The 144,179-nt window shown below is 36.9% G+C and overlaps 10 protein-coding genes across 17 annotated transcripts; 6 read left to right on the top strand and 4 right to left on the bottom strand.

The window, feature by feature from the left end:
- Positions 1-60,888: 60,888 nt before the first annotated feature.
- LOC127106216 (pentatricopeptide repeat-containing protein At4g01400, mitochondrial) lies at positions 60,889-62,406 on the top strand. The gene has a single exon (XM_051043513.1). The coding sequence runs from the start codon at positions 60,939-60,941 to the stop codon at positions 62,301-62,303; it is 1,365 nt and encodes a 454-aa protein (XP_050899470.1). The 5' UTR covers positions 60,889-60,938; the 3' UTR covers positions 62,304-62,406.
- A 162-nt stretch (positions 62,407-62,568) lies between these two features.
- Positions 62,569-75,854, top strand: LOC127101640 (ferredoxin, root R-B2). 4 transcript variants are annotated; one of them, XM_051039105.1, is made up of 3 exons: positions 62,665-62,722; positions 73,675-73,750; positions 75,106-75,854. In XM_051039105.1, exon 3 carries the CDS (start codon positions 75,113-75,115, stop codon positions 75,578-75,580), a length of 468 nt encoding a protein of 155 aa, XP_050895062.1. In that variant the 5' UTR covers positions 62,665-62,722; positions 73,675-73,750; positions 75,106-75,112; the 3' UTR covers positions 75,581-75,854. The 4 variants fall into 4 exon arrangements, with proteins under 4 accessions (XP_050895060.1, XP_050895062.1, XP_050895059.1 ...); XM_051039104.1 differs by lacking the exon at positions 62,665-62,722 and adding an exon at positions 73,261-73,318; XM_051039103.1 differs by lacking the exon at positions 73,675-73,750 and having other exon boundaries at positions 62,569-62,722.
- On the bottom strand, positions 64,604-71,262 carry LOC127101633 (heterogeneous nuclear ribonucleoprotein Q). The gene is made up of 8 exons (XM_051039092.1): positions 70,602-71,262; positions 70,397-70,513; positions 70,080-70,220; positions 69,707-69,880; positions 66,019-66,226; positions 65,761-65,933; positions 65,087-65,172; positions 64,604-64,914 (listed from the first exon to the last, which is right to left on the bottom strand). Exons 1-8 carry the CDS (start codon positions 70,923-70,925, stop codon positions 64,749-64,751), a joined length of 1,389 nt encoding a protein of 462 aa, XP_050895049.1. The 5' UTR covers positions 70,926-71,262; the 3' UTR covers positions 64,604-64,748.
- LOC127101630 (pentatricopeptide repeat-containing protein At4g01400, mitochondrial) lies at positions 71,419-73,154 on the bottom strand. The gene is made up of 2 exons (XM_051039088.1): positions 71,596-73,154; positions 71,419-71,498 (listed from the first exon to the last, which is right to left on the bottom strand). Exon 1 carries the CDS (start codon positions 73,136-73,138, stop codon positions 71,672-71,674), a length of 1,467 nt encoding a protein of 488 aa, XP_050895045.1. The 5' UTR covers positions 73,139-73,154; the 3' UTR covers positions 71,419-71,498; positions 71,596-71,671.
- Positions 73,675-130,232, top strand: LOC127101641 (ferredoxin, root R-B2). Of its 4 annotated transcripts, XM_051039108.1 has the most exons (3): positions 127,657-127,696; positions 128,053-128,128; positions 129,484-130,232. In XM_051039108.1, the coding sequence occupies exon 3, from the start codon at positions 129,491-129,493 to the stop codon at positions 129,956-129,958; it is 468 nt and encodes a 155-aa protein (XP_050895065.1). In that variant the 5' UTR covers positions 127,657-127,696; positions 128,053-128,128; positions 129,484-129,490; the 3' UTR covers positions 129,959-130,232. The 4 variants fall into 4 exon arrangements, with proteins under 4 accessions (XP_050895066.1, XP_050895064.1, XP_050895063.1 ...); XM_051039109.1 differs by lacking the exons at positions 127,657-127,696; positions 128,053-128,128 and adding an exon at positions 73,675-73,750; XM_051039107.1 differs by lacking the exons at positions 127,657-127,696; positions 128,053-128,128 and adding an exon at positions 116,947-117,100.
- On the top strand, positions 89,877-91,804 carry LOC127101637 (glucan endo-1,3-beta-glucosidase 14). Its single transcript, XM_051039096.1, has 3 exons — positions 89,877-89,993; positions 90,140-91,167; positions 91,339-91,804. The coding sequence occupies exons 1-3, from the start codon at positions 89,939-89,941 to the stop codon at positions 91,402-91,404; spliced, it is 1,149 nt and encodes a 382-aa protein (XP_050895053.1). The 5' UTR covers positions 89,877-89,938; the 3' UTR covers positions 91,405-91,804.
- Positions 106,643-108,527, top strand: LOC127101639 (DNA polymerase II subunit B4). Of its 2 annotated transcripts, XM_051039101.1 has the most exons (4): positions 106,643-106,938; positions 107,177-107,295; positions 108,086-108,196; positions 108,251-108,527. In XM_051039101.1, the coding sequence occupies exons 1-4, from the start codon at positions 106,781-106,783 to the stop codon at positions 108,283-108,285; spliced, it is 423 nt and encodes a 140-aa protein (XP_050895058.1). In that variant the 5' UTR covers positions 106,643-106,780; the 3' UTR covers positions 108,286-108,527. The 2 variants fall into 2 exon arrangements, with proteins under 2 accessions (XP_050895058.1, XP_050895056.1); XM_051039099.1 differs by having other exon boundaries at positions 106,645-106,938; positions 108,086-108,527.
- LOC127101634 (pentatricopeptide repeat-containing protein At4g01400, mitochondrial) lies at positions 115,270-116,784 on the top strand. Its single transcript, XM_051039093.1, has one exon. It carries the CDS (start codon positions 115,317-115,319, stop codon positions 116,679-116,681), a length of 1,365 nt encoding a protein of 454 aa, XP_050895050.1. The 5' UTR covers positions 115,270-115,316; the 3' UTR covers positions 116,682-116,784.
- Positions 118,982-125,640, bottom strand: LOC127101632 (heterogeneous nuclear ribonucleoprotein Q). Its single transcript, XM_051039090.1, has 8 exons — positions 124,980-125,640; positions 124,775-124,891; positions 124,458-124,598; positions 124,085-124,258; positions 120,397-120,604; positions 120,139-120,311; positions 119,465-119,550; positions 118,982-119,292 (listed from the first exon to the last, which is right to left on the bottom strand). The coding sequence occupies exons 1-8, from the start codon at positions 125,301-125,303 to the stop codon at positions 119,127-119,129; spliced, it is 1,389 nt and encodes a 462-aa protein (XP_050895047.1). The 5' UTR covers positions 125,304-125,640; the 3' UTR covers positions 118,982-119,126.
- Positions 125,797-127,533, bottom strand: LOC127101631 (pentatricopeptide repeat-containing protein At4g01400, mitochondrial). The gene is made up of 2 exons (XM_051039089.1): positions 125,974-127,533; positions 125,797-125,876 (listed from the first exon to the last, which is right to left on the bottom strand). Exon 1 carries the CDS (start codon positions 127,514-127,516, stop codon positions 126,050-126,052), a length of 1,467 nt encoding a protein of 488 aa, XP_050895046.1. The 5' UTR covers positions 127,517-127,533; the 3' UTR covers positions 125,797-125,876; positions 125,974-126,049.
- Positions 130,233-144,179: the final 13,947 nt, after the last annotated feature.

Raw genomic sequence — 144,179 nt, 5'->3', positions numbered from 1 at the left:
ACATTCATCATGAAAAAATAGAATAGCATATTGTATATTAAATCGCGTAGCATTTCCATGATTATGGAGCATTACGCTGAAAGAATCAATCATGCATCATATTGCAAGCATGAGCTAGTCTCAGACCGTGGTTACCGTTTGAGAAGTGGTTGCCTGAGGGCGAAGGTGTTGCTCTGAGGAGTTTGGCGCCGTATTTTTTACCAACAGTACTTCCCCAGTAGTGCGATACTGGAGAAAACTTTTCCGTCGGACAGAGATGGAAATGTTACGCGATCAGCGCGACTCAAGCCGTGGTTACCATCCAAGAATGGGTTTTGTCGGTCAGTGAAGATGATACTCCGAGGAGTTCAGCATTGTGACGTTGGGTCAATGGTATTCCCCCCAGTAGCGCGATATTGGAGGAAGATTTCTGTCGTGCGAGACGGAAGTTTGAAGGTGTTACTCTGAGGAGTTCAGCATCGTGATTTTGGGGCAACAGTATTTCCCAGTTATTCCCCGGCAAGCGTCTGCTTGGTTTTGGACAAGTGTGGATGTCATCCTTGCGATACCCGTAAGTGTCGTGTCGATCTCCGTCTGGTCGAGTTTTGTTCGATGTCTTGTAAACATCATTGTTCGATGTCTTGTAAACATCATTGTTCGATGTCTTGTAAACATCATTGTTCGATGTCTTGTAAACATCATTGTTCGATGTCTTGTAAACATCATTATTCGATGTCCTGTAAATATCATTGTTCGATGTCCTGTAAACATCATTGTTCGATGTCTTGTAAACATCATTGTTCGATGTCTTGTAAACATCATTGTTCGATGTCTTGTAAACATCATTGTTCGATGTCCTGTAAACATCATTGTTCGATGTCCTGTAAACATCATTGTTCGATGTCTTGTAAACATCATTGTTCGATGTCTTGTAAACATCATTGTTCGATGTCCAGTAAACATCATTGTTCGATGTCCAGTAAACATCATTGTTCGATGTCCAGTAAACATCATTGTTCGATGTCCAATAAACATCATTGTTCGATGTCCAGTAAACATCATTGTTCGATGTCCAGTAAACATCATTGTTCGATGTCCAGTAAACATCATTGTTCGATGTCTTGTAAACATCATTGTTCGATGTCTTGTAAACATCATTGTTCGATGTCCAGTAAACGTCGAGTTTCTTCCCAGTCATTAGTCAGTGTCTGGTTGAGAGTGTTGCTCTGAGGAGTTTAATCTCTTGGTGATGAATCAACAATGTTCCCCAGTAGTGCGATACTGGAGGAGATTTCTGTCGTGCGAGACAGAAGTTGGAAGATGTTACTCTGAGGAGTTTAACGTCATGATGTCGGATCAGCCATGTTCCCCAGTAGTGCGATACTGGAGGAATACTTTTCCGTCGGACGAAGATGGAAATAAAGTCAAAGGATGTTACGCGATCAGCGCGACAATCGAGGTTCAATTGGAGAAAAGGAAATGTTGAGACATTTTCTGGAGATCGGAGTCCAAATGGAGATTGGAGTTGAAGATTATGTCCGGGATGAGGCCCTCAGGATTATCTTCTGTTCATGTGTCACCTTAGACTTTGGCTGAGGCCAATGGAAGTCGTTATGGGTGTCTTCTGAGGAAGAGATGCACATGTTACCTTCATTTTGTGAAGGTGTACCCTCTGATATGTCGCCCTCAGAGTGGTGTTTGGTGTTATTTCCGACGTTGCCAGCGGAATTATCACAAGAAAGCGGAGAGCAGGGTTCAAATGGAGAAAGGGAAATGTTGAGGCATTTTCTGGAGAGCGGGGTTCAAATGGAGAAAGGGAAATGTTGAGGCATTTTCTGGAGATCGGGGTTCAAATGGAGAAAGGGAAATGTTGAGGCATTTTCTGGAGAATGGGGTTCACAATGGCGATCACAGGTTATTGTCAGGCGACTGGGGTTCAAACGGAGAATGGGGTTCATTATTTTGGCAAACAAGGTGTCGGGGTTTAAATGCAGTGATCTGGGATCACTGGCGCGAAAGAAAATTTCGGGGTTCAAGAAAACAAAAAAGGATTATCAATCAGAAAATTTCGGGGTTCAAGAAAAGAAAGAGGAGATGATAATCTCCAGCGGATGTGGTGTTCAGGCCATAGTTATCCCTGTGTTGCCATTTATTTTGGTATCCAGGTCGACGTTTCTGTTTCGGTGATCAGGCCGACTTTCTCTGTACCAGACGGATGTTTCTTTCAAGATTGTTTCTTTGCCGATTCTGACAGGCATTGTTAATTATTTTCCCATCAGAGTGCAAATTGTTCGTCTGTTCTTGGTATTCAATCACTCTTCATCCTGATCATCTGAAAGCCGAGGCTATTCATATGGACAGGTTCACAGTGGATTGAATAGGGGAAGCTGTAACACCTCAAAATTTTCCCTCCTTTCTTGGGACTAGCTTAACATATTGCATATCATTTTTAGGTCATTAGGCATTGCATATTGCATATCATGTGGTTACATGGAGCAAGTCATCCTCCTAAGTCTTGGTCAGAAGATGAAGAGGTAGAGATGCAAACTAGGGTTTCCTTGGACTGATCACTAATCCTCTGAGGATGTGTGATTCAAATTAGGGTTTTATGATTCTCAAGGAGATTGATCAGATTCCTTGAGATTAGGGTTTTGACCACTGGTCAACCCTAATCATCTGCATTGGGCCAATCAGGGCTTGGCAAGGAGATGGGGTCTACAATGGATATGGGGATCATCATGTGATTGTATTGAGCTTATGGAAGCTAGGGTTTCATCAGTGAGCCATTTCATCAGGAGTTTGAAGCTCAACTTGATCTGTGCATAGCCAAATTCATCTATCAGTCAGAAAAGTCAAATGTGGTCAACTGTGCCTGAATTGATGGATTTGGAGGTGGGAGAGAGTAAGAGACACTTCATTCATGTCTAAACAAGTTTCATTTGGCATTTCAAACATCAAGAATGAAGAAAATAAAATCAGATGGAGACTTTCCAAAAATAGAAAGTGACTTGTAATGGAAAATTGCCAAAAATGGAAAGTTTTTCACCTCAAAATTACGTGTCCAAAAATGCTTCAAATGGAAATTTGTCCAACATGAAAGTTGTAGATCTTGCTCTCACCTTTCCAAAAAGTCCAAGAACTTGAAATTCCCATGGGTGGTTGGCAAGTTATAGATTGATCATTGTCCAAAAAAGTTGAATTTCAAAATGGCATAACTTTTGATTCACAAGGCCAAATTGAGTGAGGTTTCTTTGAGCAAACTCCATTTGACATGTACTATCATGATGCATCATTACATTTCATCAAAACTCATCACATAAAAAATGCATTTTTCAAGTGGACTTAATTTAAAAAGTGGAGGGAAAAAGTGCATTTTGAGAAATATTCCTTATTTTCACTCCATTCCACTTGCATTAGCTCACATACACCATTTGTAACTTGCTGCAACAAAGAATTTTCACTGTTACATTGGTTTGGCATAAGTGAGGTGAAATTACCAATTGTCCATTTAGCATAAAAGTGCATTTTCACTAATCCATTTCATTAGCACTAATTAGGATTAGAATCATTATTAACATAACATATAAAAGCCTAATCATAACTGTTTTCATGAGAATCATAACAGAATTTCATTCTAGATCTGAAAATCTCAAAAAAACTCTTCACTTTCTCTCTCACTTTTTTTCCAAAAATTTGCAATTTCTTCAAAAGCTTTGCATTGATCTTCATCCATTCATCATCTATATGCATTATTGAAGCTAATTGAAGCAAGATTTCCTCATTTCCAAGCCAAATTTTGGACTGTTAAAGTGAGGTGCAACAATGGCAATTCAAGATTTCATCAAGATCGTGCACAATTAACATCCAAGACTTACTTCATTCATCAACTCAAGCATCATAGAAGATCTGTTTTGGCATTACAAGGTGGAAAACGCACGAATTCACAACTGTACATCATTGAAGGTGATTTTTCGACCTCGATAATTCTTGAATTTGGTTGATGCTTTAGATAGATCTTTGGATGTAGAGAATTCTGCAATTTGAACCACTAAATTTGGTTGAGAAACGAGGAAGTTATGATGATTTGAAGTTTTGTGCACAAACATGTTTTGCTTCGATTTTTTTTATTTAGCAAGAATTAGATCAAAATAATTATGGATTCATGATGTACGTTGAAAGACCTTTCCGTTGATATAAAGTTTGTCCAATTTGGTGAATATTTGTTCTTGAGCCTATGAATGTATGAATGTCATGAAGAACTTGAAAATTTTCAAAAAAAACATGTGTTAGATCCATTCGCGCGGTACTGTTCATGAAATCCCGTGTTTGTGCGCGCTGCCTTATTAGACCACTGTTCGGTCCTGCTGTACAGCATTCCTCCTTGGCCTAGCAGTTGGTGAGAGTGCCTGTGACCACTGCGTACAGGGTTCGAGTCTGCGCTATGTCACTTTTCCACTTTGCCTTTCCAGTTATTTTCATTATGTTTTCATGTGCTTCACTTGCTTGTTCCACACATTTTTTTATTTTTTCCTCAACATCAAAAATCCATATCTCACTCGTTTTTGATCCAAATTTGATGCAATTTTTTGTTCCATTCTCCTTGTGATATGCTTTATTTTATGGTGATTTTTAATAAATCTTTTCACGGGTAGATTTTGAAAATGCTTAGGGTTTGCTTTGACATGTCATTTTGTGCACCATGCTCACTCTTTTGTTCATGAAATGATGATGCTTCATTAGAAATTCATGAAATTTTTTGTGCTTATTCTAGACATCTGGAGGAGCATTTTGATATGTGGTTTGTAATTTTTGAGTTCCTGGATTGAGAGTTATGACATGATCTTTGTGTGTGTTACATTTTATGCCATGTTATTCATTGTGCAACTTCATGATTTTATTTGCTATGCTTGTGGACCTTTGATTGAGCTGAATTTTTGCATGATTGAGCATATGGATGTTGAGGATACATGTGAATTTTCTGGATTTATTGATGGCATTTCCTGTTTGATTGGAATTTTTCCCTCTGTTTGGTCATTTGGTGATTTTTTGTGACACATGTTTGTATTTGACTTGTGAAATTCTGATCATTAATTGTATGAGTGTGAAATTTGGTATGAGCATTCTAGACACATTATAGGTCATTGTGGCTTTAATTTTGTATTTGTCACTGTTTTATGATTGATGGAAGTTGGTGCTTGTTTTGATGCCTTGTGTTAGCTTGCTTGAACTTGTCTGGACTTTTTGATTTTCATTGACCTACTTCCTCTTGTCCAAATTGCATGAAATTTGATATGAAGCTCATTGAATGTGTTCTGTTTAGGCCTGAAGTTTTGTGAAATTTATTGAAATGTTTTGATGTTGATTTAATTGAGATCATTCTGTTTGGTCCTTTGAGGTTGCAAATTGCATGTTTTGTGCCTTTTCTTTCATGAAATGATAATGGTGAATGATATGAGCATGGGACCAATTGGTTTTGTTTCTAAATTGATTGATTGTGATTTTGGATAATTTTCACTTGCTGCTTTAGATTTTTCATCTCCTTTGGACCCTAGGCTTGGCCTAGTGGTCTTGTTTCTCATGTTTGAGTTTGCTTTTCAGGTTGAGATGCAAATGCTTTAAGGAGAAAAATGCAAGTTGATTAAATCGAGTTCGGTTGCTTGTTGTAAACTAACTTGTGTGTTTTGTAGGATGCTTGGCTCAATTGAGTTGATTGTGCTTTGCACATGGCATTGCTTGTACATTGTGTTGACTGTTGGCTTTTATGCTGTTTGTTTTGACTTTGTCTGGTATACTAATTGTGCTAGATTGATTTCAGGTACATTAGTTGCTAACAGTTCCTTGAGAACTCGCTTGCTGTTGCTTGGTTGTTTAACCAATAGAGGTAGAACACTCTAACTTTATGTAGTCTGGAAGACCTGGCCTGTTACTTGGCCAGGCAACTGTCTGAAGTCCTCCTTAAGAGGCGATGTTTGTGATTGTTTAACTTTGTCCCCAAGAAGGAAAAGACCTTGATTAAGGCAATTGGCAGAACCCAAGAGATAAGCAACCTATCTCCTGCTATTCTTGTTGAGTCGTCCCTCTGCTCACACCACTGTGTTGATGCATTGGGACATTAACCCAAGATCTCGTACAGTGTACAGTTGAGTCTGTGTCTTGAGCGTAGAAGGGTTCCCTCTTTCTGAACCCACGCTCCTTTGTCTGAAGCTCTCCCTGGCCAGGGATAAGAGCTGTGAGGCACCCCTCACCCACCTTTCATCTGCTTCACCCTGACTCTCAATGTCAGGGTTAAGAGCGAACACTACCTTGTACAGATGACTTGCCTCGGCAGTCTAACCCTTTGTTTGAGCCCACTTGACTGGATATAGTGTGTGCTAAATGTGAATGTTTGCTTTGTTTGGTTTATGCTTGTATGCTTGCTTTGCCTGGATAGGATTAGCTTGCTGTTGTGCAAGTAGATAGAAAACTTAACATAGGGCAATGATGCATGATAACACTAGGCTCGAGTACAGCTCCCTAGTAGTGTGTCTCCCTTTGTATCTGGCTAGAATTTCTTTCCCGTTCAGGGGAACTACGTCGCCCTGATCCTCATACCAGATGAGGTACGTAGGCAGAAGGTCGTGCGAGACCTCTCCGGGCACTTTTTTTCCTTTTTGTGTGTGTTTGTTTGACGATTGCTAGGCTCGAGTTCCCGACTCCTTAGCAATTTGTTGTTTGTTTGTTCTTGTTGTGTGCTTGGAAGCTGGTATAAGTCCATCAAGTGGCATCTGGGTTCCAGTGTGGGTGTTTGGTCCGGAAGCTGATGTAAGTCCATCGAGTGGCATTCGGGTTCCATGTTTGCCTATGTGTGTCTTGTTTTGTTTGGCGTGCGTGAGCCGAACTACGGCAGCTCTGATTCTCGTTCCAGACGAGATACGTAGGCATAGGATGCGATATCCTAGCGAGCCCCGTTCCTCTCTTCCCCCACCTGTGTTGTTTTAGCGTGTGTGTATGATGTCTGTTTGTTTAGCAACCTTAACCTATCTTTTAGAGCGTGGATCCCGTCGAGTACGACGGATGCGTAGGGTGCTCATACCTTCCCTACGCATAACCGACTCCCGATCCCATTCTCTTTGGTCGCGAGACCATGCTTTTTCCAGGTTTACTCTAAGCGTTTCCTTTCCCTCTTTTGGGATAAATAACGCACGGTGGCGGCTCTGTGTTGTTTTTTGTTTCAGCCCGCCGGTTGTTTTTCGCGGATGCGACATTTGTGATATAGAATCTTTGCATTTTAAGACATACAAGTCCCTTCCAATGCATGCTTATAAGATTGAAATTTGAAATCTTATTCGGAAGTTTGAGTGACCTAGGTGTTGAAATCTTGACACGCCTGGGGCACGGTTTTATCTAACGATCTCTTTTGCAGGTGCTGTTAGATATTTTCACTCACTTGCAGGTTGTGATGTGGAAGCTTTGACAAAAGAATCCCCGTGGAGTCCGATCAGGGACGAAAGAATTGAAGAATGGTGAAAAGACGACAAGACGTACGACGACCTTTGAGATTAATCAAGAAGACTCTTCAAAGTCGGAAAATTGAAAAGTCTGTATGATTCCAGGAGATCGCTCTCCGTCGAGTACGGAGCGGTCGGGAATACAAGGTGATGAATCAGAAAAGTCCAGACGAGTCTGGGAGTTCTCAAAATTGGAAAGCTGACAGTGGATTTGGATGATGAGTACCAATGGTTCGACGAGTCGACGGGTGTTCAATGCCAGACTTTCCTCACCTCCTCAAGCAGAGTCGGAAGGACTAATTCCCCAGCAGATTCCAGGTCTGTGGATTCTCTAGCAGGGTCAGGATGGTTTTCCCCAACAGGTTTTAGATCAATGCTTCCCCAGTCGCCAGGCCTGAAGGTTGCTGTTTCCCAGCGGAGGTATCTGTGAGTGGTGGTTTCTCAATCAAAGTCGGGATTGATATTCCCAGCAAGTCAAAGACTGTTATATCCCCACAGAGTGCAAAGGAGGTTATCCCCAGCAAGGGTTGCCTTTTCCCAGCATCAGTGCTATTCCCCAGCAGGGTGGAGATCGGAGTGTCGTCGAGTTCATCAGCAGAGTGTCTCGAGCTCCCCAGAAGAGTCCCTTGAGGGGGATACTTTTTATGCATTCATCATGTAGCTAAGCATGGCATATTGCATAGTAAATCGCGTAGCATTTCCATAATTATGGAGCATTACGCTGAAAAAATATCATGCATCATTATTGCAAGCATGAGCTAGTCTCAGACCGTGGTTATCGTTTGAGAAGTGGTCGCCTGAGGGTGAAGGTGTTGCTCCGAGGAGTTTGGCACCGTTTTTTATCAACAGTACTTCCCCAACAGTATGATACTGGGATGAACTTTTCCGTCGGACAGAGATGGAAATGAAGATCGCGATCAGCGCGACTCGGGCCGTGGTTACCGCTTGAGATTTGGTTTCACCGGACAGTAAGATGTTACTCTAAGGAGTTTAGCATCATGACGTCAGGTCAGCAATGTTCCCCAGTAGTACGATACTGGAGGAAACTTTTCCGTCGGACAGAGATGGAAATGAAGTTCGCGATCAGCGCGACTCGAGCCGTGGTTACCGCCCGAGATTTGGTTTTGCCGGTCAGTAAAGATGTTACTCTGAGGAGTTTGGCATTGTGACGTTGGGTCAACGGTATTCCCCAGTAGCGCGATACTGGAGGAAGATTTCTGTCGTGCGAGACGGAAGTTTGAAGATGTTACTCTGAGGAATTTAGCATTGTGACGTTGGGTCAATGGTATTCCCCCTGGTAGTGCGATATTGAAGGGAGATTTCTGTCGTGCGAGATGGAAGTTGGAATGTGTTACTCTGAGGAGTTCAGCATCGTGATTTTGGAGCAACAGTATTCCCCAGTTAGTCCCCGGCAAGCGTCTGCCTGGTTTTGACATATGTGGATGTCATCCTTGCGATACCAGTAAGTGTCGTGTCGATCCCCGTAATGTCTGTTTTCTTTGGTGTCAGTAAACATCATTGTTCGATGTTCAGTAAACGTCGAGTTCCCTCCCAGTCATTGGTTAATGTCTGGTCGAGTTTTCTTTGACGTCAAGTAAACAACATTGTTCGATGTCCAGTAAACGTCGAGTTCCCTCCCAGTCATTGGTTAATGTCTGGTCGAGTTTTCTTTGGTGTCAGTAAACATCATTGTTCGATGTCCAGTAAACGTCGAGTTCCCTCCCAGTCATCAGTTAATGCTTGGTCGAGTTTTCTTTGGTGTCAGTAAACATCATTGTTCGATGTCCAGTAAACGTCGAGTTCCCTCCCAGCCATTGGTCAATGTCTGGTCGAGTTTTCTTTGGTGTCAGTAAACATCATTGTTCGATGTCCAGTAAACGTCGAGTTCCCTCCCAGTCATTGGTCAATGTCTGGTCGAGTTTTCTTTGGTGTCAGTAAACATCATTGTTCGATGTCCAGTAAACGTCGAGTTTCCTCCCAGTCATTAGTTAATGTCTGGTCGAGTTTTCTTTGGTGTCAGTAAACATCATTGTTCGATGTCCAGTAAACGTCGAGTTCCCTCCCAGTCGTTGGTTAATGTCTGGTCGAGTTTTCTTTGGTGTCAAGTAAACATCATTGTTCGATGTCAAGTAAACGTCGAGTTTCTTCCCAGTCATTGGTTAATGTCTGGTCGAGTTTTCTTTGGTGTCCAGTAAACATCATTTTTCGATGTCCAGTAAACGTCGAGTTTCTTCCCAGTCATTGGTTAATGTCTGGTCGAGTTTTCTTTGGTGTCCAGTAAACATCATTGTTCGATGTCCAGTAAACGTCGATTTTCCTCCTAGTCATCAGTATATGTCTGGTCGAGTTTTCTTTAGTGTCAAGTAAACATCATTGTTCGATATCCAGTAAACGTCGAGTTTCCTCCTAGTCATTGGTTAATGTCTGGTCGAGTTTGCTTTGGTGTCAGTAAACATCATTGTTCGATGTCCAGTAAACGTCGAGTTTCCTCCCAGTCATCAGTATATGTCTGGTCGAGTTTTCTTTGGTGTCAAGTAAACATCATTGTTCAATGTCCAGTAAACGTCGAGTTTCTTCCCAATCATTAGTCAGTGTCTGGTTGAAGGTGTTACTCTAAGGAGTTTAGCATCATGACGTCAGATCAGCAATGTTCCCTAGTAGTGCGATACTGGAGGAAATTTTTCCGTCGGGCGGAGATGGAAATAAAATCAAAGGACGTTACGCGATCAGCGCGAAAAACGGGGTTCAAACGGAGAAAGGGAAATGTTGAGGCATTTTCTGGAGAGCGGGGTTCAAATGGAGAAGGGGAGACACGAAGTGTTTTTTGGAGAACGGGGTTCACAATGGCGATCACAAGTTATCGTCAGGCGATCGGGGTTCAAATGGAGAATGGGGTTCATTATTTTGGCAAACAAAATGTTGGGGTTCAAATACAGTGATCCGGGATCATTTGCGCGAAAGAAAATTTCGGGGTTCAAGAAAACGAAAAAAGAGAAAACTTCGGGGTTCAAGAAAAGCATTAAAAAAGGTGATAATCCCCAGCGGATGTGGTGTGCAGGCCATGGTTATCCCTGCGTTACCATTTATTTTGGTATACAGGTCGACATTTCTGTTTCGGTGATCAGGCCGACTTTCTCCGTACCAGACGGATTTTTCTTCAAGATTGTTTCTTTGCCAATTTTGACTGGCGTTGTTAATTATTTTCCCATCAGAGTGCAAATTGTTCGTCTGTTCTTGGTATTCAATCACTCTTCATTCTGATCATCTGAAAGCCGAGGCTATTCATATCGACAGGTTCACAGTGGATTGAATAGGGGCAGCTGTAACACCTCAAAATTTGCCCTCCTCTCTTAGGACTAGCTTAACATGTGGCATTTCATTTTAGGTCATTAGGCATGGCATATTTGCATATCATGTGGCTATATAATCAAGTCATCCTCCTAGGTCTTGGTCAGAGGATAAGAGGTTGAGATTCAAGCTAAAGGTTTCAATGAATTGATCACTAGCCATCTGAGGGTTGTGCTTCAAATTAGGGTTTCTTGGTTCTCAAGGAGATTGATCATCATCTTGGTTGAAATGGTACATCATCATCATCATCATGGTTTTGTTATCACCAGAGATTCATCATGCTTGACCAGATACCTTGAGATTAGGGTTTTGACCTCTGGTCAACCCTAATCATCTGTATTGTGCCAATCAGGGCTTGTCAAGGAGATGAGGTTTTCAATGGATATGGGGATCATCATATGATTATATTGAGCTTATGGAAGCTAGGATTTCATCATTGAGCCATTTCATCAGGAGTTTGAGGCTCAAGTTCATCAGTCAAGCTGAAATTCATCTATCAGTCAACAAAAGTCAACTGTGGTCAACTGTGCCTGAGATCAAGGATTTGGAGGTGGGAGAGGGTTAGATACACTTCATTCATGTCCAAACAAGTTTCATTTGACATTTCAAACATCAAGAATGAAGAAAATAAAGTCAGATGGAAACTTGCCAAAACTAGAAAGTGACTTGTAATTCAAAACTGCCAAAAATGGAAAGGTTTTCACCTCAAGATTACATGTCCAAAAATGCTTCAAATGAATTTTTGTCCAACATGAAAGTTGTAGATATTGCTCTCACCTTTCTAAAAAGTCCAAGAACATGACTTTCTCATTTGTGGTTGGCAAATTATGGATTGATCATTGTCCAGAAAAGTTGAATTTCAAAGAGGCATAACTTTTGATTCACAAGGCCAAATGGAGTGAGACCTTTTTTAGCAAAATTATTTTGATGTCCTCTATCCAAAACAACCATTACATGTCATGAAAACTCATCACATAAAAAGTCCATTTTTCAAGTGAACCAATTTTGAAAAGTGGAGGGAAAAAGTGCATTTTGAGAAATAAGCCTTGTTTTCACATGATTCCACTTGCATTAGCTCACAAACATGATTTGAAACTTGCTCAAACCAGAAATTGGCACTGTTACATTGGTTTTCACAAGTGAGGGTGGATTGGTCAATTGCCATTTAGCATGAAACTTGATTTTCACTAATCATGTGCATTTACACTAATTAGGATTAGAAACATCATTAACATAACATATATAAACATAATTGTAACTGTTTTCATCTTAATCATAACAGAATTGCAATCTAGATCTGAAAATCACAAAAACCTCTTCACTTTCTCTCTCACTTTTTTTCCAAAAATTTGCATAAACATAGCATTGTTCTTCATCTATTCATGATCCATGTGCATAATTGAGTGGAATTGAAGCAAGGAATCATCATTTTCAAGCCAGATCGTGGACTGTTAAAGTGAAGGTCATCAATGGCAATTCAAGATTTGAGCTAGATCCAAGGCAATTGAGCAACAAACCTTGTTCCATTCATCATTGCAAGCATCAAGGAGCATTTGTTTTGCATTGCCATAGCCAGAAAACATCAAATTCGCAACTGTCATCCAAAGGAGGTGAGTTTTCGAGTTCGACTATTCGTGAAATTGTTTGATGCTTCTTGTAGATCTTTCTTAGTAGATCATTCTGCACTTTGTTCCATTAAATTTGGTTGAGAAATGAATGAGTTACATTGATTGGAAGTTTCACATGTGATTATGTTTTGCTTCGATTCTCTTAAATTAGGAGGAATTAGGCTTAATTGATGTGATATTGTTGATGTACGTTGTGAGATCTTTCCAATGATGTATGGATTGTTGATTTTAGTGAACAAATGTTCTTGAGCTAGGTTTTGGTATGAACGCATGATGAACACGTGAAAAATTTTCCAGAACTGTGTTTGATTCTCATTTCGCGTTTTCGCCTGGCCGATGGTGTTTGTGGTACTGTAGCGCGCGTTTATTTTTTTTTAAAATAAGTTACTGTAGCCTTCGATTCTTGGCTAGAGCTTTTCCACATTTTGACATTTGCTTTTTTTTTCTTCATATATGCCTTACATATTTTACATGACTTCATTCACATTTTTAATTTCCTTCCACATGAAAAAAATCATATCTCCTAAACCATTAATCCAATTGACATGAGATTTTTTGTGCCATGATCCTTGTAATCTCTACATTTTTTTGGTGATTTTTGTGGAAATTGTGCACGTGTGGTTTTTGGAATGGTCTAGGGTTTGTTTAGGTGTGGTCTTTCTTGCACATTGCTTGGTATTTTGATCATGAAACGATGATGCTTAACTGGATGGAGCTGAAATTTTGCATGCTTATTCTAGAGACCTTAATGGATCTTTTGCTATGAGTTTGCTATTTTATCATTCCTGGATTGTGAGATATGATCATTTGAACCTAGGTGTGACAATTTGTGTCACACCATTTCTTGTCTAACTTATTGATTTTTGTTACCATGCCATATGAACTTGAAATGAGCTGAAATTTTGCATGATGATTCTTAGGGATGTTAGGTTCACTCATGAATTTTTCTGGAATTTTTGGATGTGTTTCCTATTTGTTTGAGAATTTCCTTTCTGTTTGACCAAATGTGGACTTTTTGTGAGTCATGTTCTTAAATGTTTTGTGAAATTCTGGATATGTATTGGATGGACTTGAAATTTTGTGGAGTGATTATAGACACATTGAAGTTTGTCAGGGCTTTAGTCTCATTCGTTTATCATGTTCCTACATTGTTTTATGCTTGGTTGAAGTTGTTGCATGTTTTGATGCCTTGTATGGACTTGTTTGAACTTGTGTTGACTTGTGGAATTTAATTGACTTGCTTCAAATTGCTCAAATGGCTTGAAATTTGGTGTGATGAACATGTTATGAATGCTGTTTAACCATGATTTTTTTGGGGATTTATTGAATTGTTTTGGTCTGGATTTGGATTGAGTCATTCTGTTTGGTTCAATGAGCTTCTAAATGGCATGTTTTGCACTATTTCTTTCATGAAATGATAATGGTTGATGATATGAGCATGAGACCAATTGGATTTGCTTTTTAATTGATTGAAATTGATTTTTGATAAATTTCATGTTCTGTTTTGAGCTTTTGCTTCCTCTTGGACCCTAGGCTTTGTCCTAGGGGTTTGCTTCTCATGTTTGAAGTGTGTTTTCAGAACAAAAGGCAAATGGCATGGAGGAATTAATGCACTTGGTTTAAGTTGCTCATTTGGATGATGTTGATTAACATTAATTTTGTTTTGTAGGTGGTTTCTAATTCATTTGTGTTGAGCATTGGCTTATGCTTTGCTTGATGCATTGCTTGTGTACAGTTAACTGTTTAACTTGTAATTGTTTGTTTAACTGTTTGAGCTGTGTACTGATCATGTTAGATTGATTTCAAGTACATTAGTTGCTATAGTTCATTGTGAACTTGCTTGTGCTGTTGCTTGGTTGCTTAACCAATTGAGGTAGAATCACTAACTCCATGTAGTCTGGAAGACCTGGCCTGTTACTTGGCCAGACACCTGTCTGAAGTCCTCCTTAAGAGGCAATGCTTGTGCTTGTTTACTTTTGTCCCCAAGCAGGAAAAGACCTTTGATAAGGCAATTGGCAGAACACAAGAGATATGCAACCTATCTCCTGCTAGTCTGTGTGTCTTCCCTTGGCTCACATTACATGTTGATTCCTTGTGGATCCTAACCCAAGATCCATGTACAGTTGTACAGTTGAGTCAGTGTCATAAGTGTAGAAGGGTTCCCATTTTCTGAACCCACACTTCCTTTGTCTGAAGCTCTCCCTGGCCAGGGATAAGAGCTGTGAGGCACACCCCTCACTCCCTATTTCATCTGCTTCACCCTGACTCTCAATGTCAGGGTTAAGAGCTAACATCACCTGATACAGTTGGCTTGTGTTTCACAGCCTAACCCTTGTGTGAGCCCACTTTGTCTGTATATAGTGTGTGCTATTTGTGATTGTTTGCTTTGATTGCTTTGCCTGTTTAGGTTTAGCTTGCTGCCTGTGCAAGTTAGGGTAGAAACCATAACATAGGGCTATGATGCATGATAACTATTAGGCTCGAGTCCAGCTCCCTAGTAGTGGGTCTCCCTTTGTATCTGGTTAGAATTTCTTTCCCGTTCGGGGGAACTACGTCGCCCTGATCCTCATACCAGATGAGGTACGTAGGCAGGAGACCGTGCGAGGTCTCTCCGGGCACCCTTTTCCTTTTTTGTGTGTGTTTTGCTTGCCAGCTATCACGCTCGAGTTCCCGACTCCCTGTTAGTCTGTGTGTTCACCCTTTTTTCTTTTGTGTGTGTTTGTTGGACAGTTGCTAGGCTCGAGTTCCCGACTCCTTAGTAACTTGTTGCTTGTTTCTATTGTTGTGTGCTTGGAGTCCGGTATAAGTCCATCAAGTGGCATCTGGTTTCCAGTGTGGGTTTGTTTGGTTCGGAATCTGATGTAAGTCCAGCGATTGGCATTCGGATTCCACGTTTGCCTGTGTGTGTTTGTTTTGACGTCTCAGCGTCTGTGCGTGTGTTTGTTTCGGTGTGCGTGAGCCGAACTACGGTAGCTCTGATTCTCGTTCCAGACGAGATACGTAGGCATAGGATGCGATATCCTAGCGAGCCCTCTCCCCTCTTATCCCACCTGTGTTGTTTCAGTGTGTGTGTGTGATGTTTGTGAGCAGTGTAGCAACCTTATCCTATCTTTTAGAGCGTGGATCCCGTCGAGTACGACGGATGCGTAGGGGTGCTAATACCTTCCCTACGCATAACCGACTCCCGATCCCATTCTCTTTGGTCGCGAGACCATGTTCTTTCCAGGTTTACTTCGAGCGTTTCCTTTCCCTCTTTTAGGATAAATAACGCACGGTGGCGGCTCTGTGTTGTTTTGTTTTAGCCCGCCGGTTATTTTTCGCGGATGCGACACTAGGTAGAATAGGTAGAATGAAACTCTTAACTTAAATAATTACATGTTTATATATAAAATAAATTACATCAAATGAGTCAAATGTATTTCTTTGATGATATGACATTTTGTCATGTATTTGTAGTTTTATAAATCTCAAGAGTGCATTGATAAATGGATGTATGAAGAATTAATACAAATCTTTATAAGGTAAAATAAAACTATATTACACTACTTACTACTAATTTTACTATCTTTTTATCTAAAAAAATTCTAATTTGAGAGTCTTACATTTTTTCTTTACCATGGAAAACAATTGCAGGGAAAAAGAAAATACTTCGTATAAAGATTTCATGTTCGACATTCCTCTTAATAGTACTTTGTATGCTTTAATATAATTTTGAATATCTTTGTTTATCATTTTCAAAGTGTAATAATATTATTTTTAATGCTACATACAATAGAAATCTCATAAAAAGAAAAATTTACATTTAATTTTCTTTGATGTGTGCATTAAAAAAAGTGGGCAGACGAGAGAGATAGAGAGAGAGAGTAAAGGGAATATTGATATAACATGATATTTATTCATAGGGGATTTTGGTAAACAATACGAAAGTGGTTTTTCCATAAAAGAAAGATGAATATAGGGGATTTTGGTAAGCAATACGAAAGTGGTTTTTCCATAAAAGAAAGATGAATATTTATGATTATTACCGTTGCATTCGATCATGATTTTGGTAAAAAAATACGGGCATCATTACAAACAGACATTTCCAAGGGATCATATATATATTTAGGATGGAAGACTTAATTTAGAACTCTTACCATTTTTAAAGTATAATAATATTATTTTTAATATGACGTACAATAGAAATCTCATAAAAAAAACAGACATTAATTTTTCTCCGTTGTGCGCATTAAAAAAAGTGGACAGACGAGCACGAGAGTGCCCGTCTGAACGCTAGTGTGTTATAAAATTAATTAGAAACAATATTATCTATATGTGTAATTTATACTAAAATATGGATTCTAATTATAAATAAATGGGATAATAATATGATAAAATTAATCAATATTTAATAGCGGTTAAGAAAACTAATTATTATTTAATAGTGAGAGCTTATTGGGAGATAATTTATTTAGGATTCACAATGTATAATAATGTATTATTTATAACACTTTCTTTTAAATATTTATAGAATATATGTCTCGTTATAATTTTATTAAAAAAAAATTAGTGAAAAAATATAATTAAAAAAAACTACAATATTCTTCTGTAATAATTAATTTAAGATATATTTATTTATCCTCCTCAACTAAACGATCTTCTCTTCGATAATGAATGTCAATCTTGTGTATTACTCCCTCCGTTTTTTATTATAAGTCGTTTTTGACTTTTCACACATATTAAGAAATGTAATAATTATGGTATAAAAAAGAGAAATTATGAATGGTTTTACAAAATTGTCCTTCATTAATGGTATTGAAAAGATAAATTGACATAATTAAAAGGAGAGAGAATAATAAATATTTAAGGGTATAATAGGAAACATAACATTAATGATTCATTGGTATTATAAAGCGACTTATATTGTGGTACAAAATATTTTTCCAAAGCGACTTATAATAAAAAACGGAGGTAGTAGTTGGTTAAAAGTTCTATTTAGAAGTGAGTTCATATAGTGTTAAAACTTTTACATGATTTGACGAAGTTTTTGCTGTGGGGTTTTTCACATATCTCCATGAAATGGTTTTGACACCACAAATAAACAAGTAATATGTTTGGGATTTGGCATTACAAGGATATGACAAGAAGCATGCATCTCTAAGGTAACAAAGTATATGTTTGACTCTATTCTTGTTTCGTATTGGATCCAAAAATGGAGTGAAGATCGAAAGTGATGGTGATTTTGAGCTTTCGACACAGTGGAGAAGGGGTTGACCTACAAGGTTAGCACTTCAACACTCAAGTCAATATGTGAGGGAGAATAGTAAATTAAAATTGAACTTGACGCCTTCTCTAGATATAGCAGAGAGTAACAAACTCGCTATTTGTTAAGAATAAAATATGGAGAGTCGTTGGATGTGAATGCAGTGGAAATCCTTTGTGATTATCAAGAGGAGAGTCCTTGTGTGCTGAAAATATTATGGAAGGATTGCAATTCCTTCAGGGTGGTCGATCGAGGTCAATATGATCAGCCCAAAACAGTTTCCCCTTAAGCATCTGTCTATGCATAGCAAGGCAAGGGTTTCTTACTTCAGCCTCAGCTATCGACCACCCTTGCATCTATGCTAGGAAGAGTAAAAGGAAATGTTCTCATTTCTTGGGGATTCACGCATTTAATGCGCCATATTTCAAACTTCTCTTCGTAAGTGTTATCATTACGAATCATGGGGACTGAAATACTCAAGTATCACGTGCGAGTGATTTGGTGCATTTGAAATGGTATTACTTATTTTTGCAAGCTAGAGTATATTCTTGAAGAGTCAGTGTCACTTTTCTTTGCGTCATTTTCTCAATTGAACTGTTATCTTCTTCTTTGACATTTCACTTTTCTGCATCAAAAAAGTTAATGCATTATGAATAAAAAAATCACAGAAATGTGCAAAAAAATCCTAGAAGATTGTTATATCTTCTTGGGTGGACCTTGTCTACTCTTCTATTGTTTTTGTCTTTGCCAAAGATAGGAATCTTGATGGAGATTTTCTTGAAGTTGGTCCATCTTCGCATTGGGGTGTATTAACCCCCCCAAACAATGATGAAATGATATGTAGTGAGTATGGAGATTGTGTCGTTCCATTTTATGAATACATTTTCTCCATTTTGGATCTCCATCTTACTTTCACCACTTTTGAGATAAGATTTCTTAAGCACCTGATGGCTCATTCACAACTTCACCCAGGAAGCTAGGCATATGTGAAATTATACCAATATTGGTGTGAATACTTACACGGAAAGCCTTTTGTGACCCTTTTTTCCTTCTCTTTCAATGTCATTATGGTACTACGACCCAGTCATAAAGTAAAGGGTTAATTTCTCTGGCGTCAAATGTTCGAGACTTTGGGGTTCTTCCTGAGTTGCAACCTTTCTAGTATCATTTCTTTTTTGTTACCCTTATCAACCTATACGCCCACACTTTGGTATATGTCGTTATGACCGGGTGGAAGATAGATGCACTGAGTTGTTCCCTAAGTATTGGACGGAAACCTGCTTACTTATGCGAAATGGGGTATATGTTTATAAAGAAGGGGACCTTACTATTGGATATATGTATTAGAAGAAATGGGTGATGAGATTCATCGGCGACTTGGGTTACCTTGGTGGCGGCATACCCTCGGACGACGCTGATCGAAGACGCTTGTAGTGTCTCATTGATGTTCAACTGCTGATGGAGGCCCGTTCTCGGGAAGAAAGAATAGTTATTTTTGGTAAGCTTTGGAAACTCTTGGCTTCTTTGTTTGTAGTTTTTCTTACTCTTTAAGTGTTTGCTTGATCATGGTCGTGTGCAGATTTAATGAAGGATGAAGTACAAATTTGGCTTATAAGGCAGTTTCACAATCTTTTAAGAATGCTTTGTAAAAATTGGATCACTTTCATCATCCTATAGTTATCTTGAGGGAGAAGATTTGATTGGATCAGGGGCTCAAAGATATAGAGATTGTCTCTCTGTTGGAATAGCCATGCCACCCACTTTTTTTTGTATTGTATGCTGAGTACTTTTTAATTGAATAATATATGTGTATATATTAACTTATTTGGAGTGAGTGATTTTTTTTACCTCCATGAGGTGTATTTGTATGATCATGAGTGCATGGCTCTATATCTTGTACGAACTTATAAGGTCTTCCATCAAAGTTTATTGGATGTCATAGGGGTCGTTTCCGGCCAAGGGTCGATTCCCCTCCGCCCCAGGTGAAAAACTGATTCGGGGTAAACGTGTGGCCAAACCACTGTGGCCTCTAGAATGGTTAGCTGCCATAGTGGAATAAATCGTTATTTCTTGTGGGGATTTGATTACTTTAGTCGTACGAGCACATCATTTATGACAACACTCCTAACATTAGGTGGGGATTTGATTTATTTAGTCGCATGAGCAAAACGACTATGACAACACCCTTGGCTTTCAGTGGGGAATTGATTATTGTAATTTCACATACATAATGTCTATGACAACACCATTGGCTTTCGGTGAGGAATTGGTTGTTGCAGTCACACGTGCAAAGCGTTTGTGGCATCATCCCTAGCTTTCTAATATGTGATTTGTGCTACATGTGAATTGATTATTATAGTCACGTGTGCAAAGTGTATGTAACAACACCCCTGATTCCTTTATGATGGGTCTCGATCTCGTCGATCGTACCCCATAATAGTTGTTAATGAGCACAACAACAAAAAAATCAGGAATTGGCATATTTCATTCATGATTGAAAATAGCTCTTATGCATGAGGAGGGTGATTATAAAAGTATAGTGTTTAGTATAAAACAAGAAAGAAAATATAATCGGGCGGCCTAACCTCCACTTATTTCCTTATTTTCCTTCTTATGATTCAACCACATCTTGGTGGGCAGCTATTCATGTCTAGAGCTGATCGTCAGGGATGCCACGTTGATCTCCATGGTGAAGCACTTTATTTGGTCTTGTTGGATCGTGTGGTAAATTATTTAATATCCTTCGGGACTAGTGTTGATGATGGTTATTTCTCCCTGCGTATTATGGTATTTGAATTTAAGGTGGATAAGCAAAGCTACAACGTCCAACATGGTTACAAAATGGTTTTCCTAGGATGCAATTGTATACGCTCTTGCACGGGGCTACGAGGAATTGCAAAGTGATTGTCCGGATTTCCTTTCCTTCAACCATTGAAACCATCAATTTTACGTATTTCTAAGGATAGGTGGTCTTCCTATTGAATGCCTACAAATTTGAGCCTTCATACAACCATAAGCTTCCTCTTTTTAGGATCGTCTTTTCAATCAACTAAAAGTACATTATGTAACAGGAGGTGCTACTATCAATTAAGATTTGAGAGACATCAAAATGCCTGATTATGACGGTAATTTCTAGGGGAAAGATTTCATTATAAATGTCGCCCCGCCTTTGGAGTCCCAACATAGGTCGGTCAGGAGTCTTCATTGAGGTGCTTTCATATTTTTTAAGTATGGTAAGCATCTTAGCAGTCTTCCTCTTCATTGTTAACTTAGATGGAAGGTTTGCTTGGGGTGTTCACACATTTTTCCTTCCGATATTCAGTCGGAATGGGTGATCACGCAGAAGGTCATTCTTGAAAATCAAGAACTCTGGGTCTTCTTTGACTCCTTTCACCTCAACAACAACTTGCATGAAACACTCAATATAAGACCATAAGATATCTTTCTTCCCTTGAATGATTCCTCTCAAGGTAACAACAATCACCAACTCTCTCTTTCAAATACTAAAGTGCACAGAGAACTGTTGAATAATATATCTTCGGCAAATATTTTTATATCGTATCCACATAGATTGGTTGATATTACCGCCGTTCTATAATCCAAATGTTATAAGTTTAGAAGGTAACAAAGTTGTTTTGGTTGGAAAGTTATCTTGTGAGTAAATGTCACTAAAAACAGTAAAATGGTTTTAGTCTAATATAAAAGCTTGGCAAGATTGGAGTTCACTATTTCAAATGCTTATGCTTCCTTATGATAACTATATAGATTTAAGATTATTGATGATGTTCAAGTATCCTCTCAAAGTCATTTATGTCTAAATGATATTGTGATAATCACTATATTGATCCTTAGACGATCTCTCCACCTAACTATCAATATAGCAATCTTTAATGTTTAATACCAAAGAAGAGCAATGAATAAATCTATCTCTACAACTTATTCACTACTTGAAAATCTGTTTTATGTCAAGACTCAAATAATCTCTCTCGACAACTACTCAAATCTGGTTTTCAACTTAGGGCAAAAACAGTATTCAATATATCAATAATCTTTATCATATATATAAATCAAATGGAATACATAAGCATATGAGAATAGCTACTACCTCCAATCTTGACAAAGGGGAGTTTAACTCCTCATCATCATTGTTCAAAGCAGAAAGTTAAAGAAGAAAAACTCTGTTTTTCTCTCTTACAAAAATCTCCTAATATCAATGTGTCAAATGTTAATGAATGAATGCCCTAGAATAATGTATTTTTCTACACAAAAAGGTTGACATTTCCCTAATTGGTCATTCTCATCCAAAGCAGAAAAGCTATTCCAAGGCAGACATCAAAATGGCAAAACCAGCTGACCTTTAAAACAACACTTTTGACCCAAAATCAGTTTGCTGGATTCGCAGGGTTCGCGGGGCGAACTTTGTTCGCGGGGCGAACTGATGCTGTCTCATTCAGTTCGCGGGGCGAACTTTGTTCGCGGGGCGAACTGAAGCTGCCTCAGTTTCCTTGCTTTGCAAGCTTCATCCAAAATCTTCCATATTATGATGCTGCCATCCAAAGCTTTCTCATCCAAAAATTCTACAAAACTAACAAATATGTGAAATAACTATTCAAAACAAAATAAATTAAACCTAATTGCATTTATACAAAATAGTGAGAATAAAAGTGTGTAATTACATCAAAACTTGGTAAAAGGGACCAATAAAATGATATAAAAAGTAGTACCAATTGGTCCCTAACAGCTCTCCCCAACTTAGCATTTTGTTTGTCCCTAAACAAAAGTTTCCACCCTTACAACCAAAGCAATGACACAAAAGATTGAAACAAGGATTTACCAAGGACATTCAAATGGTTCAAAAGCGTTTGGCATTTTCTCAATTCACCTATCTTAATTCTAGACAAAACATGAATAAGGGAAATGGTAAAGTGCAAAAATCATACTAAGGAATTCAAAGCTATATATGTCAAAATTGAATCAAACTTACACACACATCATAATGATGATGAATAACATGAAGGGTTACTTTCACTCATCCAAGTAATTAAATCAACAACAACTCAAATCATGCGGTTATCACAACAAATACCAAATCATGTGAAAAATGTGAATCAAGAGGTCTTTCAAAGGTTGTAATGTGGCTTAGGTTACAAGAAAGGATATGATTAAGAGAATTCAACCAAATTGCCTATCCTAAGGGAGCATTCCCAAATATTCAACTCTACACAATTTCCATTTCTTTGATCCCTATCTTTTTCTTTTTCTTTTTCTTTCCACATCCACACACCATGAGCATTTCTTTGTTTTTTTTTTTTCTTTTTCTTTGCTCTATGGTTTCAAGGGTGATTTCTTTTTCTTGTTTCTTTTAAAATTTTCACCCTTTCATAAGAAACTCACTTTTCCAAGTTCCTAATCACTTCTCATTTTACTCTCCCCAACTTAGGTTTCAAAACCAAATTTATTAAATAATGTTCCCTACTTAGAAATAAGCACAAGCCAAAATTTGCAACAACTCGATTTGATGTTTCAATTGACACGAAAGAAATTAGGATTCATTTATTCCACAATTTTTAATTGATTTTTCAATGATCAATAAAATGAATCCTAAAATAAGCTCAAAGGGGTTTAACTAAGGATTATTCCTCACAAGGTTAGTTGATTCAAACTTTTTGGTCAAGTGGTTTTTCTCACAAACAATGCCTCTATCATTTTCAAAATTTTCACACAAAAATAGATTGATGCATGATTTAGCATGATAAGAATGAGTTAAAATAATGCTCGGTTTCCCGCTTTTTAGTGTACAATGGAAAGCCTCCTCACAATTGGTTAAGTCCTATTTTGATTCAAAAATGACATATACTTCAATGAATTTATGATATGGAATTTGCACACACCATCAAACTACTCATGTTAAGTCTAGAACGCGATAAAGTGTACCTTGAAATGCCGACACTAATTCTTATCATCACCATTCGAAGTGTCCTATGCTTCTTTCTTTGCGATCATTTCTCAGTTGCTTAAAGCTTGACTTAAGAATAAGAACAATTAAACAAAAATGTTGGTAAACCAAAATTTGATTAAAACACACTTAAATCTCAAAAAGTATTCATGCAATTATCAAGACAAACTCTAAAATTCAACAAACTCCTCAATCTTCCTTCAACTCATCGCCATGGGTTACACCACCTCCTGCACCCCCCAAAAAAATTTGCCTGCCCTCAGGCCACTTAGCATAATCAACAAAATCCTCTTAGGAAGGGAATGGAGAGGGGAAGTTTTGAAATTTGGAGGTTTGGGCGAGGAGTAGCGAGGTTGTTGAAAGAATCTCCTAAGTTCGTGAAAATAGGAATGAAACGAAAATGACATAAAACAATTTTTTTTTTGTTTTTGTTTTTTTTGTTTTTTTTTTCAGTTCGCGAGGCGAACTTTGTTCGCGGGGCGAACTGAAGGAAATTTCAAAAAAAATTGGTTCTGCCATTCACTGTTCGCGGGGCGAACCTTGTTCGCGGCGCGAACTGAAGCTGTGAATTCAGTTCGCGGGGCGAACAGTGTTCGCGGGGCGAACGGTAAAAAAACAGAACCCAATTTTTTCAAAATTTAACACAGTAGAAACTCACACAGCAGAAAAAAAAAATTAAAATGCAGACTTACAATGTTGGGTTGCCTCCCAACAAGCGCTTTGTTTAACGTCGTTTAGAGCTCGACGGTTCAACGGTCTTCACGATCCGACTTTGTTGAGCAACTTCCTCAAGGGCTTTATTGTCTTCAAGAGGTTCTTGATGAACCTTCGATAAAATCTGACACCACCCGTCTTCGGAACTACTTGCACAACACTCACCCATTCACCATTGGAGATAGAACAAATCATCTCGGCCTCCAATAGTTTGACAACCTCCTTCTTTCTCAGCACTTGAATCAATTTGTCTTCCTCTTTTGTGGACAATGTATTACTAACGACCACCGGTTTAGTACAGTCATCACCCAAGAACAAATACTTCAAATTTGGCTCTAGTTTTGGCTCTTCCACTTCTTTTGTCATATCCAAGCCTTCGTTTACCTCTTCATGATAAACAAGTTCTCCACGAGACTCCAATTCATGCAACATTGCTTCCATCTCTTTTCCTTCATTGTTGGTCGAAACTTTGTAGACTCCGATAAGAGATTTCTCTGATGGATTAGAAACATGAACCTGGTCTGCGATCTCAACTAGTCCCTCCTTTGTGGCATCGATTCGGAAGGAGTCATGCTTAACATTAAAATGATTTTTGGCTTCAAAAAGATTGAAGGCTACCTCTTCATTTTGCACCCTCACTTTCATTAGTCCATCATCAATCATCATTCGGGCCGTTTTCATGAATGGTCTTCCAAGAATTATAGGAACCTCACGATCTTCATCCATGTCTACTATCACAAAATCTACCAGAAACAAGAATTTGTCCACCTTCACTAACATGTCTTGAGCAACTCCATATGGTGAAGTGGTAGACTTGTCAGCTAGTTGTAAGGTCATCCTTGTAGATTTGATCTCAACATTTCCCAATCTTTTAACAATGGAGAGGGGGATTAAATTGATGCTAGACCCCAAGTCAATCAAACCATTACCACTGTATGTGCTTCCAATGGTTACCGGTAAAACGACTCGGCCCGGATCAGATTCCTTTCTTGGGAGGGTCTTTTGAATGATGGCACTACAACGTGCATCAAGCAAGATGGTTTCGTCTTCCACGTGTCTCCTCTTCTTTGTAAGAATGTCCTTCATGAACTTAGCATACCGTGGCATTTGTTCTAATGCATCAGCAAATGGAATGTTGATTTGGAGTTGCTTGAAGATGTCCATGAACCGTGCATAATGCTTAGCATTATCCTTCTTTGATGGTGCGTGCGGATATGGCAAATGTTGAACTGGAATGACCTTCACTCCTTTGTCTCTTTTTTTCTTTTGTCTTGGTTCAATTTCCTTATTCATTTCCGCTTCACACTGTTGTTCCTCCATCAATTGCTGGTTCTGCTGTTTTCGCGGCGCGAAGGAAGATCGCGGCGCGAACTGAGCAATTTCTGCCACTTTCTTCTTCCCACAAGCCACATCCTCATTTTCCAGCACAGCATCCATATCATTCTCAAATGTAATTTCCTCACCTTTTTTACTTGCCAACTCTCTACCGCTTCTAGTAAAAATTGCTTTACAATGCTCCTTTGGGTTGGGTTGAGTGTTAGCGGAGAAAGAAGATCCTGCGTTTTGTTCCGACAGTTGCTTTGCAAGTTGGCCTACTTGAGTTTCCAGATTTTTAATTGCTGCTTCGTTACTCTTCTGATTTGCCATGGAAGCTTGCATGAATTGTTGAAGAGTATCCTCTAGCTTGGAACTTCCTCCTTGCGACTGCTGTCCTTGAGAATTTGGATGTTGGTAAGGACTTTGCTGCTGAAAATTTTGATTGTTGAACCTTGATGGTTGATAACCTTGATTGTTCCTTTGATAGCCTTGATTTTGATTGTTCACATAGCTTACTTCTTCTAGTGGAGGACAAAAACCAGTAGGGTGATCTCCTTGACATAATTCGCAACATGCTACTTGATGTCGAAATTGAGACCCTTGAATTTCCTTCATTTGCTGTGGAAGCTTGGCCATTTGTTGAGTAAGCAACTCCACTTGTTGAGAGAGTAGCTTGTTTTGAGCAAGAATGGCGTCATTGGTATTTAACTCAAGAACTCCCGGTTTACGTTGTGAAGGGCTACGGTCATGTTGACTTTGGCGATCATTGAGTGCCATCCGATCAATAATGACTTTAGCTTCTTCCGCATTCTTTGACATAAGAGAGCCACCCGCGGTAGCATCCAAAAGTGTTCGGTGAGTTGATTGGAGCCCATTTAGAAAAATATGGACTTGAGTGAGCTCATCAAAACCATGACCCTTGCATTTTCTCAACATTGACTTGAACCTTTCCCAAGCCTCATTTAAAGACTCGTTGCTTCCTTGAGTGAATACCGCAATAGCCGTTTTGGCTTCCATGAATCGGGATTGAGGGAAATATCTTTCTAAGAACTTTTCTTCTAACAAATTCCAATCCGTCATCACTCTTGCTGCTTGATCAAGGTACCACTCTTTTGCCTTTCCCACTAAGGAGTGTGGGAACATCCTCTTGAATAATGCCTCTTCACCCGCCTCGTCTATCCCCGTAGAACCCGCAATCTCATAGAATTTGATGAGATGGGTATACGGATCTTCATGGTCCATTCCGGTGAATGGACTTGCGTAGAGAAGTTGGAGGATTCCGGTCTTCATCTCCGTATTTCTTCCTCCACGAGCAAATTGAGCATTTCTTCTTGGACTATTAGCGGACATTTCGGTACGATTGTCATCCGCCATGTTTCCTTCACAAGCCTCTACAACCACTTCTTCGATTTGAACAAGTGCGGAAGTAGATGCTTCTTCTCTCCGGTTCCTCTCTTCGGTTAGTTTCCTTCTTCTTCGTGTTTTGCTATTGAGCTTCCGAAGTGTTCTTTCAATTTCGGGATCGAATTGAAAATGCTCCTTGGTAGCTTTTTCTCACATGCACTAGAATCTACAAAACTCACAAACCAAGTGAAACACAAGAGGGATAATAATAAAAGTAACAAAACTTAAAACAATGAATTATTGCAATGCTTGTAATATCAAACACCAATCCCCGGCAACGGCGCCAATTTGTTGAATAGTATATCTTCGGCAAATATTTTTATATCGTATCCACAGAGATTGGTTGATATTACCGCCGTTCTATAATCCAAATGTTATAAGTTTAGAAGGTAACAAAGTTGTTTTGGTTGGAAAGTTATCTTGTGAGTAAATGTCACTAAAAACAGTAAAATGGTTTTAGTCTAATATAAAAGCTTGGCAAGATTGGAGTTCACTATTTCAAATGCTTATGCTTCCTTATGATAACTATATAGATTTAAGATTATTGATGATGTTCAAGTATCCTCTCAAAGTCATTTATGTCTAAATGATATTGTGATAATCACTATATTGATCCTTAGACGATCTCTCCACCTAACTATCAATATAGCAATCTTTAATGTTTAATACCAAAGAAGAGCAATGAATAAATCTATCTCTACAACTTATTCACTACTTGAAAATCTGTTTTATGTCAAGACTCAAATAATCTCTCTCGACAACTACTCAAATCTGGTTTTCAACTTAGGGCAAAAACAGTATTCAATACATCAACAATCTTTATCATATATATAAATCAAATGGAATACATAAGCATATGAGAATAGCTACTACCTCCAATCTTGACAAAGGGGAGTTTAGCTCCTCATCATCATTGTTCAAAGCAGAAAGTTAAAGAAGAAAAACTATGTTTTTCTCTCTTACAAAAATCTCCTAATATCAATGTGTCAAATGTTAATGAATGAATGCCCTAGAATAATGTATTTTTCTACACAAAAAGGTTGACATTTCCCTAATTGGTCATTCTCATCCAAAGCAGAAAAGCTATTCCAAGGCAGACATCAAAATGGCAAAACCAGCTGGCCTTTAAAACAGCACTTTTGACCCAAAATCAGTTTGCTGGATTCGCAGGGTTCGCGGGGCGAACTGATGCTGTCTCACTCAGTTCGCGGGGCGAACTGAAGCTGCCTCAGTTTCCTTGCTTTGCAAGCTTCATCCAAAATCTTCCATATTATGATGCTGCCATCCAAAGCTTTCTCATCCAAAAATTCTACAAAACTAACAAATATGTGAAATAACTATTCAAAACAAAATAAATTAAACCTAATTGCATTTATACAAAATAGTGAGAATAAAAGTGTGTAATTACATCAAAACTTGGTAAAAGGGACCAATAAAATGATATAAAAAGTAGTACCAATTGGTCCCTAACAAGAACCGCTTATAGAAATCAGTCTATGAATAAATGCTCTTGTTCGGTAAATGGTTGAACCACAACTTGGTCGCACCGACCCGATTTAACTCAAAAAACTTGCATTTGAAGGCTTCATCTATATTGAAATAATTCAGTTAATCATTGGCGAGCTGCACGTGCTCGTTCAGGTCTCCCTTTACATCATACTCACTTAACTTAGGCGGTTTCTCCGTGGATTTTGGTATTTTGCTTTCCAAAATCTAGATGCACAAGGGATGCTTCTGTTAAACCTTCAACAACTTTTTTTCAACCTAATCTAAGATAGGAACATGACTGTCTCATCTCCCTTGGGACTTTGGGGAGTACTTTGATGCTTCTTTCCACTCTGATGGTTCTTAGACTTAAAATCTACATCTCTCTTTGTCACAATCGACTTTGGATTGACAATGTAAGTCCTTTTGGATATAGCATGTTGAACGGTTTTCCCTCGCTGAGATGTGTTATGGAGGTTTCTTCGAGGCGAAGCAAGCTTTCTCCAATTGATTATATGTTTTATTGTCGCACGATGTTATAGATATTGTTGCACAGCTTATTAGCGTCTTGCAGTCAATGGTTTGCTCGCAGGCGTTGGAATTCAGGTAAGGTTTCAGGTTGCATTACTGGCGAAGGCAATTAGACAAATTGATCTACTTGAGAATTCTGGACTAGATATGGATGCAACATAATCTCTGCTTCTGGATTTGTAATGTTTTTCTAAGGAGGTGAAGGTAGAGGTGGTTTATTAACAATTACTTGAGTTACAGTCATATAAGCTAGAACAGCTTCTTGTGCAGTGGCGCATCAAGTGGATTTAGATCTAGCCCTTACTCAAAAGGTAAGAGTCGGAGATATGGAAATCCAAAGACTCGGAGTTGAAACGATGCTTGACTATATCAAACAAGATGGATATTAACGTTTGATTTTAGAGGCTATTGATTCGGTGACCTGAGAAGGTTGTGAAGTGGTGAGTTGAAGAGAAAACAAGGAATTATTGAGAACGTATCAATCAGAAGTTTGTTCATGCAGACAATTCCACTGTTTCGTACTAGAACAAAAAATGTAGTGAAGATCGAAAGTGGTGGTTCTAAGCTTCCAACATGGTGGACAGGAAGCTGGCCTACATACTTAGCACTCCAAGCTCAAGTGAGTATGTGATTAAGAATGGTGAATTGAGATTGAATTTGAAACTGGTTACATGAATTTACCTCATCTTCTATATATAGTAGATAGAGAGTAACATACTCGTTATTTATTAGGAGTAAAATGTGGAGATTCGTTGGATTGTAATTCCTTTAGGATGGTCGGTCAGGGTCGTTATGACCGGACCAGAACAATTCTAATGTATTTGTGTAGGTAGAATAAATATATATTTCTAATAGATTAATATTAATTGATATGACATGGCATGTATAATTAACAAGATGCACAAATTCTTGAATCACACTAAGATATGGTACTTTAAGATCAATTATGTTTTCACCTTCTTCTTGATGTCTGAAATGATCTTCTTTACGTCCAATGATCTAACAGTCATATTAGGCATGACAACAAGGCGGTGCGGGGGCGGGTTTAAGCATTACAAGCCCACCCCACCTCTCTATACCATCCTCACCTCGCCCCCACCACCAGATGGGGGTAACAAATGACGACCCACCCCCGCCCCTACCCGTATAAACTGTATTTTTTTTAAAATGCATAATTTTTTCCATATCAATATAAGTCAATAATAAAACTAAATACTATTTGATTTTAATAATAATGATATTACTTGGTTATATTTGTTTGATCTATGTTTTTTTAATTAATAATAGTTCTAATAAATTTGTTATCTTAAAATTAAGAAAAGTAAATGGGTAGCAAAGTTATAACAAATAAAGATAATAAAATAAGTTTAATAGGATGGGTTAGGGACAAGGTGGGTAAGGGGAGATACTAGCATCCCCTTACCCTAAACCATAATTTGTTGATTTAAATTAAAATTATTTTCAAAATCAGAGTTTGAAAATATTTTCTCAAAAACGTTTGAATTTGCATCGAAAGTTTGAAGTAAAGAAACTAAGCGTGAAGTAAAAGATTTAAAGGAAGAAAGATAGCATTAGAGATTTATAGAGGTTCAATCTTAAATAAGTGACCTACTTCAGTCCTTGAGAATTGATCTTGAGAGTATCCAACAATGCTTTGGAGCCTTTTAAATGTTAAGCCCACAAACCCTCTTATAGAAGAAAATGAAGTTCCATGTCGACTTCTAACCAAACAATGAACTGAGGCTTGAGGCAGTTAATCTTCAAACCAAACAAAGAACAAAGCTTTGAGCGGTTAGTCTATAAGCCAAGCAAAGATTTTGCACAAAATGATCTCAAACTAGGATGGAGTTTTCAGTTGGCTATCCTCTTAATCAAAATGAGGTTTTACACGGGTTGACCATGAATCGAACCAATATTTTTATCAGACTGGTCTTGAACCTGATGAGCTTTTACACAAGCTAAACTTAAAAACTGAGTGAGATTTTTATCGGGCTGATCTTAAACCTACTAAGCTTTTACACAATTTAAACTCAAAAACCAAATGAGGTTTTACACCAGACTGATCTCAAACCAATAGATATTTTAACCAGGTTGGGATCAAGAACCATTTGTGAATATTTTTCTCTGTTTATTCTTCACAAACCCAAAAGGAGAGCTTTTATTTAATGGTGGAGCTCACAAACCAAATGGATAATTATTCTAATCCCCTAAAACAAACAGAGAGTTTTTACGATAGCAGGGTAAGGGGATGCTAGTATCTCCCCTTACCCACCTTGTCCCTAACCCATCCTATTAAACTTATTTTATTATCTTTATTTGTTATAACTTTGCTACCCATTTACTTTTCTTAATTTTAAGATAACAAATTTATTAGAACTGTTATTAATTAAAAAAACATAGATCAAACAAATATAACCAAGTAATATCATTATTATTAAAATCAAATAGTATTTAGTTTTATTATTGACTTATATTGATATGGAAAAAATTATGCATTTTAAAAAAAAATACAGTTTATACGGGTAGGGGCGGGGGTGGGTCGTCATTTGTTACCCCCATCTGGTGGTGGGGGCGAGGTGAGGATGGTATAGAGAGGTGGGGTGGGCTTGTAATGCTTAAACCCGCCCCCCACCGCCTTGTTGTCATGCCTAATATGACTGTTAGATCATTGGACGTAAAGAAGATCATTTCAGACATCAAGAAGAAGGTGAAAACATAATTGATCTTAAAGTACCATATCTTAGTGTGATTCAAGAATTTGTGCATCTTGTTAATTATACATGCCATGTCATATCAATTAATATTAATCTATTAGAAATATATATTTATTCTACCTACACAAATACATTAGAATTGTTCTGGTCCGGTCATAACGACCCTGACCGACCATCCTAAAGGAATTACAATCCAACGAATCTCCACATTTTACTCCTAATAAATAACGAGTATGTTACTCTCTATCTACTATATATAGAAGATGAGGTAAATTCATGTAACCAGTTTCAAATTCAATCTCAATTCACCATTCTTAATCACATACTCACTTGAACTTGGAGTGCTAAGTATGTAGGCCAGCTTCCTGTCCACCATGTTGGAAGCTTAGAACCACCACTTTCGATCTTCACTACATTTTTTGTTCTAGTACGAAACAGTGGAATTGTCTGCATGAACAAACTTCTGATTGATACGTTCTCAACAATTCCTTGTTTTCTCTTCAACTCACCACTTCACAACCTTCTCAGGTCACCGAATTAATAGCCTCTAAAATCAAACGTTAATATCCATCTTGTTTGATATAGTCAAGCATTGTTTCAACTCCGAGTCTTTGGATTTCCATATCTCCGGCTCTTACCTTTTGAGTAAGGGCTAGATTTAAATCCACTTGATGCGCTGTAACACCTCAAAATTTGCCCTCCTCTCTTGGGACTAGCTAATCATATTGCATTACATTTTTAGGTCATTAGGCATTGCATATTGCATATCATGTGGTTACATTGTGCAAAATCATCCTCACAAGTCTTGATCAGGAGATGAGGAAGTGAAAGTGCAAGCTAGGGTTTATTGACTGATCATTAGCCATCTGAGGATTGGGCTATGAATTAGGGTTTTATGATTCTCAAAGGATATTGGTCTTCATCTTGATTGCAATGATACATCATCATCATCATGGTTTGGTCATCATCAAGTGTGGAGGCAGATTCCTTGAGGTTAGGGTTTTGACCACTGGTCAACCCTAATCAGTTGCATTGGGCTAATCAGGGCATGATCAGGAGATGGGGTCTATGATAAATATGGGGTTCATTTTATGATTATATGGAGATTATTGAGGCTAGGGTGTCACCCTTGAGCCATTTCATCAGAGGATTGGAGCACAGATTGATCTATGCATTGCCAAATTCATCTATCAGTTGGAAAAGTCAACTGTGGTCAACTGTACATGACTTTATGGATTTGGAGGTGGAAATGAGTTGGATACACTTCATTCATGTTGGAACAAGTGTTATTTGACATGGCAAAGCTTAAAAATGAAGAAAATCAAGTCAGGACAAAAACTGCCAAAAATAGAAAGTGACTTGTAATGAAGGTTTCCAAAAATGGAAAGTTTTTGACCTCAAGGCCACGTGTCCAAGGAAGCTTCAAATGGAAATTTGTCCAACATGAAAGTTGTAGATCTTGTTCTCACCTTTCCAAAAAGTCCAAGAACTTGAAAATCCCATGTATGGTTGGAAAATTATGGCTCAGTGAATTTCAAAAATGACCCATAATCAGGAGGCCATAATTTCCACATGGTTTGTCCAAATTGCAAGTTCTTTATATGCACAAACTCCATTTGACATGTACTTTCATGGTGCATAATTGGATTTTCTCAAAAATGGTCGATGCAAAAAGTCAAATTTCAACTGGACAGTTAAAATGGACCAGGGGCAAAATTGTCCAACTTGTGAAATAATTGGAATTTTTGAGTGGGGATTTTTGCAACACCTCACAAATGGCATTTGGAAATTGTTGGAATCATCATAACATGGCAAAGGCTTATGGTTTGAAAATTGGCTTGTGAAGTGAAATTGCAAAAATGGACACATAACCATTCACATGTGATTTTCCAAAATACACATCCAATGAGAGTGAAACAAGTTGCAACAGCTCACACATGTCATTTAGAGAGTGTGTGAGCTGTCCATGAGGTGGCAATGAGCTGGCTTTGGAAAGTACCATTTTGCCCTTACTTGAAAATTAACCATTTTCACTAACACCTTCCATTTGGTTAATTAACATAATTAAGCTTGGATTAAGCATTCATATATAAACCTAATCATCCAATAATCATAACAGAATCATCATTCACCAAAAAATCAGATCAAAAAACTCTCCATTCTCTCAAATTCCTTCAAGAACACAAAACCTTCAAATCCAAAAATCTTCCTCAATTTTTGATCAATCTTCGAAATTCCTTTTGCATCAATCTTCAATCATCATCCTCTCCATCTGTTTGTGAAGTTTGGAAGGGAAGAAGCACTGATTCTCAACTGTCCGAGCAAGCATCATCCATGGCTTTTGGAATTTTCGAGTACTAGAGGCGACCTGGAGTTGAAGCAATCATTCTATTCACTTTCCTCATCATCCTTCTGCATCTGTTTCGTGGAATTGAGCTTCAAAAACTCCAGTTCTACCACTGCCATTCCAGGTATGCAAAATTTCGAATGTCAGGATTTGCTTGATTGGTATATGTGTTTTGTAGCTTGTTTAGCATAGATCATGGTGATGCTTTTGGTTTTGCGAATGGATTAGTGCATAGGAAGAAATCTGGATTCAAAATTTTGAGAATAAACCGTAGGTTGATCGATTCAGATGATTTAGGAACTGTTAGGCAAAATTAAGTTGATATTTGGATTCCTTGTTCTTAGACGGTTCCAACGGATGCTCGTTTGTGAATTTTGGTGTTGATTCGTGGATTTTGGTGTTCACGCGTGTTCTTGCTGGCCTGGGCGAAGATGATGAGGAAAAATCGTGTTTGATCCAAAATTGTGTTTGAATATTTGAACAAGGTGTTTCCCGCGGCCACTGTTCCGTAATTACCATTGTGCCATTGTTAATTCAATTTAATTAATATTAATTCTAAATAATTATTAAAAATTCATTTCAACTTTAAAAAATTCATTTCAACTTTAAAAAATTCATAAAAAATCATTAAAAAATCAGAAAAATGTAGGAATTTTTGTGTTGACTTCCTTGTTGACTGTAGGATTTATTTGACCTATTGATGGAAGTTGTGCATGGTAATATTTGTGTTTGACTTAGGTTTGTTCCACATGTGTGACATTTTGATACATTCTACCATTTTGATTGTGAAATGCTCATGGTTACAAATAAATGCTTGAAAATTTTTGTGATGATTGTGGACTGGCTAATGGTGATTTACATGTAAATTTCATGAATTTTGGATTCCTGGTGTTTGAGTTATGAATTTTGGAACTTAGGTGTGACAATTTGTGTCACACCTCATTGTGTCAACTTGCTGGATTTATTTGAATGACCTAGGCTTGTTGAATTGATATGAAATTTTGCATGGATGTTCATTAACATGTTAAGATGCTATGTGAATTTTTGTGGAATTTTATGTGGCATTTTCAAATTGATTGCTATTTTTCATCTCTGTTGGTCAAATATACAAGCTTGTATGACATATGTTGGTAGATCTTATGTGAAATGCTCATGTGGTTTTGTATGATCATGAAATTTGGTATGATAGTTGTAGACACATGATGTGACATCCCTGTTTTGGTCCCATCCATTTCTTTATTGTTTTCATTGACTTATGAATTTTTGAAGTAAATGCATGTGTTGATATTGTGGTTTAGAGCATGTAATTGTGTCTGTTTTTGTTGATTTTCATTGATATGGTTCCCTTTGCCCAATTAAGCTGAAATTTGGTGTGCTATACCTTGATTAGGCCCTGTTTAGGTGTAAATTATTTGAGGATTTTTGGAATTGTTTTGATATGGAATTGGATGCAATAGTTCTGTTTGGATGTTTTGTGTTCCATTTGGCATAAGTTGACATGTTTTGGTTATGAAATGAATATAATGAATGATATGGATGTGGGACTAATTGTGTTGGCTTTTGTTTGACATTAATTTGAGTTTGGTTGAATATACCTTGCTGTTTAGGAATTTTTCTTGCTTTTGGACCCTAGGCTTGGCCTAGTGGTCTTGTTGCTAATATTTGCTTGATTTTTCAGGATGAATAGCACAAGGTTCATGGAGAATGATACAAGTTGATTGAAATGATGTTGCTTGATGTTTGTACACTAACATAACATTGTTTTGTAGGTTGTGAAGCTTGGGCTTGAGCTCATAGCTTGCCTTTGTGTGCCTTGGCCTGTATAGTCTGACTGATTAACATTTGTTGTTTTCTGATTGGTTGTCTGAGTTACTAACCGGTTAGCTTTTGTACAGGTACACTTAGTTGCTCAGTTCTCTTAAGAACTTGCTTTGCTTTGCTTTGCTTGCTAAGCAATTTGCATTGAGGTACTCTCTCAACTTCATGTAGTCTTGGAGACCCGGCCTGTTATTTGGCCGGGCAATTGTCTGAAGTCCTCCTTAAGAGGCAATGCCTGTGATTGTTTACATTTGTGCTAAGCAGGTGAAAGCCCTCTATGAGGCAATTGGTGGAAGTTAGGGATACGCAGTCTATCCCCCACTATTCTGTGAGTCTTCTCCTTGCTCCCATTACATGGTTGTAGCATTGAGATTCAAACCCCAAGATCCGTGCTGTTGCACAATCGAGTCAGAGTCTTTCGAGCGTAGAAGGGTCCCTCCATTCTGGACCCACGCTCTCTTGTCTAAAGCTCTCCCTGGTCAGGGATAAGAGCTGTGAGGTCTGATCCTCACTTCACCTTTTCATCTGCTTCACCTTAGCCTCGTAATGGCAAGGTTAAGAGCGCCCGATACACATGTACAGATGACTTGCTGAGGCAGTCAAACCCATTGTTTGAGCCGCTTGATTTGGTTATAGTGGGTGCTATGTGAATATCTATTTGAGATGCCTGTTCTCATTTGATGTATGTTTGTATGCTTGTATGCTTGCTTTCCTGGATAGGATTAGTTTGCTTATGCAAGTAGGATAGTTAGAAACCTGAACGTAGGGTAAACGATGCATGACAACACTAGGCTCGAGTACAGCTCCCTGGTAGTGTGTCTTCCCCCGGTTTCTGGCTGAAAACTTTTTCCCTTTCAGGGGAACTACATCGCCCTGATTCCCGTTCCAGACGAGATATGTAGGCAGGTGGTCGTGCGAGACCACTCCGGGCACTTTTTTTTCTTTTTTGCGTGTGTTTGTTTGTTATCTGATTGTGCGTTTTGGTTCGGATGCTGACGTAATTCCATTAAGTGGTTGTCGGGCTCCTAGTTGGCCATCTTTGTGTCAGTTGGGTCGGATGCCGACATAAGCCCAGTAATTGGCTGTCGGGCTCCATGTTTGCCATTGTGTTTGTCTGTTTGTTTGGCGTGCGTAAGCCGAACTACGGCGGCTCTGATTCTCGTTCCAGATGAGATACGTAGGCCTAAGGTGCGATGCCTTATCGAGCCATTCCTCTCAACCCCACCTGTGTAGTCATCTTGGCGTGCGTGTGTATGATGCTTGTGTTCTGTTTTTAGCAACCTATTCTATTTTAAAACGTGGATCCCGTCGAGTACGACGGACGTGAGGGGTGCTAATACCTTCCCCTCACGTAACCGACTCCCTTACCCTTTCTCTCTGGTCGTGAGACCGTGTCTTTCCAGGTTTTTCTGAGCGTTTCCTTTCCCTATCTTGGGATAAATAACGCGCAGTGGCGACTCTGTTTGTTTGTTTTATTTGAGTCTCGCCGGTTGTTTTTCGCGGATGCGACAGCTGGCGACTCTGCTGGGGAGAGTGAGATGTAGACCTGTGCTGGTCCATCGTCCCTAAGCGAGTCCTTCCTAGCGCTTTAGGATTGGTTTGGGTTGCTTATTGTGTTTTATTTATTGCACTTATTATTCTAACCAGTGTATATATTTGCATTAATGTCTGCATGCATCATACTCTATCATGTTGTTGCCGTCCTCTATGCAGGTGGTTCCTCTATTTAGGGTGGGTGTTCTGAGTGGGGCTAAAACCCAGGCCCGAGTATACACCTAGGACTAGTGTGGTCTCATGTTCCTCATGTGCTAAATCAGCATATTGTTGCAACGTGACATACCACAAGCCGGACGAGGTTCATCTGATAGTGCTTGCCTCTGTGGATATTCCACTTTGGTTGAGTTACTTCATCTGAACTATTGACTCTGGTGACCGATCATTTCCCGGATCTTTGGTTTAGACGGTTTCAGGAGAGCTACAATGGCACACCCGAAAGGGCAAACCCATTGAGTATCTCTGCCCGATTGTCGACGCCATTATCCGCCTTAGGGTGACCTGTTTAGAATTTACCTGTGAGGGGAGGGATAATTATCTCAGATGCATGTTCAGATGGTGACTTCTGTTCCGCGGATCAGAGTTCTGTTTATAAGTCAGATTTATGGCATTTATTGCAGAGACGCCGGAGTGCTGTCCGAGTTATTTATTGGTGGGGGTCCGTTTATTTCAGGATTCCCCGGGCCGAGTTATTTATCAGTGGGGATCCGTTTATTTCAGGATTCCCCGGGCCGATTCAGATGGCAAGGAGGGTTTGCTCAGAGACCAGTGATGATGAGGATGTATCTGTCTTCCGTTTATTTCGGAACCCTTGGGTCGGATTGACGATTGTACACTCCTCAGATGGTTATGATCAGTTCAGAGACCAGATTCAGTACGGATGATCAGATGGCTTGGAGGATGGCAACGCATTGCATTCATTCATCAGCATCATTACATCTTGCATTGATTGCATCTAACACATGTTTATCCATATGCAGGGACATTTTTGATTGAGATCCTGGTTGAGAGGCTTTCTGATCAGATATGAGGACCGGTCTGAAAGACAACGTTGCCTACAGTTTCTTCGACCCTGAGATTGGTGTGCTGAAGGAGATGATAGCATTGATTACACCCGACCATGTGGGGATGTTCAGAGAGGCATATGGTAGTATCCTGAAGATGGTTTTCAGACTCACAGACAGTGACAGAAGTGCCATTCATACTCTGCTTCAGTTCTATGATCCGGGGCTGAGGTGTGTCGTATTTCCAGACTATCTGTTGGGACCTCTGATGGAGGATTATGCTAGCATCCTGGGTATGCAGATCCGAGACCAGATGCCTTTCTGTGCTATTAGGGGAGAGCCTGATGTTCTTGGGATTTCCCGTGCTCTTTATTTGAGTCCGGAAATGGTCAAGGAGGGTTTGAAGGAAAAGGGGAAATTACCTGGATTTCACTTGAGTTTCTTGGAGGCTAATACCAAGGAACATGCTGCAGTGGGAAATTGGAAGACGGTTTGTGCTTTGATTGCTGTGAGCATTTATGGGATTGTTCTGTTTCCTAATCAGAAGAACTTTGTGGACCATAATGCTCTCAGATTGTTTATACAGAGGAACCCTATTCCTACTCTGGTTGGAGATGTCTACTACTCGGTTCATAACAGGAACGAGAAGAGGCGTGGGGGTTTGATCAGATGCTGTGCCCAGTTACTCTTCAGGTGGTTCATGGGGTATTTGCCTTCCAGAGGTGCTTTTGCTCATCTTGATCCTTCGGTCAAGTGGTCCTTCAGGTTGATGGGTTTGCGGGCTGATGACATTGCATGGACTCATAATGGCATGGCTGGCCAGGATTTCATATGTAGCTGTGGGAGATTCCCTAATGTGCCTCTCATAGGCGTTCAGGGTTGCATTAATTACAACCAAACGCTTCTTAGGAGACAGATGGGGTTTGCTATGAAGGTTCCTCCTCTCGAGCAAGAGATTCAGGAGTCTTTTTACTTCTCAGCTGAGGGCGATCAGGCCAAGTTGGTGCAGGTGTCTGAGGCATGGCGTAACATCCAGAGGAAAGGAAAGGTTCCTTTTAGCAAGGTCAAACAGCCGATCTTTTCCTCCATTTGATGATTGGTTGCGGGAGAGAATTGAGATTACACATCTACCATTTCCGGGAGGTGATCTTGGGTGTCCTATGATCGAGGGTCCAAGTTCTTCTGTCAGTATGGAAGAATTCCTTGAGATGAAGAGAGCCAGAGATCAATTGCTTGCAGAGAAAGCGGAATTGGAGATAACTGTTGCTCGGTTTCAGACAGCCAACCAGGAGATCAAGGTGAAGATGGAAGATCAAGACAAGCGACATGCCTTGGAAGCAAAGCGCTTTGAGATAGACACTGCCTACTATGGGAAGGTCAGTCAAGCCTTAGCATCATCTACCAGAGAGCACGACGTCACTAAGGAGAGATTGGCTAGAGCTTCAAAGGTCATTGAAGATGAAAAGAGGAGGCAAATCCTCGTGAGAGATCAGAGGGACGACCGAGTCAGAGCTCTCATTGCTGAGTGGGAGACCAAACTGAAGATCAAGGAAGCAGAGAATACGAAGACCATTGCTGAGAGAGATCATTGCATCGCCGAGAGGGATCATTACATGGCTGAGAGAGATCACTACTTCAGGCAGATGAAGATTCACCAGAAGGAGGTGGGGAGATTACAGCAGGAGAACACCGAGCTCCGGTTCGCCGCCGAGTTTGCTAGGATGGTTGATGATGTAGGGCCGTCTGTGGGACCCTCATCAGGCTAGCTGTTTCATTTGTGTGGATTACCGTCAGGCTTGTTGACGGAATTCATTTGCTTGTATTTCTTTCCCGATTCTGGAGATTTGTATCTGATTTGATGTATGACTATGGCACTCATTGTGCGTGTTTGTTATGTGATGGTGATTTTATTCTGTGATTGGTTTTCAAGCTTTATTTGCTTTACCGTATGCACTCACTCCAGCACACACATGGTTGGGGTATTTTGCTGAATCACATATCTCCGATCTGCACGATAGAATCAAACACTGAATATCAGAATATTGATGCTGAATTATTATTTGTCTCAACGATGCCAGGATCAAGAGACAAAGTGTTCCCTCATGTGGATAAACACTGCATTCATGCATAACCATAATAACTTGTCTTTTGTTTTGCAGGTGTCAGTTTCTAACCTGTTTGATTGACACAGGAATGATGAATTCGTCCAACACCGACATTCTCGAGCTGAAAGAGATGATGGGAGAGCTGATCAGTGTCATGCAAGAGTTCGCTGTGGGGAAGAAAGTGATTGCCGAGAGAGTGGGGAGGATTGAAGACTGGCTGAAGACGGGGCATATGCAAGGAAACGCTTCGTTATCTGGACCGAAGAAATCCTTTGGTAATGACCAGCGCAAGGATGAGGGTGAACCGAGTGCTGGGTACACCCAGAGAGGACACGGCAGAGGTCGTTACTACCAGCACACTGCTGCAGTAACCATCCCTGCTGGTAAACAGTCAGTCCGACAACAACCTCAGACAACTCCACAGAAGATACAGGGAGCTGGGAGTCAAGTGAAAGGAAAGGGGGTTGATCGTCATTTTGACAAGCCACCCATGCCATATGCTGCTCTTTTTAAAAAGTTGATGGATCTGGGGATGGTTCAGCCAAGGAAGTTAGCTCCCTTGAGATCAGATCAGAGGCCACCTAACTATAATGAGAATGCCAGGTGTGAATTTCATTCTGGAACACCGGGGCATAACATTGAGGGTTGTAGAGCCTTTAAGCATACAGTCCAAGACCTGGTGGATTCCAAGGCCCTCAATTTTACACTGTCATGGAATGTTAATGCCAATCCCATGTCGGCACATGCTCAGGCCATGGTGAATGCAATCGCTGAAAAATCAGATCGCGCCTGTGCGGTGGGGGAAGAGACTGACAGTGACTGTGAACTGGAGTCGTGGATAAAAGCGTGCGTACCAGGGAATTGGAAGGCCTAAACAGATCAGCACTGTCGCTCATCTTGAAGAGTAATATTTTTCTTGTTTCATTCTTATATGCATGAAAGCCATACGTGTTGCCCGACACGTAATGGTCCATTGTAAGGGCCACCTCATGTTTAAATTTGCATTTCTGCATCATTAATAAATGGATGTTTTTCAGTCAAAAAAGCGGTGTTCCCTGTTTTTCATTTATCTTTGCAGTTTAAAAACAAATAAAAATGGCAATGTTTGTTTTCTGTTTTTTCCCTTTTGATCTGTATCGTTCCGAATTCGAAAATAATTCTCCGGATCTCTTTGATAACGATTTGGTTACACCTCATATGACTTCGACAATCCAATCTATCTTGCTGAAGAAGAAGATGAAGAAGATTGTGATCTGCTGGAAATTAGCCAGGTTGTCAAGACAAGAGGAGAAGGTGATTCAGCCGCATGAGGAGCGAGTTGAGATTGTTATTCCAAGCACCGCCGAGGTCAGGAAGGAAGTAAATTGAGGCCGCTTCAGGGGCAAGCCAAGAGCAGAATGGTAGTCCTGTTGAAGGAACATACGAATACCTTCACCTGGTCATGTCAGGGTACGCCAGGGGCGGTTACCGATGCCATTGGGCACAAGCTGCCATAGGAGAGAAGACTGTCCTCTGGAGAAGCAGAATGTCAGTGCCTGTATCAGAGAGCCATGGTGACTTTGTTTCATGATATGCCTCATCGTGGAATCAAATGCTATGTTGATGACATGATAGCAAAGTCCCAAGCAGAAGAGGGGCATCTGGTAGATCTGGCCAAGCTGAATGGACCAGTGGAGATAATTCAAACTGAGGTTGAATTCAAGTAAGTGCACTTTCAGAGTGCGGGCCGGTAAGCTGCTGGGGTTCATCATAAGAGGAGGAATCGAGGTTGATCCTGCAAAAAAAAAAAAAAAGAAATGCCTGAACCGAGAATAAAGAAAAGAGGTTCGTGGTCTCCTGGATAGATTGAACTACCTGTCATGGTTCACATCTCATCTAACGGCCACGTGTGAACCCGTATTCAAGATGGTGGAAAGAAAATTAAACGGTCAGGTGAAATAGTGATTGCCAAGGGGCATTGAAAAATAAAAGAATAAGTTGCAGGAACCTCAGATTCTGATGCTTCCCTATGGAGATAGACTGTTAATCTGTACTTGACAGCCCTCGAGGGGTCTACGAGGTGTACTGGGGCAGCATGACGCGTCTTGTCGAAAAGAGCATGCAATTTACCTAAGCAAAAAGTTTATCGACTGTGAAACAATACATTCACTGTTCGAGAAAACTTGATGTACTTTGGCATAGGCTGCTCGCCGACCGAGACAGTATATGCTGGTTCATACCGCTTTGTGGATTTCAAGATGGATCTGATCAAGTATGGGTCTGAGAATCCAGCAGTGACCGGACGGGTTGCGAGAGAGCAAAAGAATGTTGACTGATCTGTGCTACTCTCAGAAAGCAATCAAGGGTGTATTGTCTGATTACATCGCCTAGCAACCCGTGGAGGAATATCAACCGATGAAGTTTGAGTTCCCTGATGAGGACATCTCAAGGTACTCTAATCGAAAGATTGAGAGTAACCGATCCCGGAGGAGGGGCCTGACCCCAAATCCGAACGGATTCTGATGTCTGATGGGGTTAGTGAAGACAAGTTAGCGTTGCTCTGGTTACGCCAAAGGGATCTCATGTTCCCTTCGTTTCCAGGTTAGCATTTGAATACACCAGCAAGTGTGGTTGAGTATGAAGCTTGTATCCTGGGTATCGATCTCCGGTGCGTACATCTACTGGGGCCACGCCTTTCTCATTGGTATATGGAATGGAAGCAGTATTACCTGTTGAGGTTTAAATTCCCTCTTTGAGAGTCCTGATGGACGTAAAATTGCAAGAGGCTGAATGGGTAAGGACCCGGTACGAAGAGTTGAGCCTGATAGAAGAAAAGAGGCTAGCAGTCATCTGTCATGGGCAGTTATACCAGCAACGGATGAAGCGTGCTTTTGACAGAAAGGTACGGCCGCGGGTATATCACGTAGGTGATATGGTGCTGAAAAGGATCCTTCCTCCTCAAAACGATCGAAGGGGCAAATGGAAACCGAATTATGAAGGTCCATTCGTGGTCAAGAAGGTTTTCTCTGGCGGAGCCTTGTTGCTGACGACCATGGATGGCGAGGATTTTCCATCCCCTGTGAATGCGGACGCAGTTAAAAAATACTTCGTATAAATTGACCCGCTGGACGAAAGGAATAAAATAGTCCAGGCAAAAATGGGCATCCCGGCGAACCAAAAACAGAAAGAAAAAGGTTCGGGCAAAAATTAGGGATAAAAGAAAAATGTACACCCGGCAAGTCGAAAACCTGAAAAGGCGACTTGGGCAAAAATGGGTATCCCGGTGGACTGAAAACCCGAAAGGGCGGTCCAGGCAAAAGAGGGATTGAAACGAACAACTGCGTCCGGCATGATCATTTGTGCTTTGGTTAAGGCATCATGGGGTAATACCCGGTAGGGATCAATCAGAAGCGTCTTGTTCAGAAGGCAGAAAGCACGGAGAATCTGAGGACATATGGGGTGTAACCGAGTTGGAACTCGATGAGATCACGGGTTTCACATTGCCATTAGGATAGATTTTCCTTTTGAGCGCAATTACCTCTTTTCAGGAATTGCTTCCTTTTGTATTGCTCAATTTGAGCCACACATTCTCAATCAATAAAATGCATATTCAGTCAAATAGTTTTGTTTTTGTTTTCATTACCGCTTTGATTGCAAAAACATCTGATTATTTTGATAAAGAATCTTGCATTTTAAAACAAACAGGTTCCTTCCAATGCATGTTTATAAGATTGCGAGCTTGAAATCTTATTTGGAAGGCTGAGTGACCCAAGTGTTGAAATCTTGACACGCCTGGGGCACGGTTTTATCTAACGATCTGTTTTGCAGGAACTGTTAGGTATTTTTTCACTCACTTGCAGGTTGTGGTGTGGAAGTTTTGTAACAAATCCCCAGAGAGTTCGCTCAGGGACGAATGGATATGAAAGAACGATGAAGACGTTGCGGCGTACGATGATCCTTGATGATAATCAAGAAGACTCTTCAAAGTCAGAAGACTTGGAAGTGTGTAATTCCCCGCAGAGTCCGACCAGGGACGGGTGTATGAAGAGGATGGTGAAGAGAAGACGTCGAGACGTCCGACGACCTTTGGAATTAATCAAGAAGACTCTTCAAAGTCTGGAAATTGAAAAATCTGCATAAATTCCCAGGAGTATGTCTCGTCGAGCACGAAGCGATTGGGAATACAAGATGATGGAGCAGAAAAGTCCAGATGAGTCTGGGAGTTCTCAAAATTGGAAAGCTGATACGAAATAGGGAGGTGGATGCCATGGTTCGACGAGTCGATAGGTGTGCAGTACCAACTTTTCTCATTTCCTCAGTGAGGTCCCCAAGCGGAGTTAGAGGACCAACTTCCCAGCAGATTCCAGATCTGAGACTTTCCCTAGCCGAGTCAGGATGGTTATCCCGGCAGGTAAATGGTGTTTCCTCAGCAATTAGGCCTGAAGGTTGCTATTCCCCGAGTGGAGCGGGTTTCAATGAAATATTTCTCCAGCAGTGTTCATCCTACCAGTGGATTGAACGAGTTTCCGTAGCAAACGGGTGTCTGTTTATCCCTAGCTGAGTGTATCCTACATGTGGATTGGATGGGTCTTCCCCAGCGGAGTAGCATTTGTTTCCTAGCAGGGTCAAGATGTTTATCCCCAGCAGGTTGTAAATTGATGCTTTCCCCAGTCGCCAGGCCTGAAGGTGGCTGTTTTCCCAGCAGGCTATCGGAGAGCATCTCCTCAGTGAAGTTGTCAGGTATCTGTGAGGGTTCCTCAACGCAGAGTCGGGATTGATATCCCCAGCAAGTCAAAGACTATTGTATCCCCACAGAGTGCATTGATGGTTTCTATCCCCAGCAATCCCCAAGTGGATCGGGTGCAAAGGAGGTTCTTCCCCAGCAAGGGTTACTTTTTCCCTAGCAGCAGTGCAATTTCCCAGCGGGGTGGAGATCGGAATATTGACGAGTTTCTCAGCAAGAGCGTCTCGTGTTCCCCAGAAGAGTCCCTTGAGGGGGATACTTTTTATGCATGCATCATGAAAAATAGCATAGCATATTGCATAGAAAAATAAATAATCGCGTAGCATTTCCATAATTATGGAGCATTACGCAGAAAAAGTCATTCATCATTGCAATCATAGGCTAGTCTCAGACCGTGATTACCGTTTGAGAAGTGGTTTTGCCCAAAGGTGAAGGTGTTGCTCCGAGGAGTTCAGCATCATGATGGTTTTTAATCAAAGGTGTTCCCCAGTAATGCTATACTGGAAGAAGAGTTTCTGTCGAGCCGAGATGGGAATATTAATCAAGAAGTGGCGTTCAGGCCAATTTTCCGATTTTCAGATCGAAGAAGTTTCCGACGATCAGGTCGATGTACTTATGGCATTCAGGCCAATTTTCCGGTGTTCAGACCGAAGAAGTTTCCGACGATCAGGTCGATGTACTTATGGCGTTCAGGCCAATTTTCCGGTGTTCAGACCGAAGTGGTATTCAGACCAATTTTCCGGTGTTCAGACCGAGGCGGTATCCAGACCGAAGTGGCGTTCAGGCCAATTTTCCGATTTTCAGATCGAAGAAGTTTCCGACGATCAGGTCGATGTACTTATGGCATTCAGGCCAATTTTCCGGTGTTCAGACCGAAGAAGTTTCCGACGATCAGGTCGATGTACTTATGGCGTTCAGGCCAATTTTCCGGTGTTCAGACCGAAGTGGTATTCAGACCAATTTTCCGGTGTTCAGACCGAGGCGGTATCCAGACCGAAGTGGCGTTCAGGCCAAGTTTCCGATTTTCAGGTCGAAGAAGTTTCCGACGATCAGGTCGATGTACTTATGGCATTCAGGCCAGTTTTCCGGTATTCAGACCGAAGTGGTGTTCAGGCCAAGAAAATGAAAAAGAAGAGAAAAATTTCGGGGTTCAAGAAAAGTAAAAAGAAAAGAAAGGAATAATAATCCCGAGCGGATGTGTGGCGCTCATGCCATAGTTCTCCCTGCGTTACCATTTATTTTGGTATCCAGGTCGACGTTGTTTCGGTGATCAGGCCGACTTTTCCGTACCAGGCGGATGTTGTTTCAAGATTGTGTTCTTCGCCGATGCTGACAGGCGTTGTTAATTATTATCCCATCAGAGTGCAAATTGTTCGTCTGTTCTTGGTATTCAATCACTCTTCATCCTGATCATCTGAAAGCCGAGGCTATTCATATCGACAGGTTCACAGTGGATTGAATAGGGGCAGCTGTAACACCTCAAAATTTGCCCTCCTCTCTTGGGACTAGCTAATCATATTGCATTACATTTTTAGGTCATTAGGCATTGCATATTGCATATCATGTGGTTACATTGTGCAAAATCATCCTCACAAGTCTTGATCAGGAGATGAGGAAGTGAAAGTGCAAGCTAGGGTTTATTGACTGATCATTAGCCATCTGAGGATTGGGCTATGAATTAGGGTTTTATGATTCTCAAAGGATATTGGTCTTCATCTTGATTGCAATGATACATCATCATCATCATGGTTTGGTCATCATCAAGTGTGGAGGCAGATTCCTTGAGGTTAGGGTTTTGACCACTGGTCAACCCTAATCAGTTGCATTGGGCTAATCAGGGCATGATCAGGAGATGGGGTCTATGATAAATATGGGGTTCATTTTATGATTATATGGAGATTATTGAGGCTAGGGTGTCACCCTTGAGCCATTTCATCAGAGGATTGGAGCACAGATTGATCTATGCATTGCCAAATTCATCTATCAGTTGGAAAAGTCAACTGTGGTCAACTGTACATGACTTTATGGATTTGGAGGTGGAAATGAGTTGGATACACTTCATTCATGTTGGAACAAGTGTTATTTGACATGGCAAAGCTTAAAAATGAAGAAAATCAAGTCAGGACAAAAACTGCCAAAAATAGAAAGTGACTTGTAATGAAGGTTTCCAAAAATGGAAAGTTTTTGACCTCAAGGCCACGTGTCCAAGGAAGCTTCAAATGGAAATTTGTCCAACATGAAAGTTGTAGATCTTGTTCTCACCTTTCCAAAAAGTCCAAGAACTTGAAAATCCCATGTATGGTTGGAAAATTATGGCTCAGTGAATTTCAAAAATGACCCATAATCAGGAGGCCATAATTTCCACATGGTTTGTCCAAATTGCAAGTTCTTTATATGCACAAACTCCATTTGACATGTACTTTCATGGTGCATAATTGGATTTTCTCAAAAATGGTCGATGCAAAAAGTCAAATTTCAACTGGACAGTTAAAATGGACCAGGGGCAAAATTGTCCAACTTGTGAAATAATTGGAATTTTTGAGTGGGGATTTTTGCAACACCTCACAAATGGCATTTGGAAATTGTTGGAATCATCATAACATGGCAAAGGCTTATGGTTTGAAAATTGGCTTGTGAAGTGAAATTGCAAAAATGGACACATAACCATTCACATGTGATTTTCCAAAATACACATCCAATGAGAGTGAAACAAGTTGCAACAGCTCACACATGTCATTTAGAGAGTGTGTGAGCTGTCCATGAGGTGGCAATGAGCTGGCTTTGGAAAGTACCATTTTGCCCTTACTTGAAAATTAACCATTTTCACTAACACCTTCCATTTGGTTAATTAACATAATTAAGCTTGGATTAAGCATTCATATATAAACCTAATCATCCAATAATCATAACAGAATCATCATTCACCAAAAAATCAGATCAAAAAACTCTCCATTCTCTCAAATTCCTTCAAGAACACAAAACCTTCAAATCCAAAAATCTTCCTCAATTTTTGATCAATCTTTGAAATTCCTTTTGCATCAATCTTCAATCATCATCCTCTCCATCTGTTTGTGAAGTTTGGAAGGGAAGAAGCACTGATTCTCAACTGTCCGAGCAAGCATCATCCATGGCTTTTGGAATTTTCGAGTACTAGAGGCGACCTGGAGTTGAAGCAATCATTCTATTCACTTTCCTCATCATCCTTCTGCATCTGTTTCGTGGAATTGAGCTTCAAAAACTCCAGTTTTACCACTGCCATTCCAGGTATGCAAAATTTCGAATGTCAGGTGTCATACGGTGAACTGACTTGGGGTATTTTGCTTTTTATCGCAATGTCGCGGATAGCAAGAGTCGCCACCGACTTTTCTTTTATCCAATAAGGAAAGGTGGAAAAGAACAGGAAAGACCTCAATAGATTTTGGGTTCGGGAGGTACATTATACAAAGGGAAGGTATTAGCACCCTTTGTATCCATGGTTATCCATGGGCTCTTAATTGCTGGATCACTTATCTTTTTGTCTGAAAAAGTGTCGGTGAACTGCTTAAAAATGTTTGAAAGAGAGTTTAACTTTGTAATGATTCTCGTATGAATGTATACAAAGTATTTATCTCGTTTGATTTTGAAAGCGGTTTAGAAAAGGTTTTGAAAAGAGAATTTAACTTTGTAATGATTCTTGTATGAATGTATACAAAGTGGTTATCTCGTTTAGTTTTGAAAGTGGTTTAGAAAAATATAACTCGGTAATGATTCTTGTATGAATGTATACCAAGTGGTGATTTTCTATGATTTGGAAAGTGTAAAGTGTGAGGGGTGGAAAATATTTTAGGTTATGATCCAGTAATTGAGAGCTATACCTTCCTAAGGTCGTTCCGGGCATTTCCTATCCTTATGAGGGTAAAACTGTCCTTACTATTGAGAAGTAAGTAGTTTTATCCTTTGGATGTAAAAGGGTCATCGTAGGGTCATTGATTGGTCATTGAAGGCAACAGTTGTGAGGATACCTTAGCATTCGAAGGGACTATCATCATTTAACCGTAGGCTACACCGAAGGGTCATCGAGGGACAAAATTGTATATTCGAAGGCAACATCCGAGGGACTATGATTTATTTCAGAGGGACATGATGATTTAATCGAAGGGTCTTTGGCTAAGGGTATCCCCACATTCGCGGGACATGACCGTAATACCGTAATATCGTAAGGCACAAGAGAGGTCCAAAATCCCATATTTAAAGGCCGTATTTTAAAGTCAATTAGGTAATTAGGATGAGCCTCCACATTAAAATCAATACATTAAAATCAATACATTAAAATTAATACATTAAAATTAACACATTAAAATTAATTAAGTAATTTAGGGTGAGTCTCCACAAGGGTATCCCACAAATAAAGTGGAAGACCTAATCGACGATCTCTTTTCTGGGACATATGAACCTTTGCAAAATTCAACAAACGGGTTAGAATACCAAATCGGGGTGTAATCGAAGATTACACCGCAAAAGAAAATACAGCAGCATGAATGTCAGGCAAAACAGTGCATAATTAACATAGAATATATCAGGTTACGCATAGAACATAACAAATGTCAATGGTTGTCCCGTTCGCCTCTGCCTCGCCTAGCGAAGGCCTAGCGAACACTCGCTACATGCTCGCTTAGCGATGTGCTAGCGAGCGGCTGCGGGTTTTGAATTTCAGAACAGTATGACTTCAACCTGCGGCAGGGCTTATGGCATCCAACACATAATTACATGGTTCAGCATTCACAATATTCAGGCACACTTAAATTCACATGCAAAACCTCAAATATGTTTATGAATTCAATTATAATATCACATGCAAGTTAAGAACATAAAGCGGTATCACATGCAAATTAAGACAATAAAGCGATAATAGTAATGCAAACCTGTTTGCAATCGAATTGCAACCTTGAATTGGCGAGCCGGATTGAGTTGGGCGGCGGTAGCTTCGGAACGGATGAGCGGCCTTCAGGGTTTCTTTACTCGGAATCCTTCAAGTTGATCTCCAGGGTTTCAATGCCAGGGTTCCGTCCGTCTTCCTCTGTTTTTCGTCCCCTTTCCCGTTCTTGAAGTGCTGGTATTTATAATGCTCCTTTGATGACCTAATGGGCTCAGAATGGAGCCCGAAATTTTCTGTTGTCTGTCAACCTCGCTAGGCGAGCTGGTAGCGAACGTTTGCTTCGCTAGGCGAGCGTGTAGCGAACGTTCGCTAGGCGAGCGTGTAGCAAACGTGTAGCGAACAGGCCAGTTTGGGCCATTTTCTGGATTGGGCCATTCGTGAGCTGGGCCTTTGTTCTTTTAAGATCAGTGTCATAAAAATGAGTCGGAATGCCTTGAAAAATGTCTTGAAATATTAATGGGCAAATTTTGGGGTATGACATCAGGATTTGCTTGATTGGTATATGTGTTTTGTAGCTTGTTTAGCATAGATCATGGTGATGCTTTTGGTTTTGCGAATGGATTAGTGCATAGGAAGAAATCTGGATTCAAAATTTTGAGAATAAACCGTAGGTTGATCGATTCAGATGATTTAGGAACTGTTAGGCAAAATTAAGTTGATATTTGGATTCCTTGTTCTTAGACGGTTCCAACGGATGCTCGTTTGTGAATTTTGGTGTTGATTCGTGGATTTTGGTGTTCACGCGTGTTCTTGCTGGCCTGGGCGAAGATGATGAGGAAAAATCGTGTTTGATCCAAAATTGTGTTTGAATATTTGAACAAGGTGTTTCCCGCGGCCACTGTTCCGTAATTACCATTGTGCCATTGTTAATTCAATTTAATTAATATTAATTCTAAATAATTATTAAAAATTCATTTCAACTTTAAAAAATTCATAAAAAATCATTAAAAAATCAGAAAAATGTAGGAATTTTTGTGTTGACTTCCTTGTTGACTGTAGGATTTATTTGACCTATTGATGGAAGTTGTGCATGGTAATATTTGTGTTTGACTTAGGTTTGTTCCACATGTGTGACATTTTGATACATTCTACCATTTTGATTGTGAAATGCTCATGGTTACAAATAAATGCTTGAAAATTTTTGTGATGATTGTGGACTGGCTAATGGTGATTTACATGTAAATTTCATGAATTTTGGATTCCTGGTGTTTGAGTTATGAATTTTGGAACTTAGGTGTGACAATTTGTGTCACACCTCATTGTGTCAACTTGCTGGATTTATTTGAATGACCTAGGCTTGTTGAATTGATATGAAATTTTGCATGGATGTTCATTAACATGTTAAGATGCTATGTGAATTTTTGTGGAATTTTATGTGGCATTTTCAAATTGATTGCTATTTTTCATCTCTGTTGGTCAAATATACAAGCTTGTATGACATATGTTGGTAGATCTTATGTGAAATGCTCATGTGGTTTTGTATGATCATGAAATTTGGTATGATAGTTGTAGACACATGATGTGACATCCCTGTTTTGGTCCCATCCATTTCTTTATTGTTTTCATTGACTTATGAATTTTTGAAGTAAATGCATGTGTTGATATTGTGGTTTAGAGCATGTAATTGTGTCTGTTTTTGTTGATTTTCATTGATATGGTTCCCTTTGCCCAATTAAGCTGAAATTTGGTGTGCTATACCTTGATTAGGCCCTGTTTAGGTGTAAATTATTTGAGGATTTTTGGAATTGTTTTGATATGGAATTGGATGCAATAGTTCTGTTTGGATGTTTTGTGTTCCATTTGGCATAAGTTGACATGTTTTGGTTATGAAATGAATATAATGAATGATATGGATGTGGGACTAATTGTGTTGGCTTTTGTTTGACATTAATTTGAGTTTGGTTGAATATACCTTGCTGTTTAGGGATTCTTGCTTTTGGACCCTAGGCTTGGCCTAGTGGTCTTGTTGCTAATATTTGCTTGATTTTTCAGGATGAATAGCACAAGGTTCATGGAGAATGATCCAAGTTGATTGAAATGATGTTGCTTGATGTTTGTACACTAACATAACATTGTTTTGTAGGTTGTGAAGCTTGGGCTTGAGCTCATAGCTTGCCTTTGTGTGCCTTGGCCTGTATAGTCTGACTGATTAACATTTGTTGTTTTCTGATTGGTTGTCTGAGTTACTAACCGGTTAGCTTTTGTACAGGTACACTTAGTTGCTCAGTTCTCTTAAGAACTTGCTTTGCTTTGCTTTGCTTGCTAAGCAATTTGCATTGAGGTACTCTCTCAACTTCATGTAGTCTGGGAGACCCGGCCTGTTATTTGGCCGGGCAATTGTCTGAAGTCCTCCTTAAGAGGCAATGCCTGTGATTGTTTACATTTGTGCTAAGCAGGTGAAAGCCCTCTATGAGGCAATTGGTGGAAGTTAGGGATACGCAGTCTATCCCCCACTATTCTGTGAGTCTTCTCCTTGCTCCCATTACATGGTTGTAGCATTGAGATTCAAACCCCAAGATCCGTGTTGTTGCACAATCGAGTCAGAGTCTTTCGAGCGTAGAAGGGTCCCTCCATTCTGGACCCACGCTCTCTTGTCTAAAGCTCTCCCTGGTCAGGGATAAGAGCTGTGAGGTCTGATCCTCACTTCACCTTTTCATCTGCTTCACCTTAGCCTCGTAATGGCAAGGTTAAGAGCGCCCGATACACATGTACAGATGACTTGCTGAGGCAGTCAAACCCATTGTTTGAGCCGCTTGATTTGGTTATAGTGGGTGCTATGTGAATATCTATTTGAGATGCCTGTTCTCATTTGATGTATGTTTGTATGCTTGTATGCTTGCTTTCCTGGATAGGATTAGTTTGCTTATGCAAGTAGGATAGTTAGAAACCTGAACGTAGGGTAAACGATGCATGACAACACTAGGCTCGAGTACAGCTCCCTGGTAGTGTGTCTTCCCCCGGTTTCTGGCTGAAAACTTTTTCCCTTTCAGGGGAACTACATCGCCCTGATTCCCGTTCCAGACGAGATATGTAGGCAGGTGGTCGTGCGAGACCACTCCGGGCACTTTTTTTTCTTTTTTGCGTGTGTTTGTTTGTTATCTGATTGTGCGTTTTGGTTCGGATGCTGACGTAATTCCATTAAGTGGTTGTCGGGCTCCTAGTTGGCCATCTTTGTGTCAGTTGGGTCGGATGCCGACATAAGCCCAGTAATTGGCTGTCGGGCTCCATGTTTGCCATTGTGTTTGTCTGTTTGTTTGGCGTGCGTAAGCCGAACTACGGCGGCTCTGATTCTCGTTCCAGATGAGATACGTAGGCCTAAGGTGCGATGCCTTATCGAGCCATTCCTCTCAACCCCACCTGTGTAGTCATTTTGGCGTGCGTGTGTATGATGCTTGTGTTCTGTTTTTAGCAACCTATTCTATTTTAAAACGTGGATCCCGTCGAGTACGACGGACGTGAGGGGTGCTAATACCTTCCCCTCACGTAACCGACTCCCTTACCCTTTCTCTCTGGTCGTGAGACCGTGTCTTTCCAGGTTTTTCTGAGCGTTTCCTTTCCCTATCTTGGGATAAATAACGCGCAGTGGCGACTCTGTTTGTTTGTTTCATTTGAGTCTCGCCGGTTGTTTTTCGCGGATGCGACATGCGCCACTGCGCAAGAAGCTGTTCCAGCTTATATGACTGTAACTCAAGTAATTGTTAATAAACCACCTCTACCTTCACCTCCTTAGAAAAACATTACAAATCCAGAAGCAGAGATTATGTTGCATCCATATCTAGTCCAGAATTCTCAAGTAGATTAATTTTTCTAATTGCCTTCGCCAGTAATGCAACCTGAAACCCTACCCGAATTCCAACGCCTGCGAGCAAACCATTGACTACAAGACGCTAATAAGCTGTGCAACAACATCTATAACATCGTGCGAAAATAAAACATATAATCAATTGGAGAAAGCTTGCTTCGCCTCGAAGAAACCTCCATAACACATCTCAGCGAGGGAAAACCGTTCAACATGCTATATCCAAAAGGACTTACATTGTCGATCCAAAGTCGATTGTGACAAAGAGAGATGTAGATTTTAAGTCTAAGAATCATCAGAGTGGAAAGAAGCATCAAAGTACTCCCCAAAGTCCCAAGGGAGACGAGACAGTCATGTTCCTCTCTTAGATTAGGTAGAAAAAAAGTTGTTGAAGGTTTAACAGAAGCATCCCTTGTGCATCTAGATTTTGGAAAGCAAAATACCAAAATCCACGGAGAAACCGCCTAAGTTAAGTGAGTATGATGTAAAGGGAGACCTGAACGAGCACGTGTAGCTCGCCAATGATTAACTGAATTATTTCAATATAGATGAAGCCTTCAAATGCAAGTTTTTTGAGTTAAATCGGGTCGGTGCGACCAAGTTGTGGTTCAACCATTTACCGAACAAGAGCATTTATTCATAGACTGATTTCTATAAGCGGTTCTCCGTGCACTTTAGTATTTGAAAGAGAGAGTTGGTGATTGTTGTTACCTTGAGAGGAATCATTCAAGGGAAGAAAGAGATCTTATGGTCTTATATTGAGTGTTTCATGCAAGTTGTTGTTGAGGTGAAAGGAGTCAAAGAAGACCCAGAGTTCTTGATTTTCAAGAATGACCTTCTACGTGATCACCCATTCCGATTGAATATCGGAAGGAAAAATGTGTGAACACCCCAAGCAAACCTTCCATCTAAGTTAACAATGAAGAGGAAGACTGCTAAGATGCTTACCATACTTAAAAAATATGAAAGCACCTCAATGAAGACTCCTGACCGACCTATGTTGGGACTCCAAAGGCGGGGCGACATTTATAATGAAATCTTTCCCCTGGAAATTACCGTCATAATCAGGAATTTTGATGTCTCTCAAATCTTAATTGATAATAGCACCTCCTGTTACATAATGTACTTTTAGTTGATTGAAAAGACGATCCTAAAAAGAGGAAGCTTATGGTTGTATGAAGGCTCAAATTTGTAGGCATTCAACAGGACGACCACTTATCCTTAGAAATACGTAAAATTGATGGTTTCAATGGTTGAATGAAAGGAAATCCGGACAATCACTTTGCAATTCCTCGTAGCCCCGTGCAAGAGCGTATACAATTGCATCCTAGGAAAACCATTTTGCAACCATGTTGGGCGTTGTAGCTCTGCTTATCCACCTTAAGTTCAAATACCATAATACGCAGGGAGAAATAACCATCATCAACACTTGTCCCGAAGGATATTAAAGAATTTACCACACGATCCAACAAGACCAAATAAAGTGCTTCACCATGGAGATCAACGTGGCATCCCTGACGATCAGCTCTAGACATGAATAGCTGCCCACCAAGATGTGGTTGAATCATAAGAAGGAAAATAAGGAAATAAGTGGAGGCTAGGCCACCCGATTATATTTTCTTTCTTGTTTTATACTAAACACTATACTTTTATAATCACCCTCCTCATGCATAAGAGCTATTTTCAATCATGAATGAAATATGCCAATTCCTGAATTTTTTGTTGTTGTGCTCATTAACAATAAATATGGGGTACGACCGACGAGATCGAGACCCATCATAAAGGAATCAGGGGTGTTGTTGCATACACTTTGCACACGTGACTATAATAATCAATTCACATGTAGCACAAATCACATATTAGAAAGCTAGGGATGATGCCACAGACGCTTTGCACGTGTGACTGCAACAACCAATTCCTCACCGAAAGCCAATGGTGTTGTCATAGACATTTTGTTCGTGAAATTACAATAATCAATTCCCCACTGAAAGCCAAGGGTGTTGTCATAGTCGTTTTGCTCATGCGACTAAATAAATCAAATCCCCACCTAATGTTAGGAGTGTTGTCATAGATGATGTGCTCGTACGACTAAAGTAATCAAATCCCCACAAGAAATAACGATTTATTCCACTATGGCAGCTAACCATTCTAGAGGCCACAGTGGTTTGGCCACACGTTTACCCCGAATCAGTTTTTCACCTGGGGCGGAGGGGAATCGACCCTTGGCCGGAAACGACCCCTATGACATCCAATAAACTTTGATGGAAGACCTTGTAAGTTCGTACAAGATATAGAGCCATGCACTCATGATCATAAAAATACACCTCATGGAGGTAAAAAAAAATCACTCACTCCAAATAAGTTAATATATACACATATATTATTCAATTAAAAAGTACTCAGCATACAATACAAAAAAAAGTGGGTGGCATGGCTATTCCAGCAGAGAGACAATCTCTATATCTTTGAGCCCCTGATCCAATCAAATCTTCTCCCTCAAGATAACTATAGGATGATGGAAGTGATCCAATTTTTACAAAGCATTCTTAAAAGATTGTGAAACTGCCTTAACACTGGAGGATGCATAGTCATCCAGACCCTGAGTCAGAGAAGCATTCTCAAGCCACAGAGACTCCAATCCTCTTTGAGTTGCTGAAATAGATATTTAAGTAGACAATAAATTTCTCTGATCAACAACTTGAGCTTGGTCCTTCCTTTCCACAATTCTCACTAGACGAGTCACCTGACCAGACAGAGAGCCAAGGGCATTGATGGGGCCAAAACGTCATTTATCTCACTAAGAAAAGTAGAAGTTATTTGTATTTCGTGCAGGTACAGATCCCACAGAAGCGTTACGCTATGCACACTCTTTTCTGACCATGGATTCTCAGCATGTTACTGATTAAACCAAATAGCTTCCCATTAACCAACTCCACCAAGGGCCAAAGTGGAAGAAGCACACAGAGTATACCGAGGCAGAGTCACCAATTCTTCCTCCAAAGCAGGCCTAGACAAATTGGCCAAATGTGATGATCCTCTTTTGAAGAAGGAGTCTGGCAGTTTTTAGAGGAACGTGAGCCCAACCCCGTTGTCAATGAACAGGATGGAAGACCCGACACACTTTGTAACCTCAGAAGAGTATTAAAAGCGGTGTCACTCCCTGTCGACCATATTCCCCGCCTTATAAGCCAAATTTGTACTTCATCCTTCATTAAATCTGCACACAACCATGATCAAGCAAACACTTAAAGAGTAAGAAAAACTACAAACAAAGAAGCCAAGAGTTTCCAAAGCTTACCAAAAATAACTATTCTTTCTTCCCGAGAACGGGCCTCCATCAGCAGTTGAACATCAATGAGACACTACAAGCGTCTTCGATCAGCGTCGTCCGAGGGTATGCCGCCACCAAGGTAACCCAAGTCGCCGATGAATCTTATCACCCATTTCTTCTAATACATATATCCAATAGTAAGGTCCCCCTCTTTATAAACATATACCCCATTTCCCATAAGTAAGCAGGTTTCCGTCCAATACTTAGGGAACAACTCAGTGCATCTATCTTCCACCTGGTCATAACGACATATACCAAAGTGTGGGTGTATAGGTTGATAGGGGTAACAAAAAAGAAATGATACTAGAAAGGTTGCAACTCAGGAAGAACCCCAAAGTCTCGAACATTTGACGTCAGAGAAATTAACCCTTTACTTTATGATTGGGTCGTAGTACCATAATGACATTGAAAGAGAAGAAAAAAAAGGGTCACAAAAGGCTTTCCCTGTAAGTATTCACACCAATATTGGTATAATTTCACATATGCCTAGCTTCCTGGGTGAAGTTGTGAATGAGCCATCAGGTGCTTAAGAAATCTTATCTCAAAAGTGGTGAAAGTAAGATGGAGATCCAAAATGGAGAAAATGTATTCATAAAATGGAACGACACAATCTCCATACTCACTACATATCATTTCATCATTGTTTGGGGGGTTAATACACCCCAATGCGAAGATGGACCAACTTCAAGAAAATCTCCATCAAGATTCCTATCTTTGGCAAAGACAAAAACGATAGAAGAGTAGACAAGGTCCACCCAAGAAGATATAACAATCTTCTAGGATTTTTTTGCACATTTCTGTGATTTTTTTTATTCATAATGCATTAACTTTTCTGATGCAGAAAAGTGAAATGTCAAAGAAGAAGATAACAGTTAAATTGAGAAAATGACGCAAAGAAAAGTGACACTGACTCTTCAAGAATATACTCTAGCTTGCAAAAATAAGCAATACCATTTCAAATGCACCAAATCACTCGCACGTAATACTTGAGTATTTCAGTCCCCATGATTCGTAATGATAACACTTACGAAGAGAAGTTTGAAATATGGCGCATTAAATGCGTGAATCCCCAAGAAATGAGAACATTTCCTTTTACTCTTCCTAGCGTAGATGCAAGGGTGGTCGATAGCTGAGGCTGAAGTAAGAAACCCTTGCCTTGCTATGCATAGACAGATGCTTAAGGGGAAACTGTTTTGGGCCGATCATATTGACCTCGATCGACCACCCTGAAGGAATTGCAATCCTTCCATAATATTTTCAGCACACAAGGACTCTCCTCTTGATAATCACAAAGGATTTCCACTGCATTCACATCCAACGACTCTCCATATTTTATTCTTAACAAATAGCGAGTTTGTTACTCTCTGCTATATCTAGAGAAGGCGCCAAGTTCAATTTTAATTCACTATTCTCCCTCACATATTGACTTGAGTGTTAAAGTGCTAACCTTGTAGGTCAACCCCTTCTCCACTGTGTCGGAAGCTCAAAATCACCATCACTTTCGATCTTCACTCCATTTTTGGATCCAATACGAAACAAGAATAGAGTCAAACATATACTTTGTTACCTTAGAGATGCATGCTTCTTGTCAGATCCTTGTAATGCCAGATCACAAACATATTACTTGTTTATTTGTGGTGTCAGAACCATTTCATGGAGATATGTGAAAAAACCCACAACAAAAACTTCGTCAAATCATGTAAAAGTTTTAACACTATATGAACTCACTTCTAAATAGAACTTTTAACCAACTAATACACAAGATTGACATTCATTATCGAAGAGAAGATCGTTTAGTTGAGGAGGATAAATAAATATATCTTAAATTAATTATTACAGAAGAATATTGTAGTTTTTTTTAATTATATTTTTTCACTAAATTTTTTTAATAAAATTATAACGAGACATAGATTCTATAAATATTTAAAAGAAAGTGTTATAAATAATACATTATTATACATTGTGAATCCTAAATAAATCATCTCCCAATAAGCTCTCACTATTAAATAATAATTAGTTTTCTTAACCGCTAATAAAAATTGATTAATTTTATCATATTATTATCCCATTTATTTATAATTAGAATCCATATTTTAGTATAAATTACACATATAGATAATATTGTTTCTAATTAATTTTATAACACACTAGCGTTCAGACGGGCACTCCCGTGCTCGTCTGTCCACTTTTTTTTAATGCGCACAGCGGAGAAAAATTAATGTCTGTTTATTTTATGAGATTTCTATTGTACGTCATATTAAAAATAATATTATTATACTTTAAAAATGGTAAGAGTTCTAAATTAAGTCTTCCATCCTAAATATATATATGATCCCTTGGAAATGTCTGTTTGTAATGATGCCCGTATTTTTTACCAAAATCATGATCGAATGCAACGGTAATAATCATAAATATTCATCTTTCTTTTATGGAAAAACCACTTTCGTATTGCTTACCAAAATCCCCTATATTCATCTTTCTTTTATGGAAAAACCACTTTCGTATTGTTTACCAAAATCCCCTATGAATAAATATCATGTTATATCAATATTCCCTTTACTCTCTTTCTCTATCTCTCTCGTCTGCCCGCTTTTTTTAATGCACACATCAAAGAAAATTAAATGTAAATTTTTCTTTTTATGAGATTTCTATTGTATGTAGCATTAAAAATAATATTATTACACTTTGAAAATGATAAACAAAGATATTCAAAATTATATTAAAGCATACAAAGTACTATTAAGAGGAATGTCGAACATGAAATCTTTATACGAAGTATTTTCTTTTTCCCTGCAATTGTTTTCCATGGTAAAGAAAAAATGTAAGACTCTCAAATTAGAATTTTTTTAGATAAAAAGATAGTAAAATTAGTAGTAAGTAGTGTAATATAGTTTTATTTTACCTTATAAAGATTTGTATTAATTCTTCATACATCCATTTATCAATGCACTCTTGAGATTTATAAAACTACAAATACATGACAAAATGTCATATCATCAAAGAAATACATTTGACTCATTTGATGTAATTTATTTTATATATAAACATGTAATTATTTAAGTTAAGAGTTTCATTCTACCTATTCTACCTAGTGTCGCATCCGCGAAAAATAACCGGCGGGCTAAAACAAAACAACACAGAGCCGCCACCGTGCGTTATTTATCCTAAAAGAGGGAAAGGAAACGCTCGAAGTAAACCTGGAAAGAACATGGTCTCGCGACCAAAGAGAATGGGATCGGGAGTCGGTTATGCGTAGGGAAGGTATTAGCACCCCTACGCATCCGTCGTACTCGACGGGATCCACGCTCTAAAAGATAGGATAAGGTTGCTACACTGCTCACAAACATCACACACACACACTGAAACAACACAGGTGGGATAAGAGGGGAGAGGGCTCGCTAGGATATCGCATCCTATGCCTACGTATCTCGTCTGGAACGAGAATCAGAGCTACCGTAGTTCGGCTCACGCACACCGAAACAAACACTCATTCACTCATTCACTCATTCACTCTGTTGTCAGTTATCTGAAAAAACGATGCACCGATCGTTTACAGTGTTATCAAAAAATCTAAGAACCATTGCTTCAAATGGCGTATTCTCATCATCTTCTTCTTCTTCACTGCAACACCAATTCCATTCTTCTTCTTCTTCTTCTCCAATCGGTTCTCCAACCAGAGTCCAGAAACTCATTGCTTCCCAATCAGACCCTCTTCTCGCCAAAGAAATCTTCGATTACGCTTCTCTCCAACCCAATTTCCGCCACAACTACTCCACCTACCTCATTCTCATTCTCAAATTCGGTCGCTCCAAACATTTCTCTCTCCTCGACGATCTGCTCCGTCGCCTCAAATCCGAATCCCAACCCATTACCCCCACCCTCTTCTCTTACCTAATCAAAATCTACGGCGAAGCCAATTTACCTGACAAAGCCCTCAACACATTCTACACCATGCTTCAATTCAATATCAGACCTTTAACCAAACACCTTAACCGCATTCTTGAGATTCTCGTTTCTCGCCGGAATTATGTTCGACCCGCTTTCGATCTCTTTAAGGATGCTCATAGACATGGTGTGGCTCCTGATACTAGATCGTATAACATTCTCATGCGGGCTTTTTGTCTTAATGGTGACATCAGTATTGCATACACACTGTTTAACAAAATGTTTAAGAGAGATGTTGTTCCTGATATTGAGTCTTATAGGATTTTGATGCAAGCTTTGTGTAGGAAGAGTCAAGTTAATGGAGCTGTTGATCTTTTGGAGGATATGTTGAATAAAGGGTTTGTTCCTGATTCTTTGACTTATACTACTTTGTTGAATAGTTTGTGTAGGAAGAAGAAGCTTAGGGAAGCTTATAAGCTTCTTTGTAGGATGAAGGTTAAAGGGTGTAATCCTGATATAGTTCATTACAATACGGTTATATTAGGGTTTTGTAGAGAAGGGCGAGCTCGTGATGCTTGCAAGGTTATCGATGATATGCGGCCGAATGGGTGTTTGCCGAATTTGGTTTCTTATAGGACTTTGGTAAATGGTTTGTGTCATTTGGGAATGTTTGATGAGGCAAGGCAGTATGTGGAGGAAATGCTTTCCAAAGGTTTTTCTCCACACTTTGCTGTCATCCATGCTTTGGTGAATGGTTTTTGCAATGTTGGTAGGGTTGAGGAAGCCTGTGGAGTTCTAACGAGTTCGCTAGACCATGGGGAAGCTCCTCATAAGGATACTTGGATGATTGTGGTACCTCAAATATGTGAAGTGGAGGAGGAGGATGTGAGAATTGGTGGTGTTTTGGAGGAAGTTCTTAAGATTGAAATCAAAGGTGATACTAGAATTGTGGATGCTGGCATTGGTTTGGAAGACTACTTGATTAGGAAGATACGGGCTAAGGCGCGACAGTTTTAAACTTTTTTTGTAATATAAAACCGACAAGCTTGCGTTTGTCATCCATGTAAGATATTTGTATTCGGTTACATTACAGGTGAGAATATCATTTGATTCTTTCTTACTAGAAGAACACTAGTACATATATGACATGTTGCAACATTTTATCTCTGCAACATTTTCTTAAATGTTATAGATAAAATGTGTGAAGCAATGGTTTGGCGGCGAGTAGCGAATCTGTGGGTGGGTGGGTTAAACATATTCCTTCGTTCCAACAACAAACAACTATACTATTTATTTATTTATTTATTTATTTATTACGCCCAATAAAATAATAATAATAAAAATAAATAAATAGAACCTAAAACCCATCACTCTCTCTCACTTCGTTTTTTCCGCTTCCATCTCTAACCAACGCAACCACCACCGTCTTCTCCTCTGTAAGCTCTTCCATTCTTCATCACTTTTTCTTTAATATAGATTTTACTATTATTAATATACTCTGCAATTTATCTCAACTAGTTATGCTATTACTATACCCTTCAAGATAAAAGAGTGCAATAAAAGAAAAGGAAAAGTTTTTGTGAAAAAACACCATAAAGGAAGGGACGAGTCCACATCTCAACACTGCCATAAATTTGAACCGGGGAATGATCAACCTCCTAACAAAAGGAAAGGTAATTTATCTTTGTTTTTTAGAGTCGTATTTTGTATCCTGATATAACAGATCTTGTTGTCATTATAAAACTTGTCAGATCTTGCACTAAACACCACATTGTCCAATTTTATATCATATTCAAATTTGTCTTCATCTATGTTTGCCTTTAAATTAAAGTTGTCTAGTGTAAAAATTCCAAAAAGTGTATAGGTTGCTCTAGAAATTCCAAAGTGGAAGGAAGTTGTACTTGAGGAGATAAAAGCTCTCGAAAAGAATAAAACTTCGAGTGTTACGTCACTATCAGATGACAAGAAAACAATTGGATGCAAATGGGTGTTTACTTTAAATATAATTCATATTGGTTAATTGAAAGGTACAAGACTCGTTTGGTGGCTAAAGGTTTCACTCAGACCTATGATATAGATTACTTAAGAGACATTTGTTCCTGTTGCAAAATTGAACACTATCAAAATTCTTTTATCTCTTGCTGCTAACCTGCATTGGTCCCTACATCAGTTAGATGTTAAGAATGTATTCCTTAATGGAGATCTAAAAGAAGAAGTATATATGGACATTCCTCCTGGTTTTTAAAACAAATTTGGATCAAATGTGTGTAAACTAAATAAGTCTTTGTATGGATTAAAATAGTCCCATAGAGATTTATTTGGAAAAATTCACTCGGTCCATGAAAAAACAAGGGTACATCCAAGAGCAGGTTGACCACACCTTGTTCACAAAGTTCTCTCACAATGGAAAAATTGATGCCCTGATTGTTTATGTTGATGATATTATCCTTACTGGAGACGATACAGTGGAAATGTCAAGAGTAAAAGAGAAATTGACAGTAGACTTTGAAATTAAGGACTTGGGATTCATGAGATATTTTTTAGGTACGATGGTTGCTCGGCCAAAGAATGGTATTATGGTTTCACAGCAGAAATGCATTTTAGACCTGTTGAAAGAAACATGAATGAATGGATGTCGTCCTACAGATACCCCTATGGATCCTAATGCTAAACTTCAGGGAGAAGGTGATGTTCCCGTTGATACTGGACGGGAGCGAGGAGGCAGAGATGGGATTGATAATGCTCAAACTTACCATGTCGCACTCTATTGTCATGCCTACACTCCACTGATCTATTTAAAATCAATTCATACGCAAAGAACAAGGTACATTATATGATATCTATTTTCACTACACTGATCTTGAATCTTTAACTTATTAGGAAGTTGAAATACGGATCCACCTCGCGTTGTCGTGACAAAGATCAACACCATCGTTCAAGATCATCAATTCTCCAACTACATACATGTTTGGTTCCTGAACAACACAAAATCTAAGAGTGTACTTTTGTAAGAGTGTAATTTTTCAAAATTCTCAAGTGAATAATAGAAAATAAAATAATTAATTAATTAAAAATATAAGTATGGGAATAAGTGTAGAAGTATGGGGTAAAATTTTTATGGATTGTAGGCATTAATTAATGGATTAATCGAATGGATATTGTCTTAATGGATTTTATTGTCGACCCTATATAAGATTAGTCTCCAATAGCTATTGGATGAATGTGAATTACAAGAAAAACATTTGATTCTACTCCAAAACGTTCAATGAATGTAAAAGTTTTTCTACGCAATGGCTGTAGGTTTGCACGATCGACCCTAAAATCTTAAAAGAAGTCATACATTAAAACTCCCTGAAATCATGAATGTAATCAAGACTGAACTTGCAGATAAATAGTAAATATTTAATGAAAAACAATACTATATCATCCCACAATGATAAAATAAATAAAGTCAAAGACAGGCTAATAAGGGTGGTATCTTCGCCCATGACCATTATCATTGTTGTGCCTTCCCTTACTTGAACTGCCCGTATTCCTGCTGCCACTCCCACCACTACTGCCGCTGCCACTACTCCTGCCACCTCTTTGATGTGAAGGCGGGGTTTGTGGAGGCAATCCTGGCTGTTGCCTGCAGAAGAAAATACATTCTTAGGGTCTGGGTTTCAAGAAACTAGGTAGCCATCAGAACTTTTTTTCACTTACAAACCACCATTGCAACAATATCTACCAATATGCTAAATGTCATGATATGACACGCTATAAGTGTAATTCTCAGAGCAGCCATTTGCAGTTCTACTTACAAGACATATCCAATGCGTCCATCAGCCAGAAGCATCGGCATCATGGCCATTCCAGCGGGAGTTTGACCGGGTCCATACATCAAAGGCTGTAAAAGATCCAACTCCAATCATCAGAATCTCAGATTAATATATGGTGAATGTAAGAATAAATCAATGGCATATATTACATTTACCACCTTCCATGTAAAAACACTTCATGTATGTAGCATGATACTGATAAGTCTGATGTACATGACTAGTTGACTACTAATGAAATTTAATATATACTCTTATTTATAAGACACTTTGGTTCTTAGTGTGAGAAACAAAATACAATTTTGAAGTGTATTAGTTGTGAATACTCCCATTTTATTTTATTTTTATTTTCACTAAATTCAACATTCCCCATGCAAGTGGAAGCATTAATACATAATAAGCATATTTTTGGAAAATAAATTAGCACTAACTAGTTAAAAGGAAATTATACAGTCTGTCCGATTTTGTTGTATTCTCTTATAACAAGGACGAGAAGGAGTGTCAAATATGGAAAAGAGGTATGCATGCAGTAAGACTATAATGTCATTGATCCATTGAATAGTAATGTTTAATGTCACCAGTAACACAATGAAAACCACATAAGAGTAGCTTCGTGTCTCAACAATTAAAGAATATATAATCAAAAAAGCACGGATCACCTGTGCAAGACCAGGAGCACCATATCCAGCACCAAGTGCACCATAGGGATTACCAACCAAACCATAACCAATATGTGGTGGATAACTTGGAAGCAATCCTTGATTCAGTGTATTTGTTACTACAGCCTTCTGATCAGCCTGTGGCTTTGCTAGAGAACACTCTAACATTCGACCTGAAAACTTAGAATAAACCTAATCAATATTTGCAACAGTTACATAAGTTTTAAAATGTAGATATTTAACAAATAATAATGTTACCATCTAATTCATATCTTTCAGTATTCTTTAGTGCTTTCATAGCATTTGATCGCTCTGCAAAATGAACAAAGCCGATTCTGTTCTTTTCCTGACCAGATTTTGGTGGTGGAAGAACCACCTTTGTGATCTTCCCATGGTGTTCAAAAAGCTGCTTCAACTGCTCTTGAGTTACATTCTTAGGAAGGTTCTTCACATATACTGCCTTTACCTGTTTATGCATGTTTAAGAATTCACTATATTCAATGTGTACAAAGTAATGCATCTAGGATAGAAACAGTCAGACACAAATTCAATAGCTAGTACCAGTAGTCTAGAATCAAGATTCAGTAGCATAGTTAAGCGCATGTTATAATATTAGTAATCCATATAATAACTGTAGTAATGTAATCCGTAGCTGTTAATTAGTTTCTACAACTAATCTTTGATTAGTTGTTGGCTTGCTAATGCACTCAAGGCCTTCAGATGGCCTGTGTCAAAGCTAAAAACACTATTTCTCCCACATGCAAATCTCTCTTCTTCAGGCTCTCTATAACAAGGTATCATGACTAAGAGCAGTACCATTCTCTGTAACCATATCCAGCCACTGTTCTGCTACCAAGTTTCAAATGCCTGTAACTCTGTAACTCCTCTCCTACGGTGTCTCTGTCTTGTGACTCTTCCTATTGACTGTACACTGACTCTGGCCACAGGAATCCTAATTTCTCAACCTCTGGCTACAATTTCAAGCAGATTTTCCACCCCCTGTGGCTATAACCCAATCCAATATTAGTGATTGTGTCTCCTCTGAGCCACAGCCGCAATATCCAGTTCTCGACAATCTCGGTCTTTGATCAACAAAATAAACCTACAAATGTTTTAAAATTGGCTCAGACCAGCCAGGCTAACCGGAAACAGGTGCTATGACCGACTTGAGCTGTTTGTGGGATCGGATATGATATAGGACAAAACAGCAACTAGGCAGTGCAGTTCAACAAAACCCGACTGGGTCTCATTTATTTTGTTAATCCAAAAAAATAAGTCCATGAAAAAAAGAAAAGAAAGACCTGCAGATCCCTTTCAAGATAAAAGAGTGCAATAAAAGAAAAGGTAAATACAAAATGATGTACGATAGAAGAAATGATGAACGAAAAAGAATGGAGGAAGAAAACATAAATGCTGAGACAATCCTTTCAAGAAAATGAGCGCCAGGAGAAAGAATGAGTGAAAAAACACAACGCAGGGAAGAAATGTGGCGCTTCAGTTCTGTATATAACAAGAGGCAAAAAAAGAGGGATAGTGATGTATGCATAATTGTTAACTCCTGAGTTAACATGTACTGTTAATATAATATTGTATTATTGAGTTAACATGTACGGTTATGGACCTTAAGAGATTAAATATATAAAATGAAAGAATTTAAAAAACAAAAAGCTCTTTCCAGCTGTATAAGTATGTGTTGCTACAATAAATGAAAAGTGGGAAAGAAGGCAGGCTCTAGGATCAATCCAACGCAATGCTGTTAAACAGTGGTTCTAATGTGAACAAAACACTATTGTTCTGCGATACGCTTTACACTATTTTGTATAAAATGTTGTCAAATAGCAGCACTAAAGCACTGTTGCACAACGGAATTTTAATAAACCTCTATTTTATGCAATGCATGGTTGACAACAATGATCCATCGTACAAGGACTCGTAGAAGTACTAGAGCCGCTACACTAAATATCTTCTTTAACTTATGAATTTAGTATATTAGTTCATGTGGTTCTACTCGTGACCTTAGTAGACTGACCGAGTCAATAGCCTGACCTAGTCTTAAAATACTAGAACCTACCATTGGAATAAGAAGTGCTCATCTGTAAGGGCCCAAGTATTGGAAAGGAACTAGCCACATGACTGCATGTGAAGGCATATCAGACATCCCCTGCATGCAAGACCGCAGCAAATTGTATGACTTTAAGTTTACTTATCTGTCTCCGACCTTAATTTCTAGTGAGGTTCCGCCACATTTTACCATCTTTGGAAATGTTCATTTTAAACTGTAGCTGTCTCAGAAGGTTACTAATTGAAGTTTGATTTAGATAAGGGTGGCTTTGAGGTATTAATGTTGCATAATTATATCAGTGTTCCCTTTCTTATTTGTGTATTCCTCCTTGTCATGCCTGCGTGCTGCGTTTCAGGTGGGATCGCATGTAACAAAAATGGTAACCTCTCCTGACCTCGTTTTGAGTTCTGAGGTTCAGCGGCGCTCCTTTTTTGGGTTTTTTTTAGAAAAAAGCCCTAATTTTTTTAATGGGCCTGAAGTGGGTCGGGTCATAATTAAAACCCTTTTATATTATTTTAAATTGAAATGCAGAGAGACATGCCGTACATTATTCCTTTAGTTCACGAATAACAGCCTTCTCTTCTCCTCTCATGATGACATACCTATAATCCTTTATCGTGATTACAACCTTCTCTCAAAAAATGCAATTGTTACAGCATATTATTACTTTTTTATTGCCCCATAAATTCTCTTCTTCCTTATTACATTAAAAACATAATTGCTTCTTTTTTATTCTAAACAGTACGACTTCTTCCTTAAACACAACCACTCAGCTTTGTTTTTTCCCTCCATATTCTTCTCAGAGATTGTTTTTAATTTGAACTTAGTTTTTATGGTTATGTTTTGATTTTGAACCTTATGATTATAATAATGAACTTATGAATTTATTGTTATGATTTTGTTCTTATGAACTTCTATATGATTATTGGGCCTGTGTATGTAACCATACATGCATAAATATTTTTTTCTACTAGTAGGATCTTACGATTCGTGCTACAATCCTGAGTTAAGATTTTTCAATCCTCCATCGATTTTGCGTAGACTCTCGAGTGTTTAAACATCAGACAGGAGAGCTTTGCTGTTTTGACTTGTTCATCTGTCATTTCCATTTCTTTTTCATGCCTCTATTACTAAGGTTTTCTTAGTCTCCTCTCTTGCAGTGTTGTCGATGACGATGGCGGATGGCGGTCTATGGTGGAGAGCCAAAATCCCGCCATATTGGCCGCTTTGTGGTGCCATTATAGCTGATTATGGCGGAAAAGCCCACAATATCGGCTGATATTTACCATTGTGGTGAGCCCAAAAAACGCCATGTATAATCACCATGGCGGCTATGGCGCCGCTATTTAATAACTCTGCTCTTTTGTTGTATTATTTTGTTTTACTAATATTTATTTGTTATTTCTTCTATAAAAGAACACCAACTAATGAATGAACACTGTTGTTGTACTCTTATGGTGATAAGAGCAAGTAGGTTATGTTTAAGTGAATATTATGTTGGAAACGGTTCCTTTCTCACTGGAGGAGAAACAGTTTCCATTTAACCATTAGAGTATTTAAGAATTATAGAATATAAAATGTGAAAAAGAATGTAGGGGTTATTTTCCAAACCAAACAAATCCCATAAGGTCAAATATCTCATAAACAATCCCATGCTTTCCATTTTATCAGGATTATTGTTATAAATTATGCTTTAATAACTAAAAAACTAGAAAGCAGCACTTGCACATTCAGGCCAATGTATTAAATGATAAGTTCTTGTCTCCATCATAGTTGAAAATGTTTTATTATAATAAAAAAAGTATATTCATAGTAAACATAACTATCAAGTATCAAGTATCAAATCAACACATCTTAAAATAAGGAAGACATGTGAATTGGAACCTGAGATGAAGCAGAGGAATCAGCATTTTTCGGGTCAGCCCAGCTCACTGTTGGGGAGTTGTCACCAAGCTTAAATGTTGGGTTCATCATCTTTTGCCTTGAATATTCAGCACATGCATTATTATAATAGTCAATAAAAGCAAAACCGCGGTTATTGATAATGTTCTTCATATCCTGAGTCAAGGGATTGAACAAAGTACAGTTAATTAAGAAAATGTATATCCTGACTTAAAGTAAAGTAGTTGCAGTTGTGCATGATGCCAATGCAACTCCATAACAATAGTTTAAAAAAAAACAATCTGACCATAAAAAATAAACACTAGAAACTTTCAATTAAAAATGGAACAGGAATGCACAACATCTTAATGCATACCTTGACTAATTCAACAGCGGTAACACCAGGTCCTATCTCACTCACAACCTTTTTTAGATCGTTATCGCCCCAGCTTCTAGGAATATTGCCAATAAAAAGACGACTTTTTGCTTGAGATGTAGAACATCTTATTTTTTTACCCTGAGACAATTGATCAATGATACAGTCAGGTACTGAATATATCATACCAAATTATATTAAGTGTTTGCATTACGCATCTTTAGTTTTTGAAATATTAGAGTTCAATTGAACCCAAGTAGCTACCAACTACAAAAGAGAATGATCTATAGTGTTAGGAACTGACGTTATTACATTACCTTAAATTCAGTATTATTCAGCTCATCAATGGCTCTAGAAGCCAGTTCTACATTCTTAAAAAGCACAAAAGCAAAACCCTTATTCTCCGAAGAATCTTTTCCTTTCATTATTCGAACCTGTTCTCATCAATCTTCAAGTCAATGGGTGACATTGTATATAAACAAACACATACACAGAACAATAAAAAAAATGGCACGGGCATACCTGTACAACTTCCCCAATACGCTGACAAAAATCTTTCAAATCTTCCGTTACAGCATCAAGAGGAATGCCACCTATGTAAACTTCAGACTTGTGAGGAGGAAGAGAAAGAAGTTCAGCATGTTTCTTCTTCTCATCATCATCAATGTTTTGGGTTGGCACGGTGTCTCCTTCCACTTCCTCCTCCTCCTCCTCCTCTTCCTCCTCTTCCTCTTCTTCCTCTTCCTCTACCTCCTCTGGGTCCTCCTCTTCTTCTTCCACCTCCTCTTCTATTTCTTCCACTTCCTCCTCTTCTTCTACTTCTTCATATTCAATCTCTTCTTCCATTTCTTCCTCAGGATCATTTTCTTCTTCAAGGTTGACCTTCTCATCAGATTCAACTGGCTTTTCAGGCTCAGAATGCTTTCCAGTGATGAAACAGCGGCAAAAATGTAATTATAAACAACACCTTTGAGCAGTAAATCTCAAATTATAAACAACACCTTTGAGCAGTAAATCTCAAATTCATTTTTGCCGCTGTTTCATCACTGGTTGTTTCTCTTCAAATCTCAAATTCAAATCTAAAGCACAAAATCTATCAACGCAAGAGAAAGAGAACAAAACAAATGCTCTGATTCCAAAAGCTACCTTTGAGCAGTAAGAAAAGTAACAAATATACCTCAATGAAACGAAACCTCAGAAATATCCAAAGCTCAATCACCATGAACAATCACGGATGAAGACGAAACACATTACAAAGATTAGAGAGACAAATGAAGAACCAAGCGATGAGCAAAGTGGAGAATTGGGCGATGAACGAGAGTAGCAAACAAACAATGCGAAAGCGAAAAATGTATTTTCATTGGTATGTGGTAACATTTGATCTTCCAGGTGTTACTGAAAGTGTCAAATAAGGAGTCTCTGCAACATTTTCTTAAATGTTATAGATAAAATGTTGCAACATGTCATATATGTACTAGTGTTCTTCTAGTAAGAAAGAATCAAATGATATTCTCACCTGTAATGTAACCGAATACAAATATCTTACATGGATGACAAACGCAAGCTTGTCGGTTTTATATTACAAAAAAAGTTTAAAACTGTCGCGCCTTAGCCCGTATCTTCCTAATCAAGTAGTCTTCCAAACCAATGCCAGCATCCACAATTCTAGTATCACCTTTGATTTCAATCTTAAGAACTTCCTCCAAAACACCACCAATTCTCACATCCTCCTCCTCCACTTCACATATTTGAGGTACCACAATCATCCAAGTATCCTTATGAGGAGCTTCCCCATGGTCTAGCGAACTCGTGAGAACTCCACAGGCTTCCTCAACCCTACCAACATTGCAAAAACCATTCACCAAAGCATGGATGACAGCAAAGTGTGGAGAAAAACCTTTGGAAAGCATTTCCTCCACATACTGCCTTGCCTCATCAAACATTCCCAAATGACACAAACCATTTACCAAAGTCCTATAAGAAACCAAATTCGGCAAACACCCATTCGGCCGCATATCATCGATAACCTTGCAAGCATCACGAGCTCGCCCTTCTCTACAAAACCCTAATATAACCGTATTGTAATGAACTATATCAGGATTACACCCTTTAACCTTCATCCTACAAAGAAGCTTATAAGCTTCCCTAAGCTTCTTCTTCCTACACAAACTATTCAACAAAGTAGTATAAGTCAAAGAATCAGGAACAAACCCTTTATTCAACATATCCTCCAAAAGATCAACAGCTCCATTAACTTGACTCTTCCTACACAAAGCTTGCATCAAAATCCTATAAGACTCAATATCAGGAACAACATCTCTCTTAAACATTTTGTTAAACAGTGTGTATGCAATACTGATGTCACCATTAAGACAAAAAGCCCGCATGAGAATGTTATACGATCTAGTATCAGGAGCCACACCATGTCTATGAGCATCCTTAAAGAGATCGAAAGCGGGTCGAACATAATTCCGGCGAGAAACGAGAATCTCAAGAATGCGGTTAAGGTGTTTGGTTAAAGGTCTGATATTGAATTGAAGCATGGTGTAGAATGTGTTGAGGGCTTTGTCAGGTAAATTGGCTTCGCCGTAGATTTTGATTAGGTAAGAGAAGAGGGTGGGGGTAATGGGTTGGGATTCGGATTTGAGGCGACGGAGCAGATCGTCGAGGAGAGAGAAATGTTTGGAGCGACCGAATTTGAGAATGAGAATGAGGTAGGTGGAGTAGTTGTGGCGGAAATTGGGTTGGAGAGAAGCGTAATCGAAGATTTCTTTGGCGAGAAGAGGGTCTGATTGGGAAGCAATGAGTTTCCGGACTCTGGTTGGAGAACCGATTGGAGAAGAAGAAGAAGAAGAATGGAATTGGTGTTGCAGTGAAGAAGAAGATGATGAGAATACGCCATTTGAAGCAATGGTTCTTAGATTTTTTGATAACACTGTAAACGATCGGTGCATCGTTTTTTCAGATAACTGACAACAGAGTGAATGAGTGAATGAGTGAATGAGTGAAGCAATGGTTTGGCGGCGAGTAGCGAATCTGTGGGTGGGTGGGTTAAACATATTCCTTCGTTCCAACAACAAACAACTATACTATTTATTTATTTATTTATTTATTTATTACGCCCAATAAAATAATAATAATAAAAATAAATAAATAGAACCTAAAACCCATCACTCTCTCTCACTTCGTTTTTTCCGCTTCCATCTCTAACCAACGCAACCACCACCGTCTTCTCCTCTGTAAGCTCTTCCATTCTTCATCACTTTTTCTTTAATATAGATTTTACTATTATTAATATACTCTGCAATTTATCTCAACTAGTTATGCTATTACTATACCCTTCATCAAATCAAACCTTCATCAGGGTTTATCTTTCTTCATAAATCTCATCATTTTCTACCAAAAACTATCTTCAGTTATTCATTATATCCTTTAGGAATCTAGGTGTTGTTAATTATTCTTGAAACAAACCAAGAAATCTCTATTTGATGGGGTTTTGGGGTTTGATTTGACAGCTCTAGGGTTTTGTCATTTTGTGCTTATGATTTTGTTTTTTTTGTTATTGTGCTTGGCTGGGATTTTGATCTCGTTGGAGATTTTCCTGCAAAGACACAATCTTTCATTGTTTTGTTGATTGGGCACAAATCATATTTTGAAGGTGTTCCGGTGAGGTGAGTATCCGGTGGTCCGTGTATGACATGTGTCGATGTCAATATGTGTGGTTACTTTCATTTTTAAAAAAATTCTTATTGGTGCTTTGTGTTTCAATCGGTGTTTCGTAGGGGGAAATTGAGTGGTGTTTTAGAGTATGTCTTTAGGACTGGTTATGAAAGAATTTTTGTTTTATGAACATCAATTGATCATTAGAATATTGACTTCGAGCATAAAATGAGGTCATTTTGTTAGGTGTGATGTTTTGATTGTAAACTTGGAGCTTCGAGTGAAGAGCTGAGAGTTACAATCTTGCTTCTTCTCATACAGCTCCATAAAACAATAGCCGTTTATCAAACAGGAATGAAACCAATTTCATTCTTTTTGTAAATTTTTATGGCATAAATTCGTGTAACATTATCAACAACATTGGTATTAAATCAGTTTACGGTTTGTTTTAGGATTAAAATCTTTTTCTTACTTAGCTACATAGTAAAATAAAATATTTTTTGGTTTTATATATCTGCAAGCACGCAGATGATAGTTGAAGGTTTTCGCTAGTATTTTTTTCTTCACCAAAGTTTGAACTCTGGTCCTTTAATCCTTTGCTCAAACCAGTTAAGCTACCCAACCCAACCCATGAAATAAGCAAAGATAAGTGTTAGAAACTAAGACCTGGCAAGCTAAACAATAAATGCTTGGACACAAAGATAAGTGTTAGAATTTAAGGCCTGGTAAGCGAAACAATAAAAGCTTGGACTTAACTGCTACTGTGGGAATGGCCACGTTCTGCTTTTTTTCTTTCTTTCTTCAGAATTGGTAATCTAAGGGTGTAAATCGATTAACACTTCTCACACTCTTCAATAATTGAGTTTCTTTTTCAAAAGAATAAGTGTCAAAGTTATTGCAATCAAGCATTCTTTGCATGTCGAACATGTGTGATACGACATTGTAATAATTGTATGGCATGGAGATATATAAATCAATTTTCAGATGCTTCTAAGAAATTGTCTTGTGATGATTTGAAAGCTGAGTGTTACAATGGGAATTCTGTTATCAATCCACACTTATCGCTAACCTGATAGGTTTTGGCATAAGATTAGTTTTATATCTCTAACGCCAACCATACTTAGAGCTAATATGATAGGTTTAGGCATAAGATTAGTTTTACATATCTCTTAACACCAACCAACAAATATAGCTAACATGATAGGTTTAGGCATAAGGTTAGTTGTGGATATTAAGGGTTCAATTGGGTTCTCAATATTCTATTCATGATTATATATAATCTATTGGCTCTTGTTGTGTCTTGTATAATAAAATAAACCACTTTATTTTGTTAAATATAAATTCTATTATATTGATTTATTTTCAGGGCAACAATGGCATCCATCTCAGCTGTGAATATTTCCCCACTATGCATGTTTCAACCCGCAAACCGCATTCAATCAACCAGTGCTACCTTAGTGAAGTGCCCTTCCGCTTTTGGCTCTATGAGAAGTGTTTCCAGATCTTTTGGCTTGAAGTCATCCTCTTCATATAGAACAACTGCCATGGCTGCTTACAAGATTAAGCTAATTGGACCAGATGGAAAAGAGGACGAGTTTGAAGCTGCTGATGATGTCTACATCTTAGATGCAGCAGAGAATGCCGGAGTCGAACTCCCTTACTCGTGCCGTGCTGGAGCGTGCTCTACTTGTGCTGGAAAGGTTGTTTCTGGCTCAGTGGATCAATCTGATGGCTCATTCTTGGATGATACTCAACTTAAGGAAGGCTTTGTGCTTACCTGTGTTTCCTATCCCACAGCAGACTGTGTTATCCAAACTCATAAGGAAGGTGAACTCTACTGAGAAATTGTGGCTTGAAAGTTAAAACCATTGCTCGAGGAAACTGAGAATTTAAGGTAGATTTTATGGCGGATTTTGCTTTAGAATCTATCTTTCTTTTAGCATTATTAATAGTGATATGGGTTTTAGAAGATGGTAAGTTTGACATTTAAATGTGATCAAGGGTGTTATTTTAGTTATGAAGAACATGATGAAGTATTTGGAGGAAGAAACAACCTTTCATAATTAGTAGAGAAATTTCACTTTCTTTTTAAAATAAACAAAATCTATCTTGTTATATCAATTGTCAATAGCTGCTATTTTAACTTACCTAAACATATTTCATTAATTGAAAGATGTGGCAATTTTCAACTAGGGAATAAGTTGTTATAGTTTATTTTTTCAGTTGGTTTAAATTAAGTTAAATATATAAAATATAACCTGCATAACTCAATTTAAATAGTAACTATTTTTTTGATACGTATAACAGTGAGAAAGCTAGCAAATTTGAAGATTTGATATTATTGTCCTTTGCAATGTTTACCTATGCATGTTTCAAAATTCAAAGAACAATATATTAGTTTGATTTTTAAAATCATTTTGACAAAACTGATTTATTTTTTTATGTTTGGATCAATTCGGTTGATAATCGGTTTTAAATAGATTTTGATTTTAATCAAAATTATTTAATTTAATTTAAATTTTATTTTTTTAAAATTAATATTAATTTTTAAATTTTAAAACCATAAATAAATTTTATGAGATTTTAGAATATTATTTCTTTTAAAATTTAAAAAACATAAAAGAAACAAATTCTTTAGAAAAAAAATTGAAATAATAAAATTATTTTCTGAAAATGAAAAAAAAAATGAAAAAAAAAATCTTTAAAAAAAGTTATTCCAAAAAATAAAAATAACAGAAAAAAATTTATTTAAAGAAAAACGGAAATCGGAAATAAAAAAATTATAAAAATAAAAAATAATTTTTATTCTGAAATTATAAAAAATTATTATTTAATTTTTTTTTTTGAAATTAAAAGTTTTTTTATTCTGAAAATTTGAAAAATTAATTTACTGAAAAAAATATAAAATATTTTTTATTTAGAAGAAAATAATAATTTTATTTGAAAAAAAATATCAAATTAAAAAAAATTCTGAATATAATATTTTTTGTAAAAAAATATTTTTAAAAAAACTTTTTTATGAAATTTAAAAATATTTAAAATATAAAATTAATTTTAATGTGATAAAACATGAAAAGAGAAAAAAAAAAATTTGAGTAAAATTTAGATATCCAATAACAAAACCTAATTTTTATAATGGATAACAGTTTATATTTGGATAACAAAATGGATATCCAAATTTTTATTTTAATATTTGGTTTAATTTTTTAAAAGTAGAATAATTTAATACTAATTTAATTATGAATAAATCCTTTTTTTCACATCCCTATATATCATAGTCATTTTTCTTGCTAACTAAATATTTATTTTCACAGCTTATAAAATATTTTGCCATGTCAGCATCTTTGTAATAAATTATACGAATTAAAAAAAAGCATAAAAATAATGCTTTCCAACCACAAATCAAATTTAAGAATCTATTACTAGTAAAATAAGTGTTAACATCTTATACCGTCCACTTGAAATAATTGATTTATAATTAGTTTTATAAAAATTAAATATTTAAACACTAATATATTTTACTCCAAAAAGTATAATAACATATATAACAAATTATTTATACAATAGCAACTAAGTTTTATTCCACTAATGTGATCTTATCTTTTGGACTATAGTTTTTTTAAGTGTTTCTCTATATCTAAGTGTTTGATTCATTTTAATTTAACATATCTTCTTTAGAAAATTGCGTAAGACATCGTAAAGATTGTTACTATACTTTCGTAAAAAAATAAAAATATTTTTAAGATTCAGATATGTATTGTTAGACTAATCCCAAATATATTTGTTCCTCAGTCTGATCTTAAGACTATGTAAAAAAAATTACGGAAATTAATCTTCCTATAAATTATGGAGATGCTTCTCTTGACACTATTTTAATAAAAAATACGTCAGATTCTTTCTCATTCCTCGCTTTTTTAAAATACTCTCTCAACTCCTATTCTCTCATAGTCATTCAACTCACTTTAAATTTTCTTTCATCAACATCAAATCGATCAAAGAGTTTACTCAACATCAAACTAAACTCACAATTGATAAGTTTATGATTTTTCTATTTTTTTTAAATTTCTATATACATTTGTAGGAATTGAGCATTAAGTTATGTAATATGTAATTTAGATATGTTAGTGAAATGAATAATGTGTTTAATAGATAGTTTAAATGATCAATGCATTATTTTGGATGTTGGTATAAACTGCATTTCCGCCATTAACATGCTTTTGAGTTGTAGTACCTTATGGAGATGCATCTTTAGATTTTTTCAATGTTTTGATTTCTAGAATCTAGAGATGTATCTCCGGAACTTTTTCAATTTGCTTTGTTTGGCTTGATCTCATTGTGTTTCATATGTATAATGCTTGTGTGATTTACTTACAGACAATATGGTTGATAACCTAGATAGATTGAGGCATAACAGAGCTGCACATCATGCATAGAGGGAAAAAGCTCGCTCATCGCATGCACCTGTTGTTTTTAGCCCGATTGATGCGAGGACGTCAACTTTTGAGGCTCATACATTTCCACCTTACATGTGTCACCTACTCAGACACCCGAGGCACTGGAGGCACCTAAGGCTCCGCAGGCACCTGAGGCACACGAGGGATTTGGAGGAGGTCCTTCAGACTTATTACTCCTGCGTCTATACCCGAACCATGATGCCAGACATGTCTAGGACGGAAAGGTAAAATTAAGTTGTATTCCTTCTTTGAAATATCATTTTTATAATATTCGAAGTTTTCGACGATGAGTTATTTTCCTGCAGGACCATGATGCCTTAAAATTTATCAACCATGGTCAAAAGATTACGGGTCAACAACAACCTAATGAGCATTGGTCTAAGGATGTGATGCAACTATCTGGGCTGAGAGACTTGTGCAATATCGATTATGTTACAGTTAACCATGGTATGCTATCAACATTTGTAGAGAGCACTCGAAGACGACATCATTTCATTTTTCACATAGTGAGATGTTTATCACACTAGACGATGTCTCGTGCCTGCTGCATCTTTCGATCATGGGGAGACTGTTAGATTACAACAAAATTAACATAGATGACACAATGGAGACGATTGTAGACTAGCTTGGAGCTGACCCAGAGAATGCCATGCCATACAACGAAAAATCCATGAGCGCATCGCACGCTCGAAGATACAACAGAGTTGCCACCGAACTATATTTATTCTAAAAGGAAAGAGAAAATATCGATAAAATCCAAGGGAAAGAGAAATGGGTAAGGAAGTCGGTTATGCAAGGGGAGGGTATTAACATCCCTCACATCTGTTGTACTTAACGAGAACCATTTTTATTGTTCTTTGCTCGAATGTGTGTTACTATCTAAAGGTTACTTGCAAATGATAAAAGGGAAAAAATAAGTTTATAGTTAGTGTGCTCACCAAGGATTCAAACCCTCGGGCCTACGTATTCTCACAATGCAATGAGAAAATCAGAGCTCCGTAATTCGTGGTAGAAAATATAGATTTGTTGGTTGATTTTAGGGAACAGTTATAATCATATTCTAGAAGTGTATAGACGTTAGCTGATTATGATCCTTGTTCGGATGCTCTAAACTTTTAGTCTGACTGCTAATGAACATATTATAACAGTTCTTTTGTGAAAAGAAAGAAAATTGTTTGGAAAAACGTCTGTGTGATAAAAGAAAAAGAAAGAGTTGCTTGAATATAATTAAAATAAAAGTTGCTTGAATTGTAAAATAATTTGAAGTGTAAGAAGAGGAGTAGGAAATGTAGAAATGGGTGTGAAATGTGTTGTGAAATGACAAAGAAGTTGTTTGTGTATGGTGACAGTATTGTTTGAACCAAAATTGTGTTGTTTGGACCCATAAGATAGGTGTGTCTGAGCCAAGGAGTGTGTAAACTAAGGATGAGGTATTTTAACCGATAAACGGTGATTAACCATGCATGAGGGTGTGTTAACCAAGGAGTGGTGATTAACCCATGAATGAAAATATGTGGTATGTTAACCAATAGACGGTGATTAACCAATGCAGGAGTTATAGGGTTTGTTAATCGAGAAGTGGTGATCAATCCAAAGAATGAGAATGTGGTATTTTAACTGATATCCGGTGATTAACCAATGCGGAAAGTTGCCTGAGCATGGAGGTAATATGGCAATGCATGAAAAAATAACTTCATCTTCTTCACTTCCATGCTTGTCTTATTCTTCTAAGCTTCCATTGCTTTGCTCCACCACCGGAGGCGGAAGAGTTTTTCGCAACAGTCAAGTTGCAACATAAAAAATGCTCATATCCATCTCCTCTTTCTATATATCTCATCAATTCAATTCACCACTCAACCAATTTTCAGAATTGCATCAAGAAAGTGATGAACCCTAACCTCTAAAACAAAAATTAAATGATAGAGGGGAAGAATCAAGCCGCCAAACCTTGGGGCTTTGATTCTCCAATGCAAGAGCTACATTATGGTATCAAGATTCAAGCAAACTGAGGCAAAAGAAAATTCACCGACATGCAAGACATAGGTTTGTCTTGGAAATTGTTGAAATCTGAAGGTGCTGAAGATGAAGAAAACCAGAGGTATGCTACTTTGAACCTTCAATCTTTTGCTTCTGCAATGAACTTATTCCTCTTCAAGAATTAATTACGTAAAATTATGAACTAGATTATTGTTGCTATTGTTGATTGTATGAGTATGAGAGTAGTATGGAGTGTAGAAGGTTTATCTCAAATGGTGACAAACTTCAATGTGAAGCTTGCTCCAATGGTGGTAGAGCTTTGGTGAGGCGAGAGAGATAAATTGAGAGAGACAATTCTGAATTTATAGTGGAATGTTTAGAGAATGAATGATTATGGTGGTTGTTATTATCGTTGTTATTGGTTGAAGAGTGTGGTGAGTTTATATAGATGAATTTCCGAACTGTTTCGGGCATCTCTGTTAGAGGTTAGGGCAACAGTTAGTGTTAATGGATTCCAAGAGTAAGTTGGTTATGAAATTAACAGAGTTAGAGTTTCTGTTAGATTGAACTTGACAATTGGAATGGTCAATGAAGTGGCATTTAGGGACTGTTATGACATGTTGGTGAGGTTAGGATTGAAGTGAATTAGTGTAGTTCAAGTGTTGGTGAATGTTTGTGATGTTGTTGTAATGCTTAGTTCAAAGATAGGAAACTGCTAGTGTTGCTGCATCATGTTCATGTGTTGTTATGTGAACATGTTATAGGAATTGGACTTGTTTTTTAGGGTTTGAAATGGGACTGTGATGCTGAAATTAAGCTGAAAATTGAAAAATTAACAGGTGTAACCGGTTACCAGGTTTTGTGTAATCGGTTACTAGAATGAAAAAAGGTGTTCTGGGTTGCTGAATAAGTTGATGAAACACATGTGTAACCGGTTACCGGGTTTTGTGTAACCGATTACCATAACGCAAACATGCCTCTGGGTGTTGGAGAAATACATGTGTAGCCGGTTACTAAAATGAAAACTTGGCTTTCTGGTGAGCTGAAGTAGGTGTAATCGATTACCAGGTTACCAACTCAAAAATTGGCCCTTTTTAGTGTTTTGGTGCATTGGCTCATGTGTGAAGCATAAGGTCTTGGCCTTTTTCTCAATGTACATGTGATTTTGCAGGGTTGGTGTTATATGTTTGTCGTGAAGCATTATCTATGAAGGTTCAGCAAGACGTGTGGATTTGACAAGAAGATAGACCAGGGCTTAGGATAGGTTGACCTTGGTAAACTATTTGACCAAAAAGTCAACAGTTGACCAAAGGTCAACTGTAAGTCAAAAAGATGAAATTTTGTATGCAAATTTGTAATTTGGATCCTTTGTAATGAAATAGATTTTGAAATGAAAGGTGTATGTAAATTTTGTTTCAAGAAAGCAAGGTTCCCTTCCAAATTTACATCTCTGAATATTTGAATTTGCCTTGAATATGACTTTGAATGAACCTAGAATTTGAATTTCTTGATCACTTGAATGAAGTGATATGCCATGGATCAAACAAATCAAAGCCCAAGATAATCATTATCTTCCATATACTATGCCATGATGTAATCAACACAACCACAAGCATATACCGAAGATTAAAGTTCCACAAACTTGATTCACAAGAAATGAATCAACCATCATTGTTGTGCCAACATCACTTTTGTATCATAATTATCAAAACTCTTGAATCAATGATGTTTATATGAAGAATGAATGCGTATGGCATGGGCATGCAAATGAACTGAGGGTTAAAAGTCAGATGAAAAATGAAAAAGGGAGGACAAATTTTGGGGTATGATAGTTGCCCATATTTAATCTTCTTTGACCTGTATGTACGAATGGTGATGACCGTTCGGGAACTTAAGGTAGAAGAAGATTAAGGGCTCATTTGTTTTGGCTTTGCTTTAAATGATTCTTATAGTGTTACATATTTTAGTGTAAAATAAATTTACAAAGAAACTTTTCATAAAAGTTTCAAATTAAAATTTGGTTTGAATAGTTATTCTTAAAATATTATTTTAGATATTTTATCATTTTATCGAAACTTTTTTTGGATATCAAATTTTCAAAAAATCACTTAATTTTGAAGCTATTTCAATTAGCTTTTCATAAAAATCATTTTTAAGATACACTTTTTTGAAAAAAAATGTGATTTCGACTATGTTTTGATATTCAATAATATATATTTATGTTATAGAATGAACAATTCAATCTTTTAATTTATAAAAAACAAATTTAAAAAACTTATAATATTTTAAAAGACATTTTTGTAGAATCCATTTTCAAAAATACAAAGAAAAAATCCATTTTTTTAAAGTTAAAACAAATTGACCCTAAATACAAGAATATCCAAAAATTTGTCTGTTGAGGATGGAGTGAATGAGGTGTGAGGAAGGGAAGTGTATTGGGTATTTGTTTATGACAGGTAAAATTTTGTGATGTCATCTGATGGGGATTGAATGAAATATTATGTTGGGGAAATAACTTAGTCGCAAGGGAAATGTTTGATATGCATGATATATGCAAAGTATGATTTTTTTTATGATGCATGAATATGGAAAAGTTTGTATATATGATGTATGTGCAAAGAAGCAAAATCCTAGAAAAGGAAATTACAAAAAATGAAAAACAAAAGTAAATGGAAATGGGAAATTTATATGAATTTCCATTGGTTTCAACATAGGCTATCACCCTTCTAAGATATGGGTCCCAAAACTTTGCTTCGGTTGACGATGATTGGGTCGATTTGTTGTCGTCTGAGATCTAGTTGTGATGAAGTAGGCTCAAGGTTGAAGCAAAATTCCTTTCTCCCTAACTTTTTCCTGAACATTTTACTCTTTTTTTTTGTCCACCGGGATACCCATTTTTTCCCTTTCGTAAGGAGCATTATGGAACAACAAGACAACCTAAGTGCATCGTCGTCCTCTCACGGGGTTCCCATCCAATCGTTTGACATTAATCCCCATTACATTCTACCTTTCCAATTTTTCACATTTTGACTGAGAATAATCGATTGACTTAGGGAATTAATCGATTGATATGGTTTAATTTTTTATAGATATTTCTAATTTTTCATGTGTGCAATCGATTGACACGGGATGTCAATCGATTGACATCACCCCAAATTCTAAAAATCTCAATTTTTCACACGTTAACTTCATCTTCCCCATTCCCTATCCCTCATACACCAAATCATTTCTCATTATAAATATTCAAACACATCATATCATGAATTTTACAGCATATAACAATCTCATCATAATTAAACATGTTATAACATACAAATTAAATCATGATTTATAACAATTGTACACACAATTTATTAATCACTTTCATCAAAATCATGTTTATGTTCAAATTTTCAAAATTCTAACAATGATATAAAATCACACACACATAAACAGAATAGTAGACACACGAATTTAGTCACGAAAATTAGATAATCAGGCCTTCAATAATCAATTTTCAGATCAACACATAACAACAACGATTAATAAAAGATTGTACGAAATCCCTAAAGAGAGTAAGGGTCAATCTTCCTTACCTTTCACGTCAAACGCCCATATAGAACCTCTTTCTATCCCCTTACCTCATATTTCCAGCAAAATTTTGAATTAGGTTGATGGCTTGTTCCTCCGTATTCAAGCCATAACCTCCATTTTTCTTCCAAAAACTCTATTTCATGTACTGACTCCTCAAAAGTCTCATTAACCCCTTTTCATCTCTAAAAACCTAATTTCATCTCTTAATAATTACATTAAGGTCCAACTCTACTTATTTTTCTCACCACTTCCCTTATTTTTTTTCTAAATTTTTACTTAAGACATTTTTTCTTATTTATTTTAATTAATTAATCAAAAAGAATCATAAATTCTAATTATTTCCAACTAATTTAATTATTCTATCCATCAAAGAGTTCTCACAACACTCCACCATACACCATATACACATACAACTCAATATATTTTAAATTAAAAACGCCACATACTAACTAATTAAATAAAATACAAAATATTTGATTAACTATATTAATCAAATTTCGGGGTGTTACAGATCATTAATGTTAGAATATTTATATTAATTTAAAGATACTCTAAGATACTTTAAATTAATATAAAATATATTAGATCATATTTATAATATTTTAAATTAATATAAAAGATATTATAGAATATATATAGTATTTATTTAATATAAAAGATATTAAAATATTTATAATATTCATAATTAATATAAAAGATATTATAAGATATTTATGTTTTTGGACCATTAAATATCTGTTGGTTTCATCAATTATAAATATGTATCTCTATCACTCTTATCTTCACAACTTTCAGAATTTTAGCTGTCGCAACCTGAAAAATACAGTGTGCGAAAAAATAACCGGCGAAAGAAAATGACAGAAGAGTCGCCACCGTGCGTTATTTATCCCAAAGGAGGGAAAGGAAACGCTCGAAGTAAACCTGGAAAAAGGAAAGGACAAGACAGGGTCTCGCAACCAAATCTTGGGTTCGAGAGTCGATTATGCGAAGGGAAGGTATTAGCACCCCTACGCATCCGTAGTACTCTACGGGATCCACTTTTGTAGTTCTTGTCTAAAGGGTGTGGGTTTATCTAATGTGTTATTTACTAAAAAAAAGGGGTCAAAAGAAAATGACTCGCACGGATGTCGCATCCACTGCATACGTATCTCATTTGAATATGAGAATCAGAGTCTTCGTAGCTCGGCTACCTAGGGGTTAAGGGTAATTGTGCTCGGTAAGACATCGCGTCTTATGCCTACGTATCTCATCTCTAGTGGTAAACTTAGAGAGGTAAGGGTTAAAATTCTTTAGAGTTCTTTGAATTTGGAAAATATTTGGAGATATCTAAGGGGATTGAGAAACACTTGTAAACACCTTGTATGAGTCTATGTGCTTACACGTATGAAGCTTGTTCTAGACCGACAAAAGGCTTAATACGGAAGCCCAACGTTTCATGGTCCAATCAAAATTATCCAACGCATATAGCTAACACACATGAGATTTAATGTGTAACACCCCTAAACTACTACTACTCAAATACAACATACAATTGCATAATCAGAGTTAATTAAAGCATGCATACACGACGACATCACATTTACTTCTGCCAGAAACAACACATGCCATGGTCACATAAAAGTAACACGAATTATAAATCAAAACCAAATAACCAACATGCAAACTCACACAGCGGAATAACATCTCTCTTCATAAATGGTAAATAGTGATGATTCCCATAAATCATCTACCACAAAATATCATTTTGGACTCTAAGGCCACTCAACATCGAAATCAACATATCCAAATAACAAGATAAAAGAGAGCGCAACAATATCGCTCAACATCAAAACAAATACAAATAATCTCATAAACCCAAGTGTTACATGACCAGAGCACTATAGACTACCTAGTCAAAACACAACAAGAACTAGCCTCTGAATCTAATCCTTGTGTGAAACACCACTATCTCCGGTATCTGAGCGATGTCGCGATAGAACATCATTCCAACAGAAGGGTGAGAATTCAAATCATTATAGAAAAACATAATAATATGAAATGTATAACAAACATACATATATTATTAAAATTCGTCACGCTTCATACAAACATGCATCATATCACCTTATTAAAGAATCACATGTTTACCATCATACGACATGGCTCAACAATCCACAAGTATTCATTTATAAATACTAAACAAAGTACAAAATTCATATTTCACAACATATCGATTTCATGTACATATTATCATCCACCATCATTTACAAATCATCAAATATACATACAACTTTCACATGATTCCATAATGTATACAAGTCACCATTTCATCACATATATCACAAATATGCACACATATCACATCAACAACACATCAACAATTCATATCAAATGGATCACCTAAAATCTACGTATATGCATATCTACCAAAATCATATCCACACAATCATATCACATAATCACACAAACAACAATTCACACCGACATGTGCGACTCAATGCGATATGCATGTGGATCCCATCCATTAACATTTCCGACTTGCCGAACATCTCTCAAATAGACTATATAACCACCTCTAAAGCTCAATTCGGCCTTAAGCTTTCAAACCCCATTCGGCGTTAGGTTTGGGACAAGAAAATAATCTACGCGAGATTACCCAACATTGCCTCTTTCATATACTCATGCTAGTGTAAGTGTGCAACAACAACAAGACTCATGCAATTAAGACGATTGCAACCCCTTAATCAAACATAAGCATACCACATCCAACATTTGCACAACATACACCTAACATGACTTCAATCCCAAACAATACATCAAATAACATTCATCATCTCATCACAACACAATAACATAAAGCAAACAAGTCAATTCATGTTATTCATCAAATTCACGAATTCACATCATCACATACATAATTTCAAGTATTATGTTTCTTCATAAAATCCATCCAAAACCATCCATTACATGTCAAACAATAGAAAACATGTCATTCACATTCACCATACATACATCCATATTAGGATTCTTTTGATAAAATATTAATCTACTGTTATCAAAATGAATATCACGTTATAAATAATATTCTTAACTTCGTAACAGTCCAAACGGCACCTCAAACAGAGTTACGGTTCAAAAGTTATTGAATTTACAAGTTTTTCAAAATGCTGTCAAAACCAGAAAATTTGTTGTTGCGAAAATGCTGTCAAAAACCAGAAAATTTGCTGTTGCAAAAATGCTGTCAAAACCCAGAAAATTTGCTGTTGCGAAAATGCTATTGTCCAGCACGAATTTTCATCATAAAACTACATTAATCCATCATTTTTCATGAAATAAATAGTTATAGCATATAACAACTATTAGGATCATATAAACAAGATTCTAAACTCCACTAATTTTTACCAAAATCCCAAATCAACCATTTTCAAGTGAAACTCAAACATGCAATTATACACCAAATCATGTTCTATACACATACCCATTCATGGAATTCAATATAGAAACATCATAGCATAACATAAACATCAATTTCATGGATTAAAACATAAACACATGTTAGGGTTTCTTAAAAATCAAAATCCTCAAATCCTATGTTCATGATATCTAACCCACATACATTAAATACATTATATTTACCCATAACCACTTGAAATCCCACCCTTACCTTAGTATAGATGAAATCTCTAGGTCCTTCTTCTTTTAGTTTCCTCTTCTCCTCTTTCTCTCCTCTTCTCTTCTATTCTCTCTTCTTCTCTTGTTTTACAAAACTAACTCTAATCTCTAAAACCCTTACTATCTTTTTAACTCATAATGAGCTTAACCCACTTATCTACCCATTCTAATTAATTAGGCCCGTTACTAGACAATTGATATTTCTACTCATAAAATTCAATTACTCAAATAACACATATATTCAAATAACTCAAATAATCATCAAAACACATATTTAATTAATTATCATACCAAATAATGATTAATTAAAATAAACACCTAATAAATAAATACGGAAATTAAATCGGGGTGTTACAAAATGTACATTTTTTTTATCTTTATTTTTTTTCATTACACTCATCTTGAACTATGTAACTGACTTGAACGTTGGAGTGCTAATCTTGCAGGTCCACTTCTCACCACCGCACCGAAGATCAACATCATCACATCTAGGGTCTTACATATACCATAAACACCAGTTCTGGTTCCGTTATGAAAAAATGGTGTCGTTTATGGAAAACGACACCGAATTCCCGCAAAATTCCACGATCAAAATCCATATGATTCAATCCCAATCATATAGAAATCGCATATGAAGCTCATTACATTTCCAACCTGACTGCGGAGTACACCTTCAATGAATTTCCCAATCTAGCTACTGATTCTATTGACTATAATCAAAAGATCCATAGGGAAACCTTAGGACAAAGACAATCACGTCGTTATTGCCAAATCTCAGTTTATCTAAAAGGGAATCCAAAAGAAGTCATAGATTAATGCCACCGCGTTGGAAGAAATATACATTTGCTGCATATTCAAAATCCTTGAAGCAATGGACGTCTACTACCAATTCAAGATCCTGATCTAACATAACGATATACCATATCAGTCCAAAAAGCTCAATCTGCATTGCAAATTAACAAGATCTAAATATAGATCAAGATGAACATGAAAACAAATCTCATACATGTTGGCCAAAACATACGGAGAAAGGAATCCCCGTGGATCGGGTAGATTCGTCTATCAACTACGAAGGAGGCTGACAGGCCAAACTAGATCCTAACATACAGCTGGATGAAATGATGCATGCAACAAAAAAGAAGGAAGTCTCTAGAGAAGACTGAGACTACCGCTAACACGGTCAAAAGATCAGTAGAAACCAATACACACTGAAAGCCAATTCACACTGAAAGTAAGGTACATTATCTAATCTCTACTTTTCACTACAATCATCTTGAATCTTGAAATGACTTGGGAGTTAGAATGCTAACCTTATAGGTTCATCCCACATCATTTTATCAGAGATCAACACCATCAATTTAAGATCATTAGTTTATCAACTACATCCAATTCTTGCTCCCGAATGGAGCAATTTATTTCCTCTTTAGGTAATTCATTTTCTAATATTTTATTTTTTTCATATCTTTCCTCTTTATGCACCAACTTTGCCAAACACTGAATTGCATCGAGGATGCAACATGAACTGTTTGTTGATGTTATATTTCTTATGACTTCCACTCAATAATATTTGTTGTTCTTTCAAAAAGATATATAAACTTTGGCTGGCCTTGCTAATATCAAATGCACTTTTTTTAGAACTAGGGCACTTATAGATGGCCCTGATTTCAACTCATTTGATTAACACTTTGATAGCTTGAGTAATTATAAGAGTCATATAATATTTCTTTACTATCTACCAAGGCCATGTAAGGTCCTTTATCTTATCAAGGGAACATCTTTTTTTTCTTTCTTTTCGAGTTTCAATTTTTCAATCTCTCCCACAGTGTCTGCCAATTGTGACATGTCTTTAAGATGTTGAATGACCATTTCCTTCAAAATATCTTAATTTAAGCCTGTTACAGTCATTTTGCACTAAATCATATTCTAGAATCATGGTCATACATCTACCCTTCACCTAAACCTATATAAGTAGTAATCAATAGACTCATTATTTTCTTTTATGGATTTTTCCCCTAAATCTATGACATCAACCTTAACTTATTCTCTAATCAATAGATTCATTATTTTCTTTTTTTGAGTATTATTATAAAATTGCTAACGTGGATACAAATTATATAATAAAAGTGATACTTTTTTTTAAGGTCTTGCTAATTTGAGTCCTAAATAAATATTAAAAAATTTTAAAGTAAAAAATGTATATTAAGAAATAATAATATTTAAACTTTTAAATGGCTTTTAAGATAATTATTTCTACTTTGAGATCTTTAATAAGAATGTTGTAATCAAAATGATATAGCAAACTGTTAAAACTAGTCTTGAAAACAGAGTTGCTCTGTCCCTCCCCAAAAGTTTTATATATATATATATATATATATATATATATATATATATATATATATATATATATATATATATATATATATATATATATATATATATATATATATGATTTGACGTTCACACGTTATTAATTCAACCTTGCATCACCTCACTTTCTGTGCTTAGAAATTGTTTCCTATTATAATCAAGATCAGATCAATAATAATGACAAGCTTTTCCTTCTTCAAATCACTTTTTTTCTTTCTTCTCATCATTTCAGGTACTTTATCTTATATCATTTCCCTTTTGATTCCAATCTTATATATATGCTATTAATATTATTATTATTACTATCTCTAACTAGTCTTATTCTGTTCACACTATGATATTATAAACTTTCTGATATTTCTAACTATATGATTTCAGATTCATTTATGCAAATCAATTGCCTAAGTTGTGGAATAAACTATGGACAAATAGCAAACAATCTACCATCTCCTTCTAGAGTAGCTGTTCTCATAAGATCCATGAATGTCACAAAGATTAAACTCTATGATGCTGATCCAAATGTTCTACTTGCTTTCTCTCAATCAAATGTTGAATTTGTTATAGGACTTGGAAATGAGAATCTTCAAAATATGACAAACCCTTCCAAAGCTCAAAATTGGATTCAACAACATGTTCTACCTTATCTTTCACAAACCAAAATAACTTGCATACATGTTGGAAATGAAGTTCTCAATAGCAACAACACTCAAATGATGTTAAACCTTTTACCTTCGATGCGAAATGTTCATACCGCCCTTGTTAATCTCGGGTTAGACCGATTAATCAGTGTCGCGACAGCTTTTTCTTTCAACGTTTTGGAAAATTCTTACCCTCCTTCATCTGGTTCTTTTAAGCAAGATTTGATTCAATATATTCAACCACTAGTTGAATTTCTTGATGAAATGAAATCACCTTTTCTTATTAATGCTTACCCTTTTTTTGCATACAGAGATAACCCTAATGAGGTACCTTTAAACTATGCACTTTTTCAACCAAATCAAGGTTTGGTGGATCCAAATACAAATTTGCATTATGATAACATGTTGTATGCACAAATTGATGCTGTTTATGCTGCAATCAAAGTGCTAGGGTTTACAAATATTGAAGTTAGGGTTTCTGAGACAGGTTGGCCTTCTAAGGGTGATTCTGATGAAATTGGAGCTACTATACAAAATGCAAAACTGTATAACGGAAATTTGCTTAGAAGAATTGAAGAAAAACAAGGAACTCCTGGAAAGCCTTTGGTTCCAATTGATGTATATGTTTTTGCACTTTTTAATGAAGATTTGAAAAATGGTCCTGCTTCAGAAAGAAACTATGGTCTTTATTATCCAAATGGTAGCCCAGTTTATAACATTGGATTGCAAGGTTATCTCCCACAAATGGCTCTGCCATCCAAATCTAATGTAAGCAAAATACTCATTAACTTTTATGCACAAATATCTTTTTAGTCCTAACACGTCTGAACAAAAGTGTGTCAGATGTTCAACACGTGTCAATATTTCAGATTAATTTTTGTAGTGTCGATGTCGACGTGTATGTTGTGTCTAATGGTTTAATCTACTTATTATATGCAGGTTTTGTCTTTCAATTTTGTTGTATGGATAGTAGTTACATACTTGATCTTTGCTTGGGAGCTTTGAGGATAGGAAGCATGGAAAATCCTATAAATATTTGTTTTTTTGGTATAAAAAGGTGAGGGAATATTCAAATAATTCCTCAACTGTTTTTATATTTTCCATTTTTGTAATTTCCTTGCACTTTTTTGGCAAGGTGATTCAAATTTTCTGGTTTACAATTAAAGTATTCATGAGATATCATATCTTGATCATGTGAATACTGAATTTATAGTGGTGTAAAATGACTATATAGTTGTAGAATATTTATTTTAAGTCTAAGGTCACATGCTAGTTAATCATTTTATGGAGAAAATTTTAGGACCATACATTTTGTAAATTAGTCTTGTCTTGAGCTATACAAAGGTTCAATTGGGTTGCACTGGATTATTGGGGAAAATAATAGCTAGCACTCTTGGAACCTCATATTAGAAATTCAAGCCCCACAAGATGTGTCCATGAGGTTGAATTGAACTGAATCACATAGTTTGATTCAGTTATTAAAAATTATTTGAATATAAAATTAATTAATTGTTAAAAATTATTTGAATATAAAATTAATTAATTGTTAAAAGTGATTTTAGTTTATTTCAAAATCGACTTAGACTCGATTTATGTTTATAAAGTAATTCTTTTTAATTTGTATTATAAATGAAATATTAGCCGGACATGTCTTTTATTTTAATATATTTTTTCTGAATAGATCATGATATTTGTCCCGCACCCTCTAATATACTTGTCTCACCTGTCACATATTTACGAGGATTTTATAAATATTAAATTTTTATAATTTTTAAATTAAAAATGTGTAGTGTCTGGGAGTCTTCTTCGTCCGCCTTCATGGGACGGATACAATTTTTAGACTCGCTCCTTAAAGATGTTAATCACGTCCTGGCCATTTTCTTACAGACTTTTGTGGGACGAGTCTAAACGGAATGAACATGTTCATTTGTGCTGAATTGTAATTTCTTGTGTCGAAGTAGGTTGCTCGACAGAACAAGGAAGTGTCGAACCACCGAGTGTGTTGAGTTGTGTTAGTGTCGAAGTGTCGAAGCATGTTGCTTCACATAGGATTTTGACTTAGGCTTATTTTAGTAGTGTTAGCTATTTTGAGCTTTTATAGTTTTGGGCTTTGACTTGAGATCCAAGTTAACATAAATCTATAAATAGTGGAAATAACCCTTATTTTTGTAATGAGCTGAATAGAGAACTCATAACATTGTAATTCACAGTATTTTGCAGTTGCAAAGTGAATAAGAAGTTTTCCACAGTTTGTAGGCAGAGAGAAACTCTACAGAATTTTATTACTCTTCTCCTTCATCATTATTTACACTCTTTCTTTCTCCATTGTTCTTCTCTTTTTATTGCTATTGTGTGGATAATAACAATCTTGTTCATCAAGATTGATTGAAATTCTCCATAGGTTTTGGGGGATTTCCAACATCTGGTATCAAGAGCTTCGGTTTAATCGATTCGTGGGAAGAAAATCACCATGGCAACGAATCATCCAAACGGACATTTTCCAGCAAATCTTCTAATTCTCAAGAACAACAATTATGAGAATTGGTGCAAGCAGATAAAGGTTGTGTTATGTTATCAAGATCTTTGGGATCTTGTGAAGGAAAGAGTAACAATGCTTGCAGAAGCCGCGACAGATCAAGAAAAGACTGCACATAAAGAATTGAAGAAGAAAGATTATAAAGCTCTCTTTATAATCCATCAATGTGTTGATGCGAATAACTTTGAAAAGGTTAGTGATGCAGAGTCAGCGAAAGAAGCATGGGAAATTCTGGAGAAATTGTTTGGAGGCGTAGAGAAGGTGAAAGAGGTGAGGTTAAAAACTCACAAAAAAAACTTATGAATTGCTTCAGATGGAAGATAATGAAAGCATAACTGATTTCTTCACCAAGGTTACGAAACTGGTGAATCAAATCACGGTATGTGGAGAAGTGTTGACATTAAGATCTGTTGTTGGAAAGATCTTGAGGTCGTTGGCTCCAAAGTTCGACCACGTGGTAGTAGCCATAGAAGAGTCGAAAGATTTGTCAAAACTGACAAATGAAGAGCTTCAAGGGACGCTTGAATCTCATGAACAAAGAATGGCTGAAAGAGTTGCAGGAAAGTCGAAGAGTGATATGGCTTTGCAGACTCAATCAGCAAAAGAAAGAAAAGGCAGAGGAAGCCGGAATGGCAACAAAGGCAGAGGAGGTTACAACAATTCGACTGGTTGAAATCAGCAAGAAGGAAACTGGTCGAATCAGAGAGAATCCTGGAACCAAGGCAACCAAAGAGGTGGTGGTCAAAAGCCAGACAAGAGTCACATTCAGTGTTACAATTGTCAAAGGTATGGTCACTATTCTACTGATTGTCCAGAAAAGCAGAAGAATCAAGAAACTTATACAAAGCTGGAAAAACACGAAGAAGAAGAGACATTGTTGATGGTTACAACAAGAGAAGAAGAGAGATTCAAGGACCAATGGTACTTGGACTCAGGATGCTCATCACACATGTCTGGAAGAAAAGATTGGTTTGTCAACATAAATCCCTCAATGAAGAACATGGTGAAATTTTCAAATGACAACACTCTAGCAGCTAAAGATGTTGGTGATGTTCTGATTATGCGGAAAGATGGCAAGAGGTCAATAATTTCAAATGTGTTGTACATACCAAGCATGAAGAGTAATTTGCTCAGCATAGGGAAGTTGGTCGAAAAGAACTACAAGGTGTCGATCGAACACAAGATGATGAGAGTTCTCGACTCAAATGGAAGGTTGATCTTGAAGGCTCCAATATCTCATAATAGAACCTTCAAGATTGAGCTTAATGTGATGGAGCATAAATGCCTTATAACAGCATCCAACAGAGATGAATGGATATGGCATTATAGACTTGGTCATCTCAATTTCAAAGACATCATAGATTTGAATATAAGAAATATGGTTTCAGGATTACCAGAAATCGACATTCCAAACAAAGTGTGTGAAGAATGTGTGCAGGCAAAGCAGCATAAGAACAACTTCAGTAAGGATGCAAGAAGCAGGTCGAAGGAAATTCTTGAAGTCATATACTCTGATGTATGTGGTCCTATCCAGGTGGATTCGATTGGAGGTAACAAATAATTTGTTACATTCATAGATGATTTTAGTAGAAAACTGTGGTCTTACCTGATCCAGAAGAAAAGTGAAGTGATTGAGGTATTTTCCATGTTTAAATCTATGGTCAAAAGACAGAGCGGTTGAAAGATCAATTTTAAGAACTGATGATGGTGGAGAATATGTGTCGAAAGATTTTGATGCATTATGTATGAAAGAAGAGATTATGCATGAGGTGGTGCCACCCTACACTTCACAACAGAATGGAGTCGTAGAAAGGAAGAATAGAACCATTATGAATATGGTTAGAAGTATGTTGAAAGGAAAACATCTACCCAAAGAATTATGGGGAGAAGTTGTGTCGACTGCGACATATACCCTGAACAGATGTCCGACGAAGAAGCTAGAAGGAATCACGTCAGAAGAATGTTGGTCTAGTGTCAAGCCTAGCTTGAGTCATCTCAGGGTGTTTGGATCTATAGCATATAGACATGTGCCAGATCAGTTAAGAAGAAAACTTGATGACAAGTCGAGTCAGATGATCTTGATTGGATATCATTCGACTGGAGGATACAAGTTATTCAACCCAGTGAATAAGCAAGTAATGATCAGCAGTGATGTGATCATAGACGATCTTAAGGAGTGAGATTGGACTGAGAATGTCAAGAAAGATTCAGCGAGAATCTTTTGTGATGAACCAGCTAGTGAAGTCGAAAGAGAAGTTCGACGGGAAGAGGTCTGAGGTGAAGCAGGCCCAAGCAGACCTCAGAGAACAAGACACATGCCTGCAAGATTGCAAGAATGTGTGATTACATAAGATGATATGGTCAATGAAGAAGGTAAGCTGGTACATTATGCTTTCTACGCAGATGTTGAACTTGTCAATGCAGTTGATGTTGGTGTAAGCCCTAGAGGCTAATACTTTTGGTACTTGTATCGAATTATTTATTAATAATAAAAGGCATTTTCTTTATTATGGTTGATTAATAAAGTCCCTGGAATAGATAGTCCGTTTAATGTATCAAGTGTGACTTGATCATGAGATCACATTAAACATAAGGACACTATTCTTAAAGTATCCGTAGTCGAGCTTTAGTGTGAAGTGGGATAACATTAAAACATTAAGACTATTATGTTTGTAGACTGATGATCACATCTCATGGATCATGGATAAAGAGTTATCAAGTCTTAAACATAGGTATGAATATTAGGAGTAATATTTATACCAGATTAACCCGCTATGAGAATACTATATAGAAAGTTATGCAAAGTGTCATGAGTTATTCTCATGGTGATAATGGTGTATACCACTCTTCGACCTGAAACCACTATGGACCCTAGATGTAGAGTCGAGTGTTTTATTGTTGATCAAACATTGTCCGTAACTGGATAACCATAAAGACAGTTGATGGGTACTCCACGAAGCATGCGAGGGACATGAGTAACCTAGATGGAATTTGCCCATCCTGCATAACAGGATAAATGTCTATGGGCCCAATATTGAACTGGACAAGGATGACACGGTCTATGCCTTGTGTTCAATATAGACATAAGGGCAAAAGGGTAATTATACACATAAGTATTATCACAGAAGGTTTTGTCAGATCACATGATATTTTCGTGTCTTGGGTAGCAGTGATGTGTTGCTAGATACCGCTCACTATTTATTATATTAAATGCGTGATTTAATATAATTGCCAACGTCACGAAAACCTACAGGGTCACACACAAAGGACAGATTGATGAGAGATAGAGTAACTAAGGAACACCGTAAGCTACGGTGCCCTTAAGTGAATTGTAGAACATCGTAAAGGTACGGTGTACTTGAGTAGAATACGAAATATGGTAAGGTACCATGAGCTTAAGTGATTTTGGGCATATTATAAGATATGGGCCAAAATACACTTAAGTGGGCTTTTTAGCTTGAAGCCCACACAAGTGGTTCTATAAATAGAACCCTTGTGCAGAAGCATTCATTGCGGTTGCATTATTTTTGTTTTCTCTCTCTCTCTCTCTCTCTCTCTCTCTCTCTCTCTCTCACTCACTCACTCACTCACTCACTCAAAGCCTTCATTCGTACCAGCTAGCACTGTGATTGAAGGAATCGTTCGTGTGGACTGAGTAGAGACGTTGTCATCGTTCAACGTTCGTGATCGCTTTGTGGATCTACATCAAAGGTTTTTGATTGTCACAAGAGATCTGCACCAAAGGTTTCAATCGTCACAAGAGGTAAATATTCTATCACTGATCATGACCATTCGTAAGGATCTCTAAAGGAGAAAATTTTAATTTCCGTTGTGTTTTGGATCGCAATTCTCCTTCAGTTGAGGCATTGAAAGATTCGAAGTGGATGAAAGTAATGGAGGAAGAGTTGAAGTCAATAAAAGTCAACAACACTTGGTCACTTGTTGAATTGCCCCAAGACAAGAAGGCAATCAATGTGAAGTGGGTATACAAGGTGAAGTTGAATCCCAAAGGAGAAGTGACTCGACACATGGCGAGACTTATGGCGAAAGGATTTCATCAAAAATAAGGAATCGACTTAGATGAAGTTTTTGCACCTGTTGCTAGGATCGAAATAATCAGGTTGGTTGTTGGTCTAGCAAACATGAACAACTGGAAGATGTGTCAGATGGATGTGAAATATGCATTCCTTAATGGCCCCTTAGAAGAAGAAGTTTATGTTGCACAACCAGCTGGATTTATGAAACATGGCGAAGAAAGAATAGTGTACAGGCTGCATAAAGCCCTGTACGGACTTAAACAAGCTCCAAGAGCTTGGAACAAGAAGATATATGGATTTTTAAGGGAGAAGGAATTTGTGAAGTGCACAAGTGAACATGGAGTATATGTAAGAAAAAGTAAGAGTGAATTGCTTATATTATGTCTCTATGTCGATGACTTGTTGATAACAGGTAGCTGCAAGAAGGAGATCGAAGACTTCAAAGATGATCTCAACAAGGAATTCAAAATATCAGATTTGGGTGACATTTCATATTTCCTTGGCATCGAGTTCTACAAGAGTGGTATAGGTTTGATGATGCACCAAAGAAGGTATACAGGCGAAATACTCAAGAGATTTGAGATGCAAGATTGGAACCCAACTTCGACTCCAGTTGAGCCCAGATTACAATTGTCGAAAGATTCAGATGAAGATGATGTCAACCCAACCTAATATAGAAGACTTATTGAGTCACTTCGATACCTATGTCATACAAGGCCTGACTTAGCATACAGTGTAGGTATGGTGAGTCGGTTCATGCAGAAGTCAAAAGTATCACATCTAGCAGCGACAAAGAGGATACTAAGGTATCTGAAAGGAACTATCGACGATGGCATTTTGTTTCCTGCAGCTGATGAAGGAAAAGAATGCAAATTAGTGGGATACATCGGCTCAAGTTGGTGTACTGATGTTAAGGATCGAAAATCCACAGTTGGCTATGTGTTTATGTTAGGTGGTGCACCAGTTGCTTGGAGTTCGAGAAAAGAGCCAATAGTGGCATTTTTATCGTGCGAAGTAGAATACATATTTGCTTCTTTTTGTGCATGTCAAGCAACATGGATGGTGAATCTGGTCGAAGAGATAACAACAAAGAGTCATGGAGCAATTACCATGAAGATCAATATTATGCCAGCTATCAATCTGGCGAAGAATCCAATAGCACATGGTCGAAGCAAGCACATCGAAATGAGGTTCCATTATCTTCGAGAGCAGGTAGCAGATGGGGAGATGAATGTGGAACACTGTAGAACTGAGAATCAAATTGCAGACATCATGACGAAGGGAGTGCAGGTCGAAGTGTTCAAAGACTAAGAGCTATGATGAATATAGATAGCTTAGACACAATGAATTAGGTGGTGTGTTGAATTGTAATTCTTTGTGTCGAAGTAGGTTGCTCGACAGAACAAGGAAGTGTCGAACCACCTAGTGTGTTGAGTTGTGTTAGTGTCGAAGTGTCGAAGTATGTTGCTTCACATAAGATTTCGACTTAGGCCTATTTTAGTAGTGTTAGCTATTTTGGGCTTTTATAGTTTTGGGCTTTGGCTTGAGGTCCAAGTTAACCTAAATCTATAAATAGAGGAAGTAACCCTTATTTTTGTAATGAGCTGAATAGAGAACTCATAACATTGTAATTCACAGTATTTTGCAGTTGCAAAGTGAATAAGAAGTTTTCCACAGTTTGTGGGCAGAGAGAAATTCTGCAGAATTTTATTAGTTTTATCCTTCATCGTTCTTTACACTCTTTCTTTCTCCATTGTTCTTCTCTTTTCATTGCTATTATGTGAGTAATAACAATCTTGTTCTTTAAGATTGATTAAAATTCTCCATAGATTTTGGGGGATTTCCAACAATTTGTCACCTCTAATCAAAATTATAAATACTAAGACTCATGGATAAGGACAACTAAGTATGACAACGAGACAAGACGGAGCAGATTTAAACTCACACACAAAATATTAAAATCTGAATCATTTAACATTTAGAAGAAATAATAAATAAGATTCATGTACACAGGGGTGAAAATAACTCGACATGACAACGAGACAAAGTGGATGCGAATTTAAGTATTATCAACTTTGTCCTTGCCCCCAAACTCATATGAAAGTAATAATTGATCATTTACTCTCGTTCCAAAAAAAACAAACAAAATATCCATAATTAGAATTCAAATTTTAAAATTCAAATTATTTTTGTCATACCTAACAGCAACACTATCTTTGTGTCTTAAGATACTATTGACTAACACATAGGATAAGAATAGGCATGACAATCTATATTAACCTACCCATTATAGAAAATCCATCAAAATATCCACAAAAACCAGTTCATACATAAGCTTGGTATGGTCCCAATGGTATAAATTGACAAGTTGTTAATCCATCCACATGAAAGTGAAACGCTGATTCAGCCATATCATGATGTCAGCAGTAACATGTTCAATTGTACTCTGTTTTTCCCACGACCACCGCATGCAATTGGCGCTATAAATTTCTTTTAATATGTTTTTAGAAAATATTTTGCCCAAAGCGTTAGGAAAGTAGCTTTCAATGATAAAATGTTTTTTAGTTCTAACAAAGTTTCTGAATCTTAACTCATACATTTTTGTTTTAAAATGCTGATCCCTTAATAAAAGTGTATGAAAGAAACACATATAGAACTAATGTAATGGTGTGTAGAATTTGTACATTATCAATTAATTATGAATTTTCACATCAATAAAAATATTAATTTTAATAACTTTAAGAATTATAAATAAATTATCCAAAATTAATTGACATAATAATATTATATGCATAAAAAGCTCAACTCAAATATAAGACTCCATAGAAAAAATGACAGGAATTACGAGAGTTGATAGAAATAATAAATTTGTTAATTATTTTCATAATTTTGCAAATTCATTCTTTGAACAGAGAATCATTTAATGTTTGTATAATTTGATGCTAAGGGTAGAAAAAAGATGCAATTTTATGAGGGGTGAAGAAGTTTTGATCATCAAAATTTATGAAATAATTGTTCTTCAATGATTTCAATGTCTTACAAAATCTTTCCTTAAAACTCTTTAGTCGCCACTTTATCTCTAAAATTCAAAATCCGTGAAAAAATAGTCAAAAGACATTTAAATAGAAAAAGCGTGTTAGTCAAAAAGTACTCATCATGCCGCGACAAGTTAGTATTGCATTGAGATGCAAACCTCATTGCGCCACGATGGGATGCATTGCATGCCTGATAATTCCAGTGGCAAATCACACGCGTATCTTCCTTTTTCTTCAAAAATTTCACTAAGTATATATTTGTTCCTTTACTTAGAATTTTGTTTACTTCCTCGCCCTTTGACTTTGCTTTTGAGCAATATTTATTCGAATTCATCCGAATTTCCTAATAAAAATCACGTAATGACGACTGATATCATGTCAATCCCAAGTTTCCACTTAATATTATTCTAGAACTTGTCTCACATCTTTGTTAAATGAATTTGTTTGATGCATAAACCACCAATGTCTTTAGGCATACAACAAATCTCCCAACCGACCAAATTAGCTTCGTGGATTGTCTACGTGTCTCTCCAGATAAACCTGTTTTTGAAGTTTTTCTAACTCATTACAAATAGTTATAAAAATCTTAGCACTTACTATTTAATATTCAAATGCATTTGCATCAGCTATCTAATATTCAAAATTTATTTATAGAACTTCTACTATACATAATAATAATAATAATAATAATAATAATAATAATAATAATAATAATAATAATAATAATAATAATATTATTATTATTATTATTATTATTATTATTATTAAATCATTTGTTTGTTTTATTCATTTACAAAAATCACATTTTTTAATCTTGAAAGTCTTTTAAAAATCACTATTTTTAAGTCTATATTCAAATAAAATGTATTTTTTTTTACATTCAATTGTTTTGAAAAGTATCTTTTTTGAAAATTATATACTACAAAATTTGATTTTTTTTTTTAAAATAACCATTTTTTTCAAAAAAAATCTAAAATAACCAATATTTCAAAAAAATTACCAAAATAACCATGTTTCAAAACAGATGCGTCAGATGAACTGGCGCATTCATTTTAAATCAAGAGGAGGCGCCAACACCACTGTCGTATGCTTTAAAAGCAATGCATGGTGGCGCCAAGGGTGCTGGCGCATGAATGTGCTTGGGCCCATGCTTCTGGCGCATACATGTGTTGACATGTGTGGCGCCTAGCCCTTTGGCGCATGCATTTTCATACTTCTTCTATAAATAGGTCACCCTTCATCCATATTTTTCACGCAACTTTTATCCTACAACCACATTTTCTTTCATTCAACTTCAATCTCCTTCAAATTTTTGAGTTTTAACCATGTCTGAATACATTCACAAGCGAAATGTCGATTTAATCTTTTTCGCCATTGCGTCTCTGATAAAGATTCGAATTTGGAATATAGATTCGTTTGAACGTATTAATTGGACGTTGAACAGTTGGTTATATGGAGAAATTGGAGACGGTGAAAGGATTAGAATAATCCAATGGCTTATGTCTATGTTCAACCAAAATGGAGAAGTGCGTGAATGGGTGGATATTAAGACTGACAGAGACGTTAATAGAATGATGCATTATATGTTCAAAATTGTTTTGATGGTTGCAATCGCTTAGTTATTGTAATGGTATTTTAATTGTTTGTGTTATTGTTTATGTAATGGTATTTCCTCACAAACTTATAATATGAAATAAATCTAGTTTTTTATATATTACAACAGAGGTACATGTGAATTTATCTTGTTGTGCTCGTTCCAACACTAGGACAGCTAGTACGATTGTGACTTGGCTGACGGCATGAATTACATAATCTAACCATTTTGTTCGCCGTATCCATTTCAGTTCAAATACGGGTGTTGTTTGGGCGACCATTTTTCTTCCTTCGCATAACTTCGTTGTGCTAGACAATGTCCCCTTGATATTCTGGTCAGTAATCCTCTTTTGCTACTACGGAAAAACTAATTTTGTAAACATTTGATAGGCTGGTGACTTTATAAACGTCATATAATAAGTAGGATGAATCCCTTCGAACCTTTGAACATGCCGCAATGACATGGGAGCAGGGCGTACGAAAGGCTTGGAACTTTCCGCAGTCGCACCAACCTCTATCTAGTTCGACTCTGTATTGTCCCATCGGCATGCCCTCATTATGATCATGGACTCGGCAACATTATACCAACCTTTAGTACGGTCAAACACTGTGACCATATGTGTGTTTGCTTTGGCAGCTTCTGTCTAATGAATTTCATTGAAGCATCATTATACAACTGCTCATATTACAACAATAAACTCCATTTGGAACGTCTGGTCTCAAACAACGCCCATAGCCTGAAATATGTTTCCTGCATCAAAGCGGTTATAGGTAGGTTTTGGATGCCTTTGAAGAGAGAGTTCATTGATTTCACAAGATTTGTTGTCATGTGGCCCCAACGTTGACCATTGTCGTATGCCCTACTCCACTTCTCCAATGGAATAGTGTTGATCAACCGTATTACATCTGCGTTTGACAATCTTATTTCTTTGCGGTAGTGTTTGAAAGAAGGTTTTGATAATGCGTAACCTGCATTGACAACCTTCTTCCGCAACGTTTTGTCTTTGATCTCCCGCATAAAATTCTGAGCAATATGTCTAATACATAAGACATGTGTCGAAGAAGGATCCTGCCAGCCATTATCAATGTTATTATATGCACTAATGATTGAAAGGTGTATGTCGGAGATCAAACATAAGTTAGGTTGAGGTGCAACGTGCAATCGGAGATTTCTTAGGAAAAAACTCCATCCCTCAGCAGTCTCCCCTTCAACATGGACAAATGCGATTGGAAAAATGTTGATGTTGCCATCTTGTGCCACTGTCATCAGTAACGTTTCTTTGTATTTCACGTACAACCATTTACCATCAATTTGTATAATAGGTTTACAAAAATAAAAACCTTTAATGCATGGTTGATACGCCCAGAAGAGTCGGTGGAATATTCCATTTCCAATAGCACACGTTCCGTCTGGTGTATACGCGGACAATGTTTCCAACTTGACAATAGTCCCTAGAGCATATTGTTTAAGAGTCAATAGGTATTTCAGAAGTTGTTTGTAAGACTCCTCCCAATTTCCATACACTTTTTCAACAGCATTTGTCCTAGCTATCCAAGCCTTCCTATATGATGAAGTGTAGTGGTATTGTGCTACAATATGCGAGATTATTGTACTCACCTTTAACGACAGATTGTCGCCAATGACAGACAAAATTTCATCACATATTAACTGAGAGCTAAGTTTCCGATGGTCTTGCATTGGGTTTGTGAGCATGCATGTGTGAACTGGTCCCATGGATCCAATCTCCCAAGAATCACTCCTCTTCCGGTACAAAGCTGACAACCTGAAAAGGCAGTGCTCATTTGGACAATAAATTTTGTACCTCAATGCATTAGTCCTATCAACTCTGAAATCAACCGATAGTTCCATGTGAAACTTTTTAATAGCTTGTACACAATCTTCTTTTGTGCGAAATGTGTCTCCTTGTTTCAAAGATCCTTGCATTTGCACATAAGGATTGTACCATATATCTGATGAAGGTTCATCGGAACCCAAATTCAAGCTTATCATGTGTTGAGATGGACAATATACATGACTAGATGGTAATGGCTCCTCTTTTTCATCATCGTTCACCATTGAATCAACCAAAATCTCATCTTCTTCTTTGTTGTCATCTACAACATTCACCTTAGCTTGTTCGTCGTCATCAGTTTCATAAAACACTTGTGACTGATCAATGAACTGAGACACTTATTGTTGTGATAAACATCGTCATCATCTTGAATCTTCTTCTGATAAAACTTCACCTGGTTTTCTGCAAACCACACCAGATTTTTATATATGATTTGACCCACAGGACTGCACTACAATTTCTTTTCTATTCTTTGTTTCAAATGTGAAAAATTTGATCGTCGATTTATTGTAAACCAAGTTACCTCTGTGTTGCGAAAACAAACATCGAATAATTGGTGCTCAGATATTTCATCTTCGGTATGGGCACTGATCATGTAATATGGTGAGGAAGATATTTTTTTTAAAATCTAACTTTAGTATTTCTATTGATCTATATGAGTACTGATTGTGAATGCATTGATATGTTATTCACATATAATTAAATAGGGTAGACGTTAAATGCATTGATCACACAATTCATCTGCAAAGACAAGATAATGCAATGAAAAGAATTCATGCAGAGACAAGATAATACAATGCATGCGCCTGGTAGAATCTCTGCACACACAAAGCATTTCACCTTCCTTTCGGTAAGTGTACCGTCACACTTGAGGATGTCTACATGTTATTGGGTCTACGTATAGATGGTAAGACCGTGAATGGTAGAGTTAACCAAGACAACTATATCTGCAATGAATTATTGGGTGCCCCTTTGTGTGATGACCAAGCTGAGGGAGAGTCATCCGGTCAAGCTAGGGGGCAAGGTATAAATTTAAAATATCTCAAACAATATTATGCGATTATAATATTGTCCGAAGAATCAACCGAGTACGAAAAAATAATTAAAGCTCGGTGTTATATTATGATTTTATTTGGTAATTTTTTATTTCCAGAAAGTATTGGTAGTACAGTAAATATTATGTATTTACCGTTGTTACGCAACATTAATAAGGTAAACACATATAGTTGGGATTCAGCTGTATTAGCCCATCTATATAGTGCAATGTGTAAAAATGCTAAAAAAATACTTGTACTTTTTATTCATGTGTGTATTTGCTACAAGCATGGGGTTGGTCAAGAATGTTGTCACTCGCCCTAGTAAACGAGAAGCCATTCATATTCCCGTTTGCAATAAAGTAAGTTTAAAACTTTATCATATAATTAATTAGACTTTATATTACTATTAACTATACATAGTATTTTTCAATTGTTTATGATCTAGGTGGTCAATTAGAGGGATGAACTACAATGAGTGTCTAAAACACGCTATAGTAGTCTATCGCAATCTATTGGATCACATTGGACCAGACGATGTAATACTCATACACAACTCTATTTTAATTTAAACATACTTATCAAATTATTTATCATCTAATCGTGTCGTGTTGTTGTACAATTTATCTGGAGGCCATATTTCGGTCTTGATCATCAGGTTAACCATGATGATACTGTAGTTTGGACATCAAAGACACCAATTATTCGGTTCACTACTATGGAGATGCACCAGAGTGGTCGGGTAAAACTGCAGTTCGGCATGCAGCAACAGATTCCAGAACCTCCGACGTGTTTGGGAGATTCGCATAAAAAAAGAGTCAATGCCCAATGGGATTATTCCGACTAGAGAGACTTCGCAAAAGAGATGTGTCGTCATTGGAGGAATCGATGACAACACATCTTAAATGAATCAGTCATACATGGTGCTAGACCAACTCAACAATATATGGCATGGTTTAGGTCGGTAATAACACAACAATTTGTGTCTGAGCCACGGTATTTGATTGAGCCACGTCAACTAGCTTCGTCATCATACACCCAACAACAAGTCCCCGTCCAACACCAATGTCAAACCACTCAAACCCAACAATCAACCTCACACCATCACCCTACCACATACACCCAACAACCAAACACCTAACTTCGCAACCCATTCATGCCACCCACCTAACAACCAAACACCCAACCTCGCAATCCATTCATGTCACCCACCCAACCACAAAACCAAGAATCAAACCTTATCCACCAACAACCATCCACATCAATCACAACCGTCTATAGCCCAAATGATTCATATAGGTCACTCCATCGTAGCCCCTCATTAATGACCACCCAAACATCCCATCACTAAAACACCCAACCATTGTTTAACTATAATACACCTCAAGAACCATTGCTTCGTTTCCAAAACGATTCAATGTCCTAATTCGGGCAACTATACCGTCCATAATTCACCCAACCACATTGACCCAACTACGACAACATGGACACCGAACTAAATTACGGAAGCGTCGTTGGCCAGAGCCCCCCGGCTATTGGGAACAAATGATGACACATCTATCAAATACCGTTGGAACTTCCGTCGAACCTTCACACCATCCATCATTGGATCAGGTCAGCACACAAAGACCCCAAACACCTTATGAAAATCGTGGGAGACCTCGAAGACAAACTAAAGCACCTGGATGTGGAATAGGGGGACGTTTCGATCGGATCGGTCATTAAATTTTTGTCAATCCCATATAACTTTTATTATATCATGAATAAATTTTTTTATAATATTCTATTTCATTATTTATTAAATAAACAATAAAAATTAAAAAAGATAATAATATTAAGGTGTATGCGCCAAATGAATTGACACATACACCAATTCTCATGCATATGCGCCAGATGAATTGATACATACACCAATTCCCATGCATATGCCTCATGGTTGCTAGCGGCTCCATGCATTGCTTTTAAAGCCCGCGCCAACACCAATGACGTTTCCTCTTGGTTTAAAATGCAGATGACTAATGCATCTATTTTAAAAGGTGGTTATTTCGATTTTTTTTTGAAAGATTTATTATTTAAAAAAAAATGAAAAAAGTGATTATTTAAAAAAAAATCACAAAATTTGTATTTTTCCTTTCTTTCAAAAGAAGATGGAAATTTTCCATCTTTATATTATGATGAAGCTGAAAGTGATGATATGGCGGGAAACCAAGCCTAATTATTAGCCACAACATAGAGACCTTAATTCTAACCCTAATTCCGGTTCCAATTAGAAATCGAAAAAGTGAAGTTGACCATGGCAGAGGCGGAGGAGCTTCCCAAAAGTATCGTACGCCGCGTGGTGAAGGAAAAGCTATCCACTTGCTCCGACGACGGAGACATTTCCGTTCACAAAGACGCTCTTCTGGCATTCTCCGAAAGTGCCAAAATTTTCATCCACTACCTTTCCGCTACGTAAGTAACCTTTTTCTCCTTCTCTCTGAATCCCTAATTTGCGCTCAATTAAAAAAAAAAACTAATTTGCTGAATTTGAGGTCTGAACCCCCTTTTTCTCTAAGTAGGGTTTACATTTTGAAGGCAATCGGGGAAATTTCGCAAGGGATTTTGGCGATTGATTCGTTGGTGATTTTTAAAAAGGGGAACTTTTTTAGTAGAAAAAATGAACAATGATGGGTGTTGTTTGTATGTGCAGGGCTAATGATATATGTAAGGAGTCAAAGAGGCAAATTATCAATGCTGAAGATGTTTTCAAAGCTCTTGAAGAAACTGAGTTTACTGAATTTGTTAGCCCTCTGAAAGATTCTCTTGAAGGTCACTTTAACTTACTTATGATATGAATATGTTTTTAGACTAGCTGAGATTTATATTTTACTTTCTTATGAGTATTAATTTGTTAACTTCCGGTGATGTAAAGTTATGATTCAGTAGATATCTTAAGGCTTACATGGTAAAGTGTTGTCATTTACGTATTTAATGATTATGCTAGTCTTATTTTCACTACAATAGAAGTTCAAAAATTTGTAAAGTATGATTAGGACTAATACTCATTTAGTGGAAAAAGGCTTGTCTATTGTTGATGTTGAAGGTTAATAATTAGGATGTAATTAGGACTAATCCCCGCTTGGTAGGGAAAGGGATGGATTGTTGTTGATAATTAGGAGTATTCAAAGTGTCCATGAAGTTTTAAACCAGGTCAGATAGTTACTCTGAAGTTTATATTCCTTAGCTAAAAGCCTAAAACTGAGCTTGTTCTATGCTGTGTTGCACCAACTCTAAGCATGGGGAAAAATATGATCTTGCATGTTATTCAGTGCTATGCTGCACTAACAAGCGTGACCAGCTAGTGGATAATATTTGATTTTTAGCTACAAAGAGGGCTGGGAAAATTTCTTGGAGTACGTTTTTGAATCACTTGTGACACTACTTTTTTAGATTTTAAAAGAAATTTATGTTATATCACAGGACCCTTGTATATAATAAGAAAAAGTATGTGTGATTGTTTGGATTTGACTAATGTCTGTACTAACTTGGCATATGGAAGAATCATTTGTTGTGGCTGCGGTATTTGGCAGACCTTAACACTTTCTTTATTGCTTATCAGAGTTTAGGAAGAAGAATGCTGGGAAGAAAGTGACGGTGTCAAAGGGAAAGGGGGATGAGAAGGGAAAGAAAAGAAAGTTGGAAGGTGAGCTGTCTGATAAAGGTGAGCCATTTGAAAAAGGGGATCTGGGTGAGCCATCTGATAAAGGCGATCAGGGTGAACCATCTGATAAAGGCGATCAGGGTGATGATGACCAATGAAATGAAAGGAATGACCGGCGATGACATTAGTCACCAGTCACAACTGAGTCAAGTAAAACTTATTTATGATTCATTGTGGCTTGGATGTTGTGTACTTATCAACTATGTACTAATGTCACAAATATAGCTTTCAGCCATGTTTTGTTTGTAAAATGCTAGCCTCCACTAATCCTGAAGGAAGGAAGCTTTTAGGAAAGAATATTACATCTTAAATCTTAAATCTTGATGGTTTCATTCTTTCACTATGTGCGGTTCTCTTTACAGCCACTACTGCTACTACAAATTTAACTGTATGCCCTTAGCTTGACAAAAAACCCACTCTCCGATTTAGAAACTCATTTCTTTTCTTTTCTTATATGCAAGAACCTCCATGCATTCTTTGGGCCACACTAAATGATCATGAAGATTTTTTAAGGCCTCATAACGGTCAGTCAATTCTCTTTGCACTTCCTCTAACTTGTCTCACCTTACTCCCAATGGATGATAGTTGGGGGTTATGCCCATAACTTGTTTCATAAGGTGTTTGTCTTGTAGAAGATTGAGGTGTTGAACCAATATACAATTTTGAAATTAGTGTGGATTTATTGGATATCACAAAACGACCTTCCTAGTATAACATGCCCCATGTATATTCAAATTTGGGTATCATGGTTCCCTTTTCCCTGTCCATTTTTTATTATAGGTGTTTGCTTCTCACCCCTCTTAATCGTTAGAGCATCTTTAATGCAACCCATCTTTGAGTTGTTTTGTGGATTTTATTTTACTACATCATTTTGAAGCAACTCATTCAATTTTAATTTTAAAGTTGCAACTCTAAAAAAATCGTATTAAATCTTATAATTTTATCTTACATATTAACATTTTATTCATATTTATCTTTTTAATATTCGCAATATTACAAAAAATTAAATTACCATAATTTAAAAGCAAAATAATTGTTAAAGTAACATAAAAAAATTATAGAAAAAATGAAGGAAAACATTATGACTAATAATTGTGTTTATTATCGTTTAACTGTGGTTTGCAATCTTGGCATGATAGCCAATGAATTTTCTATATTACCACGTGACTCTAAAAAATCTACGAACTACTACCTTGAAATTTTAGAAATTTATCCTTAGAGCATGAATATCGCATGCCACATCACCATGTCTATACAAAAATTAAAAATATTGTGTTAGAAAACTAATTGAAAAAGTATGCGTTAGTTTGTTTAGGTGATTTTTTCCTTAAATTAAGTTGTTCTTTTTAATATATATATATATATGAAAAATATTTTATTACCGATTTTATTATTTTATTTAATATTTTTTTTATTCTTCGTGTAATAATTGTATCTTCACTATATAAATCAGTTAATGTTGAGAAAAAAAACAATAATTTTTATCTATTTTTTTCAATATGGTATCAGAGCATTGGATTAGGGGTTACCGTAAAAAAATTGTTTGCTCCGCTTTCTTACCCGACTCGCTTCACATACTCGTTTAGCCTCATATGGCGAATAACAACATGTGGCCTTCCCCAGCACAAGCCTACATCGGATCCAACCATGACGAACAACCGCAATGAATGGGCTAAAATTGTTCAATTGGTATTGGATAACAAAGGTAAACTTGTATTCTTAATAGGAGCAATAGCTGAACCGGCAACATGAGACACTCGTTACAAATAATAAAAGTATGAAAACTCCTTGATTATTGTGTGGATGGTAAGCTCTATGGAAACTGGAATAGGTAAGTTGTTAAGGAAACTTACTATGATATTCAAAACTCCTCCCAAATTTTTGGTTTAAAATCAAAGTTATGGTATGCGAAACAAGGTGACATGAGTGTAACTGCTTATTATAATGAGATGTTGGCACTGTGGCAAGAGTTGGATCTTTGTTATGATGATAATTTGAGGTGTACAAAAGACAATGTTTTGTTTCACAAGAGGCAAGAAAATGATTGTGTATTCATGTTTCTTGCTTGGATCAATAAAGACCTTGATGAGGTAAGAGGTAGAGTTTTAGAAAAAATGTCATTGTCAACTCTTCGTGAAACTTTTGCAGAAATAAGAAGGGATGAGGTACAACAAGGAATTATGTTAGGCAAGACACCATGAAGCTCTGAATCTGAAGTCTCAACTCTGGCTACTAGGAACCTTGACGAGGAAAAAAAGTCAGATAAAGTTCTTTGGTATGATCACTACAAGCGCGAATGACATACACGTGAAACTTGTTGGAAGCTAAATGTCAAACCTCCTAATTGGAAGAAGAAAGGTGGCCATGCATTTCAGGCTAGTAATTCTGATTAAGGGCAGCTAACCATTCTAGAGGCCACAGTGGTTTGGCCACACGTTTACCCCGAATCAGTTTTTCACCTGGGGCGGAGGGGAATCGACCCTTGGCCGGAAACGACCCCTATGACATCCAATAAACTTTGATGGAAGACCTTGTAAGTTCGTACAAGATATAGAGCCATGCACTCATGATCATAAAAATACACCTCATGGAGGTAAAAAAAAATCACTCACTCCAAATAAGTTAATATATACACATATATTATTCAATTAAAAAGTACTCAGCATACAATACAAAAAAAAGTGGGTGGCATGGCTATTCCAGCAGAGAGACAATCTCTATATCTTTGAGCCCCTGATCCAATCAAATCTTCTCCCTCAAGATAACTATAGGATGATGGAAGTGATCCAATTTTTACAAAGCATTCTTAAAAGATTGTGAAACTGCCTTAACACTGGAGGATGCATAGTCATCCAGACCCTGAGTCAGAGAAGCATTCTCAAGCCACAGAGACTCCAATCCTCTTTGAGTTGCTGAAATAGATATTTAAGTAGACAATAAATTTCTCTGATCAACAACTTGAGCTTGGTCCTTCCTTTCCACAATTCTCACTAGACGAGTCACCTGACCAGACAGAGAGCCAAGGGCATTGATGGGGCCAAAACGTCATTTATCTCACTAAGAAAAGTAGAAGTTATTTGTATTTCGTGCAGGTACAGATCCCACAGAAGCGTTACGCTATGCACACTCTTTTCTGACCATGGATTCTCAGCATGTTACTGATTAAACCAAATAGCTTCCCATTAACCAACTCCACCAAGGGCCAAAGTGGAAGAAGCACACAGAGTATACCGAGGCAGAGTCACCAATTCTTCCTCCAAAGCAGGCCTAGACAAATTGGCCAAATGTGATGATCCTCTTTTGAAGAAGGAGTCTGGCAGTTTTTAGAGGAACGTGAGCCCAACCCCGTTGTCAATGAACAGGATGGAAGACCCGACACACTTTGTAACCTCAGAAGAGTATTAAAAGCGGTGTCACTCCCTGTCGACCATATTCCCCGCCTTATAAGCCAAATTTGTACTTCATCCTTCATTAAATCTGCACACAACCATGATCAAGCAAACACTTAAAGAGTAAGAAAAACTACAAACAAAGAAGCCAAGAGTTTCCAAAGCTTACCAAAAATAACTATTCTTTCTTCCCGAGAACGGGCCTCCATCAGCAGTTGAACATCAATGAGACACTACAAGCGTTTTCGATCAGCGTCGTCCGAGGGTATGCCGCCACCAAGGTAACCCAAGTCGCCGATGAATCTTATCACCCATTTCTTCTAATACATATATCCAATAGTAAGGTCCCCCTCTTTATAAACATATACCCCATTTCCCATAAGTAAGCAGGTTTCCGTCCAATACTTAGGGAACAACTCAGTGCATCTATCTTCCACCTGGTCATAACGACATATACCAAAGTGTGGGTGTATAGGTTGATAGGGGTAACAAAAAAGAAATGATACTAGAAAGGTTGCAACTCAGGAAGAACCCCAAAGTCTCGAACATTTGACGTCAGAGAAATTAACCCTTTACTTTATGATTGGGTCGTAGTACCATAATGACATTGAAAGAGAAGAAAAAAAAGGGTCACAAAAGGCTTTCCCTGTAAGTATTCACACCAATATTGGTATAATTTCACATATGCCTAGCTTCCTGGGTGAAGTTGTGAATGAGCCATCAGGTGCTTAAGAAATCTTATCTCAAAAGTGGTGAAAGTAAGATGGAGATCCAAAATGGAGAAAATGTATTCATAAAATGGAACGACACAATCTCCATACTCACTACATATCATTTCATCATTGTTTGGGGGGTTAATACACCCCAATGCGAAGATGGACCAACTTCAAGAAAATCTCCATCAAGATTCCTATCTTTGGCAAAGACAAAAACGATAGAAGAGTAGACAAGGTCCACCCAAGAAGATATAACAATCTTCTAGGATTTTTTTGCACATTTCTGTGATTTTTTTTATTCATAATGCATTAACTTTTCTGATGCAGAAAAGTGAAATGTCAAAGAAGAAGATAACAGTTAAATTGAGAAAATGACGCAAAGAAAAGTGACACTGACTCTTCAAGAATATACTCTAGCTTGCAAAAATAAGCAATACCATTTCAAATGCACCAAATCACTCGCACGTAATACTTGAGTATTTCAGTCCCCATGATTCGTAATGATAACACTTACGAAGAGAAGTTTGAAATATGGCGCATTAAATGCGTGAATCCCCAAGAAATGAGAACATTTCCTTTTACTCTTCCTAGCGTAGATGCAAGGGTGGTCGATAGCTGAGGCTGAAGTAAGAAACCCTTGCCTTGCTATGCATAGACAGATGCTTAAGGGGAAACTGTTTTGGGCCGATCATATTGACCTCGATCGACCACCCTGAAGGAATTGCAATCCTTCCATAATATTTTCAGCACACAAGGACTCTCCTCTTGATAATCACAAAGGATTTCCACTGCATTCACATCCAACGACTCTCCATATTTTATTCTTAACAAATAGCGAGTTTGTTACTCTCTGCTATATCTAGAGAAGGCGCCAAGTTCAATTTTAATTCACTATTCTCCCTCACATATTGACTTGAGTGTTAAAGTGCTAACCTTGTAGGTCAACCCCTTCTCCACTGTGTCGGAAGCTCAAAATCACCATCACTTTCGATCTTCACTCCATTTTTGGATCCAATACGAAACAAGAATAGAGTCAAACATATACTTTGTTACCTTAGAGATGCATGCTTCTTGTCAGATCCTTGTAATGCCAGATCACAAACATATTACTTGTTTATTTGTGGTGTCAGAACCATTTCATGGAGATATGTGAAAAAACCCACAACAAAAACTTCGTCAAATCATGTAAAAGTTTTAACACTATATGAACTCACTTCTAAATAGAACTTTTAACCAACTAATACACAAGATTGACATTCATTATCGAAGAGAAGATCGTTTAGTTGAGGAGGATAAATAAATATATCTTAAATTAATTATTACAGAAGAATATTGTAGTTTTTTTTAATTATATTTTTTCACTAAATTTTTTTTAATAAAATTATAACGAGACATAGATTCTATAAATATTTAAAAGAAAGTGTTATAAATAATACATTATTATACATTGTGAATCCTAAATAAATCATCTCCCAATAAGCTCTCACTATTAAATAATAATTAGTTTTCTTAACCGCTAATAAAAATTGATTAATTTTATCATATTATTATCCCATTTATTTATAATTAGAATCCATATTTTAGTATAAATTACACATATAGATAATATTGTTTCTAATTAATTTTATAACACACTAGCGTTCAGACGGGCACTCCCGTGCTCGTCTGTCCACTTTTTTTTAATGCGCACAGCGGAGAAAAATTAATGTCTGTTTATTTTATGAGATTTCTATTGTACGTCATATTAAAAATAATATTATTATACTTTAAAAATGGTAAGAGTTCTAAATTAAGTCTTCCATCCTAAATATATATATGATCCCTTGGAAATGTCTGTTTGTAATGATGCCCGTATTTTTTACCAAAATCATGATCGAATGCAACGGTAATAATCATAAATATTCATCTTTCTTTTATGGAAAAACCACTTTCGTATTGCTTACCAAAATCCCCTATATTCATCTTTCTTTTATGGAAAAACCACTTTCGTATTGTTTACCAAAATCCCCTATGAATAAATATCATGTTATATCAATATTCCCTTTACTCTCTTTCTCTATCTCTCTCGTCTGCCCGCTTTTTTTAATGCACACATCAAAGAAAATTAAATGTAAATTTTTCTTTTTATGAGATTTCTATTGTATGTAGCATTAAAAATAATATTATTATACTTTGAAAATGATAAACAAAGATATTCAAAATTATATTAAAGCATACAAAGTACTATTAAGAGGAATGTCGAACATGAAATCTTTATACGAAGTATTTTCTTTTTCCCTGCAATTGTTTTCCATGGTAAAGAAAAAATGTAAGACTCTCAAATTAGAATTTTTTTAGATAAAAAGATAGTAAAATTAGTAGTAAGTAGTGTAATATAGTTTTATTTTACCTTATAAAGATTTGTATTAATTCTTCATACATCCATTTATCAATGCACTCTTGAGATTTATAAAACTACAAATACATGACAAAATGTCATATCATCAAAGAAATACATTTGACTCATTTGATGTAATTTATTTTATATATAAACATGTAATTATTTAAGTTAAGAGTTTCATTCTACCTATTCTACCTAGTGTCGCATCCGCGAAAAATAACCGGCGGGCTAAAACAAAACAACACAGAGCCGCCACCGTGCGTTATTTATTCTAAAAGAGGGAAAGGAAACGCTCGAAGTAAACCTGGAAAGAACATGGTCTCGCGACCAAAGAGAATGGGATCGGGAGTCGGTTATGCGTAGGGAAGGTATTAGCACCCATACGCATCCGTCGTACTCGACGGGATCCACGCTCTAAAAGATAGGATAAGGTTGCTACACTGCTCACAAACATCACACACACACACTGAAACAACACAGGTGGGATAAGAGGGGAGAGGGCTCGCTAGGATATCGCATCCTATGCCTACGTATCTCGTCTGGAACGAGAATCAGAGCTACCGTAGTTCGGCTCACGCACACCGAAACAAACACTCATTCACTCATTCACTCATTCACTCTGTTGTCAGTTATCTGAAAAAACGATGCACCGATCGTTTACAGTGTTATCAAAAAATCTAAGAACCATTGCTTCAAATGGCGTATTCTCATCATCTTCTTCTTCTTCACTGCAACACCAATTCCATTCTTCTTCTTCTTCTTCTCCAATCGGTTCTCCAACCAGAGTCCAGAAACTCATTGCTTCCCAATCAGACCCTCTTCTCGCCAAAGAAATCTTCGATTACGCTTCTCTCCAACCCAATTTCCGCCACAACTACTCCACCTACCTCATTCTCATTCTCAAATTCGGTCGCTCCAAACATTTCTCTCTCCTCGACGATCTGCTCCGTCGCCTCAAATCCGAATCCCAACCCATTACCCCCACCCTCTTCTCTTACCTAATCAAAATCTACGGCGAAGCCAATTTACCTGACAAAGCCCTCAACACATTCTACACCATGCTTCAATTCAATATCAGACCTTTAACCAAACACCTTAACCGCATTCTTGAGATTCTCGTTTCTCGCCGGAATTATGTTCGACCCGCTTTCGATCTCTTTAAGGATGCTCATAGACATGGTGTGGCTCCTGATACTAGATCGTATAACATTCTCATGCGGGCTTTTTGTCTTAATGGTGACATCAGTATTGCATACACACTGTTTAACAAAATGTTTAAGAGAGATGTTGTTCCTGATATTGAGTCTTATAGGATTTTGATGCAAGCTTTGTGTAGGAAGAGTCAAGTTAATGGAGCTGTTGATCTTTTGGAGGATATGTTGAATAAAGGGTTTGTTCCTGATTCTTTGACTTATACTACTTTGTTGAATAGTTTGTGTAGGAAGAAGAAGCTTAGGGAAGCTTATAAGCTTCTTTGTAGGATGAAGGTTAAAGGGTGTAATCCTGATATAGTTCATTACAATACGGTTATATTAGGGTTTTGTAGAGAAGGGCGAGCTCGTGATGCTTGCAAGGTTATCGATGATATGCGGCCGAATGGGTGTTTGCCGAATTTGGTTTCTTATAGGACTTTGGTAAATGGTTTGTGTCATTTGGGAATGTTTGATGAGGCAAGGCAGTATGTGGAGGAAATGCTTTCCAAAGGTTTTTCTCCACACTTTGCTGTCATCCATGCTTTGGTGAATGGTTTTTGCAATGTTGGTAGGGTTGAGGAAGCCTGTGGAGTTCTCACGAGTTCGCTAGACCATGGGGAAGCTCCTCATAAGGATACTTGGATGATTGTGGTACCTCAAATATGTGAAGTGGAGGAGGAGGATGTGAGAATTGGTGGTGTTTTGGAGGAAGTTCTTAAGATTGAAATCAAAGGTGATACTAGAATTGTGGATGCTGGCATTGGTTTGGAAGACTACTTGATTAGGAAGATACGGGCTAAGGCGCGACAGTTTTAAACTTTTTTTGTAATATAAAACCGACAAGCTTGCGTTTGTCATCCATGTAAGATATTTGTATTCGGTTACATTACAGGTGAGAATATCATTTGATTCTTTCTTACTAGAAGAACACTAGTACATATATGACATGTTGCAACATTTTATCTCTGCAACATTTTCTTAAATGTTATAGATAAAATGTGTGAAGCAATGGTTTGGCGGCGAGTAGCGAATCTGTGGGTGGGTGGGTTAAACATATTCCTTCGTTCCAACAACAAACAACTATACTATTTATTTATTTATTTATTTATTTATTACGCCCAATAAAATAATAATAATAAAAATAAATAAATAGAACCTAAAACCCATCACTCTCTCTCACTTCGTTTTTTCCGCTTCCATCTCTAACCAACGCAACCACCACCGTCTTCTCCTCTGTAAGCTCTTCCATTCTTCATCACTTTTTCTTTAATATAGATTTTACTATTATTAATATACTCTGCAATTTATCTCAACTAGTTATGCTATTACTATACCCTTCAAGATAAAAGAGTGCAATAAAAGAAAAGGAAAAGTTTTTGTGAAAAAACACCATAAAGGAAGGGACGAGTCCACATCTCAACACTGCCATAAATTTGAACCGGGGAATGATCAACCTCCTAACAAAAGGAAAGGTAATTTATCTTTGTTTTTTAGAGTCGTATTTTGTATCCTGATATAACAGATCTTGTTGTCATTATAAAACTTGTCAGATCTTGCACTAAACACCACATTGTCCAATTTTATATCATATTCAAATTTGTCTTCATCTATGTTTGCCTTTAAATTAAAGTTGTCTAGTGTAAAAATTCCAAAAAGTGTATAGGTTGCTCTAGAAATTCCAAAGTGGAAGGAAGTTGTACTTGAGGAGATAAAAGCTCTCGAAAAGAATAAAACTTCGAGTGTTACGTCACTATCAGATGACAAGAAGACAATTGGATGCAAATGGGTGTTTACTTTAAATATAATTCATATTGGTTAATTGAAAGGTACAAGACTCGTTTGGTGGCTAAAGGTTTCACTCAGACCTATGATATAGATTACTTAAGAGACATTTGTTCCTGTTGCAAAATTGAACACTATCAAAATTCTTTTATCTCTTGCTGCTAACCTGCATTGGTCCCTACATCAGTTAGATGTTAAGAATGTATTCCTTAATGGAGATCTAAAAGAAGAAGTATATATGGACATTCCTCCTGGTTTTTAAAACAAATTTGGATCAAATGTGTGTAAACTAAATAAGTCTTTGTATGGATTAAAATAGTCCCATAGAGATTTATTTGGAAAAATTCACTCGGTCCATGAAAAAACAAGGGTACATCCAAGAGCAGGTTGACCACACCTTGTTCACAAAGTTCTCTCACAATGGAAAAATTGATGCCCTGATTGTTTATGTTGATGATATTATCCTTACTGGAGACGATACAGTGGAAATGTCAAGAGTAAAAGAGAAATTGACAGTAGACTTTGAAATTAAGGACTTGGGATTCATGAGATATTTTTTAGGTACGATGGTTGCTCGGCCAAAGAATGGTATTATGGTTTCACAGCAGAAATGCATTTTAGACCTGTTGAAAGAAACATGAATGAATGGATGTCGTCCTACTGATACCCCTATGGATCCTAATGCTAAACTTCAGGGAGAAGGTGATGTTCCCGTTGATACTGGACGGGAGCGAGGAGGCAGAGATGGGATTGATAATGCTCAAACTTACCATGTCGCACTCTATTGTCATGCCTACACTCCACTGATCTATTTAAAATCAATTCATACGCAAAGAACAAGGTACATTATATGATATCTATTTTCACTACACTGATCTTGAATCTTTAACTTATTAGGAAGTTGAAATACGGATCCACCTCGCGTTGTCGTGACAAAGATCAACACCATCGTTCAAGATCATCAATTCTCCAACTACATACATGTTTGGTTCCTGAACAACACAAAATCTAAGAGTGTACTTTTGTAAGAGTGTAATTTTTCAAAATTCTCAAGTGAATAATAGAAAATAAAATAATTAATTAATTAAAAATATAAGTATGGGAATAAGTGTAGAAGTATGGGGTAAAATTTTTATGGATTGTAGGCATTAATTAATGGATTAATCGAATGGATATTGTCTTAATGGATTTTATTGTCGACCCTATATAAGATTAGTCTCCAATAGCTATTGGATGAATGTGAATTACAAGAAAAACATTTGATTCTACTCCAAAACGTTCAATGAATGTAAAAGTTTTTCTACGCAATGGCTGTAGGTTTGCACGATCGACCCTAAAATCTTAAAAGAAGTCATACATTAAAACTCCCTGAAATCATGAATGTAATCAAGACTGAACTTGCAGATAAATAGTAAATATTTAATGAAAAACAATACTATATCATCCCACAATGATAAAATAAATAAAGTCAAAGACAGGCTAATAAGGGTGGTATCTTCGCCCATGACCATTATCATTGTTGTGCCTTCCCTTACTTGAACTGCCCGTATTCCTGCTGCCACTCCCACCACTACTGCCGCTGCCACTACTCCTGCCACCTCTTTGATGTGAAGGCGGGGTTTGTGGAGGCAATCCTGGCTGTTGCCTGCAGAAGAAAATACATTCTTAGGGTCTGGGTTTCAAGAAACTAGGTAGCCATCAGAACTTTTTTTCACTTACAAACCACCATTGCAACAATATCTACCAATATGCTAAATGTCATGATATGACACGCTATAAGTGTAATTCTCAGAGCAGCCATTTGCAGTTCTACTTACAAGACATATCCAATGCGTCCATCAGCCAGAAGCATCGGCATCATGGCCATTCCAGCGGGAGTTTGACCGGGTCCATACATCAAAGGCTGTAAAAGATCCAACTCCAATCATCAGAATCTCAGATTAATATATGGTGAATGTAAGAATAAATCAATGGCATATATTACATTTACCACCTTCCATGTAAAAACACTTCATGTATGTAGCATGATACTGATAAGTCTGATGTACATGACTAGTTGACTACTAATGAAATTTAATATATACTCTTATTTATAAGACACTTTGGTTTTTAGTGTGAGAAACAAAATACAATTTTGAAGTGTATTAGTTGTGAATACTCCCATTTTATTTTATTTTTATTTTCACTAAATTCAACATTCCCCATGCAAGTGGAAGCATTAATACATAATAAGCATATTTTTGGAAAATAAATTAGCACTAACTAGTTAAAAGGAAATTATACAGTCTGTCCGATTTTGTTGTATTCTCTTATAACAAGGACGAGAAGGAGTGTCAAATATGGAAAAGAGGTATGCATGCAGTAAGACTATAATGTCATTGATCCATTGAATAGTAATGTTTAATGTCACCAGTAACACAATGAAAACCACATAAGAGTAGCTTCGTGTCTCAACAATTAAAGAATATATAATCAAAAAAGCACGGATCACCTGTGCAAGACCAGGAGCACCATATCCAGCACCAAGTGCACCATAGGGATTACCAACCAAACCATAACCAATATGTGGTGGATAACTTGGAAGCAATCCTTGATTCAGTGTATTTGTTACTACAGCCTTCTGATCAGCCTGTGGCTTTGCTAGAGAACACTCTAACATTCGACCTGAAAACTTAGAATAAACCTAATCAATATTTGCAACAGTTACATAAGTTTTAAAATGTAGATATTTAACAAATAATAATGTTACCATCTAATTCATATCTTTCAGTATTCTTTAGTGCTTTCATAGCATTTGATCGCTCTGCAAAATGAACAAAGCCGATTCTGTTCTTTTCCTGACCAGATTTTGGTGGTGGAAGAACCACCTTTGTGATCTTCCCATGGTGTTCAAAAAGCTGCTTCAACTGCTCTTGAGTTACATTCTTAGGAAGGTTCTTCACATATACTGCCTTTACCTGTTTATGCATGTTTAAGAATTCACTATATTCAATGTGTACAAAGTAATGCATCTAGGATAGAAACAGTCAGACACAAATTCAATAGCTAGTACCAGTAGTCTAGAATCAAGATTCAGTAGCATAGTTAAGCGCATGTTATAATATTAGTAATCCATATAATAACTGTAGTAATGTAATCCGTAGCTGTTAATTAGTTTCTACAACTAATCTTTGATTAGTTGTTGGCTTGCTAATGCACTCAAGGCCTTCAGATGGCCTGTGTCAAAGCTAAAAACACTATTTCTCCCACATGCAAATCTCTCTTCTTCAGGCTCTCTATAACAAGGTATCATGACTAAGAGCAGTACCATTCTCTGTAACCATATCCAGCCACTGTTCTGCTACCAAGTTTCAAATGCCTGTAACTCTGTAACTCCTCTCCTACGGTGTCTCTGTCTTGTGACTCTTCCTATTGACTGTACACTGACTCTGGCCACAGGAATCCTAATTTCTCAACCTCTGGCTACAATTTCAAGCAGATTTTCCACCCCCTGTGGCTATAACCCAATCCAATATTAGTGATTGTGTCTCCTCTGAGCCACAGCCGCAATATCCAGTTCTCGACAATCTCGGTCTTTGATCAACAAAATAAACCTACAAATGTTTTAAAATTGGCTCAGACCAGCCAGGCTAACCGGAAACAGGTGCTATGACCGACTTGAGCTGTTTGTGGGATCGGATATGATATAGGACAAAACAGCAACTAGGCAGTGCAGTTCAACAAAACCCGACTGGGTCTCATTTATTTTGTTAATCCAAAAAAATAAGTCCATGAAAAAAAGAAAAGAAAGACCTGCAGATCCCTTTCAAGATAAAAGAGTGCAATAAAAGAAAAGGTAAATACAAAATGATGTACGATAGAAGAAATGATGAACGAAAAAGAATGGAGGAAGAAAACATAAATGCTGAGACAATCCTTTCAAGAAAATGAGCGCCAGGAGAAAGAATGAGTGAAAAAACACAACGCAGGGAAGAAATGTGGCGCTTCAGTTCTGTATATAACAAGAGGCAAAAAAAGAGGGATAGTGATGTATGCATAATTGTTAACTCCTGAGTTAACATGTACTGTTAATATAATATTGTATTATTGAGTTAACATGTACGGTTATGGACCTTAAGAGATTAAATATATAAAATGAAAGAATTTAAAAAACAAAAAGCTCTTTCCAGCTGTATAAGTATGTGTTGCTACAATAAATGAAAAGTGGGAAAGAAGGCAGGCTCTAGGATCAATCCAACGCAATGCTGTTAAACAGTGGTTCTAATGTGAACAAAACACTATTGTTCTGCGATACGCTTTACACTATTTTGTATAAAATGTTGTCAAATAGCAGCACTAAAGCACTGTTGCACAACGGAATTTTAATAAACCTCTATTTTATGCAATGCATGGTTGACAACAATGATCCATCGTACAAGGACTCGTAGAAGTACTAGAGCCGCTACACTAAATATCTTCTTTAACTTATGAATTTAGTATATTAGTTCATGTGGTTCTACTCGTGACCTTAGTAGACTGACCGAGTCAATAGCCTGACCTAGTCTTAAAATACTAGAACCTACCATTGGAATAAGAAGTGCTCATCTGTAAGGGCCCAAGTATTGGAAAGGAACTAGCCACATGACTGCATGTGAAGGCATATCAGACATCCCCTGCATGCAAGACCGCAGCAAATTGTATGACTTTAAGTTTACTTATCTGTCTCCGACCTTAATTTCTAGTGAGGTTCCGCCACATTTTACCATCTTTGGAAATGTTCATTTTAAACTGTAGCTGTCTCAGAAGGTTACTAATTGAAGTTTGATTTAGATAAGGGTGGCTTTGAGGTATTAATGTTGCATAATTATATCAGTGTTCCCTTTCTTATTTGTGTATTCCTCCTTGTCATGCCTGCGTGCTGCGTTTCAGGTGGGATCGCATGTAACAAAAATGGTAACCTCTCCTGACCTCGTTTTGAGTTCTGAGGTTCAGCGGCGCTCCTTTTTTGGGTTTTTTTTAGAAAAAAGCCCTAATTTTTTTAATGGGCCTGAAGTGGGTCGGGTCATAATTAAAACCCTTTTATATTATTTTAAATTGAAATGCAGAGAGACATGCCGTACATTATTCCTTTAGTTCACGAATAACAGCCTTCTCTTCTCCTCTCATGATGACATACCTATAATCCTTTATCGTGATTACAACCTTCTCTCAAAAAATGCAATTGTTACAGCATATTATTACTTTTTTATTGCCCCATAAATTCTCTTCTTCCTTATTACATTAAAAACATAATTGCTTCTTTTTTATTCTAAACAGTACGACTTCTTCCTTAAACACAACCACTCAGCTTTGTTTTTTCCCTCCATATTCTTCTCAGAGATTGTTTTTAATTTGAACTTAGTTTTTATGGTTATGTTTTGATTTTGAACCTTATGATTATAATAATGAACTTATGAATTTATTGTTATGATTTTGTTCTTATGAACTTCTATATGATTATTGGGCCTGTGTATGTAACCATACATGCATAAATATTTTTTTCTACTAGTAGGATCTTACGATTCGTGCTACAATCCTGAGTTAAGATTTTTCAATCCTCCATCGATTTTGCGTAGACTCTCGAGTGTTTAAACATCAGACAGGAGAGCTTTGCTGTTTTGACTTGTTCATCTGTCATTTCCATTTCTTTTTCATGCCTCTATTACTAAGGTTTTCTTAGTCTCCTCTCTTGCAGTGTTGTCGATGACGATGGCGGATGGCGGTCTATGGTGGAGAGCCAAAATCCCGCCATATTGGCCGCTTTGTGGTGCCATTATAGCTGATTATGGCGGAAAAGCCCACAATATCGGCTGATATTTACCATTGTGGTGAGCCCAAAAAACGCCATGTATAATCACCATGGCGGCTATGGCGCCGCTATTTAATAACTCTGCTCTTTTGTTGTATTATTTTGTTTTACTAATATTTATTTGTTATTTCTTCTATAAAAGAACACCAACTAATGAATGAACACTGTTGTTGTACTCTTATGGTGATAAGAGCAAGTAGGTTATGTTTAAGTGAATATTATGTTGGAAACGGTTCCTTTCTCACTGGAGGAGAAACAGTTTCCATTTAACCATTAGAGTATTTAAGAATTATAGAATATAAAATGTGAAAAAGAATGTAGGGGTTATTTTCCAAACCAAACAAATCCCATAAGGTCAAATATCTCATAAACAATCCCATGCTTTCCATTTTATCAGGATTATTGTTATAAATTATGCTTTAATAACTAAAAAACTAGAAAGCAGCACTTGCACATTCAGGCCAATGTATTAAATGATAAGTTCTTGTCTCCATCATAGTTGAAAATGTTTTATTATAATAAAAAAAGTATATTCATAGTAAACATAACTATCAAGTATCAAGTATCAAATCAACACATCTTAAAATAAGGAAGACATGTGAATTGGAACCTGAGATGAAGCAGAGGAATCAGCATTTTTCGGGTCAGCCCAGCTCACTGTTGGGGAGTTGTCACCAAGCTTAAATGTTGGGTTCATCATCTTTTGCCTTGAATATTCAGCACATGCATTATTATAATAGTCAATAAAAGCAAAACCGCGGTTATTGATAATGTTCTTCATATCCTGAGTCAAGGGATTGAACAAAGTACAGTTAATTAAGAAAATGTATATCCTGACTTAAAGTAAAGTAGTTGCAGTTGTGCATGATGCCAATGCAACTCCATAACAATAGTTTAAAAAAAAACAATCTGACCATAAAAAATAAACACTAGAAACTTTCAATTAAAAATGGAACAGGAATGCACAACATCTTAATGCATACCTTGACTAATTCAACAGCGGTAACACCAGGTCCTATCTCACTCACAACCTTTTTTAGATCGTTATCGCCCCAGCTTCTAGGAATATTGCCAATAAAAAGACGACTTTTTGCTTGAGATGTAGAACATCTTATTTTTTTACCCTGAGACAATTGATCAATGATACAGTCAGGTACTGAATATATCATACCAAATTATATTAAGTGTTTGCATTACGCATCTTTAGTTTTTGAAATATTAGAGTTCAATTGAACCCAAGTAGCTACCAACTACAAAAGAGAATGATCTATAGTGTTAGGAACTGACGTTATTACATTACCTTAAATTCAGTATTATTCAGCTCATCAATGGCTCTAGAAGCCAGTTCTACATTCTTAAAAAGCACAAAAGCAAAACCCTTATTCTCCGAAGAATCTTTTCCTTTCATTATTCGAACCTGTTCTCATCAATCTTCAAGTCAATGGGTGACATTGTATATAAACAAACACATACACAGAACAATAAAAAAAATGGCACGGGCATACCTGTACAACTTCCCCAATACGCTGACAAAAATCTTTCAAATCTTCCGTTACAGCATCAAGAGGAATGCCACCTATGTAAACTTCAGACTTGTGAGGAGGAAGAGAAAGAAGTTCAGCATGTTTCTTCTTCTCATCATCATCAATGTTTTGGGTTGGCACGGTGTCTCCTTCCACTTCCTCCTCCTCCTCCTCCTCTTCCTCCTCTTCCTCTTCTTCCTCTTCCTCTACCTCCTCTGGGTCCTCCTCTTCTTCTTCCACCTCCTCTTCTATTTCTTCCACTTCCTCCTCTTCTTCTACTTCTTCATATTCAATCTCTTCTTCCATTTCTTCCTCAGGATCATTTTCTTCTTCAAGGTTGACCTTCTCATCAGATTCAACTGGCTTTTCAGGCTCAGAATGCTTTCCAGTGATGAAACAGCGGCAAAAATGTAATTATAAACAACACCTTTGAGCAGTAAATCTCAAATTATAAACAACACCTTTGAGCAGTAAATCTCAAATTCATTTTTGCCGCTGTTTCATCACTGGTTGTTTCTCTTCAAATCTCAAATTCAAATCTAAAGCACAAAATCTATCAACGCAAGAGAAAGAGAACAAAACAAATGCTCTGATTCCAAAAGCTACCTTTGAGCAGTAAGAAAAGTAACAAATATACCTCAATGAAACGAAACCTCAGAAATATCCAAAGCTCAATCACCATGAACAATCACGGATGAAGACGAAACACATTACAAAGATTAGAGAGACAAATGAAGAACCAAGCGATGAGCAAAGTGGAGAATTGGGCGATGAACGAGAGTAGCAAACAAACAATGCGAAAGCGAAAAATGTATTTTCATTGGTATGTGGTAACATTTGATCTTCCAGGTGTTACTGAAAGTGTCAAATAAGGAGTCTCTGCAACATTTTCTTAAATGTTATAGATAAAATGTTGCAACATGTCATATATGTACTAGTGTTCTTCTAGTAAGAAAGAATCAAATGATATTCTCACCTGTAATGTAACCGAATACAAATATCTTACATGGATGACAAACGCAAGCTTGTCGGTTTTATATTACAAAAAAAGTTTAAAACTGTCGCGCCTTAGCCCGTATCTTCCTAATCAAGTAGTCTTCCAAACCAATGCCAGCATCCACAATTCTAGTATCACCTTTGATTTCAATCTTAAGAACTTCCTCCAAAACACCACCAATTCTCACATCCTCCTCCTCCACTTCACATATTTGAGGTACCACAATCATCCAAGTATCCTTATGAGGAGCTTCCCCATGGTCTAGCGAACTCGTGAGAACTCCACAGGCTTCCTCAACCCTACCAACATTGCAAAAACCATTCACCAAAGCATGGATGACAGCAAAGTGTGGAGAAAAACCTTTGGAAAGCATTTCCTCCACATACTGCCTTGCCTCATCAAACATTCCCAAATGACACAAACCATTTACCAAAGTCCTATAAGAAACCAAATTCGGCAAACACCCATTCGGCCGCATATCATCGATAACCTTGCAAGCATCACGAGCTCGCCCTTCTCTACAAAACCCTAATATAACCGTATTGTAATGAACTATATCAGGATTACACCCTTTAACCTTCATCCTACAAAGAAGCTTATAAGCTTCCCTAAGCTTCTTCTTCCTACACAAACTATTCAACAAAGTAGTATAAGTCAAAGAATCAGGAACAAACCCTTTATTCAACATATCCTCCAAAAGATCAACAGCTCCATTAACTTGACTCTTCCTACACAAAGCTTGCATCAAAATCCTATAAGACTCAATATCAGGAACAACATCTCTCTTAAACATTTTGTTAAGCAGTGTGTATGCAATACTGATGTCACCATTAAGACAAAAAGCCCGCATGAGAATGTTATACGATCTAGTATCAGGAGCCACACCATGTCTATGAGCATCCTTAAAGAGATCGAAAGCGGGTCGAACATAATTCCGGCGAGAAACGAGAATCTCAAGAATGCGGTTAAGGTGTTTGGTTAAAGGTCTGATATTGAATTGAAGCATGGTGTAGAATGTGTTGAGGGCTTTGTCAGGTAAATTGGCTTCGCCGTAGATTTTGATTAGGTAAGAGAAGAGGGTGGGGGTAATGGGTTGGGATTCGGATTTGAGGCGACGGAGCAGATCGTCGAGGAGAGAGAAATGTTTGGAGCGACCGAATTTGAGAATGAGAATGAGGTAGGTGGAGTAGTTGTGGCGGAAATTGGGTTGGAGAGAAGCGTAATCGAAGATTTCTTTGGCGAGAAGAGGGTCTGATTGGGAAGCAATGAGTTTCCGGACTCTGGTTGGAGAACCGATTGGAGAAGAAGAAGAAGAAGAATGGAATTGGTGTTGCAGTGAAGAAGAAGATGATGAGAATACGCCATTTGAAGCAATGGTTCTTAGATTTTTTGATAACACTGTAAACGATCGGTGCATCGTTTTTTCAGATAACTGACAACAGAGTGAATGAGTGAATGAGTGAATGAGTGAAGCAATGGTTTGGCGGCGAGTAGCGAATCTGTGGGTGGGTGGGTTAAACATATTCCTTCGTTCCAACAACAAACAACTATACTATTTATTTATTTATTTATTTATTTATTACGCCCAATAAAATAATAATAATAAAAATAAATAAATAGAACCTAAAACCCATCACTCTCTCTCACTTCGTTTTTTCCGCTTCCATCTCTAACCAACGCAACCACCACCGTCTTCTCCTCTGTAAGCTCTTCCATTCTTCATCACTTTTTCTTTAATATAGATTTTACTATTATTAATATACTCTGCAATTTATCTCAACTAGTTATGCTATTACTATACCCTTCATCAAATCAAACCTTCATCAGGGTTTATCTTTCTTCATAAATCTCATCATTTTCTACCAAAAACTATCTTCAGTTATTCATTATATCCTTTAGGAATCTAGGTGTTGTTAATTATTCTTGAAACAAACCAAGAAATCTCTATTTGATGGGGTTTTGGGGTTTGATTTGACAGCTCTAGGGTTTTGTCATTTTGTGCTTATGATTTTGTTTTTTTTGTTATTGTGCTTGGCTGGGATTTTGATCTCGTTGGAGATTTTCCTGCAAAGACACAATCTTTCATTGTTTTGTTGATTGGGCACAAATCATATTTTGAAGGTGTTCCGGTGAGGTGAGTATCCGGTGGTCCGTGTATGACATGTGTCGATGTCAATATGTGTGGTTACTTTCATTTTTAAAAAAATTCTTATTGGTGCTTTGTGTTTCAATCGGTGTTTCGTAGGGGGAAATTGAGTGGTGTTTTAGAGTATGTCTTTAGGACTGGTTATGAAAGAATTTTTGTTTTATGAACATCAATTGATCATTAGAATATTGACTTCGAGCATAAAATGAGGTCATTTTGTTAGGTGTGATGTTTTGATTGTAAACTTGGAGCTTCGAGTGAAGAGCTGAGAGTTACAATCTTGCTTCTTCTCATACAGCTCCATAAAACAATAGCCGTTTATCAAACAGGAATGAAACCAATTTCATTCTTTTTGTAAATTTTTATGGCATAAATTCGTGTAACATTATCAACAACATTGGTATTAAATCAGTTTACGGTTTGTTTTAGGATTAAAATCTTTTTCTTACTTAGCTACATAGTAAAATAAAATATTTTTTGGTTTTATATATCTGCAAGCACGCAGATGATAGTTGAAGGTTTTCGCTAGTATTTTTTTCTTCACCAAAGTTTGAACTCTGGTCCTTTAATCCTTTGCTCAAACCAGTTAAGCTACCCAACCCAACCCATGAAATAAGCAAAGATAAGTGTTAGAAACTAAGACCTGGCAAGCTAAACAATAAATGCTTGGACACAAAGATAAGTGTTAGAATTTAAGGCCCGGTAAGCGAAACAATAAAAGCTTGGACTTAACTGCTACTGTGGGAATGGCCACGTTCTGCTTTTTTTCTTTCTTTCTTCAGAATTGGTAATCTAAGGGTGTAAATCGATTAACACTTCTCACACTCTTCAATAATTGAGTTTCTTTTTCAAAAGAATAAGTGTCAAAGTTATTGCAATCAAGCATTCTTTGCATGTCGAACATGTGTGATACGACATTGTAATAATTGTATGGCATGGAGATATATAAATCAATTTTCAGATGCTTCTAAGAAATTGTCTTGTGATGATTTGAAAGCTGAGTGTTACAATGGGAATTCTGTTATCAATCCACACTTATCGCTAACCTGATAGGTTTTGGCATAAGATTAGTTTTATATCTCTAACGCCAACCATACTTAGAGCTAATATGATAGGTTTAGGCATAAGATTAGTTTTACATATCTCTTAACACCAACCAACAAATATAGCTAACATGATAGGTTTAGGCATAAGGTTAGTTGTGGATATTAAGGGTTCAATTGGGTTCTCAATATTCTATTCATGATTATATATAATCTATTGGCTCTTGTTGTGTCTTGTATAATAAAATAAACCACTTTATTTTGTTAAATATAAATTCTATTATATTGATTTATTTTCAGGGCAACAATGGCATCCATCTCAGCTGTGAATATTTCCCCACTATGCATGTTTCAACCCGCAAACCGCATTCAATCAACCAGTGCTACCTTAGTGAAGTGCCCTTCCGCTTTTGGCTCTATGAGAAGTGTTTCCAGATCTTTTGGCTTGAAGTCATCCTCTTCATATAGAACAACTGCCATGGCTGCTTACAAGATTAAGCTAATTGGACCAGATGGAAAAGAGGACGAGTTTGAAGCCGCTGATGATGTCTACATCTTAGATGCAGCAGAGAATGCCGGAGTCGAACTCCCTTACTCGTGCCGTGCTGGAGCGTGCTCTACTTGTGCTGGAAAGGTTGTTTCTGGCTCAGTGGATCAATCTGATGGCTCATTCTTGGATGATACTCAACTTAAGGAAGGCTTTGTGCTTACCTGTGTTTCCTATCCCACAGCAGACTGTGTTATCCAAACTCATAAGGAAGGTGAACTCTACTGAGAAATTGTGGCTTGAAAGTTAAAACCATTGCTCGAGGAAACTGAGAATTTAAGGTAGATTTTATGGCGGATTTTGCTTTAGAATCTATCTTTCTTTTAGCATTATTAATAGTGATATGGGTTTTAGAAGATGGTAAGTTTGACATTTAAATGTGATCAAGGGTGTTATTTTAGTTATGAAGAACATGATGAAGTATTTGGAGGAAGAAACAACCTTTCATAATTGGTAGAGAAATTTCACTTTCTTTTTAAAATAAACAAAATCTATCTTGTTATATCAATTGTCAATAGCTGCTATTTTAACTTACCTAAACATATTTCATTAATTGAAAGATGTGGCAATTTTCAACTAGGGAATAAGTTGTTATAGTTTATTTTTTCAGTTGGTTTAAATTAAGTTAAATATATAAAATATAACCTGCATAACTCAATTTAAATAGTAACTATTTTTTTGATACGTATAACAGTGAGAAAGCTAGCAAATTTGAAGATTTGATATTATTGTCCTTTGCAATGTTTACCTATGTATGTTTCAAAATTCAAAGAACAATATATTAGTTTGATTTTTAAAATCATTTTGACAAAACTTCGATTTTAAATAGATTTTGATTTTAATCAAAATTATTTAATTTAATTTAAATTTTATTTTTTTTAAATTAATATTAATTTTTAAAATTTAAAACCATAAATAAATTTTATGAGATTTTAAAATATTATTTCTTTTAAAATTTAAAAAACATAAAAGAAACAAATTCTTTAGAAAAAAAATTGAAATAATAAAATTATTTTCTGAAAATGAAAAAAAAAATTGAAAACAAAAAAAATCTTTAAAAAAAGTTATTCCAAAAAATAAAAATAACTGAAAAAAATTTATTTAAAGAAAAATGGAAATTGGAAATAAAAAAATTATAAAAATACAAAATAATTTTTATTCTGAAATTATAAAAAATTATTATTTAAATTTTTTTTTTGAAATTAAAATTTTTTTTATTCTGAAAATTTGAAAAATTAATTTACTGAAAAAAATATAAAATATTTTTTATTTAGAAGAAAATAATAATTTTATTTGAAAAAAATATTAAATTAAAAAAATTCTGAATATAATATTTTTTGTAAAAAAATATTTTTAAAATAATTTTTTTATGAAATTTAAAAATATTTAAAATATAAAATTAATTTTAATGTGATAAAACATGGAAAGAGACAAAAATAAAAATTTTAGTAAAATTTAGATATCCAATAACAAAACCTAATTTTTATAATGGATAACAGTTTATATTTGAATAACAAAATGAATATTCAAATTTTTATTTTAATATTTGGTTTGATTTTTTAAAAATAGAATAATTTAATACTAATTTAATTATGAATAAACCGTTTTTTTTCACATCCCTATATATCATAGTCATTTTTCTTGCTAACTAAATATTTATTTTCACAGCTTATAAAATATTTTGCCATGTCAGCATCTGTAATAAATTATACGAATTAAAAAAAAGGATAAAAATAATGCTTTCCAACCACAAATCAAATTTAAGAATCTATTACTAGTAAAATAAGTGTTAACATCTTATACCGTCCACTTGAAATAATTGATTTATAATTAGTTTTATAAAAATTAAATATTTAAACACTAATATATTTTACTCCAAAAAGTATAATAACATATATAACAAATTATTTATACAATAGCAACTAAGTTTTATTCCACTAATATGGTCTTATCTTCTGGACTATAGTTTTTTTTAAGTGTTTCTCTATATCTAAGTGTTTGATTCATTTTCATTTAACATATCTTCTTTAGAAAATTGCGTAAGCCATCATAAAGATTGTTACTATACTTTCGTAAAAAAATAAAAATATTTTTAAGATTCAGAGATGTATTGTTAGACTAATCCCAAATATATTTGGTTCTCAGTCTGATCTTAAGACTATGTAAAAAAAATTACGGAAATTAATCTTCCTATAAATTATGGAGATGCTTCTCTTGACACTATTTTAATAAAAAATACGTCAGATTCTTTCTCATTCCTCGCTTTTTAAAATACTCTCTCAACTCCTATTCTCTCATAGTCATTCAACTCACTTTAAATTTTCTTTCATCAACATCAAATCGATCAAAGAGTTTACTCAACATCAAACTAAACTCACAATTGATAAGTTTATGATTTTTTTTTTAATTTCTATATACATTTGTAGAAATTGAGCATTAAGTTATGTAATATGTAATTTAGATATGTTAGTGAAATGAATAATGTGTTTAATAGATAGTTTAAATGATCAATGCATTATTTTGGATGTTGGTATAAACTGCATTTCCGCCATTAACATGCTTTTGAGTTGTAGTACCTTATGGAGATGCATCTCTAGATTTTTTCAATGTTTTGATTTTTAGAATCTAGAGATGTATCTCCGGAACTTTTTCAGTTTGCTTTGTTTGGCTTGATCTCATTGTGTTTCATATGTATAATGCTTGTGTGATTTACTTACAGACAATATGGTTGATAACCTAGATAGATTGAGGCATAACAGAGTTGCACATCATGCATAGAGGGAAAAAGCTCGCTCATCGCATGCACCTGTTGTTTTTAGCCCGATTGATGCGAGAGCGTCAACTTTTGAGGCTCATGCATTTCCACCTTACATGTGTCACCTACTCAGACACCTGAGGCACTGGAGGCACCTAAGGCTCCGCAGGCACCTGAGGCACACGAGGGATTTGGAGGAGGTCCTTCAGACTTATTACTCCTGCGTCTATACCCGAACCATGATGCCAGACATGTCTAGGACGGAAAGGTAAAATTAAGTTGTATTCCTTCTTTGAAATATCATTTTTATAATATTCGAAGTTTTCGACGATGAGTTATTTTCCTGCAGGACCATGATGCCTTAAAATTTATCAACCATGGTCAAAAGATTACGGGTCAACAACAACCTAATGAGCATTGGTCTAAGGATGTGATGCAACTATCTGGGCTGAGAGACTTATGCAATATCGATTATGTTACAGTTAACCATGGTATGCTATCAACATTTGTAGAGAGCACTCGAAGACGACATCATTTCATTTTTCACACAGTGAGATGTTTATCACACTAGACGATGTCTCGTGCCTGCTGCATCTTTCGATCATGGGGAGACTGTTAGATTACAACAAAATTAACATAGATGACACAATGGAGACGATTGTAGACTAGCTTGGAGCTGACCCAGAGAATGCCATGCCATACATCGAAAAATCCATGAGCGCATCGCACGCTCGAAGATACAACAGAGTCGCCACCGAACTATATTTATTCTAAAAGGAAAGAGAAAATATCGATAAAATCCAAGGGAAAGAGAAATGGGTAAGGAAGTCGGTTATGCAAGGGGAGGGTATTAACATCCCTCACATCTGTTGTACTTAACGAGAACCATTTTTATTGTTCTTTGCTTGAATGTGTGTTACTATCTAAAGGTTACTTGCAAATGATAAAAGGGAAAAAATAAGTTTATAGTTAGTGTGCTCACCAAGGATTCAAACCCTCGGGCCTACGTATTCTCACAATGCAATGAGAAAATCAGAGCTCCGTAGTTCGTGGTAGAAAATATAGATTTGTTGGTTGATTTTAGGGAACAATTATAATCATATTCTAGAAGTGTATAGACGTTAGCTGATTATGATCCTTGTTCGGATGCTCTAAACTTTTAGTCTGACTGCTAATGAACATATTATAACAGTTCTTTTGTGAAAAGAAAGAAAATTGTTTTGAAAAAACGTTTGTGTGATAAAAGAAAAAGAAAGAGTTGCTTGAATATAATTAAAAGAAAAGTTGCTTGAACTGTAAAATAATTTGAAGTGTAAGAAGAGGAGTAGGAAATGTAGAAATGGGTGTGAAATGTGTTGTGAAATGACAAAGAAGTTGTTTGTGTATGGTGACAGTATTGTTTGAACCAAAATTATGTTGTTTGGACCCATAAGATAGGTGTGTCTGAGCCAAGGAGTGTGTAAACTAAGGATGGGGTATTTTAACCGATAAACGGTGATTAACCATGCATGAGGGTGTGTTAACCAAGGAGTGGTGATTAACCCATGAATGAAAATATGTGGTATTTTAACCAATAGACGGTGATTAACCAATGCAGGAGTTATAGGGTTTGTTAATCGAGAAGTGGTGATCAACCCAAAGAATGAGAATGTGGTATTTTAACTGATATCCGGTGATTAACCAATGCGAAAAGTTGCCTGAGCATGGAGGTAATATGGCAATGCATGAAAAAATAACTTCATCTTCTTCACTTCCATGTTTGTCTTATTCTTCTAAGCTTCCATTGCTTTGCTCCACCACCGGAGGCGGAAGAGTTTTCCGGAACAGTCAAGTTGCAACATAAAAAATGCTCATATCCATCTCCTCTTTATATATATCTCATCAATTCAATTCACCACTCAACCAATTTTCAGAATTGCATCAAGAAAGTGATGAACCCTAACCTCTAAAACAAAAATTAAATGATAGAGGGGAAGAATCAAGCCGCCAAACCTTGGGGCTTTGTTTCTTCAATGCAAGAGCTACATTATGGTATCAAGATTCAAGCAAACTGAGGCAAAAGAAAATTCACCGACATGCAAGACATAGGTTTGTCTTGGAAATTGTTGAAATCTGAAGGTGCTGAAGATGAAGAAAACCAGAGGTATGCTACTTTGAACCTTTAATCTTTTGCTTCTGCAATGAACTTATTCCTCTTCAAGAATTAATTACGTAAAATTATGAACTAGATTATTGCTGCTATTGTTGATTGTATGAGTATGAGAGTAGTATGGAGTGTAGAAGGTTTAGCTCAAATGGTGACAAACTTCAATGTGAAGCTTGCTCCAATGGTGGTAGAGCTTTGGTGAGGCGAGGGAGATAAATTGAGAGAGACAATTCTGAATTTATAGTGGAATGTTTAGAGAATGAATGATTATGGTGGTTGTTATTATCGTTGTTATTGGTTGAAGAGTGTGGTGAGTTTATATAGATGAATTTCCCAACTGTTTCGGGCATCTCTGTTAGAGGTTAGGGCAACAGTTAGTGTTAATGGATTCCAAGAGTAAGTTGGTTATGAAATTAACAGAGTTAGAGTTTCTGTTAGATTGAATTTGACAATTGGAATGGTCAATGAAGTGGCATTTAGGAACTGTTATGACATGTTGGTGAGGTTAGGATTGAAGTGAATTAGTGTAGTTCAAGTGTTGGTGAATGTTTGTGATGTTGTTGTAATGCTTAGTTCAAAGATAGGAAACTGCTAGTGTTGTTGCATCATGTTCATGTGTTGTTATGTGAACATGTTATAGGAATTGGACTTGTTTTTTAGGGTTTAAAATGGGACTGTGATGCTGAAATTAAGCTGAAAATTGAAAAATTAGCAGGTGTAACCGGTTACCAGGTTTTGTGTAATCGGTTACTAGAATGAAAAAAGGTGTTCTGGGTTGCTGAATAAGTTGATGAAACACATGTGTAACCGGTTACCAGGTTTTGTGTAACCGGTTACCATAATGCAAACATGCCTCTGGGTGTTGGAGAAATACATGTAGCCGGTTACTAAAATGAAAACTTGGCTTTCTGGTGAGCTGAAGTAGGTGTAACTGATTACCAGGTTATCAACTCAAAAATTGGCCCTTTTTAGTGTTTTGGTGCATTGACTCATGTGTGAAGCATAAGGTTTTGGCCTTTTTCTCAATGTACATGTGATTTTGCAGGGTTGGTGTTATATGTTTGTCGTGAAGCATTATCTATGAAGGTTCAGCAAGAGGTGTGGATTTGACAAGAAGATAGACCAGGGCTTAGGATAGGTTGACCTTGGTAAACTATTTGACCAAAAAGTCAACAGTTGACCAAAGGTCAACTGTAAGTCAAAAAGATGAAATTTTGTATGCAAATTTGTAATTTGGATCCTTTGTAATGAAATAGATTTTGAAATGAAAGGTGTATGTAAATTTTGTTTCAAGAAAGCAAGGTTCCCTTCCAAATTTACATCTCTGAATATTTGAATTTGCCTTGAATATGACTTTGAATGAACCTAGAATTTGAATTTCTTGATCACTTGAATGAAGTGATATGCCATGGATCAAACAAATCAAAGCCCAAGATAATCATTATCTTCCATATACTATGCCATGATGTAATCAACACAACCACAAGCATATACCGAAGATTAAAGTTCCACAAACTTGATTTACAAGAAATGAATCAACCATCATTGTTGTGCCAACATCACTTTTGTATCATAATTATCAAAACTCTTGAATCAATGATGTTTATATGAAGAATGAATGCATATGGCATGGGCATGCAAATGAACTGAGGGTTAAAAGTCAGATGAAAAATGAAAAAGGGAGGACAAATTTTGGGGTATGATAGTTGCCCATATTTAATCTTCTTTGACCTGTATGTACGAATGGTGATGACCGTTCGGGAACTTAAGGTAGAAGAGGATTAAGGGCTCATTTGTTTTGGCTTTTTTTAAATGATTTTTATAGTGTTACATATTTTAGTGTAAAAAAAATTTACAAAGAAACTTTTCATAAAAGTTTCAAATTAAAATTTGGTTTGAATAGTTATTCTTAAAATATTATTTTAGATATTTTATCATTTTATCGAAACTTTTTTTGGATATCAAATTTTCAAAAAATCACTTAATTTTGAAGCTATTTCAATTAGCTTTTCATAAAAATCATTTTTAAGATACACTTTTTTGAAAAAAATTTGTGATTTCGACTATGTTTTGATATTCAATAATATATATTTATGTTATAGAATGAACAATTCAATCTTTTAATTTATAAAAAACAAATTTAAAAAACTTATAATATTTTAAAAGACATTTTTGTAGAATCCATTTTCAAAAATACAAAGAAAAAATCCATTTTTTTAAAGTTAAAACAAATTGGCCCTAAATACAAGAATATCCAAAAATTTGTCTGTTGAGGATGGAGTGAATGAGGTGTGAGGAAGGGAAGTGTATTGGGTATTTGTTTATGACAGGTAAACTTTTGTGATGTCATCTGATGGGGATTGAATGAAATATTATGTTGGGGAAATAACTTAGTCGCAAGGGAAATGTTTGATATGCATGATATATGTGTAATACCCCAAAATTTACCCTTCATTCTTCTTGGAAGCATGAGATTGTGTTTCACATTGCATTAGCATCATACTAGGTCATACTCATTGCATATTGCATTAGTGACTTGGGAAATCAGGGTTTTATTGATCACTCCTCAACAGAAGGAGCCTACACAGAGCAAGACTGAGAATTTAACTTCATTCTCCAATTATACAAGTCTCAAAGAGTTCCATATGTCTTATTATGTTCCTCAGTTCATCAGTGGGAGATTCAGAACTCTCAGAGTGTGCATATGGAGTTAATCAGAAATCAGGGTTTCAGGGCCATCTGCAACAGGCAAGGTTTGGTTAGAAGTAGAAGGGCTCATTCATGTCACGATTAGAGAAGCATCTTGGCCTAAGAAGATCCACAATTATCTCACAAAGATCCATTGACAATCAGTGCAATCAGATCCTAGTCATTTTTGCCCTAAAACTAGGGTTTGGTATAAAATCGGTTTATTTCTGATTCCTTGAGTGAAAGTCATTTCCATGGCCCTCCACATGTCCACAAGGATCTACATGCAAAAAATCAGCTCTTTATTTGAGCCAGAGGTGCTTCAATTGATCAATGGAATCGGAAATCAGATAGATTGGGAAAAGTCAATTGTGGGGCCAGAAAAGTCAACTCCCGACATTTTGAAAGTGGAATCTCAAAATTCATGTCTAAGGAAGCCTACATGTGAAATTTGATCAAGGTTGGATCATGGATTCGTCATTTAATCAGGAGTTGGAAAAATTACCAAATTTGGAAATAGTTGACTTTCCATTTAAGGCAAGTTTTTATGGTTTTTGCACCCACTTTAAGCCTATATTCCATCAATATTCAAGCTCCATTTGAAAATTTCTCCAACATGAAAGTTATTCCTCTTGTTCCAAGCTTTCTATAGATATAAAGTTTGTTTCATTTGGATTAAAATTGAGAAAGTTATGCTTGGTCAAAGTAAGACATTATTTTAGGACACTTAGAAAATTTTCTAAGTCCAAAATTTGCAAAATTTGTCAAGACTTATGGGCCAGATTTCTTGCAGTTCAAGGCATCTTTTGAAAACACTTTCTTCATGACAGTTGTACCTTGATATGTACTCTTTCACCTCTTTCCACTCACCATTTCAAGATGTGTTCAACATGAAAGATGTTAAGCTACCTACCCTCTTTCTACTGTTTGCATTGCCTTGTTATTTGATCATGTATCCATCAAGATACAATGCCTTAAAGTCACCTAGTTGGGTTGTTTTCATGCTGCACACGAAAAACCAAGTTTAACCACAAAACGACCAACACATCTTTTACCTCATTTGGCCATGTGCTTTTGGTTCATTCACTTAAGTTTTGCCACTTTTAACCATTTCTTTTCACACCTCATGTTTGCACAATTGGTCCATGACTCAAAAACCAACATTTAAGCCCATACACACACTTGAAACCCTACATATATAAACTCCTAAAAACCTAATCAGAAGAGGAGGCTGCTACATTTTCGACCTAAGCAAGAGGAAGGCAAAGGCAAGGTTTTTTCTCATTCCCATTCTCCATTCTTCAAGTTTGCAACACCATTGAAGTGTCTTCATTCTCCATTCCTCTCATTCCAACAAGAAGCAGTGGACTTTCTCCACTAGGTAAGCTCTAGTCCATTCTCTTCCATGGTATTGTTCATTTCACTTCATGCTTGTTCATTACTTTCATTTCATGCTCACTATGCTTGCTATTGTTTTTTTTCCATGCCATACTATGCTTTGTTTCATGTTATTTTCCTATGTTAGCAATATATCATGTTTGTTTATGAAGCCCTCACCATGAGGCATTGCTTTAAATTGGAGTTTTGCAACTTTGAATTTTCACTCATATCCATATTCATGAGCCTCCCTTGTTGTTCATTTTTCTCTATGCTAGAGGTATTATTTTTAATAAAATAAAACTCCATTGCATTCTACTCATTTTGTACTTAAGTTTTGTTTTTTACACCATGCCATTTGATGCACTAAGTTGAGAGAAATTTTGTTTGGAAGATGGAAGTTTTGGCTTGTGTTTTCATGATGTAAACATGCTGCATGTGTTGCTGGAATGTTGCATGGGGAAATGCCATGCGCGACCTCCCCTTGCCGTCCGATCATGCGCGTGTGGAATGATCCTAAGCGTCCATCCATTAATTTGTCTTTTAGTGACTTATCAATGCTTGACCTATTGAGTTTGGTTCACGTGAGTTAATGAAAAAAATACCATTTACATGCTGTCACATGCAGTACTACTCATGCACGGGCTGGGCCTAGCGCTCATACTGCTACTTGCACCACCATCTGGCCCATCATTGCTTTTTGTTTATTTATTTTCATTTCTCTTTTAAATTCCACATTTAATTTCTGTTTTCATTTTAATTAATAAAAATACTTTATTCATTTATAAAAATACCAAAAAATATTTTTTACTTTCCTTAATATCTTATTTAATGAATTAATTTTTTTATTTTCATATTTTATTTAATGTTGATATTGTATTTTAATTATTTATTTCAAGTGGTCCTTTTAAGTACACTTTTTTTTATTCTTTTTATTTACATGACTTAAAATTATTTTTGGGTTCCGATTTTTAGGATGAGGGTTGACCAATGTCTCATGGTCAAACTGACATTTTATTGGAATTTTATTTCCCATTTTTAATTTATTTCGGATTTATTTTCGACCTAGTTTGCTTGGTTGACTTTTCTTTTGACTTCTGTTTTATTTCAATTAATTTATACACCAATTTTTGTTATTTTTGAAATCTTTTTGGGGGATGATGATGTACTGACCCCACCTAACTTAGTTTAATTTTTAATAATTTTTGTGATTAATTTACTAGTTATTCCTAATTTATTTCTAACCTAGTCTTGTTGTTTGACTTTTGGTTTGACCTTTGCTTTGATTCAATTAATTCAATAACTAATTTTCATTATTTTTAAAATCTTTTTGGGGGATGATGATGTACTGACCCCATCTAACTTAGTTTAATTTTTCATAATTTTTGTATTTAATTTACTATTTATTCTTAATTTATTTCTAACATAGTCTTGTTGTTTAACTTTTGGTTTGACCTTTGCTTTGATTCAATTAATTCAATAACTAATTTTAATTATTTTTAAAATCTTTTTGGGGGATGATAATGTCCTGACCCCACCTCATTTAATTTATTTTTTCATAATTTATTGAATTAATTTACTATTTATTTGATAATTTTTAAGTTGACTTGACTTTATAGTTGACTTTTTTATGATTGATGTTTGACATAGGGATTGCTTAGGGCAATTGAAGAGATCTTTTGATCCTCCCTTAGTCATCTCATATGCCATATATTAGAGGCCTCTCATCTTGATTTTATTTGATCCTTGCATCATTTCCCGATTAAATTATTCATTGATTCTTTGTGTGCATAATTTCACTTGTCTTATTCATTTGATATTTTTTATACTTGTTTCTTTCATCCATGTTTTTATTGTTTGATTGTTTAATATGTTTATACTTCTCATACATTGCTTAATGCTTCATTATTTCATTCTTTGATTATTTGATTTGATTATGTACTTGTTTATATCTTACTTGTTTGATTAACTGTGGCCTACTTGTATGGTGTATGAGGCATGTATTATTATTGTTTGATTGCCATGTACAATCCCCATTCATTACAAATGTACCCCTCTCCCATGAATTGTATAATGTTTATTTCTATAATTCTTTATTCATTTGTTAATATAAGAAATAAAATGAACATCCGATAACCATTTCATAACAAGATCAAAACCTCGATCCAACGTCGAGTAATCATTTTCAAAACTTAACAGAACCAGCACATATTCATCCATTTACCTTGTAAGTCGATTACTTTATGCATCGCCATCAACCTTGTAAGTCGATTGCTTTATGCATCGCCATCAACCTTGTAAGTCGATTGCTTCATGCATCGCCATCTACCCTTATCCCTAGCACCTCCCCTTGCTCCACTCGTCAATTCTTGTTCCGATTAGGTAGCACCCATTAGATAGAACCCTTTGTATGATAACATAGATAGGATTCCCATATCCTTTTGTATGATAACATAGGTAGGATTCCCATATCCTTTTGTATGATAACATAGGTAGGATTCCCATATCCTTTTGTATGATAACATAGGTAGGATTCCCATATCCTTTTGTATGATAACATAGGTAGGATTCCCTTATTCTTTTGTATGATAACATAGGTAGAATTCCCATATTCTTTGCATGCTAACATTAGGTAGATATTCCCATTTGTAAATCCTAACACTTAAGTACATATCGCATGACAACTCTAGGGCAGAGCTTCTCCCACTTCTAGACCTTTCCGAGCATCTTCGATCTTGTGGCATGTAGTCCGTTCTATTGCAAAGAGGTAACTGCCTAAGACTCGATTCAGCGAGCTGCGACACCTGCTGCTAGGGCGTGAACACATTGCCCACTCTCCTTTGACACAACTGGTGTCCTCCTTTGTAAGTCCATGTTCAGATGGAAACCCCTATGTAGCCGAACTACGTCAACTCTGATTCTCATGTTCAGATGAGATACGTAGGCACAAGATGCGATGTCTTGCCGAGTTTGATTGATAACTAACAACTAATCCTTGTTTGCGTTCGCCCTTGTTGCGATTCCTTCCTCTCGCCCTCGTTGCGATCGAGACCTTCCCTTTCTCTTGCCCTAGTTGTAATCGAGACCTTTGTTCCCGTAGTTAGTCGAACTACGGCTTGCTCTGATTCTCATTCCAGATGAGATACGTAGGCATAAGACGCGATGTCTTAGCGAGCACACTCCTCTTTAACCCATAGGTAGCCGAGCTACGAAGACTCTGATTCTCATATTCATATGAGATACGTATGCAGTGGGTGCGACATCCGTGCGAGTCATTTTCTTTTGACCCCTCTTTTAGTAAATAGTACATTAGATATACCCACACCCTTTAGACAAGAATAACAAGAGTGGATCCCGTAGAGTACTACGGATGCGTAGGGGTGCTAATACCTTCCCTTCGCATAATCGACTCCCGAACCCAAGATTTGGTTGCGAGACCTTGTCTTTTCCTTTCCTTTCTCCAGGTTTACTTCGAGCGTTTCCTTTCCCTCCTTTGGGATAAATAACGCACGGTGGCGACTCTTCTGTCATTTCTTCTTCGCCGGTTGTTTTTTCGCATACTATATTTTTTAGGCTGCGACAGCTGGCGACTCTGCTGGGGACACGGTTTTCCTAAGCGAGTCCCTCCTAGCTTTTGTAGGTTGTTTGTTTATTGAGTGTTTATTCTTTTGTACAATTATTTATTTATTTGCTTTATCTTATTGCATTGTGTACATATCATTGCTGTGTCTGTTGGCTCTGTTGGGTTGTTTGTTTGTTGGGGTGGGATGTTCTATGAGTGATAAGCCCACTACCCAGGCTTGAGCGTACACACAGGTTTTATAGTGGATAGTCATGAGGCTTGCGTGGCATGTTGCTATGTTAAGTCGTTCATGAGGCCCACATTCCAGACGAGGTTTCTGTTGGATATATTTTGTCCTATGGGTGTTCCATAATGACAGATATTCCTTTAGAAATCGTCGAATCTGGTGACCCTTTCCCGAGAACTCAGTCGAGGCCTCTCCTCCGAGACGTGATTATGTTAGCTCTGGTGGGCGCATTCTCGCTGCTCAATCCGAGGACCCCGAGACTGGGAACTTGCTTTAGGATGTCCTGTTGAGGGGAGTCAGTGGAGGTCTTTTATCCCAAAATAATGCCAAACCTTCAGTGGTAAACGTATTATTCTCGACTGAAGGGCTGAAGCTGACAAACTTCTGTTCTTAGAACCTACCAGTGAGGGGCGGGCTAAATTCAGGGAACCTTAACCTCCAACCAACCCGGTTTTCTGGAGCAGAGTTTTGGTCTTGTATTATATTCCTCAATGGGTTTCTCTTCAGACAGTGCAACCCGACAGATGTTCAAGCAGATACAGCAATCTTGATTTCCATGTCACTGCATTGCATCACATCATTTTGCATTCATATCATTTAACACATGTTTATCCATTTCTAGGGGGTTTACATCTTCTTCTTGATTCCGGTCGGGGTTTTCTGGTTCTCCTGAGATGGATATTGGCAGAAAGAGACACGTCGCTTACAAGTTTCCAGTGGTTTGTTTGGAGCCTATTCAACAACTGATGAAGTTAATGGATCCTGATTCTCTAGAAGGATTCCGAAAGGATTACGGTTTGATTCTAAGTTTCGTCACGGTTCTTTCCAAGGATCAACATGATGCTCTATTCACACTGCTGCAGTTCTATGACCCTCCATTGAGGTGTTTCACATTCCCGGATTATATTTTGGTCCCTACTTTGGAGGAGATTGCCAGTTTTCTCAGAGTTCCTATCAAGTCACAGTTGTTGTTCTACAGTTCTGAGTTTCAGCCCGATCTCAGCATGGTTGCTTCGGCCACATATTTGGGGAAATCAGTCTTGAAGGCTAATATGTGTCAGAAGGGAGGAGTCAGTGGTTTTCATTTGAGTTTCTTACTGGGAGAAGCAAAGAAGAAACTTGAAGATGGTGACCAGAGGGGTTTCAATGTTGTGTTGGCTCTTTGTGTGTATGGGATTGTCCTGTTCCCTAATGTTGCCAAATTTGTGGACATGGACGCAATACGCCTCTTCGTGTTGGGAAATCCAGTGCCGACCTTGCTAGGAGATTTCTTTCATTCGGTGCACCACAAGAATGAGAATAGAAAAGGAGGATTGTTGAATTGTTGTGTGCCTTTGTTTTATAAGTGGTTCAATTCTCACCTACCCAAATCAGGAGCGTTCGTTGATGTCGAGGACTCGTTGAGTTGGTCGAAGAGATTGATGGGGTTGAGAGCTGAAGATATTTCTTGGTGGTCTGACCGGAGCTTGCTTCGGGCGGATATTATTCACAGTTGTGGGAACTTTCCAAATGTACCGTTGGTAGGAAGAAGGGGAGGAATCAACTATAATCCTTCTCTAGTAGTTAGACAGTTTGGATATGCTTTAAGAACTCCGCCTTTGGAAAAGGATGTGGAAGAATCTCTGTTTTTCCATTCTTCGCCTGATTTGACTGTATCCCGTAAGGCAGTTGAGG

The sequence above is a fragment of the Lathyrus oleraceus genome, chromosome 7 (assembly GCF_024323335.1).
Source record: "Lathyrus oleraceus cultivar Zhongwan6 chromosome 7, CAAS_Psat_ZW6_1.0, whole genome shotgun sequence".
NCBI classification, from domain to species: Eukaryota; Viridiplantae; Streptophyta; class Magnoliopsida; order Fabales; family Fabaceae; genus Lathyrus; species Lathyrus oleraceus.
The sequence above is the reverse complement of the archived record's forward strand: the minus strand, read 5'-3'. Positions and strand labels throughout refer to the sequence as shown.

Bases quoted from the DNA above. Each gene is read 5' to 3' on its own strand.
- LOC127101633 (XM_051039092.1), bottom strand. From the start codon at position 70,925: ATGGAAGAAGAGATTGAATATGAAGAAGTAGAAGAAGAGGAGGAAGTG. The intron at 65,934-66,018 runs GTAACATTATTA...CTAAGTTTTCAG, and splicing joins TGAAAGATATGAATTAGATG to GTCGAATGTTAGAGTGTTCT. The intron at 64,915-65,086 runs GTAAGTAGAACT...TTTCTTCTGCAG, and splicing joins GGACGCATTGGATATGTCTT to GCAACAGCCAGGATTGCCTC.
- LOC127101641 (XM_051039109.1), top strand. From the start codon at position 129,491: ATGGCATCCATCTCAGCTGTGAATATTTCCCCACTATGCATGTTTCAA.
- LOC127101639 (XM_051039099.1), top strand. From the start codon at position 106,781: ATGGCAGAGGCGGAGGAGCTTCCCAAAAGTATCGTACGCCGCGTGGTG. The intron at 106,939-107,176 runs GTAAGTAACCTT...TTGTATGTGCAG, and splicing joins ATCCACTACCTTTCCGCTAC to GGCTAATGATATATGTAAGG. The intron at 107,296-108,085 runs GTCACTTTAACT...ATTGCTTATCAG, and splicing joins TCTGAAAGATTCTCTTGAAG to AGTTTAGGAAGAAGAATGCT.
- LOC127101637 (XM_051039096.1), top strand. From the start codon at position 89,939: ATGACAAGCTTTTCCTTCTTCAAATCACTTTTTTTCTTTCTTCTCATC. The intron at 89,994-90,139 runs GTACTTTATCTT...ATATGATTTCAG, and splicing joins CTTTCTTCTCATCATTTCAG to ATTCATTTATGCAAATCAAT. The intron at 91,168-91,338 runs GTAAGCAAAATA...TATTATATGCAG, and splicing joins CTCTGCCATCCAAATCTAAT to GTTTTGTCTTTCAATTTTGT.
- LOC127101634 (XM_051039093.1), top strand. From the start codon at position 115,317: ATGCACCGATCGTTTACAGTGTTATCAAAAAATCTAAGAACCATTGCT.
- LOC127101632 (XM_051039090.1), bottom strand. From the start codon at position 125,303: ATGGAAGAAGAGATTGAATATGAAGAAGTAGAAGAAGAGGAGGAAGTG. The intron at 124,259-124,457 runs GTATGCATTAAG...CCCTTGACTCAG, and splicing joins CCGCTGTTGAATTAGTCAAG to GATATGAAGAACATTATCAA. The intron at 120,605-124,084 runs GTTCCAATTCAC...ATGCATAAACAG, and splicing joins ATTCCTCTGCTTCATCTCAG to GTAAAGGCAGTATATGTGAA.
- LOC127106216 (XM_051043513.1), top strand. From the start codon at position 60,939: ATGCACCGATCGTTTACAGTGTTATCAAAAAATCTAAGAACCATTGCT.
- LOC127101640 (XM_051039103.1), top strand. From the start codon at position 75,113: ATGGCATCCATCTCAGCTGTGAATATTTCCCCACTATGCATGTTTCAA.
- LOC127101631 (XM_051039089.1), bottom strand. From the start codon at position 127,516: ATGTTTAACCCACCCACCCACAGATTCGCTACTCGCCGCCAAACCATT.
- LOC127101630 (XM_051039088.1), bottom strand. From the start codon at position 73,138: ATGTTTAACCCACCCACCCACAGATTCGCTACTCGCCGCCAAACCATT.